The sequence below is a fragment of the Macaca nemestrina genome, chromosome 5, assembly GCF_043159975.1.
Source record: "Macaca nemestrina isolate mMacNem1 chromosome 5, mMacNem.hap1, whole genome shotgun sequence".
Classification (NCBI taxonomy): Eukaryota; Metazoa; Chordata; class Mammalia; order Primates; family Cercopithecidae; genus Macaca; species Macaca nemestrina.
The window spans coordinates 104,335,704-104,479,882 of NC_092129.1; the positions used below are offsets into that span (position 1 = coordinate 104,335,704).

Consider the following 144,179-nt stretch of genomic DNA (forward strand, 5'->3'; position numbering starts at 1 on the left):
TATTTTGATGGCTGTCTTCCATAAAGTTGGATTTAATTTTTTTTGACTCAACTTGAAGTTACTATTTCTAATACAAATGTTTAAACAATTTACATTTTCTGTCATAATTAAAGTGCATTTGTTTTATTTCTGCCACCATTTTAGGTTATCTGTTTTTTATAGGTCTTGCTATTTCTTTTCTTTTGAAAAGGTGGATAAGTTTGCCTAAATGAAAAATGTCTTTATATATTTCAAAAGTCAAAACATTTAAAAAAAATAAAAAGTGATTAACTGGGAAAAATATTTACAATATATGTACTGGCAAAAGATTTATACTCTTAATCTTTTAGGAGTTCTTTCAAATAATTTGAAATTATAGATAAAGGCCAATTGAATTATGGGAAAAGTTTACAAACAGACAATCCTTTAACAAGGAAAAACAAATGTTTAATAAATATTTTAAAATACTCAAACTCACAGGTCAGAAAGGAAGCATAAATCAAAGTAATGAATCGTTAGCATTTTGAACTTATCACAGTGGTAACCTTCTTCTTCATAATATCTGGAGTTTGTGGATTTGAGTTAAATGAATAGTTTCCTAAGCAAAATAAATACATTGAAGGATAGTGTATCAAAACCCATGATATACGCATATTCTGTTTTCTCCAGAAAATTCACAAATTTATCATAAAAAAATTATTTTAGAAATATACACAGACGTGTACAATGATGCTAATCATTGATATTTAAAATGATAAGATATTCATGACAAAAGTAAAATTTGGTTAAATTATAATAAATTCATAAGATGCAACCAAGTTTCAGAGGAACGTTGAATAGTCATAAAATATTTTGTTTGAATGACATGTTTTAAAAGTTTGTGTATAATACAAAACCAATTTGTGGTAGTGCCTATATTTGTATATACATATATACACATACACTTTGAAATTGAAAAAAAATGAGACAGGCTGGAAGGATGTAAACCCATTGTTATCACTGGAAATTGGGGTGATTTTCATTTTTTTCTTATAATTTTTAAGATTTTTCATATTCTCAAGAAAGAATATATATTCTTTGTAGTCATAAAAGAAAGAATATATTTCTAAAAATTGAACAGGGCCATGGGAAAGCACTAGAAACTGACTATTAGACTGATACACAACCACCTTCAGTGTGGTGCTTAGACAGCCATAAGCCACCCTGACTGCACAAATCATGCTCACAGGATAATCAAGAGAGAGTTTGTGGAATTCCTCTCAGAATCAACTTCATTTTGGTTACCAGGAACCAACTGAGGCCATTTTAGCTTAGGACTGGTTGTTGGTATTCATAAATTTCTTTTTAAATAACAATCTCTTTTAATATATGGGGTCCCTAACATAATAATAATAGCCATAATTCATTTGAACCTCTACTGTGTGCTTTATATACATTATCGCATATAATTCTCACAACCATCTCCTGTCTTTTGGTCTTGCGCTCTTTTCACTATATCCATGTAATCAACTACAAGATTGTTTTGAATGTTTATGTTACTCCTCTTAGAAAAAATCAAAATATCTTGTGGGGATATGAAATTCATTTCCTATCAAATGAGCTCTTTACTCAGGTTGTGCTACAGAAACCATCCAGGCCTTTATTTATGTGGCTGATGCAGGTTCAGAAACAGCCTTATGGTTACCATGGGCAACGGCGTCTGTGGCAAGAGAAGTGGCACTTTTGGTGGCATATCAGGTGGTGCTATCAGCCTGTCCTAGCCAAGGCTAGAAAACTGTGTCCCAAATGAGTTATGCTTCTTTTCTATCCCAAGATTTCTTTCTCCAGTCACATTAAGAGGGTTAACAGTCTTAGTTTTCCTGATAAACCCTCCTTATAATTGATTAAGTCTTCAGTCCTCTAGCTGCTGCTTGGACAATAACTTTAAGGGACTGAGGGACTCAGGCATAGTAAAAGAGTTACTGGCAGGCCCAAACTGAAGCCTTTCTCTATCCTTACTCCCTGTCTGATCTTGGCATAATACATAATGTTTCTGGGCCTTTTTTTTTCCTTCAATAAAATTGGAACCTGCTTCAAAGGTTGTTGTGAGGATGAAATGAGATGCCATCTGTCAAGTGTGAGGTATTAGCACGCGCTCTGCCTTCTGCCTGCTGTTGTTTGCTATTGTGAGCCAGACCACTCTAGGCATTGTCATACTGGCCCTGCCCCCAGGCACTTTTATCGCTCCGCATTCAGTCTTACTGAGATACTCCCCTCTCTAATGGCCTGTGTCCAAATTCCCAAGATACAAGTAGCCAGTGGATCTATTGCAAATATTGAGTATTTAGTCTTCAAAACAAATACATACAGTGATACTGATACATAAGACTTGAGAGAGTCAAGCAGTCAATGACATCTTGATATGTTAACAGCATGTATTAGTTGTTCACCACCTTAAGGAACAAAGATCAGAGAAATGGAGAGTTAAAATACAGGATATGAATATTTTGATTAGGGATGAGAGGGAGTTCCAGTCACACATTCATGAATTTATTCTACAGATCTTCACTGAGAAACCACTTTAAGGTAAGCACAATAGGGAAATGCGGCCGGGCGCGGTGGCTCATGCCTGTAATCCCAGCACTTTGGGAGACCAAGGTGGGTGGATCACCTGAGGTTAGGAGTTCAAGACCAGCCTGGCCAACATGGTGAAACCCTGTCTCTACTAAAATATAAAATTAACTGGGCATGGTGGCACATGCCTGTAATCCCAGCTACTTGGGAGGCTGAGGGAGGAGAATTTCTTGAACCCAGGAGGCAGAGATTGCAGTGAGCCAAGATAGTGCTATTGCACTCCAGCCTAGGTGACAAGAGTGGAAGTCAGTCTCTAGAAAATCATGATGAGGAGGCCACATAGGTAATTAAAATTCAAGGCAATCTGAGGTGCTGCAGGAGGAGATGAGCTAGAAGTGCTACTCTATTTCAGGGCTTGGGCCAGATGAAGGTGCCAGGCATCTGCAAGACATCAGGGTGCCTCAGGGGAAAGTAGGGTGGAGGCAGTAAAGATCATGTCTGCGAACTCTGCAATTTTGCCTCTCACCGGCTTTGTTACTCATATGCAAATCTGAGCCTCAGGATCTGGATGTAAACTCACTCAGCTCTTCTGCAGCATACCACTACTGCTAACAGGGCTAACAGTGTCTGCTGGGTGGACTAAAATATACAGTGTGATCTTGAAACACAAAAGTAGAACTACAATGGTGAAGCTGCATAGTAGAGTTCACAGTGCACATACCTGCAGGCCCCACTGATCCCTCGCTTGTAGATCTTGAGCAAATTATTTTATTTCTTTATGATTTGCTTGCCTCTTTGCTTTCATGGGGATAATACATATTTTAAAGTTTGTTGTGGGGATTAAATGAGATACTTTTTCAGTTTGTTCCTAGCTCATATTAAACCTACTATTGTTAATTTCCTTCCTATGTTTTCGCCAACCTCACCTGTGCCTTCTCTTCACTTGAATGAAAGTTCCTTCGTGTTCAACGTGGTCAATGGCAATTCTAGTCTCTTTCATTTCCTGCTGTTTATTATTTTGAAACCGCAGGATTGTGTAGGGTAGACCAGCATGTTTCCATGTACCACATTTGGGCACTTGATAAACTTTGATTAGTAATTGGTGTCATGAATTTTTAGAATTTAAAAAATTCAAAAGAGTTATTTTTAACAAGCAAATAGGGTTTAGGTTGTTTTAATTTTTCTCCCTTTCATTAAAAATAATACCACTTAGATACAATTTAATTTTTTTTCAAAAATTCTCAAGCCAATTTAACTTAATTTATTAAATGATAACAAAGAAGTGTTTTGAATAATGAAAATGTTAAATTTTTAATCTTCAAAAAGAATAACCAAAGACATGAGAGAAAAAGGTGGGAGTTTCCAAGTTGCCAAAACCAGAGAGCTCCACTTTTTAAAAAATAGAAAGTAGCTATTCTGTATTATTTGTCAGAGTGAATGCCAAAAAAGAATCATCAATTTATCCGTTTTCTAAAAATATATTTTTTAGTTATATTGTTTAGGACATATTTCATGTTTATTTATGAAAATTATAATGATTCAGGTGATGTTTTATCTGTGGATTTGAGTATTTCATTATTTTTCAAAGTTTTTTTTCCAAATTATGGTGACTGAAAGGAGGTAAAATATATTTTTCTTAATCATTGTACTAATGATTACTTTTTGCTTTGTAATTTTGGTTTTTGGGATTTAGGGATTGCTAAATATGCTAAGGTATGGGATGAGCATTGCACATCTAGATTTTAGAGGTTTATCTAACGTTGAAGATAAACAGGACATGTTGGAATTGGGCAAAATAATCACAACATCATTTATTGGGCTCTCTTTCTTTGGAAAATATTAACTTCCCTTCCTAAGGACAGGGCATTCTTGGATTCACATGGGAAATAAGAAAAGCACCCTTTGACTACTTGTGTTAACATGCAGTAGTCAGAAAAGTATTGGCACAAAATCAAGTTGTGCTATTAAGCTTAAATATTTTGTCATTCTATTTGTAAATGGAGTGAGACTGTTACATCTGATGAGACTATATTACAGTTCTTTCTACTTCCTAAGTAATTTCCTTCTACTTAGATTTAAATTGTTGAAGCAGTGCATATTTGCAAAGACCCTACTGGATAAAAGTAGTTTGTGCTTCTGTTTTCAAAGAACAGCAAGGTTGTCGACTGAGTTATCCTCACGATAATTTGGAATGTGTCATCCTGGTTGCCTTAAGGATAATTTACTCTAAAATTCTTGTTGGCTTTGGCAAAAATTGTCTCAAATTTAAAATAACAGTCTGAGTTTATGGCAGATGATTTTAATATTTTATTCTGTAAAGTCAAACTATGTCATGGAACAAACAGATTGAATAATGGTTTGGAGGGCTTTGTTAGCCACAATAGTGTTTAGTAAATAGTTGTTAACTGGTCTGTGCTGGTGGCCAGTCAATGGAATTTGGAGTAAGATGTCAGGACATCAGGCAGTGGAAGAGCAAAATTGAAAAACATCTCTTTTTTATAGGCCAGAAGTGCTGAATATCTCCCACTTTCTCCTGTTACAACCCTCTTTCAACAAGTCTGCTGAGCTGTAACTCTCTGATAAAAGACTTACATTCTTGAGAGTTTCCTACAGATTTTGTATTGTAGTCATCCCCTCTGCTTTTTTTATGGCATGAGATTTTTAACTGCTGTGGAAAATGTTAGAAATACAACAGTGACAACATGAATTTCAAAATGCTGTGGAGTCTGGTTCTAAATTAGTTTGGGATATACAAAACTATTTCCTGGTTCTATTTCCATTTCCATTCTCTTGATTTTACTGAAATAGAGCCACTGATTGAGAGACTGACTGGAAGTATTTAGAAGCTTGATAGTCCAGAAGCAAATTTCTGTTCCTTGTGTTAGGATGTTTGAGGAATATAAATGTGATGTGGTACCTTGACAATGTTAATAAATATTTTCATGTGAAAGCTTAGGAGAAATGTGTTTCAGCTACTGAAAGTATGTTAAACCCTGCATGTCTATATTTATTGAATGCTTACTATGTGCAAGGAAGCCATGATTCTGCCCTCATGAAGCTTCCATTTCAGCAGCATCTTCATTGTAGCTGTAAGACAGTTGCATCCTCAGTCCTTCCACAAAGCTTAGCAGTGGGTATGGGAGCTCTAGGTGCCAACAGCAGGACTAAAACATACAGAACGAGAAAAAAAAAAAAAACGGAGAGAATGAGAATAATAGAAGCAGGGAGAAGTAGATAATTTACTCTAAAATTCTTGTTGGCTTTGGCAAAAATTGTCTCAAATTTAAAATAACAGTCTGAGTTTATGGCAGATGATTTTAAAATTTTATTCTGTAAAGTCAAACTACGTCATGAAACAAACAGATTGAATAATGGTTTGGAGGGCTTTGTTAGCCACAATAGTGTTTAGTAAATAGTTGTTTTTAAGCACAAAAAATATGTGCTTAGTGAGTAGAGGTGGGGATGGGAAGAAGACACCAGTGATTGTGTTAGGAGCCACTCAGTGGTCCAGCCAACCTACCCCTGAAGTATGTGTTGCCCGTTGTTAAAACATTTTACACACCATTTCAAAGGTAAGAAACTGCCCCCACCTAACCTGTCAAGGAGCTGATATTACAGTCAGACTCAGTCGCATTGCCACAAGAAAGCAGAATTTCTGATTGCTAGTGCAGACTATATTTTCCCCTTTTATGGTTTATTATAAAAACATTTGTGCTGACCTGTAAGTTGATAAGTGCCAATTGGAACCAACCCACTTGAGAGAAAAATTATTTATGATTGCAATTTGGCTGTAAGGCTTCTTCAGTATTGCTGCTATCCTGTATCAAGAATTAAAATTAGCAACACCAAAAATGGCATTTTCTCACCTGTGTAAAAAGATTATTTAGTAGCTTCAATGGATCACAATAGATACTTGTCCTCAGGACACATCCACATAGCTGTGGCTGAGCTTTTCTCTAATCACAAACTGTCTTTGCTGCATAATCTATCCTCTCATTAAGCACACTTCTTGACAAATTTTCCTTTTTCTTCAAAAGGCCTCTTCTGGCCTGTCTGGGTTATGTATTAACCTATTTATTTTGTGTGTGGGTGGTTTTTGTGACTCCTCCTGGCCCCCAAATTTAATGGCTGAGTCTAAATTTTTAACTCTGAGTGAAATGGAAATCCTTACTAAAATGCATGTGCACCTGTTTCATTTCCAAAGTCTTCCTGAATTTGCATGTCTGTGGTTGTTCAGCTCAGAAGATCAGATGGTGCTAATGAGGCCTGGTTATGGTTTTGATGCTTAGGTGCCAGTTAGTACACATGTCCTGCAGACCAAGCTGAACTCTGAACCCAGAGGTACTCTGCACATGCATAGCCATGGTACTGGAGGGCCAGATGGAGAAATGAAGGTGAATCTGAATAAATCTGTCATCATCAAAACAACTCAGTGGTAAGCTTTCTTGATGAGGTGTCTCTTCTCGGTAGCCACTTCTTTGCATATGAAAGCGAGTGCATAAATATGTGGTGGATGCATCTGCAAATTTTCAAAGTGAGAACTTGACAGGTTTGGGCTAGTCCCAGAAAGCAGACTACGCAAAATTACCATGGTGCCAATTCATGGGGTGGAGTTTCCATAAGAGTTAGGCTGCCACTGCTGCTCAATTTCCTGCCTCTTCAGCCACGGAAAAAAAAAAACAAAAACAAAAAAAACCAGAATCTGAAGTTTTGTTCATAAACCATTGTATAAATGACTCTGTGTGCTCAGGGGTGGTAACACCCCATAAACTTTGCTGAAGGATCTTCTCTGGTCTTGGAGAAACCAATTGTTTAGCCAACATCGTGGACTGAGCACATACCTATGGCCAGTTACCACACGGAAAGAAAATAAACAAATGGGGACATTCTTGCCTTTTAGGAGGTTAGGGAAAAGGGCTTCAAAATGTATGAAAAAGATACAAGTGAACAATGGAAACATAAGAAAATATACTTATCTAAATATAATTGGACACAAGTAGCCAAGTAGCTTCGTCAAGGGACAGCTTCATGTGTGAAGTGATTCATAAACAGAGTTTGGAGGTAGAGCAAGATGTACCCAATACAGGACAGCAGGAAGGATATTCCAAAAGAGAGGATCAAACATGTTTACCTGGTGGATTGCACAACAGCAGCACAAAGGGCAAGCTGTGAAACATGATGAGAAATGTATTCTACTAGTGTCATTGTCTATCTTATCTTAAAAACCAGACAAACAAAAAGTCTCTCCTCCAACCTATATCCCTGTTGTAGCTAATGCTCTAACCTACTCCTGAGGACTATATGCAAATATCCCAGTTCTCTTCCTTCTGGATGCATGATAGCATTCTACTTCTCTGCCTTGTTTGGCCAAGTGACTTGTCTTGACCAGCGAAATAAGAGTGAAATGGCAGGTCTTGCTTCCAGGTGAAAGCACTTAATTGCTAAGGCGAGGTACAGCAGTTCTCTCTTCTTGTTACAGCAATTGCAGATGCATGTGCTGAGGTGGAGCCTTCACTGGCCTGGGCCTCTGTGTGACTACCATCAGCAGAGTTCTCCTGATGACCTGAATTGGACATGTAGCACAATGAAAAATAAGCCTCTGTTGTGGTCAGCCACTACAATCTGAGAGTTGTTCCTTCAGCCTAACTTAGTCTATCCTAGATGATACAAATGCTGTGGTCACATTTTTCTACATATCTTTCATTCACTCCTCAACTCCCTACACTCCAATTTCTATCCCTCACACTCTAATTAAACTATTGTGGAAAGGTCACAGTTGCCGTACACAATGATGGTTTCTGGCTTTATCTTCCATGGTGTCTTTGCTGCATTTCACACTGTTGACCACTTTGTTCTTGAGACTCCTTTTTCCCTTGGCTTTCATGACATCATTCTTTGGTTTCACCTTCCAGATAATTGATCATGTGTTTTAGGTATAAAATCCAAATAACCTCATTTACTATCCCGGTTTTTTAACTAATATGTATGTGACTAACATGCTGATGAGTAAGTGTGTACTTCCTAATCCAGTACAGGCTGTATATATAATATAGAATCATAAAGCAAAAGGTCATTCAAAAGCAACATGTCCACAATTAAGATTATCTCTGTTCTCAGGCCTGATTATTCTTTAAAGTAGTAAAATCATTAACTGGGAATCTTATTTGATTTCTCCTTTCCCTCAGTGATAGCTCCCCAAAGCAGTGTGTGATCAGAAACTACAATGCTGTTTATAAATTTTATCTGCCAATATGTCCATATCTTTCTTTCTTCCTTTTTTTTTCTTTCTTTCTTCTTTTTTTTTTTTTTTTTTTTTTGTTCTTTTTAGGTAGAGTCTCACTCTGTCATGCAGACTGGAGTGCAGTGGCGCAATCTCGACTCACTCAACCTCCGCTTCCCGGGTTCAGGTCGTTCTCCTGCCTCAGCCTCCTGAGTAGCTGGGACTGCAGGCGTGCACCACCATGTCTGGCTAATTTTTTGTATTTTTATTAGAGATGGGGTTTGACCGTGTTAGCCAGGATGGTCTCAATCTCCTGACTTCGTGATCTGCCCACCTTAGCCTTTGAGAAATCACCAGACTGCTTTCCACAATGACTGCACTAATTTACATTCTCATCAGCAGCACATAAGTGTTCCTTTTTCTCCACAACCTCACCAGCATCTGTTATTTTTTAACTTCTTAAAAATAGCCATTCTGACTGGTATGTGATGGTATTTCATTGTGATTTTGATTTGCATTTTCCTAATGATTAATGATGCAGAACTTTTTTTTTTTTCATATGGTTTTTAGCCACATGTATGCCTTCTTTTGAAAAGTGTCCTTTGTTCACTTTTTAATGGGGTTGTTTTTCACTTGATAATTTAAGTTCCTTATAGATTCTAAATTTTAGACCTTTGTCAGATGCATAGTTGCAAACATTTTCTCCCATTTTGTAGGCTGTCTGTTTACTCTGTTGATAGTTTCTTTGGCTGTGCAGAAGCTCTTTAGTTTAATTAGGTTCTATTTGTCAATTTTTGTTTCTGTTGAAATTGGTTTTGGCATCTTCTTCATAAAATCTTTGCCAGGTCCTATGTCTAGAATGGTATTTTCTAGGTTATCCTCTAGAGTTTTTATAGTTTTAGGTTTTAACTTAAGTCTTTAATCCATCTTCAGTTGATTTTTGTATATGGTTTAAGGAAAGGGCCCAGTTTCAATCTTCTGCATGTGGCTAGCCGTTTCTCTCAGCACAACTTATTGAATAGGGAGGCCTTTCCCTATTGCTTGTTTTTGTTGACTTTGTCAAATATCAGATGGTTGTAGGTGTGCAGCATTACTTCTGGGCTCTATTTTCTTCCATTGTTCTATATGTCTTTGTACTTGTTTTTGCACAAATACCATGCTGTTTTGGTTACTGTAGTCATGTAGTATAGTTTGAAGTCAGGTAATGTAATATCTCCAACTTTGTTCTTTGTGCTTAGGATTTCTTTAGCTATTTGGGCTCTTTTTGGGTTCCATGTGCATTTATAATAGTTTTTTTCCAGTTATGTGAAAAATGATCTTGGTAATTTGATAGAAATAGCATTTTATTTGTAAATTGCTTCACCTCCACACCTTTGTACATGCTGTCCCCTGGACATAAACTTCCTTCGCCTGGCTAATGTCCACTTTTTGTTTAAAAATCAACCAAATCATCACCTCTTCCAGAGAGCCTTCCAAACTCTTCAACACTGAGTTTTAAGGGTCTTGTCTCCATGGTCCCATAGCACTTATAACACTGATTGGTAGAAGTCACTTATGGATCAATTTCTCCTCCAAAACTGTGTGTTACTCAACACTAAGCCCATCTTTCATCTCTGTATTTTCCACACCTAGCAAATATCTGACATGCATTAGGTATGCAATAAATGTTTGATGAATGAATTCACAGCTGCTGGGTCTAGAAAGTCATGATCATGATTTTTACTTTTAATTGAAGAATTTGGGGAACCATTATAGACATTTAAGAAGGTGATGATACCCAAATGATAATTGCAGAGGGTGATTAGAACAAAAGAGAGAAGGCATCTTAAATTTCTCAGAGATGGTAAGAATGAGGAGAAAATAAGGAGCTAAAGAATTAGAGCATTTGATTTCCCAGAATTCTATTTTTAACAATTCTCACTGTAACTTACTATGTTTAAAGTTAGTACGAAGTGTTAGAGGCAGAGTTATTAAATAGTTTGTAAATTCAACAAGACAGAAGCCAACATATTTGAAGAGTTAATCATTTAAACCTCACATTTTAGTCTTAACAAAGACTTCCACAATTGTTTTTAAAAATATTAATGTCACCTTAATTTTGACATTTATGAAAAGATCTAATATACTTAGCCTATATCTAAAAAGCCCCCTTTTTTTTTGTCACTCTCTTTATGGAGAAGTCTAATCACTTCTTTCTGTCAACTAACCTGAACTGTTGTCTTTTGCTTCTAACTTTTCTTTTCTTTTCTTTTTTTCCTTTTTTTTTTTTTGCCTTGCTGTAATGTGCAGAGGTTCTGGAAATGAAGAAAAGGTGATTTGTGAGGAGTTGGCTCTACTAGTACTATACAAGAGGGTGAGCAATAAGCCTCCCAATACTTTCCGTGCTCTTGTATCCTGGGTCATCACAATTCTTCCAGGGCTGGCAGCTTGCTTATCTTTAGTGAAAGCTAGGCATAATTTCAAATGTCACATTGCAGAGAAGTCACTCTCCTTGTCATCAGGAAAAGAAAGAGAGACACAGGAGAGGAAAGATGCCTTCTTATATCTGGAATCTGGCACTGTCAGCCATTTGGAACTTGCCTCCTAGGCTCTGTCTGGCCTTGGCTTGCAGAAGGCAGGGTTGCTGTGTAGCACAAGGAGGTGCAAAAACAAACATAGGCGCACAACCAAATATTTGACTGCAAGAAATGTTCTGAAAGTTTTAAAGTGAAATACTACTTCCAGCTGTCACTTTATACAAGGATTAAGTTGAGCTCAAGGGGCTGCAGAAACTAAATAAGAAAGGGAATTATCTATTAAAGTACTGATCTGAGTTGCAGAAGATGCCTGGGTATTCTACAGAGAGATTACTTTTGATCTATTTGTCTACTCTTTGATTTACTCCTTTGCCTTCTCACTTGTCTTTCTGTATATATCTGAAGATGTGCTATTGCTACTGCTAAGGTAGATGGCAGAGCTTCATATTCTTGGTGAAGAATATGAAGCTTTCCTATGATGAAGGACATCCTGCCCACTGGTCTCCCTTTCTTTTTAGGAAATGTTGCCTCTTGTGGCGATTTCTCCTTAGCCTCATGGTCTGCATAGGACATTGTTGAAATGAACATTGTCATCCAATGATCAGAGTACAACACAGCAATAGGTACATAGTAAGTGTGTACTAAGACTTTTTGGTTGATTGGCTGTGTTTAGGCAGATGCATTCCCACAATCGTTTTCTAACCTTTGATATCCATGATGCATAGTTCTTCATTACATTGTTCTGCCCAAGTAATACCCCATGTCCTTTTATTGGCTCAACACCTATAAACTGCTTAGATAACACATCATCATCCATGCTCATGATGACCATTTTTTGGCCACATGGATACAACTTCTTAGCCCCTGGGGTTCTTTCCATTGCTCAGTTTTGCTCCATTTCAAGCCCAATGGCAGCTCAGAAGTATGAAGCAGAAACATAGAAGGTGATGTGGTCACTTTTTGCACACTCTCTTTTTCATCCTATATCTAGCTTTCATTTTCACATGGCAGTTACAGCCTGAAACTCATGTAGCTGTGTTATTGGCTTTCAGGTGAGTGAGGTGGGGAGGGTTTACTTTCAAACATTTTTATAGTATAAGAACCCAAGTCCTTCTCCCTATTGTCTAGCTTGCTAAAATAAGACCACATTTGAAATCTAGTATCTCTCAAACTGACTGCCTTTATTAGATTTTGATTACTCCTGACTGCAGGAACTCTTGAAGCACAGGCTTCACTCATTACTGCTCTCAGAGAAACACTTCCACATGTGGAATTGGGAGCCATGTACTAGGGGGAAAATAGACTAATCTGATCATAAACCATGAAGCCCTCCTAAAACTGTGTCAACACTGGCAGAGGTATTTCTCAACGTTCATGCCAGAAGGAAGGAAAGATTTTTGTGAAGTTTGTGAACCTTTATTCAAATTCAAAGCCCTCATTCAGTCGTAGGAATTCACACTGTGTAGTATGTCTCATCCCATGCCAGGCGACACTGAGAGTTACATTCTGCAAAATTCAATATTTTTGCTAATGGTGCTGTTACTTAGCTATTTGAAAATATTTTCTAATAAAGGAAAATGTCAAGGCACATCAAAAGTAATATTTTATGTCATTTAGTCATTAAAATCTTAAGCTGGATAATAAACTCACAACCTTTTTCACCATAACTTTCATTATTCTGATTTAGTCAACCATATTGTACAAGGGACAAGTACTATCCTTGTCCTTTTTTCTATAGATAACAATGTAGCAGGCGTTAATTTTAGGGATCTTCACATTTCATTTCAAATTTTGCCTTGTCAGTATTAAGTTTATTTTTAAAATCTTTCAGGAAGAAACTATTAAAGAGCATTTTGATGTCAGAATATATAAGAAGGAAAAGTGCAGTTATATTTTTATCACAGAAAACTATCATAAATAACTTCACACTCATGAGTCATAGATGTCCTCAGTAAAGAGTTTGTAATTGTGAAAAAAAAGAGAAATGTGTGAAGGTGCTTTTATCATTTCCATTTTACAGTTGGAAGATCTGAGGCTCAGAGAAATGCAAGTAATCAAGAATTATGGACAAAAATTATGGGTCAAAGGGAGCAGCTCTCTATTTTGAGAACATAGCATTCCTGTATTTTGATATTTTTATTGACTTTATAATAAAGTACTTATAAAAAAATTAATGGCTGTTACCCATTTGGATATTCTTCCTTTTTGTACTTAATTATTTTGGCTTGGAAAATTTGTTGAAAAACTCCAACACAGTAATTCTCTAACTATGCTTCCTGGACCCCTGTGGGTCCCTGAGACATTTTCAGTCTGTCTTTGAGATTAAAACTATTTTCATAACAATACTAAAACATTTTTTGCATTTTCCCCTTTGTTACATTTGCACTAATAGGGCAAAAGCTATGGTGAATAAAACTCCCATTGCCTTAGCACAAATCAAGGCAGTGGCTCCAAATTACACAAGTAGTCAGTTGTAGTCTTTACCACCAAGTACTCACAGGAAAAATACACTTGTGTCCACCATCATAAGCTTGAAAGCTTCCTAATGTTTTAAGACTTTTCTATGAGACTGTCATCTCACAGATCTATGTGATTTTTGGATATTGTATAATTACAAGTGTCAATGCCTTATAAAATGATCTTATAAAAATCATACATAGATAAAAGATTCATTTAAAAATACAAGATCGTGGCTCAAGCCTGTAGTCCCAGCACTTTGGGAGGCTGAGACGGGTGGATCACGAGGTCAGGAGATCAAGACCATCCTGGCTAACACGGTGAAACCCCGTCTCTACTAAAAAATACAAAAAACTAGCCGGGCGAGGTGGCGGGTGCCTGTAGTCCCAGCTACTCGGGAGGCTGAGGCAGGAGAATGGCGTGAACCCGGGAGGCGGAGCTTGCAGTGAGCTGAGATCCGGCCACTGCACTCCAGCCTGGGCGAGGGAGCGAGATTCTGTCTCAAAAAAAAAAAAAAAAAAAAAAAAAAAAAAAAAAAAAATACAAGATAGACCAATGGATTTTAGTGTAATATAGTACAAAAAGTTTGTTGGTAATGTTTCGGATGCCTCATTGCAACTATTCTTTAAGAAATTGCTACTTGTTCAGTTTGGGTAGAATGAATATCTATAATTCTCTGAAAAGACTATCAGAATAGTTTTCCCTTTTCTTCCTACATATCTGTGTGAGGCTAGATGTTCTTTACATACTGTACTTCAACTAGGACAACACATCCTAACAGATGAAATGCAGATGTAGATATGAGAACCCAGTTCTCTTCTGTTAATCCAGACAATAAAGAGATGTGCAAACATGTGATGTACTATCACCCTTTTTACTAAATTTTGTTTTGCTGACATAATTTTTATAAAAAATGTTTAATTTTTGTCACAGTAAACATCAACAGACAAAATACACATAACAAAAGGTCTGTAGAATCTGAATAATTTTTAAGGGTATAAAAAGGTCCAGAACTGAAATGTCTACACATTTCTGCTCTTAGGGAAACAAAGCCCCACCATAAGAGAGAGGAGCTTATCTGCTCCCTGAGCCTGTCAGAGAGAAGACATTTGTGTGGGATGTCAATGAAATGAAGGTAATAACATGGCATAACAGGGCGGATCAGGGCCAGCCAGTAAAATGGATTACATTGTCTATGTTTTATTTTAGTTTAGTAAGGAAACTTTTCCTAAAGTGATTTTTAAAGTAATAGTACTAGCTTGTTCTCTCTCTAAAGACATTTTGTTTTTATAAAATTACAGCCTGGAAAACACACTATGTGTTTAGTCTGAGTAGGTAGCCTGAGTTGTTTGTTAAATACCAGATCTTAGATTTGTGGCTGTTCCTCAAAAATAACTACACGACACCAGCAATTAAATTTATGTATCATTTTGATTATTTATACTTTAGCAAATCAAAGGAGATAAATAGTGGTGTGCAGGTGAGTACTTCCATCAGCATTTCATCGATAAACCCCTTAGATTCCCTCCATTATGAAGCTGGACACAACACATAATCTTCCCATTAACTAGTCTGGAGGGAGCCATCTCCACGCTGGCTTTCATCCCAACATCTTCCCATTTCTGCAGTCGGGTGTTCCTGAACCACAAACATGCCCTTTGAACTGTGTAAGGCAGGGATGTTTAGTCTCAACTGTTTTTACATTTCTCTTTCCTTTTACATAGGACATTGTTGATCTATCAGAATTAGGGTTTCTTTAGCCCTGCCTCTCCAAGTTCTACAATATTGGACACAAACGTAATACTGCACTGACTTAAGCAAGCAGTTGATGGACTCACTAGGGAAGATTCCAGAATAGGTGGATTCTCTTTCCTTCCCAGGTGCCACTGCTCCGGCTGCTTCAACCTTTCTTCATGTGACTACTATGCCTTTAATTTGATCTTGCAAATGAAGGTGCTGGGGAACTTCTGACTTGCCTCAGCCTATGGTCTTCAGTGACAGGGAACTAACTGTATGTTAGGTGGGAGAGTGAGCTAAATCACTTCTAAGATCTCTTCTTACATTTAACATTTGGTGGCTCTTAGATTTACTCCACCCATTAAATGAAAAACAGCCACATGGTTGGGGGGAGCATCTGTAGCAGTGGGGTGTGTGTGTGACTGTAATTGATCTCAGCCTCCTTGTCTGAAAGAAAGACTGAAGTGGGACAAGCTCAGCTTCCACCTCATGGCATGCCACATTGTAATATTAAACCAGACTGCTGCCTGTCATACCTAAAAATGAAAACACATTTTATTTTGAAGCAGACGCTCTGAGAACAATCAGGAACTGTGGAGACCTCCTGTGTAATTGGTTTCAACTAATGGCGATGATCTAGTGAGACTTGGGAGTTGCGAATCAAACCAAGAAATAATTTAGCTTTCTGAAAGGAGTTAGATTACAACTTAAAAAAATAGTGGTTTTTAATTTGTTTACAGAATTTGTCATCAATAGCAGTAAAAATCCCCTTGATTTATTGAAAAATCAATGTTTGTTTATTGTTGTCCAAATATGTTTAAATATTGTTTATATGTTGAATCCCACTGGAAATTCTACTCAATTAGGAATGGCTGAGGTTGCCTGGGGCTCTGTGTTGAGAAGGGTCTGAGGCTCTGTCTGGATCTGAGGGAGAGAATGTCATGGTTGGCTAATGATTGGATTCAGTTCTCACGATAGTTTGTGTGGATTATTATCATTATTCCTTTTATTCATGAGCTAACTGAGTGCAGAGAGGTTAAATAACTTTCCAGAAATACATGGTGCAACTGTGATTCAAATACTAAGTTCCTCCGAGGAACTATTAGTCACTGTAATACCATGGACATTTCTCAGGTACCTTCAATTTTCTCATTTTTGAAAAGCTTTGGACTGCATTGCTTTCTTGACAATCTTTCAGCCTAAATGTACTTTGGTCTCTGAACAGTTCAATTAAACACCTCATATCCCGGCAATCTTGCCCTCCTTTCAACCCCTGGAATACTTATTATCATTTGGCCATTCAGTGCTATTCTGGGAACCACAATGCTTGCTAGCCTTTTTTTGTGTTTAGATCCTGTTTCTGTGAGTACAAGGGACATGCTTTAAAAGGAGGATGCGGCCAGGTGCGGTGGCTCATGCCTGTGGTCCCAGCACTTTGGGAGGCTGAGGCAGGTGGATCACGAGGTTTGGAGTTCAAGACCAGTCTGGCTAAGGTGGTGAAACCCTGTCTCTACTAAAAATACAAAAATTAGCCTCGCATGATGGTGGGCTCCTGTAATTTCAGCTACTTGGGAGACTGAGGCAGATAATTGCTTGAACCCGGGAAGCGGAACCCGGGAAGGCTGGAGTGCAGTGAGGCGGAGATCACGCCACTGCACTCCAGCCTGGGTGAGAGAGTGAGACTCCATCTCGGGAAAAAAAAAAAAAAAAAAAAAGCCCCACCCCCACCCTGCCCCCCCACGACACTCCCGGCAATGATGAGCCTAGTGTTTTGCACATGGTCGATGTTTAAAAATATTAGTTGGTTGGTTGATATGACCCAGGCCACCAAGCTATGAGATATTGTAATAATAGACTGAACCTAATATTTGCCACAGAATGAGGGGCAACCAGATGCTGGTTTCTGAGTCAGTATTGCCTGGGGTATGGTTGATTTGGTGATCAGGAATGGCAAGTGCCCTCTACCCGACAGCTGATGCTCTCTACTTCTAACCTTCTGACCGTTAAGAATGCCTGTTTATCTTCTTGCCTTCATCAACAGCAGCTGTTTATTTAGCAGCCTGACTTAAGACATTTTGTATATATACTCAATGAAGGCTTTCTTTCATTATTATTTTTCTGTGGAGGGTAAAATTCTGTCTTGTTTTTCCAGTTCTCCTCCTAAGTGTGATGATTTAGATGTTCCTGCTGTTAACTGGCAGCTTTTCCATTTCCTTCTAGCATGGAGTGCCCCAGACTTCTCCGCAGAAGCCACTAATGAGCTTCTTGCCTTTCAAGCCCCTGATTCACTAATAACAGAATTTCAGCAATGTCTGAAGTTCAGGACCTTATCTTTTCTTCCATTAGAAAACAAACAAGCAAAGAAAATATGTTACTTGCTGAAGCCACTGATTCGATCCTATCTAAGATCCTAAAACAGAGAATTTATTCAAGATTCTCAGCTTCTTCTTTGCAAATGAGTTGAAAGCTTCCAGATTTGACCCCAACTTTCAAAATAAGTATACCTTGTCAGGTTTTTTTCCATCTCTTTCTGCCCACGTTCAGTCTTTTTCAATGATACTTCATGCTTCTAAGTATGTTTCTCCCTTCTTCCTAATTAATATTGACTGAGTTCCCAAGTGTGTTGGGAACAAGTCTAGGGACTGTGTGGATGGAACACAGAAATGAAAATGTTCCCGCCCTATCCCTTCTGCTTGACTTCTGGCTCTAAATGATGCCATTCATTCTATCCGCCTGTTGGCTCCACATGCGACTTTCTGTCATTCAGACCATGCCAAGAGATCATCAATGCCCTTTTGTCCTGCGTCCCTCAGAGCCTTGCAAAGCACAGAGCACAACAGAACTGTCAGCAGCACAAATGCCACTTCTGCCAAACCTGCTCCTACTGTGTCCTCTGATGAACCATCAGGCTTTGCGGCTGTCTTCCCAGAGTGGGTTTATGAATATAAGGCCTGCGTCTTTCCTCTCCAGTTGTGTCTGCCTCAGTACTAGTTAGAATGACTAAACCAGACGGAGTGCAAAGCCCATGTCTCCCAGTGGGTAACTCAGCCCACTAGTCTCTTCACATTCAGATTCTCACATCCTCCAAGGACAACATGGTGTAGTTTTGCTTTCCTTTTGATGTCTTCTCTTATCTTTCTTTCTTCTTCTTTTTTTTTTTTTTCTTTTTTTGCCCTTCTGTGTCAGGGCTCTCAATTGTGTGTTCCTGTACCTCAAAAATACATAGAGATGATTGCAAAGAGAAATAAATATATTTCTTCTTTCTCCAAACATGCGTAAGTCATCATTCCCATGTTCATAAACACATGCTGAATCTCCCTCAGCATTCTTGCCCAGACATGGATGATGTTTTACTTTCCCTTCTGAAAAAAATTAGAAATTTATTCTCTTGTGAAATTATCTTGGGCTTCTCTTCAGACTCAAGTCCAATGTGTGTGAAGTCATACAGATTAGAGAGATCTGTTCCCAGAATCTGTGAGGTAACCATGAGCTTTTCCCAACTCTCTGGATGCCTCCTCATCTTGTCAACTACAAGAAATGAGAAGTTGTAGCTTTTCATATCATTACATTAATTATACAAGATAGAGACATATGCACACTTTCTCTAAAAAGACAGAAAATAGAGATCATAATTCTTTTATGTTTGTGAGGTACTTATCACTACTCCATTTTACAGTTATAACACTTTTTGTCTTCTAAATATTTTATTCCTGAATGTTGGAAACTTGGAAGTTTAAATTCACCCAGAATCCACTAATGGAGATTCGTTCTTATCTGAGACTTCACACAGCAAACTTGTTTCTTTTTTTTGGTTTGTGCAGGAATTGTTTCCTTGCCTTTGTTTTTCTAAAAAATTATAGAAAGTTCTTTCCATTATGCTGAATACAAAAGTCTTCAAAATTTCACAGCACGAACATGCAGCTTACTTATGTCTTAGGTATCACTTAATACATTACAAAGAGATTAGAGCTTTCCCAAGGCTTTCCTGCTGTATGAATTTGGGTGCATTTACCAACAGGACCCCTGCTGTCTCCAACCCCATCTCTAACCTGCCTTCAGCTGCATTCTCAACTCACTCTTCAATACCTATTGAGAGCTTACTACCTTTCAGACCTATTCTAGGGACAAAGAGAGAACTAAGACATGGCTCCTGCCCCAGTTAAACTTAAGTTCTGGGGGGAGGTAAGGGGTGGAGAATGGGGAGAGATGACATGTGCACACTTAGATATGATATAATGTGATGAATTCTCTAAGAGGAAAGAAATCAATTTTGTGAGACGCTTCCTCCTCCACGAAAAAATTCCTAACTCAGCTAAGGGATATCTGCTGGAAAAAAAAAAAAAAAAAAATTGAACTGGTTTTGAAGACTGGGGTAACAGTGCTCCATACCCTGGAGAGGAGAAGACATTTCAGATAGGGAAGGTAACAGAGCATTCAAACCCTTAGTGGCCATCAATAGGCCAGGCTGGTTTAAAGAAAGTAAGACATTTGATATGGCTGGAGTATAAGATGTGTGACTGGGGACTCTAAAATATTTACCTAGTTTCTTATTTGCCATTTAAATCATTATAGATTATTCTACTTTATGAAGGTAGAGCCACTGTTTGAAGACTGGTAAGAATAGATATATCTACTGTGCCTGTCACTGTTTTTTGCTTAGTAGCAACACTCTCCAAACAGTTAAGAAGCTCAGTTCACTGATGTTCCTTTCTCATGCACTGACTCTGGTTAATCTTCTCCCCAAGTCTTTATCCTGGTGTAGATAACTTGAGGACTTCCTCTTATTCGTCAGTTAAATGACTGAGTAATCAGACTTGCAGTGTCTCTCACATTGCCATATCGATATCAGCTTCTGGCCTCATTATCAGGAATCACTAGCTGCTAGTTTCCAGACACAGTTTGTGGTATGTCTGTTTTTAATATCAGTTTAGAGATTTATATTCATCTGACTTCCAAAAAGAAAAGGTACTTGGAAAACTGAATATTGGTACTGACATGCATTAGGTATCATGAGTCATATATTCTTTTTTTTTTAATTTGAAAATTATACTATTAAAAGTCATTTAATTGTCATTCAGTGAGATGCTGGAGCCTAGAGAGAAGTCTCATGGGGCTTTTAAGAGGTTGAACTTCTGTACCTGGCTCCTCTACCTGCTTAGGTGTAGCGTGTGTCCGGAGTCTTATTTGGGAGTGGGGCACTAACAACTGCTATAAAAATTCATATTCCCTACTCTGGCAATGTGGACACTAAAGATTCAGCATGGTCATGTTGTTGTTTATGCCCTGCCTGAAATTTCAAAAACCATGTGAGAAGTTGCTAGGTTAGAGGAATTACAGTCAGAAAGAAGAATAGGTGACAGAAAACAGAAGTAAGGTTAAGGAAGAGGAAACAGGAGGATTCAAGAGAAGCAGGCAGGGTGGGGTGAAGACCCTGTTGTTCTCACTGAGTAGATCTAGACACAGGTGCCACGTTATTTAATACTAATATCAGCTGGGAGAAGACAGGTCTGAAGGTAGAAAGCCAGGGAGGAATGGCATTGAATTCTTCTCTACTGAAAGTGGTGTGCAGTGGTGGGCTCTTGTGCAAATTTCCCTTGGGATTGTAGCCTTCTCTTTTATGAACTTCTCACTCCTGTTATTTCCAGTTCCGGACCTTCTGATCAGAGACTACTGGAATTTCCAGCTCTCTAGGCACTAATTTCAGGGGCTGAAACAGCAACCCCTCTGCAGTTCCTACCACAACCACTGCTGTCCTGCTGGGCTGTGGGGTTGTGCCAGCCCAGGCACTCTTGCCCAGGAAATAGAAGGTGGCATTTAAGTAGCACTTAGGACTATCCTAACCAATCCTAAAGACTCGGAGTCAGGCCAATTCTAAATTAAGCTTTCTTGGGCAAATGAATAAGGACTCAAGAAACTTCAGAGTGGAAACAAAAAAATATAGGAAAATTCGTTAACTCCAAACATATTTCTACTATCCCTCAGTTTTGACAGATATTAACATGATTCAATGTTTCTATAATTTATTTTTATGTTTTAGATATTTTCAGGGTTCAAGTTTTAAAGTATATCTCAATCAAAACTCAGTACTATCTAAAATACCCAAATGATGATATTATAGAATTGGAAAAGATTTTTTTTTTTTTTTTAATTTATAAGAAAAGTGAAGCTCAGGAGAAAAGCAAGTGGCTTGATCAAAGTCTCACAGCTGGTATAGAGCGACAAAAAGGCAAACTTTCTGGTGTCAGGTAAAGTGTGCTTTCCTTCATAAAATCATATCAAATTCATTTTCTGAAATGTATAACAAAAAGATGGAACAATGGATTTATTTTTGTTTCATAGTGTTTTTTAAAGTCCTTTATAAAGTGATTCTGGAGTGGCCACTTGCATTTTTTTTATGTTGTTCATCTAAAGGCTGAATTGCTTGGTGTCTTGGTGTCTCCCAATGATCTCACCCAGAATCAGTGCCATGGAAGTAAGCTGGTAGAAATCTACGGCTAAGATGCTCTGTCTTGACCTCAGAGCAATTACTTTCCCTGAACAAAATGCACACTGAGGGATGCCAGTGCCTACTGTTCTGGAAGAGGGCAATATTTGTCTTAGGATTCTTACCCAGATTTTCACAATGCATTCTGAAACTCGGCACTAGGTCACTAGGCTGAAGCTCTGTAGTGAAGCCAAGTGGCGTTTAAACCACCAGACTGAAAGCTTATGCACCATGGGCTGTAGCCATGTTCTCAAATGTGACTCAACTGTGGTTTGAGATGTGTGTGTATGGGGTACTGGAAAGAATGCTGGTTTGGGTTGGGCACACTAAATTTTGGTTCCAGCTCTGCCTCTAATCAGGTGGTCACAGTAAATCCTGTCAGCTCCCTGAGATTCAGTTACTCATCTGTGAAGTATCTCTGTCTTGCCTATATAGAGTGAGTTGTTCCAACCAGCAAATGAGTTAACGAAATGAAGAATATTTGTAAAGGTAATGGGTTAAAGAAATGCAGATTACTATTATGTTGATACTAATATTTGGATAGTATTGAAACAGTTAAGCTATTCTTTGACTGTGTGTGGTCAAATGTCTCCTAACAGGCCTCATATGCTCAAATACAAAGCTAAGGATTAAAACCAAAGTCTGTATTACACACATTATGCTGTAGAGGAAGATATTCTGGTTTGTTCTGTGCCTTTCAAATTAAATATACTCAATTCTGTGCACTGACGTAACAGACCAGGGAAGATGTGTCAATAAACTGTGGGCTATGCGATGTGTTATTCACCTTCTGTGTATTACTATTTCAAAAAGTCTTTTCCTTTTGGACCCATTCCCTGTACTAGACCTTCATTTCTAAGCAAGTTCCTTATACTACCTTTGAAAATTAAAGCAAAAGAAATAACTTTTTCTTCTGGATTTTTTTTACAGTAATTTTGCTCCTTCATCTAGATGTATCTGTCAAATATTACAAATAAATTCAATAATTAATTTAACAAATATTTATTTAAACCTGCTGGGCACCACCACTGCTCTAGGGATAGATCTGTGAACAAAACAGACCAGACAGTCTTCCAGCATTATCATATTTCACATTTTTATGATAATTCTAGGTATCTCAATTTATGTTATAGGATCTTCTATGCATTTGAGACTAACAGTGACCAACCTCTGATGGTCAGTATTCTGAAATGTTTGTTTACTTTTGTTTCTTTCCTATATATCTGATCTGTCTAGCTCTACTCTGCCACTCTTCTTCTTCCCTTAAAATCAGCTTTTGACCTTTATTCCAGGTCAAGCTGTTATATAATTCATCTTTGGATGAAGGAAGTTTAAGATGGGCAGCTCCAATGTAATTATTTATTTATGAGGATTCGTAAATGTTCATTCTGTCTAACTAATCTCCAGCCCCAGGACATACTCAAGGCCTTAATCTTCCCAGGTCACTTTGCATTGCTGGATAGTTTTATAGCATTTGTTAACTTAGTCAATTGCACATTCAGGTTCCTAAAATTAGTTGGGTCCTTACTGAGCAGAGCAAAATCCATGTTCCTCTTTGTTGACAACATGCTGGTCTCTCCAACCATCACTACTTGAAACTTTCAGTCCTTAGGATGTGCACTTCTACTATCAATTCAACCCTGATATTTGTCCTCAATTAGTGATCTCTCTTTCAACCACTTCTCACTCCCAGCTTCCCATCTGACTGTTTTGCAAACCATTTGCCACACGGAATCCAGAGGAATGTTTCTGAACCTGAAGTCCTGTTGTGGCAAGCTCTCTCTTATAATAAAGAGTTGAAAATCCTTACCTCAGTGTGATGGTTAATATTAAGTGTCAACTTGATCAGACTGAAGAATGCAAAGCATTGTTTTTGGGTATGTCTTCAAGGGTGTTGCTAGAGGAGATTAACATTTGAGTCAGTGGACTGGAAGAGGCAGACCCACCCTTAATCTGAGTGGGCACCATCCCCTCGGCTGCCAGTGTGGCTAGAAAAAAGAGGCAGAAGGTGGAATTAGCAGACTTGCTGAGTCTTCCAGCTTTCACCTTTTCCCCATGCTGGATGCTTCCTGCCCTTGAACATTAGACTCCAAGTTATTTGGCTTTTGGACTCTTGAATTTACACTAGTGGTTTTGCCAGGGCCTCTCTGGTCTTCAGTCACAGACTGAAGGCTGCACTGTCGGATTCTCTACTTTTAAAGTTCTGGGACTCAACCTCATCCACTACTGACTTCCTTGCCCCTTGACTTGCAGACAGCCTGTCGTGGGACTTTACCTTGTGATCATGTGAGTCAATTCTTCTTAATAAACTCCCTTTCATATATATATATCCTTCCCATTACTTCTGTCCCTCTAGAGAACCCTAATACAGATTTTGGTACTGGGAGTGGTTCTAGAGGAACAGAATTTTAAGGATGAATTTCTTTAGTTGGTTTTGGGATTTTTGGAACTGGTCACTTAATATGATTAGACCCCAAAATGCTAAGGGCTCTATCTCTAATAGTATGTAGAATACAGAGAGTCCTTGGTGCGAACTGTTTAGAAAGTTATGCAAAATAAATGCATTTGATACTCCTGATTTACTGCTCATGATGGGCAAGGAGTTTAGTGTCTCTACATAATACATTTGATCATATGTGGAGAACCAAGGAATATAATGAAGTTGGTTGCTTGTGCCTGAGTTTGCTGGATAAAGTGATGAAAGGAAAAGATGAGCCCAGGGCTCCTAACTCCCTGCTCCAGGCACACATACTAAGCCTCAAGTCTTCAAAGATTGCCCTGAGTGAGAATCTAATCTCCTGTAGACAAAGGGCTGAAATTTCAGAAAATCAGACACAAGCTCTTATCATATGAGTGGCCGACCTGCAATGAAAAGTATGCACTTAGTCTCACCAGGTGTCTACTGTTAAAGTGAGGGCATTGATTGGAAAAGAATGGAACCCTGCAATTTGGAATGGGGATGTGTGGGAGGACCCTGATGAAGCTGGGGATACTGAACGTATTAACTCTGATGACGTTTTTTTGCCAGAGGATACAGCCTCCCCACCCCAGTGGTGCGACATCCCCTACCCTGCCTAGGTTGCCCTTAGCATTTCTACCTTTGTCTGAAGAGATTAACCATGCACTGCCTGAGGCAACAGTGATGGACTTCCCATGAGGCAGTTGCCAGGCAAGACAATGCGGATTCTCCTCAGGACCCACCCCCAATACCCCTGTTTGCTTCTAGACCTATAACTAGACTCAAGTCCCAGTAAGCCCTTAGAGGTAAGGTTCAGAGCATGACCCATAAGGAGATGTGCTACACTTCAAGAGAACTGTTTTAGTTTTCTAATTTATATAATCAGAAATCTGGAGAACAGACATGGAAATTGATATTAAGGGTGTGGGATAATGGTGGAAGGAACAGAAAGTTGGATTAGGCTGAATTTATTGATAGTGAATAAGTCCCATGAGAACTGATGGCTTTATAAAGGGAAACCCCTTTTGCTTGGTTCTCATTTTCTCTTGCCTGCCACCATGTAAAGTATGACTTCTGCTTTCCACCATGACTTTGAGGCCTCCCCAGCTATGTGGTACTGTGAACCTATTAAACTTCTTTTTCTTTATCAATTACCCAGTCTCGGTATGTCTTTATCAGCGGTGTGAAAATAGACTAATACATCCAGTTAAAGTAGGGCCTTATGGAGGTCAGGTAGTTAATGGAGTTTTAGCTCAGATCTGACTTACAGTGAGTCCTGTGTGTCCCTGAGCTCATCCTGTGGTCATTTTCCTAGTATCAGAATGCATAATTGGCATAGAAATTCTTAGCAATTCCCCCACTGGATCCCTGACTGGTAGGGTGAGGGCTACTATGGTGGGAAAGGCCAAATGGAGCCATCAGAGCTGCCTCTACCTAGAAAAATAGTAAATCAAAACCAATATCATATCCCTGGAGGGACTGTGGAGATTAGTGCAACCATTGAGGACGTGAAAGATGCAGGGGTGGTGATTCTCACTGAATCCCTGTTCAAATCTCCTATCTGGCCTATGCAGAAGACAGATGGATCTGGGAGAATGACAGTGGATTATCTTAAGGTTAACCAAATGGTGACTCCAATTGAGACTACTGTACCAGATGTGGTTTCATTGCTGGAACGTATTAACACATCTCCTGGCACCTAGTATGTAGCCATTTGCCACTGATTTGGCAAATACCTTTTTCTCCACTCCTGTTCATAACGCCCCCCAGAAGCAATCTGCCTTCAGCTGGCAAGGCCAGCAATATACCTTCACTGTCCTACCTCAGGGGTGTATCAACTCTCTAGCTTTGTATCATAATCTAGATCCTGATTGTTTTTCCCTTCCACAGTATATCGCATTTGTCCATTACATTGATAACATTATGCTGATTGGATCCAGTAAGCAAGAAGTAGCAAACACACGACTTATTGATAAGACTTTTGAGTGCCACGGCATGGAAAATTAATCTAACTAAAATTCATAGACCTTCTACCTCAGTACAATTTCTAGGGGTCTAGCAGTTGTGGGGCTGGTTGATATTCCTTCTGAGGTGAATGATAAGTTGTTGCATTTGGCGTTTCCTACACACAATGCCTAGTGGGCCTATTTGGATTTTGGAGGCAATACATTCCTCATTTAGGTATGTAACTCCAGCCCATTGATCGAGTAACCTGAAAGGCTGTCAGTTTTGAGTGGGGTCCAGAACAAGAGAAGGCTCTGCCGCAGGTCCTGCCTGCTATGCAAGCTGCTCTGCCACTTGGACCATATTACCCAGCAGATTCAATGTGACTTGAGATGTCAGTGACAGATAGGGATGCTGTTTGGAGCCTTTGGCAGGCCCCCATAGGTCACAGTGAAGGTCTCTTGGATTTTGGAGCAAGGCCCTGCCGTCTTCTACAGATAACTACTCTCCTTTTGAGAGACAGCTCTTGGCCTGTTACTGGGTTACTAGAAACTGAACGTTTGACTATGAGTTGTCAAGTCACCATGTGACCTGAACTGCCTATCGTGAACTGGGTGCTTTCTGACCCATCTAGCCATAAAGTGGGGCATGCACACTTCAGCAGCCTTCCATCATCAAATGAAAGTTATATATGCTTGATTGGGCTTGAGTAGCTCCTGAAGACACAAGTAAGTTACATGAGGAAGTGGCTCAAATGCCCATGGTGTCCACTCCTGCCACCCTGCCCTCTCTCCCCCAGCCTGCACTGATGGCCTCATTGGGAGTTTCCTATAATCAATTGACAGAAGAAGAGAAGACTAGGGCCTGGTTTACAGATGGCCATGCATGATATACAGGCACCACCTGAAAGTGGACAGCTACAACACTACAGCCCCTTTCTAGGACATTCCTGAAGAACAGTGACCAAGGGAAATCTTCCCAGGGGGCAGAATTTTGAGCAGTGGACTTTGCTTGGAAAGAGAAATGGCCAGATGTGTGATTATATACTGATTCATGGGCTGTAGCCAACGGTTTGGCAGGATGGTCAGGGACTTGGAAGAAACATGACTGCAAAATTGGTGACAAAGAAATCTGGGGAAGAGGAATGTGGACCTCTCTGAATGGTCAAAAACTGAAGATATTTGTATCCCATGTGAATGCTAACCAAAGGATGACCTCAGCAGAGAAGGATTTTAATAATCAAGTGAATAGGATGATTCATTCTGTGAGCACTGCTCAGCCTCTTTCCCCAGCCACCCGTGTCATCGCCTAATGGGCCCATGAATAAAGTGGCCATGATGGCGGGGGTAGAGGTTACACAGGTGCTCAGCAACATGGGCTTCCACTCACCAAGGCTGACCTGGCTACGGCCATTGCTGAGTGTTTAATTTGCCAGCAGCAGAGACCAATATTGAGCCCTTGATATGGCACCTTTCTTCGGGGTGATCAGCTAGCTACTTGGTGGCAGGTTGGTTATATTGGACCTCTTCCATCATGGAAAGGGCAGCAGTCTGTCCTCACAGGAATAAACATTTACTCCCCATGTGAGTTTGCCTATCCCGCACTCAATACTTCTGCCAAGACTACCATCTGTGGACTCACAAAATGCCTTATCCACCATTATGGTTTCCACACAGCATTGCCTCTGACAAAGGCATTCACTTTACAGCTAAAAAAGTATGGCAATGGGCTCATGCTCATGGAATTAACTGGTCTTACCATGTTTCCCATCATCCCGAAGCAGCTGGATTGACAGAAGGGTGGAATGGCCTTTTGAAGTCACAATTACAACGCTAAGTAGGTGACAGTGCTTTTCAGGGCTGAGGAAAAGTTCTCCAGAAGGCTATGTATTCTCTAAATTGGGATCCAATATATGGTACTGTTTTTCCCATAGCCAGGATTCATGGGTTCAGGAATGAAGGGGTGGAAGTGGAAGTGGCGTCACTCACCATCAGCCCTGGTGACTCACTAGCAAAATTCTTGCTTTCTGTTACCGCACATTCTGCTGGCCTAGAGATTTTAACTCCAGAGGGAGGAATGCTGCCATCAGGAGACACAACAATGATTCCACTAAACTGCAAGTTAAGATTGTCACCTGGCCATGTTGGGTTCCTCCTACTTGTAAGTTAACAGGCTAAGAAGGGAGTTAGAGTGTTGGCTGGGGTGATTGACCTTAGACTATCAAGATGAAAGTCTACTACTCCACAATGGAGGTAAGGAAGAGTATGTGTGGAATGCAGGAGATCCTTTAGGGCATCTCTTAGTATTACCATGTCCTGTGATTAAGTCAATGGGAAACTACAACAACCCAATCCATGCAGGGACTACAAATGGCCCAGACTCTTCAGGAATGAAGGTTTATGTCACTCCACCAGGTGAAAAACCATGCATGCTGAGGTGCCAGCTGAAGGTAAAGGGAATATAGGATGGGTAGTAGAAGAAGGTAGTCATCAATACCAGCTATGACCACGTGACCAGTTGCCGAAATGAGGACTGTAATTGTCATGAATATTTCCTCCTTATTTTGTTAAGAAAATGTTTGTGTATATATACACTTGCACTAAGAAAATATCTTAATTTTATTTCCTTTCTTTTTCCTTTATCATGCGACATAAGATTTATTGACTCCATATCAGCATGTAAGTGTTGTTAACTTTATGTAATAACATTTAGGTTAAGGATTAGTGCACTTCTGGTTGTATGAAAGATAGCTGTATTACGTTAGGCATAATTATGACCTTATTATTGTCTTTATTTGGAGATCTATATGGGTTCAAGTTGACAAGGGGTGGACTTGTGATGGTTAGTATTAAATTTCAACTTGATTGGATTGAAGGATTGATTGAATTGAAGTATTGTTTTTAGGTGTGTCTGCCAGGGTGTTGCTAGAGGAGGTGACATTTGAGTCAGTGGACTGGGAGAGGAAGACCCACCATTCATCTGGGTGGGCACCATTTCCTCAGCTGCCAGTGCAGCTAGTAAAAAACAGGCAGAAGGTAGAATTAGCAGATGTGCTGAGTCTTCTGGCCTTCAGCTTTCTCCTGTGTTAGATGCTTCCTGGCCTTGAATATCAGACTCCAAGTTCTTTGGCTTTTGGACTATTGAACTTACACTAGTGTTTTTTCCAGGGACTCTCAGTCCTTCAGTCACAGACTGAAGTCTGTGTTAGCTTCCCTACTTTTGAGGTTTTGGGACTCCAGACTGATCTACTACTGGCTTCCTTGCCCCTCAACTTGCAAACTGCCTATCGTGGGACTTTACCTTGTGATCGTGTGAATCAGTTCTCTTTAATAAAGTCCTTTTCATCTATACATCTAACCTATTAGTTCTGTCCCTTTAGAGAACCCTGACTAATACACTCAGTTCACAAGGCCTTCCGCAATCTGACCTCTACTAATATCCTGTCTCTCCACTCTGTCTTCTGATCACCTCCTTTCATGCCTTGGGTCTTTGAACATATTATCCTGTTCCTGGATTACTTTTGTTCTCTCTTCCATCAACACCTCACTCAAATCACTCTAATTTATCCTCCAAGTCGGCCTTGGGCATCAATTTCTTCAGAAAAAAGCAATAGCAGCACACAACATTAACAACTTTCCCATCTTTCTGTGGGCTTTCATAGGGAACCTCCTCCTATCTTAATGCAAACCTAGAATACATTCTATTCTAACTATCTGGTTGTCTGTTTCACAATCTTTAGATTTCTGAAGTTAAAGATCCCATCTATTTTGTTCCCTATTACATTTTTAGGATCCACTTTGGTGGCTGGCACTTAGTAGATACCCAATAGTTATTTATGAACTGAATGGATGCAATTTAGTTTCTGAGTACCCTCTTTTTTTCAAGATTGACAATAGGCTTTAAATCAATGACATATCCAATACTTATTTTCTTCCACCTCTACCCAATAATTTTAACATGGTTGATTTTTCCTTTAAAATCTTTTTCTCCATTGATGTAGATGAAACTGCTCTTTATTGGTTTTCTCTTTATAACCAATCTGTCTTCTACAATGAATTCTTTTCATCTTTTACGTCCTCAATATGGGCACACCCTTTGTTACGATTACACCAACCTTCTATGTGTAGATGACTCCCAAATTTCTTGTTCAACCCATAATAGTAACTTAAGTTCAAGCCCTTTCTCACTGAATATTTCTATTGGGACCTTTTTCTCCTGGAACTTAATAGATCTTAATCTGTGCTTATCTTTTCTTGCCTCCAAACAGCTTTCTGTCAACATGGACCCATATCCTCAATTATCTCCTGTCTGAACTTTACCATCATAGCTCAGACCTCATGCTTCCTTATCTGCCTTCCTTGAATATCTCAAATCTACCTACTGGCACATGTACATGCCCTACGCATTTCTATATTTACATCTTCATTCTGCCTTCCTAGAATACCCTTTGCTTACCGTTCTGCTCATCTGAGTTCTACATTTCTCTCAAGGTTCATCTAATACTATCTTTTACTATAAACATTTCTAAGTTACACCAATCTTAAGAGAGAGTTATAGGAATGTCTCTCAAAATATAGTACATATCATCTTTACTATATTGTTTGTAATTTAGCATACATTGCAATGAATATATATTATGTATTTGTTTCCCTTTCAGTTCTATGATCCAATTCAGAACTCAATACTGGGAAAGTAGATTAGAGTGATATTATAAAAGGCCTCGGCCGGGCATGGTGGTTCATGCCTGTAATCCCAGGACTTTGGGAGGCCGAGGCGGGAGGATCATGAGGTCAGGAGATCGAGACCATCCTGGCTAACATGGTGAAACCCATCTCTAATAAAAATACCAAAAAAAAAAAAAAATTAGCTGGGCATGGTGGCGGGCGCCTGCATTCCCAGCTACTCGGGAAGCTGAGGCAGGAGAATGGCATGAACCCAGGAGGCAGAGGTTGCAGTGAGCCAAGATCGTGCCGCTGCACTCCAGCCTGGGTGACAGAGTGAGACTCCATCTCAAAAAATAAAAAAATAAATAAAAAAATAAAAAACCTCGAATTCTAGGATAACATGTTTGTATCTGGATCAAAACTGTTTTAAAAATCTGAATCTAGTGGCAATGAGTCCATGGAGATGTGTGTGTTTGAGTGAAGGACAGGGAGCCTGGGTAGAAAAGGAAAATGTATACACAGAGGCCAGTTAGAGTAGTTAGTTTATAGTGGCTTTATAGTACTGAACCAAAAAATGAAAGTGGAGACAGTGGACAAAGAAGAAGATATACAAATGAATGATCTTATAGAAGTAGGATTAATAGGTTTTGACAGCTGAGATTTTAAGAGTAACTGACAGAGAATCATCGTGAGTCATTTATTCTACAAATTTTCACTGAGCTGCCAGTGTGAGGCACACTCTAGATGGTACCAACAACAACCCTCATGGAGCTCACATTCTAGTGGGTGACATCAAGATTCCAACCTGTATGACTGAAAGACAGTGAGCCATTGATATAGAGAGTAAATATAGAAATAGAAAGTTTCAGAATGTTGATATATTTAGTTTTATACATAATTATTGTGGCTCACTATCTGCCAGACACTGTTTTAATCACTTTGCATGTATTAACTCATTTAATATTCATTAAAATCCTATGAAGTAGTTCTTATCATTATCCCCACTAAATAGATGAGGTACCGGTACACAGAAAGGCTAAGTAACTGGGCTCAGTTCAGTACAGTGTTAAGTGAAAGAACAGGGATCAAATAAAGGCAGCCTGTTTCATGAGTCTACAGGATTATTCCTAAAGCATAATTAGCTTTTATATATTTTGAGACTAACAGATGAACAATTTTAGAAGGTAACTGGAAGACAAAATAGAGGTTTAGAAAAGAGTTAGAGACTGTGTATACATAAACACTTGGGAATCATCTACATACAAGTAATATGTTACCTAAGTTCACAAGACCCTGCACAATCTGACCTCTGCTAATGCCCTTCTCACCACTCTGTTCTAATCACATCCTTTCATGCCTTGGGATCTTTGAATATATTTTCTTTCCTGGATTACCTTTTCTCTCTTCCATCAACACCTCACTAAAATAACTCCATCTTTTCCTCCAAGTCTGTTTTGGGTATCACTTTCTTTAGAAAACAACAATAGCAGCACACAACATTAACAACTTTCCAGCCTTTGTATGGACTCACATGGGTATGTACCCTACCCCATTGTAAACCCACCTAAAATACATCCTATTCTATTTGTCTGGTTACTTATCCACTTAAATCTGTGGAACTAAAGGATGTTGCTCAGAGACAAATTTATATTTTAGCTTTACCTTGCAATATATCAGTGACGCATTCTAAAACTTTCATTGGATTTGTGTCATTACAGGTTTCTGATTATTCTCATTTCCCTCTGACTCCTCTTTTTCATTTTCTTCTCCTCTACTCTCTCTCAATTGGCTTCTCAGGGCTACCTTTTAATATACCTCTTCTTTGCATTCCACATCTTCTCCCTGAGTGATCTCATATTAACCCATGGTTTCTGTTACAACTTATTTGGTTAAAAAAAATTTTTTTTTTTTTTTTTTGAGACAGAGTCTCTCTCTGTCACTAGACCAGAGTGCAGTAGCTTGATCTTGGCTCACTGCAGCCTCCACCTCCCAGGTTCAAGCAATTATCCTGCCTCACCTCCTGAGTAGCTGGGACTACAGGCGTGTGCCACCACGCCCAGCTAATTTTTGTATTTTTAGTAGAGACAGGGTTCACCATGTTGGTCAGGATGGTCTTGATCTCTTAACCTCGTTATCTGCCTCCCTTGGCCTCCCAAAGTGCTGGGATTACAGGCGTGAGTCACCGCGCCCAGACGGTAACAAATTTTAATGTCCAGTGCAGTCATCTTTCCTGAGCTCCAGACCCAAATGCTCAATAGCTTCCTGGATATATTCAGTTAGATAGTGAATTCACCTCAAATCCAATATGACCAGCTGGAATTTATCTTATTTATCTCCAAACTTGCTCTTCTTATATGTCTTATCTTCATGAGTAGAACCATTATTCACTGCAGCATCCAGGTTAGAAAACTTGGAGTCATCTTGAACCTATCTCTTTCATTTATCCTTCTATCCCTTCCATCCAATAGGTCATCAACTATGTTTTAAAATTTTCTGCCAGATGCATAACAGGAGATCCAGACTGCTTTCATTCAGTTCTCATCACTTTAAGATGGATTTATGCAATTATCACCTAATTATCTTTTCCATACTGTTTCCAGGGTAGTTATTATTAAATTCAAAGTAATTTAAGCCCCTGCTTAAATTTCTTCAATGGCTCTCCCATAGCTTTCAGAATAATTTTTAAATCCTCAGCGGAGCTTCTTTGTCTGCCTTCTAATCTTATCTACTGCCCCTCATTGTCATAAACACTTCACTTTCTAACGATTTTCCAGGCACATCATGTTCCTTCACTCCTTCCTTGGCACTTTCTAGTCCCTCTGCTGAGGAGGCCCCTCCCCTTCTTCACTTGGCTTAAACCCAGAGATTTGATGAAATTTTACCACCGTCAACCCAGAAGCCTCCATGACCTTTCCTTACTCTGAGTCTGATTTGGATGGTCCCTCTCTGTTCCTATCCAGTCCCATATGTTCCTCTATGAGAGCATGCATCCGCCATTCGCTGCTTCTTGATAAATTAGTCTTTGTTCCCACTAGGCTGTAAATTCCCTGAGAACAAGAATCACCTTTACTCACCTTTATAGTCCTAACATATATTACAGCCTGGTACAGAATGTGGTCCCATTAAATTGGTTAAAAGTAAGATGAATTAAGAAATGGAAAATATTCCTTAAAAATATACATTACCCCATTTTGGGACCCTGTAGCATGAGAATTATAATATTTCCAAAGAACAATGGAAAACATTATAGAACTATGGAGAAATAAATAAACAAAAGCATTAGAATTATTTATTAGTATTGGGGGCACAGAGAAATGATCCTATAGATATTAGGATCTATAGATCTATAGATCCTTAACGCCTTATATGTCTTTTGCCAGCTTTTCCCCATCCCCCCAGTTTTTTTTTTTTGTTTTTTTTTGTTTTTTTTTTGCTGTGTTTTGAACTACATTTATGGGATTTTTGCCTTTCAGAGTTATATATCTATCTATCTATCTTTATATATACATATATATAGAGAGAGATATGGTGTGTTGCTCTGTTGCTCAGGCTGCAGTGCAGTGGCACAATTACAGCTCATGTAATGTCGAACCACTTGACTCAAGTGATCCTGCTGCCTCAGCGTCCTGAGTAGCTAGGACCACAGGCACACACCACTATACCTGGTTCATCTTAAAAAAATTTTCTGCAGAGACAGGGTCTCACTATGTGGCCCAGGCTGGTCTCAAACTCCTGACCTCAAGCAATCCTCTTGCCTTAATCTCCTAAAGTGCTGTGTTAAAGATGTGAGTCACTGTGCCTGGCCAGACTTTTTATTTTTATGTAGTCAAACTTTTCATTTTTTTCCTTTATTGTTTCTGGGTTTCAGGCTATGCTTAGAAAAGTTTTCTGCACCTCAGTATTGAAAAAGTATGCCTCTGTATTTTATAGTTGTATCTGTCTATGTTAATATTTTTAATCCATTTTGAATTTATATTTGTATATAATATATCTTGATTTAATGATTATTGTGCATTCTTTGTTGTATATCACTTTATACTGGTTCGATTTTAAAAGACAGGGGATGTGTATTCAAATCATCTTATTCATAAAATCATACCAGCCTAGGTGAGTCATTCAACTGGAGGCCTGCATTCATCATCTATTAGAATCTGGTGAGAAATTTCTTATTGGTCATTTCATAGTCTTGGCTGCCCTGATCCCTTCTCCACTCAGTAATCACGAGGATGTTCTTAAAACACTATAACAAAATTTCTATGCCACCAGATATTTGTGTCTATTTTGTTCACTGCTATGTCCCCAGTGTCTAAACCCATGCCTGGCATACAGCAGGCACTTAATAAATATATTTTGATGGAAACGTAAGTAGACTCATGCTACTTCCCTGCTTAAAACCTTTTAAAGGCGTCTGATATCTAACATAATACAATTTAAACCACAAGGTTGTATTTTACCTGGCATCTGCCTACATTTCACACTTGATGTAATTCTACCCCCTCCCTGATTAATACCTGATCCCCTACTTTGGCCCCATATCACAGCAGCCATCTCTCTACTGTACAAACATACTGAATTGTTCCCCCTCAAGGCCTTTGTAGGCCCCCTGCTCTTCCCCACTTTGAGAACCTTCTCGTACACTAGACAGCAGTGTAAATATGACTGCCTTATAGAAATAGTTCCTGACTCTGCTATGGAGAGTACCTGTGTCTCAAGTTGTGTTTTTAACAATCTCATGATTTTGCAACTTATAATCTTTTATAATTCAGTTACTTTGCTTTTTATTTTCTTTCTTCCAGACCAAAATGTAAGCTCTATGACAGTCTGCATTTTGTCTGTTTTCTCTAATGTGACTTTGGTGCCCAACATAATGCCTGAGGTTTAGTAGGTACCCAAGAAATATTTGTTAAAAATTTTTTTTAAGCTTTTTAATTTTGCTGTACTTATAATTATTTTTTATTATAGGAAAAGGATAAAAATTCAGAACCAGGAAAAAAAAAAAAGAGATGCAGGAAGTTGAATGTGGGTCTTGCAGGTTTCCAAATGCACAGGTGTGTTCTTAGGGATGTGTTATCCTTCTGGTATTCTTATGTAGAAAAATACAGAGTATTGCCAACTCTAGAAGCTTGACCAAGCATCAGTGTGGAGAGTATTGACTGAGGCTTCATTATGTAGGCAGTATTGATTGAGTTATTGCACATGTGGTTGAGCTCAATCTCCACCCTCTCCCTTCTTAGAGCCTCTCCCTCCTTAGAGGCTATTTCATGTGGCTCAAATTCCAAATCTGTAACCACTGGGTTGGTCTTTCTGGCACAGCCAAGACCCCATCTTGAGTCATCTCATTAGCATAAACTTTCAGTTGTATTGACAGGGGAGAGATTTCCATCATTTGACTAATTCTAAGCATTTACAGCATACTTCCCAAAGGTCAATCAGTCCTCTCTTTGGATAAAGTTAATTTTTCACTAAACAGAATTGTGTTCATTTCAAAAATTACACTTTTGTAATAAATATTTCTAATTTCATATATTATATAATTTTTCTAATTATTTTATTTAAGTTCTGGGATACATGTGCAGAATATGCAGGTTTATTGCATAGGTATATACATACCATGGTGGTTTGCTGCACCATCAACCTGTTGAGAGGTGACAACATGCTAGCAGCCCTCACTCTCAGAGCCTCCTCCGCCTCCGTGTCCACTCTGGCAGCACTTGAGGAGCCCTTCAGCCCACCATGGCACTGTGGGAGCCCCTCTCTGGGCTGGCCCAGGCCGCAGCCTACTGCCTCTGCTTTCAGGGAGGTGTCAGGGGAGAGGCGCAGGCGGGAACCGGGGCTGAGTGCAGGGCTCACGGGCTAGCGTGAGTTCCAGGTGGGCATGGGCTCTGCAGCCCTTGCACTCGCAGCTGCCGGCTGGCCCCAGGCAGTGAGCGGCTTAGCATCCAGGCCAGCAGCTGCAGAGGGTACGCCAGGTCCCCCAATAGTGTCAGCCCACCGGCGCTGCGCTGGAATTCTCACCGGGCCTCAGCTGCCTCCCCGCCAGGCAAGGCTTGGGACCTGTAGTTGCCATGCCTAAGCCTCCCCCGCCAGGACTCCCCCCGCTGTGGGCTCCTGCGAGGCTGGAGCCTCCCCGACGGGGGCTGCCCCTGTGCCAGAGCACCCAGTCCCATCGACCGCCCAAGGGCTGAGGAGTGCGGGCTCACTGCATGGGACTGGCGGGCAGCTCCACCTGCAGCCCAGTGCGGGATCCACTGGGTGAAGCCAGCTGGGCTCCTGAGTCTAGTGGGGACTTGGAGAACTTTCATGTCTGGCTAAAGGATTGTAAACGCACCAGTCAGCACTCTGTGCCTAGCTCAGGGTTTGTAAACACAGCAATCAGTACTCTGGGTCTAGCTCAAGGTTTATAAATATACCAATCGGTACTCTGTATCTAGCAAACCTAGTGGGGACTTGGAGAACTTTTCTGTCTAGTACTCTGTGTCCAGCTAAAGGATTGTAAACCCACTAATCAGTGCTCTGTGTCTAGCTCAGGGTTTGTAAATACACCAATCAGTACTGTGTCTAGATCAAGGTTTGTAAATACACCAATCAATACTCTGTATCTAGCTAACCTAGTGGGGACTTGGAAAACATTTCTGTCTAGCACTCTGTGTCTAGCTCAGGGATTGTAAATGCACCAATCAGCACCCTGTCAAAACAGTCCAATCAGCTCTCTGTAAAATGGACCAATCAGCTCTCTGTAAAATGGACCAATCAGCAGGATGTGGGTGGGGTCAGATAAGGGAATAAAAGTGGGCTGCTGGAGCCAGCCAATGGCAACCCGCTGGGGTTCCCTTCCACACTGTGGAAGGTTTGTTCTATGGCTCTTTGCAGTAAATCTTGCTGCTGCTCACTCTTTGGATCAAAGCAGCTTTTAAGAGCCGTGACATTCACTACGAATGTCTGCAGCTTCACTCCTAAAGCCAGTGAGACCGCAAACCCACAGGGAAGAAGGAACGACTCCAGACAGGCCACCTTTAAGAGGTGTAACACCGCAAAGGTCTGCACCTTCACTCCTGGCAGAGAGACCACGAACCTACCAGAAGGAAGACGTTCCAGACACATCTGAACGGCTGGAGGAACAAACTCTGGACACACCATCTTTAAGAACTGTAACACTCACGGTGAGGGTCTGCAGCTTCATTCTTGAAGTCAGTGAGACCAAGAACCCACCAATTCTGGACACATTTGGCAACCATGAAGGGACCTTCACCTATCGCCAAGCAGTGAGACTTTCGCCTATCGCCAAGCAGTGGGACATCAACTATCACTGAGTGGTGAGTGGACACACCGTCATCTACATTAGGTATTTCTGCTAATGCTATCCTTCCCCTAGCTCCCCACCCCCTCCCCCAACAGGTCCTGGTATGTAATGTTCCCCTCCCCATGTCCATGTGTTCTCATTGTTCAACTCCCACTTATGAGTGAGAACATGCAGTGTTGGTTTCCTATTCCTGTGTTAGTTTGCTGAGAACAGTGGTTTCCAGCTTCATCCATGTCACCACAAAGGACATGAACTCATCATTTTTTATGGCTGCATAGTATTCCATGGTGTATATGTGCCACATTTTCTTAATCCAGTCTATCATTGATGGGCATTTGGGTTGGTTCCAAGTCTTTGCTGTTGTGAATAGTGCTGCAATAAACATACATGTGTATGTGTCTTTATAGTAGAATGATTTATAATCCATGGAGTATACACCCAGTAATAGGATTGCTGGATGAAATGCTATTTCTGGTTCTAGATCCTTGAGGAATCACCACACTCTCTTTTACAAGGTTGAACTAATTTACACTCCCACTGACAGTGTAAAAGCATTCCTATTTCTCCACATCCTCTCCAGCATCTGTTGTTTCCTGACTTTTTAATGTTTGCCATTCTAACTGATGTGAGATGGTATCTCATTGTGGTTTTTACTTGCATTTCTCTAATGACCAGTGATGATGAGCTTTTTTTCATATGTTCGTTGGCCACATAAATGTCTTCGTTTGAGAAATGTCTGTTCATATCCTTCGTCCACTTTTTGATGTTTTATTTTTTTTTCTTGTAAATTTATTTAAGTTCCTTTTGGATTCTGGATATTAGCCCTTTTTCAGATGGATAGATTGAAAAAATTTATTCTATTCTGTAGGTTGCCTGTTCATTCTGATGATAGTTTATTTTGCTGTGCAGAAGCTCTTTAGTTTAATTGTATCCCATGTGTCAATTTTGGCTTTTGTTGTCATTGCTTTTGTTGTTTTAGTCATGAAGTCTTTGCCCATGCCTATGTCCTGAATGCTATTGCCTAGGTTTTCTTCTAGGGTTTTTATGGTTTTATGGTTTTTATGGTTCTAAGACTTATGTGTTTAAGTCTTTTTTTAATGGTTTTATGGTTTTTATGGTTCTAAGACTTATGTGTAAGTATTTAATACATCTTGAGTTACTTTTTGTATAAGGTATAAGGAAGGGGTCCAGTTTCAGTTTTCTGCTCGTGGGTAGCCAGTTTTCTCAACACCGTTTATTAAATATGGAATGCTTTACCCATTTCTTGTTTTTGTCAGGTTTGTTATAGATCAGATGGTTGTAGATGTGTGGCATTATTTCTAAGGCCTCTGTTCGTTCCATTGGTCTATGTATCTGTTTTGGCACCATTAATATGCTGTTTTGATTACTGTAGCCTTGTAGTATAGTTTGAAGTCAGGTAGTGTGATCCCTCCAGCTTTGTTCCCTTTGCTTAGGATTGGCTATATAGGGTTTTTTTTTCTGGTTCTATATGAAATTTAAGGTAGTTTTCTTCTGATTCTGTGAAGACAGTCAATGGTAGCTTGATAGGGATCGCATTGAATCTATAAATTGCCTTGGGCAATATGGCCATTTTCACGATATTGATTCTTCCTATCCATGAGCATGGAATGTTTTTCCATTTGTTTGTGTCCTCTCTTACTTCCTTGAGCAGTGATTTGTAGTTCTCCTGGAAGAGGTCCTTCATTTCCCTTGTAAATTGTATTCCTAGGTATTTTATTCTCTTTGTAGCAATTGTGAATGTGAGTTCACTTATGATTTGACTCTCTGTCTATTATTGGTGTATAGGAATGCTTGTGATTTTTGCACATTGATTTTGTATCCTGAGACTTTGCTGAAGTTGCTTATAAGCTTAAGGAGATTTTGGGCTGAGATGATGGGGTTTTCAAAATATATAATCGTGTCATCTGCAAACAGAGACAATTCGACTTCCTCTCTTTTGATTTGAATAATCTTTATGTCTTTCTCTTGCCTGATTGACCTGGCCAGAACTTCCAATACTATGTTGAATAGGAGTGGTGAGAGAGGACATTCTTGTCTTGTGCCGGTTTTCAAACAGAATGCTTCCAGCTCTTGCCCATTCAGTATGATATTGCCTGTGTGTTTGTCATAAATAGCTCTTATTATTTTGAGATACATTCCATCAATACCTAGTTTATTGAGAGTTTTCAGCATGAAGGGGTGTTGAATTTTATCAAAGGCCTTTTCTTCATCTGTTGAGGTAATCATGTGGTTTTTGTCATTGGTTCTGTTTATGTGATGGATTACGTTTATTGATTTGTGTATGTTGAACCAGCCTTGCATCCCAGGGATGAAGCCGACTTGATTGTGATGGATAAGCTTTTTGATGTGCTTCTGGATTTGGTTTGCCAGTATTTTATTGAGGATTTTTGCATTGATGTTCATCAGGGATATTGGCCTGAAATTTTCTTTTTTTGTTGTGTCTCAGCTAGGTTTTGGTATCAGGATGATGCTGGCCTCATAAAATGAGTTAGGAAGTCCCTCCTTTTCTATTGTTTGGAATAGTTTTAGAAGGAATGGTACCAGCTCCTCTTTGTACCTGTGGTAGAATTCAGCTGTGAATCCATCTGGTCCTGGACTTTTTTGGTTGGTAGGCTATTAATTACTGCCTCAATTTCAGAACTTTCAGTGATTCAACTTCCTGGTTTAGCCTTGGAAGGGTGTATGTGTCCAGGAATTTATCCATTTCTTCTAGATTTTCTAGTTTATTTGCATAAAGGTATTTATAGTATTCTCTGATGGTAGTTTGTATTTCTGTGGGATCAGTGGTGATCACCCCTTTATCATTTTTTATTGTGTCCATTTGATTCTTCTCTCTTTTCTTTTTTATTAGTCTGGCTAGTGGTCTATTTTGTTAATCTTTTCAAAAAACCAGCTCTTGGATTCATTGATTGATTGAAAGCCTTTTTTGGCTCTATCTCCTTCAGTTCTGCTCTGATCTTAGTTAATTCTTGTCTTTTGCTAGCTTTTTGTTTGCTCTTCTCTATTTTTTTTGATTGCGATGTTAGGGTGTTGATTTTAGATCTTTCCCACTTTCTCCTGTGGGCATTTAGTGCTATAAATTTCCCTCTAAATACTACTTTAGCTATGTCCCAGAGATTCTAGTACATTGTGTCTTTGCTCTGATTGGTTTCAAATAACTTCTTTATTTCTTCCTTAATTTCATTGTTTACCCAGTAGTCATTCAGGAGCAGGTTGTTCAGTTTCCATGTAGTTGTGCAGTTTTGAGTGAGTTTCTTGAGTTCTAATTTGATTGCACTGTGGTCTGAGAGAATGTTATGATTTCCATTATTTTCCATTTGCTGAGGAGTGTTTTACTTCCATGTGGTCAATTTTAGAATAATTGCGATGTGGTGTTGAGAAGAATGTATATTCTGTTGATTTGGGGTGGAGAGTTCTGTAGATGTCTATTAGGTCTGCTTGGTCCAGAGCTGAGTTCAAGTCCTGAATATCCTTGTTAATTTTCTGTCTCATTGATCAGTCTAATATTGACAGTGAGGTGTTATAGTCTCCCACAATTGTTGTGTGGGAGTTTAATTCTCTTTGTAGGTCTCTAAGGACTTGCTTTATGAATCTGGGTGTTCCTGTATGGGGTGCATATATATTTAGGACAATTAGCTCTTCTTGTTGTGTTGATCCTTTTACCCTTCGTCTTTTTTTTTTATCTTTGTTGGTTTAAAGTCTGTTTTATCAGAGACTAGGATTGCAACCTCTGTTTTGTTTGTTTTTTTGCTTTCCATTTGCTTGGTAAATATTCTTCTATCCCTTTATTTTGAGCCTATGTGTGTCTTTGCACATGAGATGGGTATCCTGAATACAGCACATCCATGGGTCTTGACTCTTTATACAATTTGTCAGTCTGTGTCTTTTAATTGGGGCATTTAGCCCATTTACATTTAAGGTTAATATTGTTATGTGTGAATTTGATCCTGTCATTATGATGCTAACTGATTATTTTGCCCATTAGTTGATGCAGTTTCTTCATAGTGTCGATGGCCTTTACAATTTGGTAAGTTTTTGTGGTGGCTGGTACCTGGTACTAGTTTTTCCTTTCCATGTTTAGTGGTTCCTTCAGGAGCTCTTGTAAGGCAAGCCTGGTGGTAATGGAATCCCTTAGCATTTGCTAGTCTGTAAAGGATTTTAATTCTCTTTCACTTACGAAGCTTAATTTGGGTGGATATGAAATTCTGGGTTGAAAATTGTTTTCTTTAAGAATGTTGAATATTGGCTCCAACTCTCTTCTGGCTTGTAGGGTTTCTGCAGAGAGATCCGCTGTTAGTCTGATGGGCTTCCCTTTGTGGGTAATGCGATCTTTCTGGCTGCCCTTAACATTTGTTTTTTCTTATTATACTTTATGTTCTAGGATACATGTGCACAACATGCAGGTTTGTTACATATGTATAAATGTGCCATGTTGGTGTGCTGCACCCATTAACTCGTCATTTACATTAGGTATATCTCCTAATGCTATCCCTCCCTCCTCCAACGACCACACAACAGACCCCAGTGTGTGATGTTCCCCTTACTGTGTCCAAGTGATCTCATTGTTCAGTTCCCACCTATGAGTGAGAACATGTGGTGTTTGGTTTTCTGTTCTTGTGATAGTTTGCTGAGAATGATGGTTTCCGGCTGCATCCATATCCCTGCAAAGGACATGAACTCATTCTTTTTTATGACTGCATAGTATTCCATGGTGTATATGTGCCACATTTTCTTAATCCAGGCTGTCATTGATGGACATTTGGGTTGGTTCCAAGTTTTTGCTCTTGTGAATAGTGCTGCAGTAAACATGCGTGTGCATGTGTCTTTATAGCAGCATGATTTATAATCCTTTGGGTATATACCCAATAATGGGATGGCTGGGTCAAATGGTATTTCTAGTTCTAGATCCTTGAGGAATCGCCACACTGTCTTCCACAATGGTTGAACTAGTTTGCAGTCCCACCAACAGTGTAAAAGTGTTCCTGTTCCTCCACATCCTCTCCAGCACCTGTTGTTTCCTGACTTTTTAATGATGGCTATTCTAACTGGTGTAAGATGGTATCTCATTGTGGTTTTGATTTGCATTTCTCTGATGGCCAGTGATGATGAGCATTTTTTCATGAGTCTGTTGGCTGTATGCATGTCTTCTTTTGAGAAATGTCTGTTCATATCTTTTGCCCACTTTTTGATGGGGTTGGTTTTTTTTTCCTTGTAAATTTGTTTGAGTTCTTTGTAGGTTCTGGATATTAGCCCTTTGTCAGATGAGTAGATTGCAAAAATGTTCTCCCATTCTGTAGGTTGCCTGTTCACTCTGATGGTAGTTTCTTTTGCTGTGCAGAAGTTATTTAGTTTAATTAGATCCCATTTGTCAATTGTGGCTTTTGTTGCCATTGCTTTTGGTGTTTTAGACATGAAGTCCTTGCCCATGCCTATGTCCTGAATGGTATTGCCTAGGTTTTCTTGTAGGGTTTTTATGGTTTTAGATCTAACATTTAAGTCTCTAATCCATCTTGAATTAATTTTCGTATAAGGAGTAAGGAAAGGATCCAGTTTCAGCTTTCTACTTATGGCTAGCCAATTTTCCCAGCACCATTTATTAAATAGGGAATCCTTTCCCCATTTCTTGTTTTTGGCAGGTTTGTCAAAGATCAAATGGTTGTAGATGTAAGGTATTATTTCTGAGGGCTCTGTTCTGTTCCATTGGTCTATGTCTCTGTTTTGGTACCAGTACCATGCTGGTTTGGTTACTGTTGCCTTGTATTATAGTTTGAAGTCAAGTAGCATGATGCTTCCAGCTTTATTCTTTTGACTTAGGACTGTCTTGGTAATGCGGGCTCTTTTTTGGTTCCATATGAACTTTAAAGCAGTTTTTTTTTTTCCCCAATTCTGTGAAGAAAGTCATTGGTAGCTTAATGGGGATGGCATTGAATCTGTAAATTACCTTGGATAGTATGGCCATTTTTATGATGTTGGTTTTTCCTGTCCATGAGCATGGACTGTTTTTCATTTGTTTGTGTTCTCTTTTATTTCATTGAGCAGTGGTTTGTAATTCTCCTTGAAGAGGTCCTTCGCATCCCTTGTAAGTTGGATTTCTAGGTATTTTATTCTCTTTGTAGCAATTGTGAATGGGAGTTCATTCATGATTTGGCTGTCTGTCTGTTATTGGTGTATAAGAATGTCCTTAACATTTTTTCGTTTATTTCAACCTTGGTCAATCTGATGATTATGTGTCTTGGGATTGCTCTTCTTGAAGAGTTTCTTTGTGGTGTTCTGTGTATTTCCTGAATTTGAATGTTGGCATATCTTGCTAGGTTGGGGAAGTTCTCCTGGATAATATCCTGAAGAGTGTTTTCCAACTTGGTTCCCTTCTCCTCATCACTTTCAGGTACACCAATCAAACATAGGTTTGTCTTGTCACATAGTCCCATATTTCTTGGAGGCTTTGTTCATTCCTTTTCATTCTTTTTTTCTTTAATCTTGTCTTCATGCTTTATTTCACTAAGTTGATCTTCAATCTCTGATATCCTTTCTTCCACTTGATCGATTTGGTTATTGATACTTGTGTATGCTTCATGAAATTCTTGTGCTGTGTTTTTCAGATCCATCAGGTCATTTATGTTCTTCTCTAAACTGGTTATTCTAGTTAGCAATTTGTCTAACCTTTTTTCAAGTTTCTTAGGTTCCTTGCATTGGGTTAGAACATGTTCCTTTAGCTTGGAGGAATTTGTTATTACCCACTTCGGAAGCCTACTTCTGTCAATTTGTGAAACTCATTCTCCGTCCAGTTTTGTTTCCTTGCTGGCGAGGAGTTGGGATCCTTTGGAGGAAAAGAGGCATTCTGGTTTTTGGAATTTTCAGCCTTTTTGCGCTGGTTTATCTTCATCTTTGTGGATTTATCTACCTTTGGTCTTTGATGGCAGTGACCTTTGAATGGGGTTTTTGTGGGATATCCTTTTTGTTGATGTTGATGCTATTCCTTTCTGTTTGTTAGTTTTCCTTCTAACAGGCCCCTCTACAACAGGTCTGCTGGAGTTAGCTTGAGTTCCACTCCAGACCCTGTTTTCCTGGGTATCACTAGTGTAGGCTGCAGAACAGCAAAGATTGCTGCCTGTTCCTTCCTCTGGAAGCTTTGTTTCAGAGGGTACCTGCCGGATGCTAGCCTGAACTCTCCTATATGAGGTGTCTGTTGACCCCTGCTGAGAGGTGTTTTCTGGTCAGGCGGCATGGGGGTCAAGGACCCACTTGAGGAGGCAGTCTGTCCCTTAGCAGAGCTCCCGTTCTGTGCTGGGAGATCCACTGCTCTCTTCAGAGCCAGCAGGCAGGAATGTTTAAGTCTGCTGAAGCTGCACCCACAGCCACCCCTTCCCCCAGGTGCTCTGTCCCTGGGAGATGGGAGTTTTATCTATAAGCCCCTGACTGGGGCTGCTGCCTTTCTTTCAGAGATACCCTGCCCAGGGTGGAGGAATCTAGAGAGGCAGTCTGGCTACAGTGGCTTAGTGGTGCTGCAGTGGGCCCTAGCCAGTATGAACTTCCTGGTGGTTTTGTTTACACTATGAGAGGGAAACCACCTACTCAAGCCTCAGTAATGGCCGTTGTTCCTTCCTCCGCCAAGCTCGAGCATCCCGGGTCTACTTCAGACTGCTATGCTGGCAGTGAGAGTTTCAAGCCAGTGGATCTTAGCTTGTGGGGCTCCCTAGGGGTGGGATCTGCTGAGCTAGACCACTTAGTTCCCTGGCTTCAGCCACCTTTCCAGGGAAGGGAATGGTTCTGTCTCGCTGGCATTCCAGGTGCCACTGGGGTATGAAAAAAATCTCCTGCAGCTAGCTTGGTGTCTACCCAAATGGCTACCCAGTTTTGTGCTTGAAACCCAGGGCCCTGGTGGTGTAGGTATATCGAGGGAATCTCCTGGTCTGTGGGTTGCAAAGACCATGGGAAAAGCATAGTATCTGGGCCAGAATGCACAGTTCCTCAAGACACAGTTCCTCATGGCTTCCCTTGGCTAGGGGAGGGAGTTCCCTGACCCCTTGCTCTTCCCAGGTGAGGGATGCCCCACCCTGCTTTGGCTCACCCTCTGTGGGCTGTACCCATTGTTTGACAAGTCCCAATGAGATGAGGTGGGTACCTCAGTTGGAAATGCAGAAATCATCTGCCTTCTGCATTGATCTTGCTGGGAGCTGCAGACCAGAGCTGTTCCTATTCGGCTATCTTGCCAGCCACCCAAACTTATTTTTATAGCAATGATTTTGTCAATGCTGAATTACCTGGTAATTAGCTTGACCATTTTTAAGAAAGTAATCCGTTGGATAAAAAGAAACTCATCATAATATAACTAATATCTTTAGTTTTAATTACTCTTGAATATGAAAGCAATAATAACAAAACAGCTTATGCTTAACAGGTTTGATTATCTGCTCATTTTATTCAAAATGCTTAGTTATCAATAGATGAATTTATATAAAGATACATAATTGAAAAAGAAATGAAGAACATATTTTTCATCAGCACACAATTATGTAGAAGTTATACAGAAACAGAGGTGTAAAAATATATCACAAACTGGGTGTTAAATGCATTACATAATTAAGAATGGGAAGTTAGAGAAAATGTGTGGTCTCTGGAAGAACAGAATAAAGGACAAAAAACCCATTATAATGGAAAACTGAAAAAAAAAAAAAGAAACATAAATTAGCACTGAGATTGTAAAAAGACTTGATGCTACCATCCTACAAGTCCACTTAAGCATCACTTGAGTATGTAGTCATGCTAAGAACAGTGTCAGGGATATTAGAGGTAAAAGGAGGTCCAGTTAAAGCTGTAAAGTAAAAACATCTGGACAATCGAGAAGAAAGAAACAGTTAACAACAAAAACCCCCAACAAAATAGCATATAAATACTAAATTGGACAATATTTTGAAAGATAAATAACATACCAGAAGACAGATGAAGAGGCTTTCAAAAACAAAATAAGAGGATAGAAGAATATTAAAAAGAATAGAAAGTTTAAAAAAATACGTAAAGGCAGAGAAAGAAATCTGGTACAAACTCATGCAAAATTATGACTCTCCTAGAAACTGAAAATAATAATGTGTTACAAAGAAGACAACCAAATCATATAAAATCATAATGACTGGCTGGTAGCAATGTTTTCTTTTCTGCTACTCTGTGGTATATGTCAGCCTTCAATAACTTTAAAATGCTTTTTTTCTTTATCCGAGCTGAAAATCATCAGGTAAATCTAGAAAAATTAAATTAAATAACTATCTTCTTTTTCCAGAAAAGTCTTTGCCTTTCTTTAGGATATTTTACCTCTGCTATCAGAAGGTGAAAATACTAGTCCAAATGGAAAGTATTAATGGGAAGCTGAAAATTGTTTCAACCAACCAACACATACTTACTAATTGAGCACTTAGTATGAGATATGTGTTTGGGATTATAGAGATAACAAGTAGAAGACTCTTCTATTTATACTTGAGGGTTTAAGAAATAATCACATTACTCAATTCATAAAAAGTCATATTATATCTGCATTAATTTGCTGATCTCTATCTAGTTATGCAGTTTATTATATAAGATGCAAAGATAAGTAAGGCAGCCTTACCACTATCAGCAAAACAAAGATGGTTCCAATACTTGAACAGCTGATGCAGTTTATTGTTTGAATGAGAGAGCTACTTCTCCGTAGCTATAAATTTATAGATACGCTTCAGTTTCTTTTATCTATAAATGGAGATAATGCCTACTCTATAGAATATAGAAAATACACTCAGTAAATATCCATGTACTTCCTCACATTCCACACCTCCTTTGCAGTTACATTTAGACATACAAGTAATTCTGGCCAGTGGGCTGTTAATAAAAGTAATGTGTGCCACTGCTAGTCTGAAGAATTTGAAAGCTGAGGTGCAATGTTTAGCTGTTTTGTACTGCAGTGATGTGAAATCCAAGGATGACTACCCTGGAAATTTACCTGACCCACACTGGGTTAGAATAAACTTTTGTGTGTCAGAAATAAACTTCTATGTTGTCAATCATGTTGAATTTCTATTTGTCATAGATTTGTGGAGCCAGTGTTGACCAATGTACAGGGTTATTTTGAAGATCATATGAGATGATGCTTGTAAACTTCTTAGTATAGTGTCTTGCACAGAGTAAACAATAAATGAAAGCCATCATTATTTACAGACTTTCCTAAATAGAATTAGTTATTAAAAGCTTTTTCTGTCCAGGCAAGGTGGCACATGCCTATAAGCCAAGCCCTTTGGGAGGCTGAGGTGGGAGGATCTCTTGAGGCTGGGAGTTGGAGCAGCCTAGGCAACATAATGAGATCCTCGTTTCTACAAATAAGAAAAAGTATTAGCTCAGAGTGGTGGCATATACTTGTAATCCTTTCTATTTGGGAGACTGAGGTGGAAGGATCACTTTATCCCAGAAATCTGAGATGACCGTGATCACATCACTGCACTTCAGCCTTGGCAACAGAGCAAGACCCTGTCTCAAAACGAAACAAAGCAAAAACAGAAACAAAAGTTCTTCTTCTTTTTTTTTGTTATAAAATAAGTCAGTATTGGAAAGGAAAGCCTAGAATATGTTGGTAGAAAATTTCCAAAGCTACTTCAATGCTTTTAGTTTCTCTATCTTTTTTTTTTTCAAATTGAGTACACAATCTTTTTGATAGGAGTGGCTACTCATTGAACTTGTACTTTTTGTAAACAAAGTATATGTTTTTGGTCAAAGATCTCTAAGGTTTTTATTTATGGATAATTCATTGCTCCAAACCAATGGTGAAAACTAGTGATCTTTCAAACATGGAAACACCCTATAATTTTCTTCTGGCATTGCAACAATTTGATGTTCATCTTTCTCTTTTCTGGCTGAACCTATATACACTTAAGTACAGGATCACATTAAGAAAATGCTCAGACCACATGTAAACAACCTGTGGCTAGACAATTCCTGAACCCTATGCAATGTCCAATTTTCAAAGGATGTAAGCTTCTGTGTTGTTTTCTCTACCATATATTTTTCCACAAAAGTCCTACTTACTACTTTATCATGAACCGATGTATTTGGGCATAAGTCTAGACATGCTGTGATTTTAAAGAAGTAGATCATTTCCTGCCTACCCTATACTTTTGCCCTCTGGAGAGGGGATTTGGACATCTCCTGAGCCCTGAGACCCAGCTCTCTGGGTGTGTCTAGATAGAACTCCCGAATTAAAAATATTTGGGGAAAAGAGTTGGAAGGATATGAAGGAATTACAAAAAGTTTGAATCATCTGCAGATGAAAATAAGATGACCATAACAAGTCAGGAAGAAAAGGGCAGGAAGGGTTGAATTAGGTTTATTCAATTGATGATCAGTTTTCATTTTTTATTAAGTAAAGCTACCACTTTAAAGGAAAGAAAAAAATGTGAATGTGTTTGATAAATCAGATGACTCCAAAACATTCAAGTGTGAGTTGGTGGAAAAACAAACCAAGAGCGTCTGTTCATTTAGTCAGTGGATTTATAAACTAAATCAGGAAGCTGTTTCTCTCAGCTTTTCTACCATTCCCTTTCCCTCAGTAGTGAAGATATGACTCATCAGGATTGATTATACAGCTGAATAAAACAACCAGGAGAAGGCACGATGAGTGGTGAGAGGTGGGGGTAAACAACTGTCATTTAAATACAGCAGAAACATCTCTGTTTATGGTTCCTATGCAGGAGATTTCTCCCAAGCATGTTTCAGAGCTTAGAGATGGGCATAAGAGGCCACGTGGGATATTCTGTCAGGATGGGCAAGGCCTCAGTTGAGCACCACAGCATCTCAACTGGATGGGCTCTGGCCACTGCACATGAGGCCAGAAATCTGAATGAAGAAAATGACAGTTGCTCTTATGGAAGGATGCGAGCACAAAGCTGGGAGGGGGATTAATGCAGTGGGTGATGGGATCACTTCATAGGCTGGCAGAATGGCTGAAACAAACAAGAGAAGGTTTAACAAAGATAAATACAAAAGATGCAGACAGTGTGTGAGAGAGAAAATAATAAAATAAAAATTCAGATTGTAGGTTAGATTATTAAAAAATATTCATATTCTCAAAGTGTACGTGAACTTTTAAAAATGGGTTGAAGTAGTTCAACATAGAACACAAAACCTTAGAAAGTCTAAAAAATGTATCTAAATGACTCATATTCAAAAAAACTAAGAATAATATGCTACTTTTCACTAGTCAGATGGACAAAGATAAACAAAGTTTGATAGTAGGGTGTTGGCTCTGGGGTGGGCAAAGAAACATTCGTAAATCCTATTTCTGTTGTTGTAAGGCTTTGATAGAGCAATTTGGAAATTGGTACCAAAATTTAAAATAAATATGCTCTTTAACCACAGCAATTTCTAGCTATAATTTCATATGTTCAAAGACACACAAACAGAGATACAACAATTTACAACTTTTTGAAGCCTTTTTTGTTATTGCACAAACTGGACACTACTAATAGTAGTGCCAATAAGGGACTGGTTGAATAGATTGTTTTATGTAATCTAATGGAAAACTTTGTAGTACATTAAAAATACATCTATATATGCTAATATAATATGATAGACTATGAAATAATCACATGTTGTTAAATGACAAAGCAGTTTGCCATTTAACGTATATAGAGTCTACGTATAGTTTTCTCTAATACTGAAGGAAAGATAAAGGAAATTGAGTCTTCAGGAGGTAAACAGAAATGCATTGTTGGGAAAAGGAAGAGGTGTTCTAAGCATCCAGAACAGAGTGTGCAATTAACATAAGTGTAAACTAGTATGAATTTCCAGGAAATAGTGACTAGTCTGCTTAGGATACATACCAAAGCACCTAGTTGCTAATTTTATATTGTTTTCTCCCTTGATTTCTGGTGCATGTGCCAGTGTAAATGTGTACAATATCTAAAAAATAAAACAATTCCTGGTTACCTAGAGTAACTACTAACATTGTTAGAAATGATTCAAACAAACATTGACAAGGCCTGATCACATAGGGAGCTCCCTAGCTTTCAGTAGTGGAATTCATCCACTCCTCCCAAGATTAGAGCTATGAAAGCTTTTGGTTAGAGCATGAAGTCAACTTTAACTGTCTCCTATAGTAACAAGGGAATCAACACCAACCTTATAAGTAAACAGGTACCTATGCTGTTTAAATATTTGCACCAATTGTCAATGGAGGCAAATATTTACCTACATTCTGGTAAATATGGCAATTTAAGTTTCCTTCTATAAAATTTTGAGCTAATTCTGGGGACATTTTTTGTTTGTGTGTGTGTAACTTGTAGTTTTACACTATAATATTGTATTTATCCTAATTTGTAGATTCAAATTTATAATATATTTGCTTGGATGAGGTCTGTTTTAGAATCATAGTCTCAACTTCGTAAGTGTTGTGGTTAAGCTAGAAATGGTACCAGAGTTAATACCGGGTATCATACTGTGAACCTAAAGTGTAAAGTCGGCAAATACATTTTGTGTCCCTTTCATAAAGGATCCTATCTTAATGGCTCTTTCCTCCGGAGTCATCTTTGCATAGATTTCTTGCGGAATCCAACTTCCTGGAAGTCACCAGGGAGACCAGACATGCTTTGGTCAAAATTGTTCCTAAATAGAATAAAATATGTCCTAGTAGAAAAGTTTTTATACGTTTTCAGTGACTGTTTCTCTAATTCATTCTTAATATTCTTGTAGCTGTAAATAAAAATAGTATGACGATGAATCTCATTTCCTTTTTTTTAAGAAAAAAAAGCTGTTTCCCTCTACTTAGCATCTTGAAGCCCTTTCCCACCTATAGTTGGCTGCTTACTGGTGAATACGTCACCTAATTTTTGTTCTGGCTTAGATCACAACTCAGAGGGTTTCTGGTGGCATTATTTGTCATTATTTTAATAAACTTTTCTTTTGCTGCAATTGACTTTGAGATCTTGGATACTCTCTTCTTTTCAGTGTAATCAGTTGTGAAATACAAATGTCAGGCTAGGTTTTCTCTAACTGACATTGGACTTCAAAACTCTATAATCCTGTAATGCTTGTTTCCCTATGTCAGCTGCTGATATTTTTGGTTACTTGGAAGTTGGTCTTCACAATCAGACTCCCCTGCCTGTTTGGCATCAGCTGCCTGTTCATCGTGTACTACATGGGCCTCCTTCTCACATAGGAATCTCTTTGATCTCAAAGACAGCTCTGTAAGGTGCAGAGAAAAACAAATACCAGGCTATTTCCCTCTATGTTGCTCATGACAATATGAGTTGTCCAAGAGAATAAGAAAACTTAAAAACAACTCATAGTACTATCCTTGAAGCACCTTTCACAAGTGCCAAATTAATTTCTGTCAATACAAACATGTTACTTAAAAAAAGAAATTTCCCAAACATGAAAGGAATAGAATAAATGACATTTCAAAATGGCTTTGATTATCCATTTTCATAAATATACCAGCAACCTAGGAGGAAAAATTTCTGTTTCTACCACTAACCTAAATTCTCCAGAGCTTTGAGGGAATGATTTTTATAGCAGTCCTTTCTTTATTAAGCAGTCATATTAAATTATTGCAGCATGCACGTAATTTACCAATGTCTGACCTGCTTTGAAATATGCTTTTTCTTAGAAATAAGAAATGAATCATGCATGGTTACACATAAATTAAATTAATTTGATAGTGAACATTAGGAAGCAAGAAATCAGTAATAAAATATGACCCTAGTGCCTTCCAAGTAAAAAGTAAAGACATCTGATATTGGAGCTTAGCAAGGCATTGAATATGCATTAAATTTAAAACCTGGGATAAATGAGAATCATAAGACTTGAGTTAAGATATGTTGCTTTTTACATGAGGTACTTCTGTAATAAGAATAGTTGATTACAAAATATTGAAGAATACTAAGGCAGAGGATGTATACATAGTCTATATTTAGAAGAGATGACTCTGAAATTGCATAGAACTCCATTTACATACAGCAACCCTCCCATATCTGCAGACGCTATGTTCCAAGAACTGCAGTGGATGCCTGAAACCATGGATGATACTAAACCATACACATACAATACTATTTTTTACATCTGATAATTGAGATGGTGATGAAGTAACAGGCAGATAGCATGTACAGTGTGGATATGCTGGACCAAGGGATGATTAGCATCCCATGCAAGATAAAGGAGGATGGCACAAGATTTCATCATGCTACTCAGAACAGCACACAATTAAAAACTTACAAATTGTTTCTTTCTGAAATTTTTTATTTAATATTTTTGGACCATGGTTGACTGTAAGTAACTGAAACTTCAGAAAGAAGAGTTGCAGATGGAGGGGGCTACTGTATGTGTCAGATCCTTCACTCAAATGTGATATATGAGAATGATGGATTGCATCTATTTAATAAAACTAAAACAAATCTTAGCCCCCAAAGGACAATAGTGTTTTGCTTTCAAACAATGGAGAAAGTGTTTGAGTATTTCTACCTCTTATTTCTGTAGAGATTAAGAATACAGTCTTTGGGATTAGAAATATTTTGCCTACTTTCTGAATAACTTCAGGAAAACTAATTGAGAAAACTCTCCAAACATCACTTCTTCATTTCTAAACCAGGGACAATAATATATCATTGAATTGTTGGAATAAGAAGATAAAAAATAAAATTAAATAAAAATATATATGTGCATGCTAAGGTCTGACACCATTATTGTTATTATTTATTTTTCTGGATGTCATGGGTTTTCTGTAGTTGATGGACATATATGAGCATCTGTTCCTGACTGTTCTATAGGTGTCTGTGGGGTTGAAAGGAGGTCTAGTACCAGGAAGTGGATGGAAGAATTCTGCATCTTCCTGCTCCTGTGTGAGGACTGGCCATATGATTTGAAGCTGCTGAAATTTGAGGTTGATTTAGCATTTTGTTTGGGAAAGGGACAAGTGGTGAGAAAAAGGAAAAAAGTTTTTGCATGGATGGTAGAAATGTTAAATACTCAGCACGCTAAAAACATGGTCTCACCCCAAGCCTGACATGGCCTCAAAATCTTTCCCAACAGAGCACACCAATAATTGGAATTGGCCCAAGTGAGGAAATTTATTTACTGTCTGTTAAGATGTGCAGTGACACTCAAAGTGTGTTGTTGGACCAGCAGCATCAACATGATCTGGGAATTTGTTCGAGGTATAAGTTCTCAGGCCTACCCACAGACCTACTGAATCAGAATTTTAGGGTGTGGGGCCCAGGGGTGTGCATTTATCAAGCCTTCTAGGTGATTCTGATGCATGCCTACTTAGACGTTTGGCACATTAACAAAATAGGGATTGCTCACATGGAAAACCAGTGAAATAAACAGAATTTAATGCTTATGGAAGAGTTATTACATTCGAGGCAATGTCTGCTTTTCATATGCCTAATCCTCCCAATAATCCTTTGATTATTGGATAATCAAATAATCATATAAATAAATGAGAAACAGCGAGATAAAGAGAAGGAAAGAAGGGAGGGAAAGAGGGAGAGAGGAAGGAAGGAGAGAAAGAAAGGAATAAAAACTACATTTCAGAATTGTTATATAACATTCATGCAGCTAGTAGGAGGTAGAGTTAGAAGTCAATTCTTAATTCCCAGTTTAACTTCAAATTTCAAGCCAAACATGTTTTCTCTTCCATTCTGCCACACTAAGCAATATAGGTAATAAACAAATGTTTCTATGGTGCCAAGACAATTTAATGAATTGTCTGGGCCAGAAAAAAGTCACTGGAAAAATTAGACCTGAGTTCACTTCTCTCTTCACAGGGTAATATAATTTCTCACAAAATCATTATGAACCAAGAAGTCATCCAATTTCTAAAATCTTGGAATAACTTTATCCACCATGAAATCCAGAGAGGCTGTGGGAAGAAAAGCATATGTCAATGCAGATTTGGCTCTTAGAGCTAGAAGAGAAAGTTTTGGTCAGAACATTGGGATTGATAATAAAAATTCCCAGTCACTTTTAAAATTTTTAGCAGATTATGTGTTATGTTTTCTGAAATGGCTTGCCAGATAAAGTTTCAGGAAGAGGTCTGAATAAAATGTTCTAGCAACTGTTTCTTTTTCTTCTATGTTTTCTTTTTGAATACTTCTCCTTTTTGGCTAGAAGGCATTTTTCTCGTGCCTGACAAAATAAGCAAAATGCAAACTAGACAAAGAATAATGTACCTTAAAAAATACTGTATGAATGTATTTATTTTGGCTGATGAAGATATTTCCCTAAGATCCAAAGACTCCATAGAAGCTACTTTTATTAGAACCTCAGTGTTTGATCGGGTAGGTAAAAGATGAATGCCTTTGCACAAGAAAGCAGAAACATGAAGATCACATGGACTTGTCTGGATTAGGCAATTCCTGGCCACTTGTTGCTGATGGCATCATCATTGGTAGTCACAGGTCTCAAATGCTGGCGTGGCCTGGGAGGCTGGTGTCTTGACAAATGGCTCATATTCCCTGTGCAGGATGAAGGCTTGTTTTGGTTTTCGCTTCTTACAGTCATTTGATATACATGCAAGTATTTCAGCATACAAAGGGAAAACTAAATGTCAGATGTCAGGTCAAGGATAAATAGATTGGTTCCCAATTGACTGTCATGCTATATATGTGACCTTAGTCCTAGGGTTTCTTTATCTGAACCAAGTTACTGGGAAAAAGAATCATGAATTTTCTTCGCTTAATGCTGGTTTGTCAGAATCTATTGATGGATTTCTGTGTAGCATATTGAACTTCATCCAAAATCATGTGTAGAAGTTTTCTTTTCTTCTTCTTTTCTTCCCCCTTCTAGTTGTGGCTATTCCGCAGGCTATCACATTTCTATAGATTGTTTTAAAACTTCCATACTTTTCATTCTTTGCTGAAAGCTGGTCAAAGTATGAGATACAGAAAAAACAAAACAAAACAAAACAGAAACGTAACATACTTTTATAGCCAGGGTCCCAAATTCTCAAACTTTGATGCTAATTGTTTCTATGAGATTTTCTACAGTGAGTGATAGAATTCCTCAGTTTATTGTATTATCTCTTGTCAGTGGTTGCCCTTTTGTAGAACTTAAAAATATTTTCAGGCAGTCTGTGTGTGTTACTGCACCTGCACAGTGCTGAAGCTGCTACAGATATGTGTGTAGTGTTTGTGAACAATCACCAACATTATAGGTGGCAATTCGAACAGTTCAGATAGACAGGCAGTTCCTAAGACCAGTGGCATGACATGCCAATGGCAGTTGTCTCCCAGCTGGGAGAGGCTAGGAGTTTGTGCCATCTCCAAATGTAACCCTAACTCTATCTTCAACCCAGATTTTCACCACATGGATTTGAGCTGTCCAAAACACTTGATTAAAAATTCAGTTGAACCCAATAAATATTTACTGAGCACTGTATTTGGCATTCTGGATAAATAAAATGTGATGGCATGTCTGCCCTTAGTTTTGTGAATTGTAGTGGAGGCAAAGCAAAGTTAAAACCTATTTATGGTCCCAGAATGACAGCCTTTCATCAGGATTCACAATGATAAACATGATAACAGTAACTAGGAATGAAAATCACGTATTGTGAAATTGCTATGTGCTAGATATGATGCTTGACTCCTTATGCATATTATTTCATTTAATCCCCCCAAGCCCTCTACATATTACTATTTATATATTAAAATTAAATAAACTGAAGCTCATAGAGAAGTTAATCATGCAAATATATCCTGACCATGTGGTGTAGCTGAAACCTGATCACGTGTCTGCACTCTTTCCTTTTCTATTCTGGATATTTCTAGTCTCCAAACTGGCAATTCTGGTACTGGCATTTTGATAAAGAGAGCTATGTGGAGCAAGGCTTATCTAGCTTGATTTTTACTGAAGGACAGAAAGTTAGGCACAATCAAAGCCTATGGGAAAGAGATAGTCATCAGGCAAATGACATCATTATATCATAATAATAACCACCACAGTAACAGGTACATTTTATAAAGCAAATATCTAGATATTTACCTTTTTAAGCATTCTTATGTGAACTGACTTTTAAAAATCCCACAACAGCCCTATTAGGTGGATAGTGTTATTATCTACATATTACAGTTGAGGAAACTGAGACTCTGAGATGCTAAATTGCCCAAAGTCACCCAACTAATGTGGTGACAGATCTAGAGGATACCATTCTTTTGAATTAATTCCAGATGTTGGTTTCAAGACAAATGGTTAAATAAAATACAGCAATTAGCTTTTAAAAAATTAAACTGCCTCTGGAATGTTGATTTGCCATGACAGGAGGAAGGAAGACAAAAAATTATACATCACTCCTAAATTCTTCTGCTTGGATGCAATTCACATCACTTTTCCTCACTCATCATTGGCCAAAGCAAGTCATATGGTCATGCCCATCTTCAACGGGGTGGGGAGTGCTATCCTACCATGTACCCAGAAGAGTATCTGGAAATAGTGAAAACACTATTAATAAGTCCCACGGGGTGATATTTGAAGAGTGTTCCAGACACAGTCAACAGCTGAGGCTTGATAAAGTTCCATGTGCCTGGGAAACTATAAATATTTTGGTACTACTAAATAGTGAGTCAGGGAGTATCAGGCATCTTTAGCAATGGTACACTAAAGTCAGGTTATAAAGGCCCTTGTACCCACTCTTACAAACTTGGACTTTATTCTGTAAGCTATAGGGAAGCTTTGAGGACTGTAAGAAGGGGAATGATCATCAGATTTGGTTTTACCCCAGGTGGCTTTGGTGCAGTGAATGAGTTTGGAGAAGTCGAGACTACAAACAAGAAACTCAATTAGAACATAATTAAACTTATGAGACTAAAACTACATGGGAGATATAGTAGAAGTAGAGCAGAGAATATTAATTTAATAAATATTTAGGAGATATAATGGACAGAATATGTTATTTAATTGAATATGGAGAGTGAGAGCACAGAGAAAACTAGTAAAGCTCTCAGAATTAATGTTTGTAGACATTTATTTATTAAAATGATGTAGGGAATATGGGAAGGGTAGGATTGAGGGTAAAATAAATTTTATATGTAGCCTATGGATCTCATATTATTGGAAGTGCCTAACAGATATTTGTATATGTGAGTTGAAATCTGGAAGGAAGGTCATGGATGAAGATTTAGTTTCAAAAATCAATAGGACATGGAAAGTAGTTAAAATCCTGAAAGTGGATGACAGTCCAAAGAGAATCTTCACCATGAAAAAGGCAATGGAAAAAGAATGGAACTAGGAAACTCAACGTTTAAGAGAGAGACAAACCAGGAGTAGCTCATGAAAGAGATAGAGAAGGGCTGGACGGAGGTAAATATAAAGAGTTGAGAAAGAGACCTCAACAAAGCTAAATACATCAATCAGATCAAGAACAATAAATAAAATCTCAAAGTGCCCTTTGGACTTGAGAATAATTGACTCAGTGAATGCACTTTAATAGAACATGTCAATTAATTGGTTGGAACAGAAACTAAATTTCTGTGAGCTAAGGAGTGATTGAGTAGTGCCAGAATGAAGATAGTGAATATAGGTTATTTTGTCAAAAAGTTTAAAAAGAGGAAGCAGCAAACTAGTTTATTAATGGGGACGTAAGGTCAAGAGATTTCATAAAATTAGAGATTCTTGGGCATGTTTATAAGCTATGGAGAAATGGTAATGCTGGGCATATGAGAAGTGGAAGATATAAAATAAATAAATGGCATCCTTATTTCCTAAATAGTCAACAATTATAGTTTTGACTACTATGCGTTTACTATAGGAGACTAATTTTTCAAGAAAAATAAATATATTACAAAACAACAAAATCCTTATAAAAAGGGCTGAATTTATTCAGGGAACTGAGCAGGAGTTTCTGAGACTGAGGGTTTTAATCATGGCTAGGGGATTATTTTCCTATACAATGTAGGGCCAATTATTTTGATTTTCACTGGCTAGGAGGCATGCAGAGTTCACTAAGCTGAACTTATGTCTCTCATGTTTCATATATGTAATGTAAGGGTAATCTAGTCCCTGAATAACTAGGATGGATAATTAGCTAAGATGTTTGTAACAAAAGTATTTTGCAAATAAAAAATTCTGCACAACCGTTTTTCAAAAATATGTCATTTTCAATAAAATTTCAAACTGCTTCATGGTGTACTCTATTTAGTACCCAAAAGCCTAGTATTAAAAAATTAATAATGGTAGAATGTCAAAGAGTGAGGAAGCATAGGTATTACTTGTAAACGACTCAGATAGAGAACGCACAATGAAGAATTCTTTTGAATTTATTCCAAACACCCCAGGTTAGCAAATACCACTAGCCCTGTGAAAACTTTGGAATAACACCTTTGTAGCCATCTGGTTCAGACTTGTTTTCTGATATCTCAGTCAGCAACTTATCTTTGTGAAGTGGGGCAGCTTTTTTATTTTTGCTCAGTTTGCAACCAGGTAAGCACTTGCCATATTGAGGTCATGATACAAGCTGCGATGTAGAAGAAAATTATTTTTGCTGTTCATCTCTATTTTAGTTCACTTTCTAATTTAACAGCTATTGAGCATTATTTATCTCTGCGTGGTTGCTAGCCTGGCAAGCTTCCTCTCAAAGCTGTGGTGATATAGCCCCTCCTTTTCTTGCAACTCTAGCCTAATCTCAAACAAGAAGAATTTCAAAATTGTAGTTCTTATTTCATAGGAAATGCATTTTTTTTATTATACTTTAAGTTCTAGGGTACATGTGCACAACGTGCAGGTTTGTTACATATGTATACATGTGCCATGTTGGTGTGCTGCACCCATTAACTCATCATTTACATTAGGTATATCTCCTAATGCTATCCCCCCCACCCCCTCCCCACAATAGGACCCGCTGTGTGATGCTCCCCTTCCTGTCAATTGACTATTGGTGGTGACTTTGAGTACTGGGTGGAAGAAAATGATGGGGCAAAGGTGCAAGCCGAGGAAAAAGAATACAGTGTCTGTTGTCAGTGTAGAAAAAGGAAGGACAGAATGACCACCAGGTGTTTACCATCCCCACTGTTTAACCACACTTTGGGATGTGGCACCTATCATTGGAAGCACTGATCCTGTAGCCTAGTGATCACCAATTTTCTGTCATAGTTCAAGTTCTAGGAACTTTATTTTTCATGTTGTGCCCTGTTTCTGAGTCAATCTTAGTAACTGTTAGTTGGCTGAGTCTTGAGAAGTGACAATCATCTATCATATAAAAGGCCATGTGCTAATTATTACAAGAGAAGAAGAGATGAAAAAAACTAAGGTATCCGTTCATATGCATGAATTATTTTACTTTAATTTTTTCTTTGGTTTATTTGTTGTTGTAACTTTTCAATTTGCTTTCTGTGGTAGGTTTTTATGGAGTTGACTAGCTGTCAAACAATTATTTTCAGTTGATTGGCAGAGAGAGAAAAGGGGAATTTATAAAAACCACAGGCTTCATCTTTATCAAATGTAAAATAATCTCTACATTTGAAACGATACTCTTATTATGACATAAAAAACTCTAATAAACTTAAAAAATATTACATGAAATGCTTAGAAGACCTATTTGTTGTATTAATAATGCTTGGCCATTAAAACTTTGATACTTATTGCATATGAATAATATCATCTGATTGAAATAGGGTTTAAGAAAGTTCCGCACTACAGTGAACAATATAACAAGTCAACATTTACACTATCTCAGTTGTCCCAAATTGATTTGTTTGTTTAGTAATGTATCTTTTAGCTGATTTTAAAAATCCAGACTCTAATCAAGGATCCCACACCTTGCATTAGTTGTACTGTCTTTCTTAAGTTCCAAGCAGTTTCCCACCTATGTTTTGCCTTTGATTAACCTGTCATTTTTGAAGAGTTAAGGCTTGTCTTAGAGAATTTCTCTGAATCTGTCTGATTGTGTCCCATGATTAGATTTAGGTTAAATATCTTTGGCAGAAAAACTGCACAGATGCTGTTGTGTACATTCGATTACATCACATCAGGGGCCTCTGTGTGTTTTGTGTGATGTTTGGTTACCTGGTTAAGATGGTGTCTGTCAAGTTTTTTTTTTTTTTTTTCATTTGGAAGTTATGCTTTTTCCTTTATAATTAATAAGTAATTGATGGGATGAAATTTTGGTACTATGTGAATATCATGTTCTCCAATACACTTTCACCCAGTAGTTTTAGTATGCACTGATGACCTTTGTCTTAACCACATTAGAGATTGCAAAATAGTCATTTCCTAATTTTATTATCCCTTTTACATTTATTTTCTGGCATTTTTGTGTAAATAAAAGACTCCTTACTCCGGTATCACTATAGGCTCATGGGTTTTAAAAAATTCAGTGTGTTACGGTCCATTATGTTCATTTTTTAAATTCCCAAATTATCTCATATTTGGCCTTTCATGCTTGCCGCTTTGTTCTTTTGATTGTGTTTATCATTCTCTGGGCACTTCCTTAGCTTTCTGACACAGAGTGTTCAGGGTTCACCTTGTACACTATCTGTCTGTAATCTGGAATTAGCCATTTCTCCAGGAAACATTGTTTGCTTTCAGTAGTGAGTAGTGAGTAAGTATTTCAAAACCAAGATCTTGATACTAATGTTCAATGCCTCAAGGTGACGTTGTTTCTGGGTCCTTTCAGGGGCAGAGAATATATACATTTTTGAAATCTTGAGTTCATGCTGATGATTCCATTTCAGAACCAATACCTCTGGGTATCTCCTTACTTTCCCTATTCCATGTTTACACACTTCTTCTCCCACAGTGTGAACCCTGAATCCTGACAACACCAGTGTATTTACTCATTTGCTTTATATTATAATACACAAAATAGTTTTAATAATCAACAAACTTACTAAGTCATGTTCCTCTTTCTGGCCTGAGAAAATATCTCACTAAAGGTGTACATTAAGAAAAATGTGTTCATGAGTTATTTGAATCATACTTTTCTTTCCTATGAGGTTGTGTTACTTTAATATACAGTTGGGTCATTTGTTTCTGTTTGAGTTACATTTTAGCATTTGTTTTCCATCCTTGCTGATATAATTTTATTTTTGAATACGTAAAATAGTTATACATCTCCCAAACCCTCAAAACTATTAAAAATTTGTACTTTGAGAAGCTTTATATGCCTCCCAGCTTGTGTTGCCACCGATTTCCTCTCCTCTGACCCCAAAGAGTGAACCATTTATGTTTATTTCTGGTATATCCTTTCTATATTTTTGACAAAATAAACAATTATATATTTATGTAAGATAGATATATACAAGTGGCAACATGCTCTTTTGTATCTTGCTTTTTTTTCTCTCCATATTCACTCTCAGAAGTCTTTGTTTTTTGTATAGCTCTAATGTAAAATGGTACCCCGTTGTGTGGCTATAGTAGAACTTGTTCAATTAATCTTATGTAGATAGACATGGATAATTTCCATTTTTTTTAAAATGACAAACAGTGCCACAGTGAGTAACCTTTTTACCTAGAATTGTTTTCTTTTTGTATTTATAGCACTGTAACGCTTGGGAGCAAATTCCTAAAAGTGGGATTTCTGGGTGGAAAGGCATTTTGATAGATATTATCAAATTGTTCATGAGTATTGTCAGATATTTTTTTGTATTGCTACCAGCAATGTATGAGAAAATCTTTTTCCATAATTTTTTCAACAGAGCGTGTTACCAAGCTTCTGAATTTTAGGAATACATTCTCAAAAAATGTTTTCAAACTAATTCTGATGTACAGTCAGGTCGAGAACCACTAGCCTAGACATTCAGGGATTCTAAGAGGATACAAAACGAAAGCCATGATTATGGTAACAAGCAACACAGAAGCAACTTAAAAGGAAGAAGGAAGAAACACTTCAGTCAATTTTTTTTTCCCCAGGCTTGATATTCCCCAGAAGTAAAGATTAACACCACGTGATACAACCCATGTTTACCTTAAAATGGATTATACCTGTTTGGTATCATTTTATATACCTTACTTATCTGACAGTGTCCAGTATGGGTTGATGTCTGTTTAGACACCAAGTGGAAAGTACTTTCAAGGTACCTGGCATCTTAGATGACGCACAAGTTAACACTCACCCAAACATTACTATTTAACTGAGCTGATAGAATCGAGGTACCATATTTTATAGATTCTAAGATACTGTTTTTCTTAACATCTTTAAATTAGTTTGCATCTTACAACTGACGATGTGCCATAATTGAATTGGTGGTTTTTAGTTTAGTTTAGTTTTGTTTTGTTTTTTGAAACAGAGTCTCGCTCTGTTGCCCAGGCGGGAGTGCAGTGGCATGATCTCAGCTCACTGCAACCTCTGCCTCCTGGGTTCAAGTGATTCTTCTGCCGTAGCCCCCCAAGTAGCTGGGACTACAGGCGCGCACTACCACGCCTGGCCAATTTTTGTATTTTTGGTAGAGACAGGGTTTCACCATATTGGTCAGGCTGGTCTCGAACTCCTGACCTCATGATCTGCCCACCTCAGCCTCCCAGTGCTGGGATTACAGGCGTGAGCCACCACTCCCAGCAAATTGGCAGCTTTTTAAAAGCTCTGTAAGGTGCATAAAATAACAGGGCATCTTGCAATCAGTGGTGTATCAGATTTGATGAGATATGGTATGACTTTTTTTCTGTATTAGTTTCCTAGGCATGCGTAACAAAATACCACAAAGTGGGTGGCTTAAAACAATGGAAATTTATTATCTCACAGTTCTGGAGTCTAAAAGTTCAAAATCAAGGTGTCAGCAGGTCGATACTCTCCTCTCTAATCTGTAGGATAGAATCCTCCTTTGTGTCTTTCTTGCTTTTGGTGGTTCGCAGCAATCCTTGGCACTCCTTGACTTGAAGCTGCAGCACTTCAATCTCTGTCTCCATCACCACATGGCCTTCTCCCTCAGGTGTCTGTCTTCTCCTCTCCTTACAAGGACACCAGTTATATTGGATTAAAGACCCATCCTACTACAGTATGACAGCTGATTATATCTGCATGACTATTTCCAAATAAGACCCTTCTGAGCGAGATATTGGGAATTAGGACTTTGACATATCTTTTTGGGAAACCACAACCCAATTCATATATCTTCTTATACCTTTTTATTTTTTGCAGTTACTTCTCATTTGTCTGCTCTGACTGGATTTACATCTTTATTAACAGCATGTATTTTATATAGTTTTTTTTTCTTTCTTTTTTTTTTTTTTTTTTTTTTTTTTACATTTGTCCACTCTTGTATTGCTGTAAAGAAATGCCAGGGATTGGGTAATTTATAAAGAAAAGAGGTTTAATTGGCCCATGATTCCACAGGCTGTACAGGATGCATGGCAGCATCTGCTTCTGGAGAGGCCTCAGGGAGCTCTTACTTATGGCAGAAGGCAAAGCTGGAGCAGTTGTCTTTTATGGTGGGAGCAGGAGGAAGAAAGAGATGGGGGGAGGTGCTACATACTTTTAAACAACGAGATCTCATAACTCACTCCCTATTACAAGAACAGCACCAAGAAGACAGTGCTAAACCATTCATGAAGATTCCATTCCCATGATCCAATCACTCTCACCAGGCCCCAAATACAATATTGAGGATTACAATTTGACATGAGATTTGGGTGGGGACACAGATCCAAACCATACCAATTCTCCTTCCATTTCTAATTTCTCTCTCTCACTCTCTCACTCTTCGTCTCTTCTTGTTCTTCCAGAAGGTGCACATTCCTTCCTGGTTTTTTTTTTTTTTTTTTAACAGAGTCTGGCTCTGTCACGAGGCTGGAGTGCAGTGGTGCAATCGGCTCACTGCAACCTCAACCTCCTGGGATCAAGTGATTCTCCTGCCTCAGCCTCCCGAGTAGCTGGAACCAAAGGCGTGCATCATCACGCCCAGCTAATTTTTGTATTTTTAGTAAATATGGGGTTTCACCGTGTGGGCCAGGATGGTCTCCATCTCCTGACCTCATGATCCACCCTCCTCAGCCTCCCAAAGTGCTGGGATTACAGCTGTGAGCTACTGCGCCTGGCCCCTTCCTGTTCATTTTTAAGCAGCTTCCAGGGCTGCTGTTGATCATGCCTGAAGCTGCTTTGAAGGCAGAAAACTAGCAGTGATATCAAGACTTGTAAGAATTCAAGTACATAGAGAAAGCCATTTCAGATGATCTGGGAAGTTGATGTGGGAGAACAAGATGGGGAGCACTTGTCCTACCAGAGAAAAGACTTATTCTAGAGCTGCAGCCATACAATAATGGTGGTGACAGATAGATAAATACAACAAAATGAAATATAATAGAGGACCTAGAATTGTATCCACACATATAGGGAAATCTGAGATATGGCAGAGATAGCACTGAAGTTTCTAATACTCTTATAATATGAGATTTTTGAAATAAAAGGATAATTAACTGAAAGGATCAAAGTGGCATTCTAGGCAAAATATATGCATGCTTTCCTTAGTGATCCTGAGTACCCATATGGTAAGAATGTGGGCAGAGAATAATGTGATGGTGTTTACTTTTCAATATCTCTGCCCTAAATCCTGTGACTGGTGGTGAGTACAGGCGGTCCTAGTTCCTAGTCCCTGTATTCTTTTGCATCCCTAGTCCAACCTTCAGTGTTCTCCTCTTGACTCTCAAGCTGGTCTCTGCCAACTGGTTATGGGGCTTGTTGGGCTGCCTTTCTTTGCCCTAGTGTCCAGTTATTTACAAAAATAAAGTTGACTCACGCCTGTAATCCCAGCACTTTGGGAGACTGAGGTGGGCGAATCACGAGATCAGGAGATCGAGACTATCCTGGCTAACACGGTGAAACCTCGTCTGTACTAAAAATACAAAAAATTAGCCAGGCGTGGTGGCGGACGCTTGCAGTCCCAGCTACTTGGGAAGCTGAGGCAGGAGAATGGCATGAACCTGGGAGGCAGAGTTTGCAATGAGCTGAGATTTGCACTACTGCACTCCAGCTTGGGTGACAGAGCGAGACTCCCTCTTTAAGAAAAAAAAAAAAAGAGTTGACTTTCTTTACTCCTAAAATGTTTCCTGTCACAGCTATGAATACTATTACACTACTTCCTCTCAGTCAGGTACTGAGCTCTTAACGTACTCATAGAGTTACCTGCCCTCTGTGGTCAGATAAAGGTCCCTTTCATGGTCCTGGAAGGGAGCCCACCCCTGCTTACAAGGTCCGGTAGCCTGCCTGGCCATATCTCTCTGGACTAGCTGATCAACTTTCGCTGTCAGCTGCACTGCCTCCTCCCCTCACCATGGTCACAGGCTTTCCTGGCTGCTCAGTGGACACTTGTTCCATGCCAGGCTGCTCCCCTATCTGTGGTGATAGGAGGTCTCAGACCCTCCTTGCTGGTTCACAACCCTTGGATGAGTAAGGTAGATTTTGAAATCATTTAATGATTTCAAATAGGAAGACAGAGTTTCCTAGAAGACCTCAACTAGAAGGGTCCTAAGAAGAACCAGACTACCTTTTAATTCTACTTTAGAACTTCCCTTGAAATATCTGGCTATTAGAAATGAGGGCCAAGGAGGTGGAAGAAAGCGCATCAGAAATTTAGAATTAATATTTTTTTTACCAGGAATTTTTGTTTGACAGATTTTCCCCCAGTGTTTCTGTGGTAACTACATATATCATAAAATTTACCATGTTAATCACTTTGAAGTGTACAGTTCAGTGGGATTATATACATTCATGATGTTGTACAGGCATCACTGTCATCCATCTCCAGAACTGTTTTTATATTGTAAAACTCTATGCTTATTACACAATGTGGATGACAGATTTTTGAAAGAACGCTTTGCAATCGTTGTTTTTGTTTTTGTTGCTGCTTTTTGAAGGTACCATCACATCAGTCACTGAAAGTATTTGGAATCGGATTAGCAAGCTGTTGGAAAAATATGGTGATATCTAGAAAAACGAAATATCACTTACAGTATTGTTAACTTAAAATTTTGTTTGAATTTAAATTTATCTTCTCTACTCATAGCTCAAAAGGAATTTCAATTCAATGTCTAACTTGAATGCAAACTAATTGTTTTCTCAGTTGACTCAACTATGTTTTGTGATATGAAATGTAATGTTTTGGGGCATTCATACCTGGATAAGGAGATAAAAATATTCTTTTGTACATGGAATTCTTTAAGTATAGGACTCCCTCTCCATGGTCAGTGGGCATAACAAGAGAAGTAAGACATTGTTCTTGCTTGTGGAGCTCAGTCTAGTGGGTGAGTCCACACATTGAGATATGCTGAGAGTAGAACTGCAAGGACAGAACTAACATGAGAGCGTGAAGGAAGCGAAGCTGCCAGAGTGTGAAAAGAGGAGCGTTCTTGGAGAGGGTGCCAACTGAGCCAAACATGAGTAGGAGTTGGCCAGGTAAGCCTGAGAAGGTTGTGGAGGGGAGCCTGAGAAGACATTCCAGGTGGAGAGATGGAGCAAAGACACAGCCAGAAAACAGAATTGTGTAGTGGAGATGCTCGTTAAGTTAAAGTTCAGGGCATGGAAGAGAAAGGGAGGAAACCAGATGGGAAACCAAGCAAGACACTGAGGACTTTATCTTTCTTGTTGAGGGGCCTGAACAAAATTCTTTGAAGCAAGAAACCATACAGAAGTCTATTGAGGCCTTATTATGTGGCATTCCCTTCCCAATCGGGAGAGTGACCATCAACTTCTTGTGGGCAGTGCAAAGGTAGATTTTCAAGAGGTCAAGATTACCTATCGGGAAGCTGGTTTAAAGGCTGTTTTATGTTGCATACCTTAAATATGTAAAAAAATCTCAATTTGTCAGCTAGAAATAAACCAAATATACACAAAAGAGTTCAGACAGGCTCTGATCACTACAGAGATTAGGGCAACCACACTTTAGTCTACTTTTGGAGTCTAGCTCCTGATAGTTAAACCTAACCAAATTCCTGAGTTGCTAAACTTTAGTTTGCATTTTTTGATTTCTTCTTACAGAAATGTCTCTAATGGTAAATTATACCTTCATATTTGTGAGCAAGGAAGTTAAATGCAAAATATTCAAATTACCAAAAGAAAATTCAACTGTGGGTATGAAAAGGATATCTTAGGCAGATGTCCACTCAGAGTGAGCATTTTTTGACAAATGCAAATACAATTGTTTGAGGAGATGATAAAAGATACTTTCATTGCAATTGTGCTAAAGAAGATGTCAGAAAGAAAACATGACCTGAAATGTGTTAAATAATTTTGCAGGTACTTTCATTTCTAAGTTAACATCAGTAAGGATAGACTTACAGGAATGATTGAAATCAATCTGGTTTGAGTTGAAAATGTAGTTTGGGTTGAATCAATTTTTAAAAAGTCTTCATTGTCCTGTATGGCTCAAATAATGAGGAAGCTAAAAAGCTTTAAGTTGTCCACATTGGAAAGGTCAGTAAGAACTATGAATCCCTGTTTGCAAGCAAAAGAAAATTCAACTCTGGCTAACTTACAAACTAAAGGAAATATATTGACTAATGTGATTGAAAAATATAGAGACAGGGTAGACTTTGGGCATAATTTAACTTGGATACTCATGACGTAAGAGCTGTGGGAGGTACAAAGAGGAGCTGGTACCATTCGTTCTGAAACTATTCCAAACAATAGAAAAAGAGGGACTTCTCCCCAACTCATTTTATGAGGCCAGCATCATCCTGATACCAAAACCTGGCAAAGACACAACAAAAAAAGAAAATTTCAGGCCAATATCCCTGATGAACATCGATGCAAAAATCCTCAATGAAATACTGGCAAACCGAATCCAGCAGCACATCAAAAAGCTTATTCGGCCGGGCGCGGTGGCTCAAGCCTGTAATCCCAGCACTTTGGGAGGCCGAGACGGGCGGATCATGAGGTCAGGAGATCGAGACCATCCTGGCGAACACGGTGAAACCCCGTCTCTACTAAAAAAAATACAAAAAACTAGCCGGGCGAGGCGGCGGGCGCCTGTAGTCCCAGCTACTCGGGAGGCTGAGGCAGGAGAATGGCGTAAACCCGGGAGGCGGAGCTTGCAGTGAGCTGAGATCCGGCCACTGCGCTCCAGCCCCGGCGACAGAGCGAGACTCTGTCTCAAAAAAAAAAAAAAAAAAAAAAAAAAAAAAAAAAAAAAAAAAAGCTTATTCACCACAATCAAGTTGGCTTCATTCCTGGGATGCAAGACTGGATCAACATAAACAAATCAATAAACGTAATCCAGCATATAAACAGAACCAATGACAAAAATCACATGATTATCTCAGTAGATGAAGGAAAGGTCTTCAATAAAATTCAACACCCTTTCATGCTAAAAACTCTCAATCAACTAGGTATTGATGGAATGTATCTCAAAATAATAGCTATTTATGACAAGCCCACAGCCCATATCATACTGAATGGGCAAAAACTGGAAGCATTTCCTTTGAAAACCGGCACAAGACAAGAATGTCCTCTCTCACCACTCCTATTCAATATAGTATTGGAAGATCTGGCCAGGGCAATCAGGCAAGAGAAAGGAATAAATGGAATTCAAATAGGAAGAGAGGAAGTCAAATTGTCTCTGTTTACAGATGACATGATTGGATATTTAGAAAACCCCATCGTCTTAGCCCAAAATCTCCTTAAGTTGATAAGCAACTTCAGCAAAGTCTCAGGATATAAAAAGTATAATAATAAAAAAAAAGAGCTGTGGATAATTTCTTCATTTTGTTGCCCTTTAGACACCAGGCCTATTCTTAGTCTGGTTTCTCCTATGGTAAATGCTAGAATCTCTCAGGACCACAAGCTCCCTCATTCATTTGGGGAAGGAAGAAAGAATTTCTTGAACAGGCATAGATCAAATGTTCTGAACTTCACTCCCATCAGGCTATTGCCAGACACATGCCTGCCCTTGAAACCTGACTTTTACCAGGGGGTAGTCAGGATGCTGACTGGTTTGGACTAGGTTCTGCACCCATCACCAAACCAATAACTCTGGCAAGGGGAATAGGATTACTTCAGTTGGCTCAGATTGATCGAAGTCCAGTAGAACAAAACCCTGTGCACTAATAGGTCTGTGTCACTCAAAAAGGGCATTTTATTTTTCTAGTTTACAAAGAGGTACCTATGAATTAGCAGCAGCCATGACCTTGGAGTTCGGAAATCAATCTCTTTGGTTTTTGTATGTCTTCTGTTTTCACTTTCAGATCCCTGCTGTTTCTCCAAAAGTCTGACCTGCATCAACAGCCTCCCTTATTCTGGGATTCAAGTTGTGGAGCTCAAGGACAAGTCCATTCTGGGCTGGCTCTGTCCAATTTCTTTAGTCCAGCTATATCTCCACTGGAAGCCAGGCTCTTGCCAACAGCTGTCACCACATACCTTTTTCTATGTTTGTTATCTGTCTCTAGGTTCTGGTAACTACTTCCTCCCCTTTCCCCTTCTGACCTAGGCCACCACCAATCCTTCCTCCCAATCCAACTGTCAGTAGCCTCAGAGTACTTGTAGCTTCCTCAACTTACCTTCACCTTAATAAATAGTCCCCCTACTATCTCTCTTCAAAGCACCCAATTTGAGTGTGCCATCTATTTCTTGTCAGGATCCTGGTTGGTACATCAACCAAGCTGCACAGATGGAGGAACACTGTGCTGAACTTTAGGAATGAAGCCACAGGGCCCTCACTGCCCCCATAGTCACCTTGGCCATATTCTGCTTCCCTGAAAGACTAAATTCAGTTGGTTCAGGTACATACACATCCAGACATGTCAGGGAAAACTCCATTTTGTAAGGATCTCTACTTAAAATGCCAAAGGTTTGAAAGTTGGCAAACACTTGAGAAAAGCACAGTTCTCCATCTTACTCTTACTCTAAACTTGGAGATATATGCATTTTTAAAATTTTGCATATTAGAATGCTGAGGTGTACAAGATCACTTCTGGTGAGACACCACAAACATTTTATGAGGCCAAAATAAGAAAGAAGGAAATGAAAGAGCTCAGGAATCTCAGGAAGAGCTCATCAAACACTTTGCCTTTATCTCAGACCGTGTTATCCACAGCCCTGTTAATCAGGATTGGATATACCTCCATGAGGGAGTCTTAAACGGAGGGAAACAGATGCCACAAATAAGAAAAAGAATGCAATAGAAGTTTGTCTTAATGCCTGTTCTGTGATGCACAGCTTTCATAAGCCAAAATTTTAACTTTATGAACAATCAGTTCTGTGCTGCCCTTAGCAGAGAACCATAAATTAAAGATAAGCAATGGTTCAGACTTTCCAGGGCCTTGACTCAGGAGTAACTCTGAAATCCCAACCAAATATGTATTTGGATAAGCAATTTGGCACATTTTTCTATTTTGAGGCATTAAACTATAATTACAAGTCACTTTTATTTCATTCCAAATAAATGTCCCTAAAGTAGACAGAACAACAAATAACACCAAAAAGAACAAAAGCAAAACAAAACTTAGTCAAGTTAACAAATTGCATGTATGATGTGTTTTATAATTTGATCAATATAAAAAATTGAGTGTGCTAGTGTCTCAGGAGGACTCAGAGGACTCAAATACTCAATAGGTTATCTGGAGGAATTTCTCATTGGAGAAAACAATTAAAGTTCTTTTGAACAACCCACAAAATCAAGATAGTAATAATTTAACCTCAAGTTTTTCCTTGATTAAAAAATCCCTTTGCTATTCTGCTCTAGTGTTTGTAATAGATGGTTCAACAAGACTGGTGTTTTCTTAGTTGGAAAAGTAAGCTGATATGAGGGGTGGGGAGAGGAAGGGCAGAAATTTATCAACAATCAGCAAGTAAAGAAAAACAACCTGCAAGTTGTAATGAAAGGAGGAAAGGAAAGGTAGGGCTGGTGGAGAGTGACTGCTGTGCCTGCTTACTACACAGGCTAAGAGCAAACCCACGATAAATACTCCAGGTCCTCAAGAAAAAGGTTTCTGTGCTGAATTATGGAAGTCTACCTGAAATTGGGATGATGAATTAGAAAACCTCTCTCATCCCTTCAAGTCTTGTGATGTATTCATTCAGTGCCATTTATTGTATAACTATCTAATTTCTAAAGGGGGATAAGTACAAGAATAAAATGTGATTTCTTCTTTCAGAGATTCCAAAATATAAAAAGCTATTCATATACCGCTTAGATAAACAAAGAAGATTATCTTCTTTTTTCTGCATTCTATACAATGTTCCTTAAACTCAAGCTCTCTTCTCCCCATCTCTACCTTACCCCTCTGGGTAGCAAGGAAGAATAAAAATAATGTCATTCAATGGTTTCTTTGCCTTCTCTGATTTAAACAGTCTATTTTGATTTCAGATTTCTCTTTAAGGTAAATATTCCAGGAATTCCAAATTCAAGTCCTTATTATAGTGGCTTCTTCCTTTCAATTCTTACTTCTTCCCAAGGTGGTGTCTGTCCTTGTGATCCTCTTGATGACGGGAGGAGGAGGAGTCACCTAGTCTCCTGTGGTCTTTCACTGGTTTCCACCGTGGGTGGCTGGTCCAATCCTTGGGTGCAACTTGGTCAGCTCCAGTGTGCTTTGTGGGGTGGTGTTTCTGAGCCGAAGTCAGCAGCAAGGGAACTCATGGTCTACTTCTTTGACACACATTCTTTTCAGTCTATATTTGTGGTTCATGGAACTCCTAGAGGCAAACATGGTGCCTGACCACAATGGCATTTGATTCATTATTTACTCTGGTCTTATCAATCATAATTTTCTTGAAGCATTTGAAAGGAGAAATCATATATTTCTAAAATCCCTACATATCACATAATATGTTTTCAGTAAATGTTGGTTTTTCACTGTGCCACCTATTTTTTTAAAATCATAATTACCTATTGAATGATGAACTATTTGACATTTATTTTTTAGATGGAAAAAATCCATAAGATGTTTTTTCACTTCAAACTTGCTAAGTTATGACACATAGGTTTCCTATTACACATGTGAAATGAACACTGCTTTAGTAACAGTATCAATACCAGCAGAAAAGTAAAACAAATCCTCTACTAATTCATGAAATTGAACAGTTATATAAGCTATTGGTTTGTTACAACATGAGTTACTTGATTGATCTTAGCATTATGCTTCATATATGTGTTTGTTTTAATTCTGTATTTATTTAGTATCAATGTAGAACAGTACAAAGAAATTATACTGACAAAAACAGTACAAAGAAATTATTATCACAAACCCAACTATTTTTCTGAGCTCGCTTATTGCCTTTTATCATATAATTGCATTAAATATTTATGAATGTATTTCCATAAAGATGCAGTAATAAGCTATATACACTTTCAAGTCCTTTTTTTCTTAGTATTAAACATTGTTTTCCATGTTGCTAATTTTTATATGTATGATTTTAATAATATAATGTTTCATCAACTAGACATTTCCCTATGAGCTAGGTCATTTCTTAGTTTTTCAAGATTATACATAATATTGAAATAGCCATTTTTATAAACATGGTAGAGTTTATTCCCTTCTCGACTGATTTTTTAGCACTTATATTCCTAAGAAGAGCTGAGTAGTAGAGAATGGAAGTTGCATAGTTTTGACCTGTGTCCCTGGGCTGTCCTCTAAAAAGACTGTATGTTCAACAATGCTTGCAGGCTCCTGCTTTTGCATGGTGACCTCTGCTAGCAATAGATCAAGTTTCATGGGCAATTTTTTCTTCTGGTGTGACTGAGTCTTCTCTTCTTGAGGTCCTCCATTTCAATTCTGAGTCAGATATAAAATATGATTTTTCCATAACTAGTAGACTAATAGAATTTTATTTCTTTACTTTTCTTTCTTTCATTTCACCTTAAGCAACTCTTGTTTTCTAACAGCAGAGAAGATTAATTTTTTCCCAAAAACCCCCCGCAAATTTTTTAAAAATTGATATAATAAGTAAAACTTACTGAGCATTAACTATGTTCTGGGCATTTTACATGTATTAACTTACTGAATCTTAACAACTGTATATTATTCCCACTCTACACATGAGAACATAGAGATAAAATAGTCAAATAATTTGCCCTCTGTCACACAGCCAGTGCATGACAGAGCAGAGATCCCAACCCAAAAGTCTGATGTTAGAGTCCCACACTAAATCATTGTGCTTTTCTGGAAATGACAGCAGAAATTGGTGTCTGCTAAGTAGCAGTTCCATGAAAGACTTGTCTTTTTTTTTTTAGGAATTTAGATTTAGATTAGAAATTGGCCAGAAAATAATTAGTCCTCCTTTAATAAATCTCTCCTGTCATCATCTCCCTATCATCCCCCAGTGCACACATATGAGGACAGGATAGGAAGGAATATAATATAAAAGACAAACATCTTCATAAACTTTTCATTCATTGAAAGTCACTAGACAAAATTTGAATACAATGTTTCTGTCAACAGTTTGTGGGCCAAACTCTAATCATATTCTTCGGTGGAGCCTAAAATCAACATGAGATTTGTAAAATAATAATTTCTTATACAGCATCCTTTCCCTGAAGTCCACAAAGACATTTTCAAATAGGAAAACCCAATAAAATTACAAATTATTTACTTAAACATTTTTTCTTTTAGTTTATTGTAGTAAAATGTTTAACATGAGATCTACTCTCAAGGAATTTTTAAATGTAATTTACTTTTTGAAAATTTGTTCATTAATGACATGTTCTGTTTCAGGTTGTTACTTAGAATCTTGTTGATCTAGTAGAGTTAAGCACTTTGACAGATTAATATCTAATTATAGTTTTACTATTAGATTTGAACAATTGTCCTTTATATTTGTAAGTATTAAGTACTCTCAGCCGGGCACAGTGGCTAACACCTGTAATCCCAGCACTTTGGTAGGCCGAGGCAGGAGGACTACCTGAACTCAGGAGTTTAAGATGAATCTGGTCAACACGGTGAAACCCCATCTCTACTAAAAATACAAAAAGTAGCCGAGTGTGGTGGTGGGCCCCTGTAATCCCAGCTACCTGGTAGGCTGAGGCACAAGAATCGCTTGAACCCAGGAGGCAGAGGTTGCAGTGAGCCAAGACCGTGCCATTGCACTCCAGCCTGGGCGACAAGAGCAAACTTTGCCTCACAAAAAAAAAAAAAAAAAAAAGTATTCTCATGCTGCAAAGGTAGAAACAAAATACAAAGAAAATAAGACTTTAAAAAAATCAGTAGCTTAAAGAGAAAAATCATCCACTATAAAAATTACACTTGCATTTTTAGCTTTTAAAATGCATTTCTTATTTATGTTACTTTCAGCTCAATACCAGGAGGTGCCTTTAAACAGATATTTGTCTGTCTCATTTTGTAGATAAATGCACCAAGGCAAAATAAATCAAAGTTATGAGTGTTAAATGAATCCATCTTTTCTGTGCACTTTCACAAACTTAATTCAGTTAGAAAGATAAACCAATGTCTCATCTAACTTCTTAGTCTATACCTCAGCCCAACTGATGATAAGATATATAAAAACATGTCTTAGGAAAATTTTAGGCCCAGCACAGATATTCTGTTAAATAGTTACTGTCTTGGGCTGTCTGAAAGTGCAATTTGGCAGCTGTAGCTAATTTGCTGAAGAATCATATCTGTGCCACCTCTCCTTTTCTCATTCAGGTGGTAAAATGATAGCCTACTCCTATGAATCTACTCATTTAGTTTGCTAGTATCTAATTAGCGAAGATGTGAACTGTTCTTTCTCTCACTTCAGAGATGAACTGACTGGTTCATGGCTCCTGCATTCAGGTGAGCTCTCAATCACGCTTGGCTGGCCAGACTGAGTCAGCACACATCTAGTGGAACTGACTATCACTGGGGCCTCTTAAAAAGAATGATCTGAGAAGATGGTATGGGATCAGCAGAGGAAACTGCTTCTGGGGTTCTATTGGCTGGAGGAGCTATTGGCAAGCTATGACTAATCACACACACATTTTTTTGGTTTCTTTGTTTTAAATTTTTGTTTCCTTTCCAATCTAGTTAGGCTAAATTTTTGTAGACTCTGCCCCAATATCTTTCACGAAGATTCTACTGCAATATTCTGGCAAAATTAGACATTTTTTATGCTTAAGTTGAGCCAGTAAACTATTTAACAAACTACAATTTTTACCACAACTCTGTTGATTATGTTTGTTTGAACTTGGCTCCTTGATCAACAAAATAACGTGAGACTTTGGTCTTGAAGGCTGCAGTGGAGGTGACGGTGGGGTAGGCATACTAGCTGAAGGGTTTTGAAAGAAAGACAACTGTCCAAAATGGTACACACTAGATATAGATATTGACTAGAATAAATATCTAATTAAGATTATTCCAGTTCTTTTGGTCTTTGTTTTATTTAATATAGCTGCATACACATATCTAAGTTTTGTGACACCAATTTCTTTGTTATTGTTTAATGGATTTAAAGAGCAAGATTTTTTCTGTCTTATGCAGGTTCACATGAGACACATTATTAAACTATCTCATTGTTCAATGCATGTCCTCATTCATTTTTAATCAGTGAGAGATACTGCCTCCTTCCACTTACGGTTTCTGTTCTGTAGCATTAACTCCTGTACATTCTTAGCATTTAACAAATGGTAATTTAAAATAAAATATTGTGAATAAATGTTAGTAATAGTAGTAATTGTTGTGGTTGTTAATGTTACCTTGGAGTTGTGTGAACTTTAGAGGTAATTCAAGTGGCTGTCCAATCTCAGATGTATTTTATTCCCCTTCATAAACTTTCTGTTCAGCAATGCAGTGAATTACTTCAGTGCCTTATGGAGATTTTGGTGGAGGAAATATGCAATTGCTGTGAAAGTCCGCTCAAGGACTGTCTTCTCTCTGAGGCCTCCCTGCTGTCCTCCAGGAGGCATTAAAACTTCTGTGTTCTCGCAGAACTCTGCTTATGCACATATCAAAACACTTGCTCAACAGTTTTGTAAGGATTTAATTTGGAGGTCTAACTCCTAGAGTATTGCACTTTGTCTAATTTTCTGTGGGTTTAATTCCTCTTTCCTCCTGCCCTCAGCAATATCCCTGCCATTTATTACCTGTGTAAAATATACATAGTGATTTCCTGCCTGCCTCAATGGACGAATGACTCTTCTCATTTATTGAGTTTCTTTTCTTTTTCTTCCTTCCTCTTCTTTTCTTTTCTCTTTCTTCTCTCTTCTGCCTCCTTCCTTCCTTCCTTCCTTCCTTCCTTCCTTCCTTCCTTCCTTCCTTCCTTCCTTCCCTCCCTCCCTCCCTCCCTCTCTTTCTTTCTTTTTCTTTCTTTCTTTCTCTCTTTCTCTCTCTCTCTCTCTTTTTCTTTCTCTCTTTTACTTTGTCTTTCTCTTTCTTTTTCTTTCTTTTGTTCTTTCTTCTTTCTCACTCTCTCTTCTTTTCTTTTTTCTTGTCTTTTCATTTTTTCTTTCTCTTCTTCAGCTCTCTAGGCCTAAATGGAGAAAAAAGTTCATAACTATTTCTTATGTCCCATGTATGTTACTCATGGTTTGTGCTTTATGACAGTCAGTGGATGATTCTTCTTGCATTTCTAGGAAAGCCATGTTGCCATTATTCTATTTTTAAATATCCGTGAGTGGCAAACTTGAACTACTGAAAACCATGTTACCTACCCAATTTTCTCCCAATAAAAGACATTTAGGAGGTAGAATATATGTATCAACAGGTAAAAATGTTAATATCATGATTAGCACATTTTATATTGGCAAGATAAGCTTTATGAATACTTACATGCAGTCAGATAGTTAAAAAAAGGAATTAAAATAAGTCAGACAAAGCTTCCTGACACTGTCCTTCCTGATGATTTGGTCTGTTTCTCTCATTGCATGTGTTTTTTTAAACACTTAGCTCCCACCGATAATGAATAGCCACCTCTTTTTGGCTACACTTTGAATATATTGCAGAACTAGACACATCAGGGTAGCTCCAACCCTCACTAAATGGAATTGAAAATACCAGAAACCCAAGATAAGCAAGAGGATTACTAGATAGTAACCTAGCAACACCAGTCAAGCAACTGTACTCTAGTTACTTCTTATGTTTGTTAAACCTCCTGTGATGTCATACACTCTATGAATCATGTTGTACATACTGAAGGCGTGCACCTGTATCGACAACATCACAAAGATTCTGAGAAGGAAATCAGAGGTATGTGGTTGCATCGTCATTGAAAAATCATGGGTATAATAATGGAATTGGAAACAATACATATAATTGCTTCTGCTGCACATTAGATGTGAATGGCCCATGAAGCTTTCCTGTTTAAAAGGGATATTTCTTTCCTGTATTTCCTCTATAAACCCACTGAAAGTTTAGTTGTATTTTATTATGATAAACTTTTTAAAAACAATATTGAGTTAAGTGCTGAGGACTCAGATGGACATAAAATCATTTTCAGGTTTGCCAGATTATATAACATGACCTTGTTGGAAAGATATCCAACCATTTTCTACTTACAGGAGCATTACTTGAAGAGAAGCAAATGTGAATTTGTGAAGTGCTTTCACCTCTTCATTCATTCCTTCAACAAATACTTTTAAAGCACCTACTATGTGCCAGGAACTATGGAGTATTATAGAGACACAGAAGAAAGCAAGAAAAATTGCTGACTCAGCTCTCATGAGGATGAGAATCTAGGGGAAGAAATAGACAGAAACTAAACCAATAATAAAATGGCAAATATGGTGAGTAGAAAAGCCTAGACAACTCTCAGAAAAGAGGAGGTGGTGTTAGGAGAGTCTTCTCAGAAGTAATGGTTGAGCTAAAGGACGAGTTAATACATGGTAGATTAAGGGAAGGATGTGTCTAATGGAAGAAACGATTTGTGCAAAGGCATCGAGGAGATAGCAGCACTTTTAAATTATTTAGACGGCATGGGAATGCTGGCAGGGAAAAGAGATGTCAGGAAATTAGATGGAGAGGTTGGCAGAGCCCACACTATTCAAGGATTTCCTCATAATCCAGAAAGGTGGAATGTAGGAAATTCTTGCCTAGAAACAGAAAATTTATATAAATCCACCCAGTGTAAATATCTATATGCAGAGTTATACATATTGATGCACATAAAAAAAAACACAATAATATCCATCACACCTGTATCCCTCTTGTTATCTATCTGGGAATTCTGGAGACCTAAGGAAGTCCCGATGCAAAGCAAGAATTTGGGTTGGCAAAAAGGGTGATATTACTCTACACATTTGCAAACATGGTCTGCTTACCAGCATCTTTACACAAGTTCACCCAGTCAATAACTATTTATTGTATTTTGTCTGTGTATCAGATATAGAATGAAAGAGCCCTGGGCAGAAGAGAGGGCAGAAGGAATGAAACTGAGGGGCAGAGAGATGGAAACTAACCCTGATACTGATCATCTATAATCTGCCAATCATTTCATGTACATTAGTTTATTTCATATTTCCAGAAATTTCTTGTGGTGAGTATTATTAGGTAAATTTTAAAGATGAGAAAGTGGACATTCATCAAGGTTAAAGGATTTGTCCATGTAAATTGTGCAGCCAGGAATCTGATCCAGTTCTGAGTGACTCCAAACCCATTTCCCTTTCCATTTGTTGAAATTTAAATTTAAGTGTTTTAAACCAACAGATAAAAATTGTGTGTGTATATATATAATATATATATATTTTATTATACTTTAAGTTCTAGGGTACATGTGCACAACATGCACGTTTGTCACATATGTATACATGTGCCATGTTGGTGTGCTGCACCCATTAACTCGTCATTTACATTAGGTATATCTCCTAATGCTATCCCTCCCCACTTCCCCCACCCCACAATAGGCCCCAGTGTGTGATGTTCCCCTTCCTGTGTCCAAGTGATCTCATTCTTCAGTTCCCACCTATGAGTGAGAACATGCGGCATTTGGTTTTCTGTTCTTGCGATAATTTTCTGAGAATGATGGTTTCCAGCTGCATCCATGTCCCTACACAATCTCAGCTGCATCCGTGTCCCTACAAAGGACACGAACTCATCCTTTTTTATGGCTGCATAGTATTCCATGGTGTATATGTGCCACATTTTCTTAATCCAGTCTGTCACTGATGGACATTTGAGTTGATTCCAAGTCTTTGCTATTGTGAATAGTGCCGCAATAAACATACATGTGCATGTGTCTTTATAGCAGCATGACTTATAATCCTTTGGGTATATACCCAATAATGGGATGGCTAGGTCAAATGGTATTTCTAGTTCTAGATCCTTGAGGAATCGCCACACTGTCTTCCACAATGGTTGGACTAGTTTACAGTCCCACCAACAGTGTAAAAGTGTTCCTATTTCTCCACATCCTCTCCAGCACCTGTTGTTTCCTGACTTTTTATTGATGGCCATTCTAACTGGCATGAGATGGTATCTCATTGTGGTTTTGATTTGCGTTTCTCTGATGGCCAGTGATGATGAGCATTTTTTCATGTGTCTGTTGGCTGCATAAATGTCTTCTTTTGAGAAGTGTCAGTTCATATACTTTGCCCACTTTTTGATGGGGTGGTTTGTTTTTTTCTTATAAATTTGTTTGAGTTCTTTGTAGGTTCTGGATATTAGCCCTTTGTCAGATAAATAGATTGCAAAAATTTTCTCCCATTCTGTAGGTTGCCTGTTCACTCTGATGGTAGTTTCTTTTGCTGTGCAGAAGCTCTTCAGTTTAATTAGATCCCATTTGTCAATTTTGGCTTTTGTTGCCATTGCTTTTGGTGTTTTAGACATGAAGACGTTGCCCATGCCTATGTCCTGAATGATATTACCTAGGTTTTCTTCTAGGGTTTTTGTGGTTTTAGGTCTACTATTTAAGTCTCTAATCCATCTTGAATTAATTTTCGTATAAAGTAAGGAAAGGATCCAGTTTCAGTTTTCTACTTATGGCTAACCAATTTTCCCAGCAGCATTTATTAAATAGGGAATCCTTTCCCCATTTCTTGTTTTTGTCAGGTTTATCGAAGATCAGATGGCTGTAGATGTGTGGTATTATTTCTGAGGGCTCTGTTCTGTTCCATTGGTCTATATCTCTGTTTTGGTACCAGTACCATGCTGTTTTAGTTACTGTAGCCTTGTAGTATAGTTTGAAGTCAGGTAGCGTGATGCCTCCAGCTTTGTTCTTTTGGCTTCGGATTGTCTTGGCAATGCAGGCTCTTTTTTGGTTCCATATGAACTTTAAAGCAGTTTTTTCCAATTCTGTGAAGAAACTCATTGGTAGCTTAATGGGGGTGGCACTGAATGTCTAAATTACCTTGGGCAGTATGGCCATTTCACGATATTGATTCTTCCTATCCAAATGGTATGTTCTTCCATTTGTTTGTATCCTCTTTTATTTCAGTGAGCAGTGGTTTGTAGTTCTCCTTGAAGAGGTCCTTCACATCCCTTGTAAGTTGGATTCCTAGGTATATTATTCTCTTTCAAGCAATTGTGAATGGGAGTTCATTCATGATTTGGCTGTTTGTCTGTTATTGGTGTATAAGAATGCTTGTGATTTTTGCACATTGATTTTGTATCCTGAGAGTTTGCTGAAGTTGCTTTTCAGCTTAAGGATATTCTGGGCTGAGACAATGGGGTTTTCTAAATATACAATCATGTCATCTGCAAACAGGGACAATTTGACTTCCTCTCTTCCTATTTGAATACCCTTTATTTCTTTCTCTTGCCTAATTGCCCTAGGCAGAACTTCCAACAATATGTTGAATAGGAGTGGTGGAGAGAGGGCATCCCTGTCTTGTGCCAGTTTTCAAAGAGAATGCTTCCAGTTTTTGCCCATTCAGTATGATATTGGCTGTGGGTTTGTCATAAATAGCTCTTATTATTTTCAGATACGTTCCATCAATACTGAATTTATTGAGAGTTTTTAGCATGAAGGGCTGTTGAATTTTGTCGAAGGCCTTTTCTGCATCTATTGAGATAATCATGTGGTTTTTATCTTTGGCTCTGTTTATATGCTGGATTACGTTTATTGATTTGCATATGTTGAACCAGCCTTGCATCATGAAGCCCACTTGATCATGGTGGATAAGCTTTTTGATGTGCTGCTGGATTCTGTTTGCCAGTATTTTATTGAGGATTTTTGCATTGATGTTCATGAGGGATATTGGTCTAAAATTCTCTTTTTTTGTTGTGTCTCTGCCAGGCTTTGGTATCAGGATGATGTTGGCCTCATGAAATGAGTTAGGGAGGATTCCCTCTTTTTCTATTGATTGGAATAGTTTCAGAAGGAATGGTACCAGCTCCTCCTTGTACCTCTGGTAGAATTCGGTTGTGAATCCATCTGGTTCTGGATTTTTTTTTGGTTGGTAGGCTATTAATTATTGCCTCAATTTCAGAGCCTGCTATTGTTCTGTTCAGGGATTCAACTTCTTCCTGGTTTAGTCTTGGGAGAGTGCATGTGTCCAGGAATTTATCATTTCTTTTAGGTTTTCTAGTTTATTTGCATAGAGGTGTTTATAGTATTCTCTGATGGTAGTTTGTAGTAGGGTATGCAGCATGATATTTTGACATATATATATAAACATTGTGAAATGACTAAGTCAAGCTAATTAACATATTTATTATTGCACATACTTATCATTTTTTGTGATGGGAACATATACAATCTATTCTCTTAGTGATTTTCAAGTGTACAATACATTATTATTAACTATAACTCTCATGATATACAATAAATCTTCTGAATTTATTCCTTCTACTTAACTAAAATCTTATATCCTCGAACATCATCTCCCCAAACCAACCCCACCTCTGCACCCTACTTCAACTTGCTGCTGGTAACCACCGTTCCACTCTTTGCTTCTGTGAGTTTGACTTTCTTATATTGCACATATAAATGAAATTGTACAGTTGTATGCCTTTCTGCACTTCTTATTTCACTCAGCATCATGTCCTTCAGGTTCATCCATGTTGTGGCACATGACAGGACTTCCCTCTTTTTGACAGCTGCATAGTATTTCATTATGTGTACACACCACATACCCATTCATCTGTTGATGGACACTTAGGTTGGTTTCATATTTTGGGTGTTGTGAATAGTGCTGCATTGAACATGTGAGTGCAGATATCCTTTAAGCAAACTGATCTGATTTCCTCCCTTCCCATGATGACACTGTGGTCCTGCAGTTGAATTTTCTCTAACCTTCTTAATTAGGCACTAGGACAACAATCATGGGTGCCTCTTGAGAACATGTTATCAGGCCAACAATTTAAACTTGTCAGAGTCTGGAGCAATTGGAGAAGTGGGGAGAAATCACAGGGGTCTTCTTTGGGAGCACAAACAAACAAATGTATCAGTGTAGGAAGTGAGCGGGGTGGAACAGGAAGAGAAAGAGAGGGAAGGTTGTACTTTTACAAACTTTATGAGCCAGACAATGCCTCATAAATTAAATATAATAGTCAGATAAGTATAACTGAACAGATAAATGGGCCCTGGCTGATTCCACATTATGTGTTACATATCCCAAGTCCCTCAAGGAAAGATCCTGATAAATAAGATCACAAAGAAGAGATTAGAAAGAAGGTAAGGATCCACTGAAACACAGTGAGTGCAAGATGAAGGTAAAACTGAGACATCAACACATCATTCAACAAATATTGGTAAGCAAAGGTGAGAAGACCATGGATTAAAGAGAGGGCAATAGACTGGATAAAGAAAATGTGGCACATATACACCATGGAATACTATGCAGCCATTAAAAAGGATGAGTTCATGTCCTTTGCAGGGACATGGATGAAGTTGGAAACCATCATTCTCAGCGAACTATCACAAGAACAGAAAACCAAACACCACATGTTCTCACTCGTAAGTGGGAGTTCAACAATAAGAATACGTGGACACAGGGCAGAGACCATCACACACAGGGGCCTATTGGGGGCTGAGGGGCTGGGGAGGGATAACAGGAGAAATACCTAATGTAGGTGACGAGTTAATGGGTGCAGCAAACCACCATGGCACATGTATACCTATGTAACAAAACCACATGTTCTGTACATGTACCCCAGAACTTAAAGTATAATAAAGAAAAAAGAAAAAAAATGAATGACACAAATTTTGAAAACAAAAAAAAAGGGGGCAGAATTCCTCCTCCCTCATTCTTTCTCCTTTATATGTTTTCAGCACAAAACTGAAGTGTAGAACAGGAATAAAGACATTTGAAATCTTGGAGGACTGGAATTCCTGGAAGTGTCTCTGAGCTGGGGTTAAAATGCAGAAGATGGTTAGTCTCTTTGGCATGGAAAACTGCAAACCTAAAGGGCTGATAGAAAGGGTGTCACAGTTACATGAATGCCTCTAGGAACAGATGGTAAACATCTATATGTTTAGAAATATTTTTCTGTCTGACTTGGATAAAAATAATCAGTCATTGGCAGAAAACATTTCAATTTCTTTCTGATTTTGTGCAATAATAGCTTGGAAAGGCCCACACACGTGCGTGATATCTGCAGTTTGTAGAAGCCTTTATTCCACTTCTCTGATAAAGTGAAATAGCCATGGTGACGCATATTGTTTATCTAGTTTCCATAAAAAGACTACTACATGATAGGTGGTGAGGCCTACAGAACTCAGTAAACAGACACAACCGGGCCTTGCGCTGCTCCCTGCCTTCACTTCCTGATGGTGCTGTGAATGGCTCCAGGCCACCAAGCGCAAGAGTCACAGCTCTCAGTTCCACCCAGGATGTTTCTACTGTCTCTTTAGCCAATGAACTTGGAGGGATTTTTGTTTTCAGTGTGACATTTGCATGCCTGTTGTCATTTCCATTCCTTGATTCTGAATCATCTGTATGAATTTTCTTCTCTCCTTGAAGAAAAATGTGTGGGACTGCTTTCCTCTGTGATGTGTGATGTCAGAGAGGACTAAACTTAACCAGGCACAATTATCCATTTTGGGCACAGCTGTTGGCCAAACCCTAAGGAATCAGATGGCCAAAATTGTCTCAGGATGCCAATATTGCCTCTGAGGATAGCAAGCCTGCCTTATAGCATTTTAAAATGTCCTTGAAGCAGAAAAGAACAATTTGTTCTCCCAGGTAGGAAAGTCCATCTGCAAAGTTACAAGTCTTAAATTAGTGAGCTTTCAAATGTAGTTTACAGAACTCTAGATATTTCTAGAAGGAAGCTGTACAAGAACATCTTGAAAAACTACCCCTCAGATACTACCTTAATGCCCCAGTAGGATTTAAGTTTTATGGGAATAAAATATAAGATAAAAAAGATTTTCAAAGCTGCCTGAAGATCTCCAGAGCTTGAGAACATCACTTCTTCTGTTTATTTCTTACATAATTCTTCAGTTATCTCTTGTTCAAGGTTCAAATTCATAGATTAAATGGACTCATGGTGTTGTTAAAGGGAGAGTAATTATTATCCAAGAAATCTATGGAATGTCAGAGGCACGCAGGTAAAAACACAGTATTGAACCTGGTTCTTTGATTCATAGTCCAAATTCAATTATTATAATTGCAAAAATAAGGCTGTAATATACCTGGAGAAAAATAGAAAAATAGAAAGGCTGTTGGTGATACTCATCTTCTAAAAGGAAATGTGATTTAATACATTATAAATTAATGTATTCCACACAACAAGCTGAAATACACGAAAACCTTTTATCCACAAAAATGTTTAATGGGTTGTTATGATACAAAACAATTGAAAACTCTAAATGTTCGTCAATAATGGAGTATTTCAATAAGTTGTAGCACTTTTATATGTTGGAATATTATTCAGCAGTTTATGATGATGTTCTCACAGTATTTGTTATCACATGGGGAAAATGCTACTATGATGTTTTGTGAATAGAAGTAGGATATATAGATGTGTGTAGTATACAGTATATACAACACATATCTATATATGCTAAAAGGATATATATATGTACACACATACACACACATATATATCCTACTTTTATCCTATATATAAAAATAGAATTTCACCCCAGGTACCTAAATCTGTACATTACAAAAAGTATTGAGTATAAAATCCAACAAATCTTAGTGTATCTTTTATTATCCAATTCTTTGGGATTTCCCATAAGGCAGATATACTATAAAAGTGACTTTATATTAAAAAACAGAATATATTTTAAAGTTATTAAACAGCACTTTGTCAAGTCCTTTGCTCTTTCCCCTGTTTCACTTAGTCATTCATGAAGTTCTAAAGTAAAACTGCTTTATTAATAAACAGAAATTCTATTAAATGTACGAGTTTTCAATCAGGCAGCATCTCCTTTTCTGATGACTTTAATGTCTATGCATACATACTCTTAGCATTTTTATTTGTAGAGTCCTGTATTCCTTAACATCTCTGAAATATTCCTCTTCAAGCAATTGGCAAATCTAAAGGTTTTCTTAGGTTTTCAATTAGGAGATAAAGATTAAACCTTTAGCTAGAGTAACTAGCTGTCTCTAGCAAGTGCATTACTGGGCTCAAATGACTTGCTTAGGCTGCAGATTTCTCCCTGGGCTGAGTGAATTTTGATGTTCCCTGGACTGTTCCCTGGGTGGCTGGCTCCTACCCACTCTGGGTCAAAAAGAGCAGGCCCTAATCAAATCAACATCAACTCTCCCTGGGAAGTGATTTTATGGCTTCCAAAGGTCGCATAAATTAGGAGGTTGGCTGAGGCTTTTATGTGGAAAACGGTGATATAATTTGAAAGGTCATATTTTCTCTAACCAGTCACCTCACATAAAATGTGCTTTTATAAGCTCTATTATAAAGACCTTGTGATCCAGCAGCATTAGAACCAGGCCTGGGAATTAAAGAACCAGGACTTTCAATCTGCCATTGTGTTGCTGGGTGGGTCTGAGCAAATCTAACCATGAGCATCTCAATTGCCTTTTCTAAAAAATATTGACTTATTATATTGTAACTGATAACCAATGAAATTTTTCCAAGGGCCTACAAAACATAGTCTTATATGAATGCTTTTTAATGAGTATCATCTATGCTGTATATTTGACTTAAACCATCTTCTGAAATACTTTTATAATGCTATAGATAGGACCTATTTCATAAAGAGCCATTGCTTTGCCTCAAAAATCTTTTCTATCATTTGAGTGCCCAGGAAGGGTCACAGTACTTTGGGATTAAAATTTGGTGTCTTAATCAAATGGTGGCTCACTCCTCTGGTCCCGGCTACTCAAGAGGCTAAGATAGGAGGACTGCTTGAGCCTGGGAGGTTGAGACTGAAGGGAGCTATGATGGTGCCACTGCCCTTCAGCCTGGGTGACAAAGTGAGACACTGTCTTAAAAAAAATCCTAATTTTCATAGTTAAGATGCTGGAGCCATTTGTGCATTTAGGAAAGATGGTGTGCTGTTTCAGCCTTTGAATGAAATGCAAACAAAAATAAACCACACTTGAAATGTACTAGACTTTCCCAGTCAAATGGGGGACATTTAGAATACATGTTGTACCAGAGTTAATGTGCGGTATCCAAGTTTTTTATCATTCAATGTGCAATATTCCCGTACAACATTAGCTTGGCAAATAATCAGAGCAGCCGGTTAATCATTAGCCAGTATGCAGGCTTTGACTATAGACCTGTGTTGAAAAACAAATATATTTATGAAAGAAAGGAAAGGAATGTTGAAAGAGAAAGAAAAACGTTTTGCAAAATATCCTGTCGAACCATTTTTCTACAGCATCTTGGTACCTCTACAATGTCACTATTCAAAATCATTTTCAATGTGAAGGCTTGCTCCTAGAAAGCAACTTCTTGCATTTGTCTAATCAGTGGATGAGCTGGAACTGCTCTATTGACGCAAGATTAATAAACTCTTCCATAAAAAGAGGTCTTTAGAATATTTCTTAAAATTTTTGTTCTTACAACAAAAAATATAATGCCAATAGAGGAAAATATATGTCTACATATGTAGGATATGAGCTTGACTTAAAATATGTATATATCCATAAGAAAAAGATTGGAATGGAATATTCAAAATGTTAGTGGTACTTGTCTCCAAAACATAGTTATTGATGGCGTTAATTTTCGTTTTAAACCTCTCCATGGGTTTTTAAAAATTGAGCTATAATTCGCATATCATAAAATTCACATTTTTTAAAGTGTAAAATTCAGTGGTTTTTAGTGTACCCACAAGGGTATCCAACCATCACCTCTGTCTAATGCCAAAACACTTTCATCACACCAAAAAGAAACTCAGTACTATTTAGCAGTCATTCCCTATTCCTCCTTGCCCCCAAGCCCCTAGAAACTACTAAGTTACATTCTGTCTCCGTGGGGTTTCCTGGTCTAGATATTTTCTATAAATGGACACAACATGTAGTCTTTTGGGTCTGTTTTCTCTCACTTAGCATAATGTTTCCAAGGTTTTTCTATGTTGTATCATGTATCAGTACTTCATTACTGTTTATGGCTGAATAATGTTCCATTTGGATATAACATATTTTGTTTATCCCCTCATGAGTTGATGAATATTTGGGTTGTTTTCACTTACTGACTATTATGAGTAATGCTGCTATGAACATGCATGCGTAAGTTTTTGTGTGGACATAAGCTTTCAATTCTCTTGGGTATGTGTTTAGGAGTAGAATTGCTGAATCTTAATATTAAACTCTATCTTTAGTTTTGAGGACCTGCCAAATCGTTTTCCACAGTGGCTGTGCCATTTTTACATACCCACCAGCAATTTACGATGGTTCCAATTTTTTCACATCTTCCACAGCACTTACATTTGTTCATTTTTCTTGATTCTAGACATCCTAGTGGGTGTGAAGTTGTATGACATTGTGGTTTGCTTTGCATTTCCCCTAGAGATAATGATATTAGGCATCTTTTCATGTGCTTATTGGCCATCTGTATATCTTATATGGAGAAATGTCTGTTCAGATCCTTTGCCCATTTTAAAATTGGATTATTTATCATCTTGTTATGGAGTTATAAGGGTTCTGTATATATTCTAAATATATGTGCCTATTAGCTCTATGATTTGCAAGTGTTTTCACTTTCTCAAAGGTGTCCTTTGAAACTCAAAAGTTTTTGTTTTGAAAAATGCAATTTACCTATTTTATTATTATTATTATTATTATTATTATTATCCCTTGTGCTTTTGGAGTAATAACTAGAAATCATTGTCTAATCTCAGGTCATAAAGACTTAATGCCTATGGTTCATTTGAAGACATTTACAGTTTTGTCACTTACATATAGAGTTTTGAATAGATTTTTATGTGGTGTGAAGTAGGAATCCAAATTCATTATTTTTACACATGGATATCTAATTATCTCAGCACAATTTGTTGAAAAAAATATTTTCTAAATCAATTGTCTTGGCACCCTTGTTAAAAAATTAGCTGTAAATGGACTGGGCATGATGGCTCATGCCTGTAATCCCAGCACTTTGAGAGGCCAAGGCGGGCAGATCACCTGAGGTCAGGAGTTTGAGACTGGCCTGACCAACGTTGTGAAACCCTGTCTCTACTAAAAATACAAAATTAGCTGGGCGTGGTGGCACATGCCTGTAATGCCAACTACTCAGGAGGCTGAGTCAGAAGAATCACCTGAACCCAGGAGGTGGAGGTTGCAGTGTGCTGAGATCGCACCATTGTACTTCAGCCTGGGCAGCAAGAGCGAAACTCCGTCTTAAAAAAAGAAAAAAAGCTGTAAATGTAGCAAGATTCTTTCTTCTTTTTCTTTGTTTCTCTTTTTTTATTCTCAATTATATTCCATTGACCTATATGTCTATCCTGGACGAGTACCACACAGTCTCAATTGGAAATAGAAACAGAGAATTATCCAAATTTTTTCTTCTTTTTCAAGGTTGTTTTGGCTTTTTGGGCCCCTTACATTTCTGAGTTTTAGTATCAGTTTGTTAATTTCTCTAAAAAAGGAAGCTGGAATTGTGAGACTGATTGAAATTAAATCTGTAGATCAATTTGGAGAATATTGCCATTTTTACCATGTTAAATCTTCCAAATTATGAACATGGCATGCCTTTCCATCTATTTATGTCTTTTTAAATTTCCTTCAAGTTTTTTTAAAAATTTTTCAATGTAGAATACCAAACTTTTTTGTTAAATTTATTACTATTTTATTATTTTTGATATTATTACAGATGCAATAATAGCTTGCTTTCTTATTTTTTTTCAGATTATTCATTGGTAGTGTGTGGAAAAACAGTTGATTTTTGTATACTGATCTTATATCCTGCAATCTTGCTGAACTAATTTATTAGTTCTAATAGTATTTTTGTGGATTTTTTAAACAGAATTTTTTATATGCAAGATTATGTCATCGGGAAATAGAGATAGTTTTATTTGTTTCTTTCCAGTCTGTATTCCTTTCATTACTTCTTCTTGCTTAATTGCTCTGGCTAGAATGTTAAATCCAATGTTGAATAGACATTATGAGAGGGGATATACCTGTCCCATATCTGATCTTAAGGGGAAAGCTTTCAGTCTTTTACTATTAAGAATAATGTTAATAGTGGGTTTTTATAGATGCCCTTTATCAAGTTAAGGAAGTACTCTTAGGAACCTGGGAAACAGAGCTTGCAGTGAGCCGAGATCCCGCCACTGCACTTCAGCCTGAGCGACAGAGCAAGAGACTCTGTCTCAAAAAAAAAAAAAAAAAAAAAAAAGGATTCTTAGGTTATTGTGTGTTTTATCATAAAAAGAAAATGCTGTGGCCGGGCGTAGTGGCTCAAGCCTGTAATCCCAGCACTTTGGGAGGCCGAGGCGGGCGGATCACGAGGTCAGGAGATCGAGACCATCCTGGCTAACCCGGTGAAACCCCGTCTCTACTAAAAAATACAAAAAACTAGCCGGGCGAGGTGGCGGGCGCCTGTAGTCCCAGCTACTCGGGAGGCTGAGGCAGGAGAATGGCGTGAACCCGGGAGGCGGAGCTTGCAGTGAGCTGAGATCCGGCCACTGCACTCCAGCCTGGGCTACAGAGCGAGGCTCCGTCTCAAAAAAATAAAATAAAATAAAATAAAATAAAATAAAATAAAATAAAATAAAATAAAATGCTGTTAGGTGTTTGTCAAATGTCTTTTCTGTGCCCATTGCCCATTGAGATGATCATGTGGATTTTGTCCTTTATTATATTACAGTGGTTATGTAATACATTACTGTGTCAAGCAGCACAGCAACATGGCACATGTATACATATGTAACAAACCTGCACATTGTGCACATGTACCCTAGAACTTAAAGTATAATAATAAAAAAGAAGAACTGAACTTAAGAGAGCTGAGCTGCCAGGGTCTAGGTAGCCAATTAAAATAACAAGCCAAAGTGAAAGTAACAGTCAAACTTTTAATCACTTATGGCGATAATATAAGCAAGAGGCTAAATAGGAAAAAGGGCTGGCTCTCTCAATGTTCCATTTTTCCCCCATGGAATGGTGTTGAGAGGAGTCAGATGTATCATTGCAGACATGGGGATTAGCTCATTGCTGAGGGATTCCTCCCAAAAAGGCTCCTGCTGTTTCCTGACCCAGGGGATGGAAGGGGAAGAGACAAAAAGGAGTGGGAAAGTACTTAATACTAAGTCAGAGTGAAGAAAAGTGTCTTCAAGGTTCCCCAGGCTTAGTAGATGCACCTGAAAAGACCTTGGTCAAGGGCCTCCTGCTAATGACGCCTTTGAAGGGAGGATCCTGAGCTAGGAATGCAAACATGCATAAATGCATGACTAGCCAGGGGAAACTGAGTCTTTGACTGCAACTTTCGTTGGAGCCTGCAGTGCACTAGCTGTACTCCATGTCTTGTGTAGAGAAGGTGGCTTTCCCCCAAGAGGCCTGCCAGGTAAAGCTTTTGAAATTGGTCCTGTGGTCAGACCTGAAAAATTGCACATAATATTTTGGGAGTCAGACTACTCATGTATTACATTGATTTTTGTATGTTGAACCAGTATTTCATTACTGAAATAAATCTCATTTAATGGTCATAATGTATAATTCTTGATATATGTTGCCAGATTTAGTTTGCTAGTTTTGTTTTGTTTTTGAGGATTTTTGTGTCCATATTCACAAGGGATATTCGTTTGCACTTTTTTGTTAGATATACTATTGTCTAGTTTTGGTATCAGAATTATCCTAACCTCATAAAATGAGGTCTGAAGTGTTTTCTATTTTTTATATAAGTTATTATCTGATGTTAATTCTTTAAACATTTGGTTGATTCACCAATGAAGCCAGTTGGTCCTGGAATTTTCTTTATGGGAATTTTTAAATTGCTAATTCAATCTCTTTTCTTGCTATATGTCTATTCAGATATTTTATTTCTTCTTGAGTCACTTTTGGTAGTTTATGTCTTTCTAAGAATGTGTTCATTTTGTTTTGATTATTTAATCTGTTACCATATATTTGTTCATGGTAGTATTCTTTTGGGGCCCAACTAGCAACAAATTCTCTGGTTCTATATATGGAAAATGTCTTAATTTCTCTTTCCTCTTTAAGAAGTGGTTTTGCTTAGTTGACAGTTTTTTGGTTTTTTTTTTTTCTTTTGTCACTCTGACTATGTGATTGGCACCATGGTTTCTAACAAAAATTGACTGTTAATTTAGAGGATCCCTTTTATATATGTGATGAGCTGCTTTTCTCTTGTGGCTTTCAAGATTTTCTCTTTGTCTTTTTCAACAGTTTTATTATGAGTTTTGGTGTGAATCTTCTTGTTTGTCTACTTGGATTCATTCATCTTGAATGTGTAGATCAATGTTTTTTAAACACATTTTGGAAAATTTTGGTCATCATTTATTCAAATATTCCTTTTTTTCCCTTCTGCTTTCTTTTTCTTTTGAAACTCTTATTACACTTATGTTGGACTTGGTATCTTGCAATTTTCTAAGGCTCTGATTTCTTTTTTTTTTTTTTTTCATTCTTTTTTCTTTCTACTCTTCAGAGTGGATACATTTGATTGATCTGTTTTCAAGTTCACAGATTCTCTTTTGCCAGTTCAAATCTGCTGTTGAATGTCTCTACTAAATTTTTCATTTCAGTTATTATACTTTTCAACATCAGACTTTCTGTTTGACTCTTTTTTATAATTTATATCTCTTTATTGATAGTCTGGTGAGATGTTCTTTTTACACTTTAGTTCTTCAGATACTATTTACTTGAGTTCTTTGAACATATTTAAAATAACTGATTTAAAGTATCTGCCTAGTAAATTCAACATTTAGGACTTCCTCAAAGACAGTTTTCATTTATTACTTTCATCCTTGCATGTGGGCTGTATATTCTTGTTTCTTTGTCTCACAATTTTTTGTTGAAAGCTGGACACTTTGAAAAATATATTTCAACTCTAGAAATAAGAACATTCCCTTTCTCTGAAAGAGAAAATCATGGTAATTTAAATCTCTGTGTATGTGCTTACTTGGATATTGCCATGATTCTTTTGGAAAGCTGCAAAAGAAAGTAGAGAAGTGAAGTCTTCTGTTGAGTATATTTGGCCTTCAAGAAACCCTTTTTAGTTTATATTGCATTCTTGAAAACTTGTTGGCATGTTTGACAACTTTACAGGCAGACAGAAAAGCAAGAATAAACCAAATGCAAATTTAGTAGAAGGAAATAAATAATGAATATTAGAGCAGAAATGAATAAAATTGAGACTAAAAATAATACAGAAGATCAACAAAATGAAAAGTTGACTTTTTGAAAAGATAAACAAAATTGACAATCTTTCAGTTAGACTAAGAAAATTGGAAAAAAACTGATATATAAAATCAGAAACAAAAAAGGAGACATAACAATGAAGACCACAGAAATACAAAGAATCATTAGAGACTATGATGAACAACTATATGTGAACAAATTGGAAAACCTAGAAGAAGTGGATAAATTCCTGGACACATATAACCTTCCAAGACTGAACCATGAAAATAGAAAACCTCAACAAAGCAATAATGAGTAATGAGATTGAAGCTCCACCAAACATTTAAAGAAAAACTAGCACAAGTTCTACTCAAAGTCTTCCAAAAAATTAAAGAGGAGGGAATACTTCCAAACTTATTCTATGAGAGCAGCATTCCCGTTACCAAAATCACACAAGCACACAACAGCAAAAAGACTACAAGACAGTGTCACTGATCAATATGTATATATTAAAAAACCTCAACAAAATACTAGCAATTTCAATTCTACAATAAATTAAAGGGATCATTTATCAGGATCAAGTGAGATTTATCCCAGGGATGCAAGAGTGGTTTAACATATGCAAATCAGTGAAAATAATGTATCACATTAACAGAACCAAGAACAAAAATTGTATGATCATTCCAATAGATGCTGAAAAACACAATAAAATTCAACATTCCTTTATGATACAAACCTTCAACAAATAGGGTATAGAAGCAACATACTTCAAAATAATAAAGACTGTATTTGACAAACCCATAGCTAACATCATACTGAATGGGAGAAACATTGAAAGTTTTTCTTCTAAGATCTGGAACAAGACAAGAATGCCCACTTACACCACTTTTATTCAATATAATATGGAATTCCTGGTCAGAGTAATGAGGCAAGAGAAAGAAATAAAGGTCAAATCGGAAAGGAAAAAGTCAAATTAGGCTTGTTTCCAAATGACACGGTCTCACACTTAGAAAAACCTAGAAAATCCACCAAAAAACTGTTAAAACTGGTAAACAAATTCAGTAAAGTTGCAGGTACAAAATTGACGTACAAAAATCAGTAGCATTTATATATGTCAACTATCTGAACAACCCGAAAAAGAAATCAAGAAAGCAATCTCATTTATAGTAGTTACAAATAATATAAAATGCTTAGAAATCCATCTAACCAAAGTGAAAATTCTATCAAAGGAAGGCAGTAGGAAGGCAGTAAAACACTGATGAAAGAAATTGAAGAGGACACCAAAAAAAAAAAAAAAAAAAAAGGAAATATATTTCATGCTCATGGATAGAATTAATATTGTTAAAATGACAATTGTTCCCAAAACAATGTACAGATTCAGTGCAATCCCTATCAATATACGAATGGCATTCTTCACAAAACTGAAAAGAAGTTTTAAAATTTATATGGAACTACACAAACCCTAAATAGCCAAAGCTGGAGGCATCACACTACCTAACTTCAAAATATACTACAAAGCTATAATAATCAAATCAGAATGGTACTGGAATAAAAGCAGACACATACAATAGAGAACCCAGATATAAATCCACACATTTAAAGCCAAACTCATTTTTGACAAAGGTACCAAGAGCATACAATAGAAAAAAGACAGTCTCTGAGAAATGGTGCTGGGAAAACAAGATAACAATATGCAGAAGTATGAAATTAGAATTCTATCTGTCACCATATACAAAAGTCAACTCAAAATGGATTAAAGACTTAAATCTAAGACCTGAAATTATAAAACTACTAGAAGAGAACAATGGGGAAATGGTCCAGACCTTGAAATGGGCACATATTTTTCTTGTGTAAGACTTGGGTAAAAGGACAGACCATCAAAGCAAAAATGAACAAATGGGACCATATTAAACTAAAAAGCTTCTGCACAGCAAATGAACCTATCAACAAAGTGAAGAGACAACCTAAAGAATGGCAGAAAATATTCACAAACTCTCTATCTGACAAGAAATTAATAACTGAAATGTATAAGGAACTCAAGCAACTCCATAACCAAAAAAAAAAAAATTCAATTAAAAACTGGGCAAAAGATCTGAACACATATTTCTCAAAATAAGACATACAAATGGCCAATGTGTATATGAAAAATAGTTTGACATCACTAATCATCAGAGAAATGGAAATCAAAACCATAGTGAGATACCTCACTCCAGTTAAAATGGCAGTTATCAAAAAAACATAGAATCAATGGATGCTGGTGAGGATATGGAGAAAGGGGAATTCTCATACACTGTTGGTGGGCATGTAAATTAGGAGAACTACTATGGAAAGCTATATGGAGGTTTCTCAAAATACTAAAAATAGAAGTACCATGTGGTCCAGCAGTTCCACCAGTGGGTTATATACCCAAAAGATATCAATATGCTGAAAAGATATCTGCACTCTCACATTTAGCAAGACTATTTACAGTAGACAAAATATGGAATCAGACAAAGTGCCTATTAATGAATGAATGGATAAAGAAAATGTAGCATATATACACAATAGAATATTATTCATCCATTAAAAAGAATAAAATCCTGTCATCGTAGCAACATGGAAGGAACTGGAGGACATTGCATTAAATGAAGTAAGACAGAAAGACATAACACACATATTCTCACTCATATGTGGGAGCAAAACAGAATGGATCTCATGAAGATAGGGAGTAGATTTGTGGTTACCAGAGGCCAGGAAAGGTGGAGGGGAGTGGGGAAAATAAAAAATGCATAAATATAAACAGTAAAAATAATAAAGTTCAGACAAATAAATAATAATTATTATGTAATAATATATAATGAATATATATACTAATAAAGATAAAGTTCAAAGTTGTGCTATTTAAATCCTATACTGAATCCTGTTGCAAAGTGATAAATCATACCTATAATGATTTTATGTAAAATCAAACATTTCATACAGTAGTTCTATTGAAATAGAATGACATCTTCACCTCTTTCTGAAAGCAAGTTTAAAAGGTCAAGTGTGTTTTTGGGTAAAGCATTACGTAGGTTTTATTCACAGGACTGCTGTAAACCATTGTTTACTTTTCAAAGTAAACTTAAACCAGATTTGAAATGGTTCCAGAGAAGTAGGCTGCCTGTTGTCTATCACCTTCATTTCCATGGGAGTTGCAAAGTACTCACCTAAGTTCATTTTCCAGTGTTTACAGGGATCAGAAGCCATTTTAATTGTAGTGACCCAGATGCTTCATAACCTCCACGCACAGACCTCAGATCCAGACACTTGCTTGTCCTCGAGTTGAGTTCTCCCTCTCTCATAGGCATTGCTGCTTAATCTCCCTCTGTCACAGGCATTTCTCAGTGGGTAGAGAATATATGAGATGGACAGCACATGAAACTGTCCATGACTGCATTTTTTGGGATGGCCGAGCATTTACTGCATACTTCTTCAATGCCAACTACTTTTCATGTATTATTCCTTTTAATTCCACAAGCCTATAAGATAGAAACTGCTATTATCCTCATCTGTCAAATGAGGAAAATTAGGCTTGGGGTAGTTAAATAACATGTCCAAGGTCACTTGGGAATTGGTGCAAACAGAAGTCAAACCACTATTCCTCCTACTATGATATTCTGCTGTTAAAAATTTAGCATCTTCCAGGGTAGAGAAAGACACAAGCCAAGAAGAGGCTTGGCTATGACCTGGATTTTGGAGATGAGGGCATTGTGACAGAAATGACTAAAGCTGTATAGTGCTTCCGTGTTACAGTAATGGCTCCACATTCCTTTTTGGACATTAGGTACCATGTGGTACTTCCTGGCTGGCGTATGTAATTGTTGGTAGAAGACCTCCTCCAGTACACTGTCTTCTCTGGTGAAGTGATCAGCCATCTTGAAAATACATGTTGAAATGGAAGTAAAACAAGATCAAAAAGCCTATCCTGGACATTCACCTGGACTAGCAGTATACACTATGAGAGGCAGAAATTAGATTTTACGAAGTTAAAACTGGGATTTTTGGGGGTTATTTAATATTACAGCACTGTCATTCTTATCCAGACTAATATAAGGAAGGTAACTGCTCCTTTTGTATAGTATTCATTATTTTGCAACATAAAGTCTACAGAGCAAGCTTGTGATAACCTACAGAAGAATGTGAGAATTAGGGCCCATATCCATTGAGTTTTAATGTAAACACGGTTTTCATCTCCATTTTGATACTTAGGTGTGTGCAAATGTGCCTAGAATAGAACTGGGATTTCCTCTTTTCTAGATCAATAAAACCCTAATTAGTTGATTTTTCTGGTCTACTTCAAAACCTTGTTTTTGTGTCACATCATTTGTTTATTCTTGATTTTCATTTGCTTTTCCTTTACCCAAATGCTGTGACAGAGGAAGCTTGCTATACGTTTTATGAATTAGCCAATAAACTCATTTAACAGAATTATTATTTGTTCATTATAGACAATCCTCATGAACCCATTAGGGCAAGACCAAGGAAAAAGTAAGCACAAATCTCAATTACTCTGCCTTGGCCCAAATGCCTTCTGTGTTCAGATACCTTAGTGTCAACAAGTTATGGGGGGTGTGTGTGTGTGTGTGTGTGTGTGTGTGTGTGTGTTTTCTTTTTAATCAGTTTCTTTCTTTGAAATGGTTGACTTTGCTTTCACACATGATCAAGTTGTGAAGTTTTATTTTCCATGAAAAGAAACTGAACTGAAACTGAAACTTCTCTACCAGTTATTCAAATGGATTATTTTATGCCTCATTAGCATCAATTATCTCTAGAAGGAAGTATGATAGGACTTTAAAAGGGTTACTGCACTACAGCTAACAGCTGGAAACAAACTATGCTTCAAGCAAACAAATAAAAATAGCAAAGAGACTTTAACCTGGGAGCTTACAGAAAGAGTGATGAAGGGAGGTTGCAGACGAAAAGTCTTATGGAGCAATGGAAGCAGTTCCAGTTCTCCACGGGGTCTAAGATGTACACCTGATAGAAGTGCTTGGCACCTGGTAATCAATTTTGTCCATTGATACTGATAAGAAATGCTAATACATTTTATAGAAGGCTTAGCAAAGAATGCCTCATAAAAGGGAAAAGTGTCATTCTATTAACAGCCTCTTTTCGTTTTAGACTATTTCTGCTGCTATAACAGAATACCACAGACTGGGCAGTTTATAAAGAAAATATATTATTTGACTAATTTTTCTGGAGGCTGGAAAGTCCATAATAACGGTGCCCGACATCTGGCAAGGGCTATCCCATGGTGCAAAGTGAAAGGAAGAACAGCCGGCAAGCGAGACTCACGGAGAATAGGGGCTGAACCCTCATAATAACAAACCCATTCCTGTGATTAATCCATTCATGAGGGCAGAGTCTTTATGACTGTATGACCTTTTAAAGATCCTACCTCTTAATCCTGTCACAATGGCAAATAAATTTCAGCATGAGTTTTGGAGGACACATTCAAGGCAGTGTTTTTTGTTCCCCCCCGCCCCCCCCACCCCGAGATGGAGTCTGGCTCCTTAGCCCAGGCTGGAGTGCAGTGGCGCAATCTCGGCTCACTGCAAGCTCCGCCTCCGGGTTCACGCCATTCTCCTGCCTCAGCCTCCCGAGTAGCTGGGACTACAGGCCCCCGCCACCTCGCCCGGCTGATTTTTTGTATTTTTAGTAGAAACGGGGTTTCACCGTGGTCTCGATCTTCTGACCTTGTGATCCGCCCGCCTAGGCCTCCCAAAGTGCTGGGATTATAGGTGTAAGCCACCATGCCCGGCCGGCAGTATATTTTTTAAAAACTTGAACAGTGATTTTTTTTTTTTTTTTTTGAGACTGTGTTTTGCATGGTAACCGAGGCTGGAGTGTAAAGGTGTGATCTCAACTCATTACAACCTCTGCTTCCTAGGCTCTAGATATCCTCCCACCTCAGCTTCTTGAGTAGCTGAGACTACAGACGTGCACCACCATGCCCACTAATTTTCGTTGTTTTTTTTTTTTTCTTTTTTTGTGTAGACGAGATTTCACCATGTTGCCCAGGCTGGTCTCAAGCCCCTGGACTCAAGCGATCTACCTTTCCAAAATGCTGAGATTAGAGGTGTGAGCCTGTGAGCCACCATGCCCAACCCAGTGTGTTTTTTTTTTTTTTTTTCCTCAAGTGCTTGACACTGCCAGTTGCTAGGGATGTAGGGACAAATAAGCACATAGGTGAAAGATGTGTGTTGTAACTTCACAAACTAATGTACACTCTTATCAACTGGGTGTTAGTCAGGAAGCAGTTAGCATGCTCACATAGAGTTCAATAAAGAAACTATTTATAGGGGAGTCACCACAGTGAAGCAAAACCAAGATAATATAATATCCCAGAGCTAGTCAGATCTGGACGTCACTGCCAAGAAGGAGTGGTTACTCGTCCCCAGACAGTATATACAGTGCGTAGAGCATCCTGTGGAGACAGTCATTTGACAGGAGCCATGGAGCTTCCCAGGGAAGGAGCACATCTCCTGCTAGTGCCTCCATTTGCCCAAACAGAAGCCCAAGGATGAAGGAGCTTTGATGGAGGCCCTCCAACTGAGCTTCACAGGACCCAAGTTCCGGGAAGAAGGCTGGGGCGGCATGGATAGAGAGGGGCAAACAGAGCTGTCCAGGACATGGACATGGGTATTTACAGTGGCCCCATAATAATAATTGTAATAACTGACCTGAATTGAGGGCAGTGTATCAGGGTTTTACATCTCATCAAACCTGTACAGCAACCCTGTGAAGTGGGTCTCATTATTCATACTTTCATCAAGGAAGACTTCAAGGCTTGGAGACATTAATTTGCCCTTTCTCCCAGCTAAAAGTAGCAGAGCTGTGATATGACCCAAGGAATCTATTGCTAGAGCCAGGATGCCTGGCTGCCTGCCCATTTTTCACTTAGAGAAACAGAAGCTTGTACGGTTTAAGGGACTGATTCAAGTTAACATGGCTGTGAAATGATGGTCCTGTGATAAATTCGGTTTTTCCTCTAAGGCTTGCACTTGTCCCATGACATCTTGCAGCTATGAGGGAGGTGGGTGAGATGGGATCATGGGAACACAAAGACAATTTGAGCTGAACAGAGGGTAGACTTGAATTTGCACTGTTGTCTCTGTCTGAATTTGTCTGTTTTCTTCAGGCTAAGGGAGTGGCGTGAGTGAAATCAGGAAGGTGAAAGGTGTGGTTCTATCAGGCTAGAGTCAGAAGAGAAGAGGGTGGTAGAAAGGCTGCTAGGCACAGCCTTTAAGAGATCAAGGGAGTAAAAGATGCCACAGAAGCCAGCTGCCTAAAAGGGGAAGAATTCAATGAAAGGAGAACCAGGAGAGGCTTAGAGGGATTAAATTATATACCCAAGAAAATAACGACAGGAGCAGCAACAACGTTTATCTCACTTCAAAGTATTGTTCTTTTCGGGAAAGCACACAGCCTGCCTTTATATATGCCCCTACTCCACGTCAGAAGTGCTGGAATTTTCTAAAATTCCACACCCTTCACTGACTCTCAGCAAGAAACCTGAAGAGGCTAGATTCTGAGTTGTCCAATTGGAATGTTGCATTTTCCTATGACTCCTCTAACTCCCTTCTCCCTACCTCCTCTCCCATCCTACCACACCTCCCTAATTGTATTTGAAATAACTTCATTTCCTATGGGTGGGTATCCATTGCTCCAACTGATAGCTGAGACCCACCATGCTAGGCATTGTTTCTAGGTGCTGGGGATACAGCAGTGAACAAAATAGAAATCTCTACCCTCAGGAAGCTTAACTTCTTCCAGGAAGGAAAAAAAGTAAAATGTACAGTCTTTCAGCTAGTGATAAGTGCAATGGAGAAGAAAGCCAAAGGGGATTTTGCTGGAGGTTACAATTCTGAAGACAGGTGAAGAGATGACATTCAGAATAGGCTTAGTAGATGGGAAAGGGGACCATGAGAATATCTGGGGAAAGAACATTTCTTAGGGAACAGCAGAAGCAAAGGCATAAGGACTCTGGCTTTTACTCTAAGTGAAATAGGGAGACTTTGAGTTCTTTCCCTAGAGAAAATACATGACTAGAATTAAGTTGTAAAAGGCTCAGTTGTAGCTGTTGTGAGAATGGGCAGTAGGTGGGCAAGGCCAGAAACAGAGACTGATTAAGATGCTATTGCAATAATGAAGGGGAGAGATTATGAAAGTTGTGTTGGATGTGATAAAAAGATCAGCTTCTGGATGTATTTTGAAGGCAGAGATGACAAAATTTGCCACCAGATAAAATGTGGGACAGAGAAAGAGGTGTCAAAGATGAAGCCATGACTCTTGGCCAGGAAACTAGAAGGATGGAGTAGCTGTTTACTGAGTTGGTGAACACAGTGACAGGGGCAGTTCGCTTTTGAACATGTCAGGTTTGAACTGCCTGTTAAATGTTCAAGGAGAGATGCTGAGTAGGCAGTGGCTGGATACAGGAGTCTCCAGTTCAGGGGACGAATGCATCAGCATGTAGATGTCACTTAAAGCCATGAGGCTTCTTGAATGGGTGTACTTGGCTAAGTGCTTACTTGGAGCACTCCTGCCTTCAGAGGCAATGTAAATGAATGCAACACGCCATGGATTGAGAGGTTTGGATAGCTGTAAAATAGAGTTCACAAATCTTACCCAAAGGTGGCAGCTACCTCTCAGATCTAGCTGATTTCTGCAGTGCTAAATGCACAAGCTGGCCCAGTGGGATCAGAACTCCTCAACAAAAGATATTTTTCAGCCCACTAATTGGTGACCTCTGCCCTACAGGCTGGAATCTGAAAATGTGGTTTTGTGTTTATTCCTCAAGTCCATAGTGCCAATTGATCAGCCTCTTCTCTGCTCACAGGCTCAAGGTTTTCACAGTATGTAATGCTTGATGTTGTGGGCCTGAGTTCTCCTTTCATTCATAAATCTGGGCTTCACCTTCCAGAGGACCAGCGGTGAGCTGAAACTGGCTACTATTGGCTCATGTAAGGCAATCTTGGATTTTCTGGAATTTTGTAAAGATGGATGATAAACACAAACATTTAAAAAACTAAATTATATAAACTTACGGTTATGTAAATTTAATTAAAAACAAGCTCAAAAATACTCAAAGCTTATCACTTACTACTTATTTTACTACATTTTATTATTATATATACTCCTGGGTTTTTTTTTTCCTTCAACTGTATTTGTGTTCTGGAAATACTACATAATGATGTATCTCTTCCCAACTTTGCTTCCAAGAACTTCATGTTGATAGCTTGAAATGAGCCATGTGGAAGTATTTACACCAAGAAAACTGTCAAACAATACGAATCAGTCATATTTTCCCCAGAGAGCCAGTTTTAAATCTTTACCAGCATACCACTTTACAAATATCATCTTTGGGACTGCATCACAGCTGGCTGATAAAAACTAGAAATGACAGTGGTAGACAGACACAGAGAGATAAGTTCAGATGTACAATTCCTAATTCCTGACAGATTATTTACCTGATGATTAAAAAAATAGGTCTAAGAAATTGTTACTTGCATCTTCAGAGACTGGCTTTGAAACAGCCACATCTACAATCTGCACCTCCTGCTTTTCCAGTAGCAATGACAAAGATTGATGGTATAAACAACAGAAGGCCAAAAGAGCCATGCCCCAGGGAATTCCCTGGAGAAGAGCTTGACATTTTGAGTCAGTGTTTACTGACTTCCACCCAATGATACACCAGCTAATATAAAAATGCAATTGAAGAGTACGTCGTTTTTCCTCAGCATTCAAGGAGCAGGTATAGAGAGATAATGTATAAGCAGGACAGTGGAGAAATGATTCTTTAGGGAACAAAACTTATATATTGCAAGTAAAAAATTCTGTGCCTCTGTAATAAATTTGTCTCCAACCATCAAGGAAGGCTTCAGGTTGGGCGTAAGATAGCTCTCATGTAGGTAAAAACAAATGAGGCTTGCTTTCTCCTTCCAGGTTTCCTGAAGCTAACCTTTTTCCTTCCTTTTGGCATGCCCTCTCCACAAATAGAGTTGGTAAAAAGTATCTGTTACAATGACCCGGGCTTTACCATCCATGGCAAATCTCTCTAAATTATAGGCCTTTCCTCATGGAGACCATTTACTGTGGGCATAATACAAGGCTGTGTTCAACCATGCCACTCTTTGAACTAGCTGCACCATGTTATTACCACACTAAACTGGAGTGGCCAGTTTTTCTATAAATAAATATTCTCCTTGCTGGGCAGATGAAAATCCTTAGTAGAAGTTCCTACATTATTGATTTGCTGGTTCCTAGCTTCTCTGCTGGGAATGTCTTTTGAGTTGTTTTGAAAAGAGAAGTCTTGTAAACACTTGACTGTTGCTGGACTCAAGAAAAATCCGATTAGCAGGGAATCAACAACATTATTACTCAGCTGGGTTCCCTGTAATTCCTCTATCTCTGGGCCAGGTGGGTGGATGGGAGTGAAGAGGTTTCAAAGAGATTGAGTGTTCTTCCTGGATTCCATTTGTTTCTTTGCAACAGTCCTTTAATTTTTGTGGTGTTGGAAATGAAGCTAATAATGACAATTTGAACACAACTGGCTTCCTCTCTCTGAAGTATAACAAAGCAGAGATTGTTGGCTTTGACAAGACAAAAGTGGTTAGATGTTTAATCAGTCACTCTTTGAGACTCCTCATCTCCCACAGAATATAAAGTCCAGGAACTCACTAGGAATTGGATAGCTCTTCACACAGCCTCCTAACACCATAAATACATTTTATCTTCAGGGCAGTGGTTTTGTTACTGCTGTTTGTCTTGTTTTCCTTTTTTATAAAACACTATAAAGAGATATGTGTATTTGAGATATTAAAAGGCAGGATCTCTTGTAAAAGCCTCAGATGCTATCTGAATTCCTTCACTGACATCTCTTGGGTTTCTGCAGCTATATCCTCTGGCCCTGGCAACAACTTCCTGGCCAGGAGACCCTGGTCACAAACCTGTGCCACCAGAGTCAAATGAGCTCTGTGGATTACAGCTGAGTTCTCATCTTTCACACTCGTTCTGATGTTGGTGTCTTATAAACTGGCTATCTCACACACCTCTATGCTATTACCTGAATTCTCAGTCTGTTCACTCTTGCTTTAGAGCTTTTGACTGCATATGCTTCCCTAAGCCAGACTTCTTATGGTTGAGTTCCTGCTACCTCATAGCACCCTCTATTCCTGGTAGGGTCTACCTGCCTTACCAGGCAGCATGTGGCCACTGATGGCTACATCTTCTGCCATGTGCCCAACTGTTTGGCCTTTTACCCATTATAGCCTGATTCTCAGCCCTGCTACACATATGACTCACAAGAGAGCTTTTAAGAAATACTTATGCCAGGGCCCCACCCCTAAGAATTCAGAATCAGTTGGTCTCATGTGATACTGATATTTTTAAATGAAACGTTCTTGCTATGATCTGAGCTATTTAGGGTGTTATCTCATAACACCCCTAAAATTCATATATTGAAGCCCTAACCCCCAGTGCCTCAGAATGTGACTGTATTTGGAGATAGCATATTTAAAGAGGTAATTAAGTTAGAATGATATTATTAGGGTAGACCCTAATCTGACTGATGTCCTTCTAAGAAGAGGAAATTAGGACACAGAGATAGACACATAGAAGAAATGTCATGTGAAGACAGTGAGAAGACTGCTCTCTATAAACCAAGCAGAGAGGCTTCAGAAGAAACCCACCCTGTGAACACTTTAATCTCAGACTCCTATTCTTAAGAACTGTGAGAAAATAATTTTCATTTAAGCTTCCCAGTCTATGGTATTTGTCATGGCCACCCTAGAAAACTAATATAGTCCTTAAATAGATTCAGTAAGTAGCCAGGAGTGGAGACCACTAATCTAGTGGTTCTCAACCATCAAGTCACTTGGAGGGTTTGTTAAAGCACACATTATTGGATCCTACCCTCAAGGGGTCTGGCTCAATGTGTATCCTGGCCTGACAATTTGCATTTCTATCACGTTCCCAGTGATGATGACATAGCTGGTTCTAGGACCATATTTGCAAATCACTGCACTAACTTATGTGTTGTAGTTGGTTTTTGAGTCTCCAGCTTCCCCTCTCAACTCCCAGTCACTTTATGGAACACCCTCAGTGCCCAGGGGTCTCTATATGATTGGTCCTGGTTCTCCCTGGGCTGGCTTGGTAAACTACTCTTGATTCATACAAATACTTCCTTAGAAACATGGAAAATTTTTAGTGAAAAAAACATATCTGGGAAGAGTTACGATCACAATAATCCTGTATATGTGTTTGTGAATTTATGTATCTTTCCATAAAGAGTTTCTGGCAACTACTAAAACTTGGATGAACTGGGTCACTGCACATCTGAAGATCTGAATAAGTGTTTAAATCTTAATATATTAATATTAAATGCATTTTATAGTTTCTGTGGGATTAATACTAGGTATTAATTTTTTTCTCGATTTATTAACATTTGCTTTGAAGAGTCAATAATAATAATAATGCTGTTTCATATTGCAGAGACTTTGCAGTATGCCAATAAGAGGATGTATATGAGACCCTTACTCATGTACTTTTCTCTTGTGAAGCTAATCACACTGGACTTTTAAGCCCGTTCTTCCTGACTTCCAGTCTTTGACTCTGAATTAGTTGAGGCATGAGAACTTCACCGCAGGAAGGTCCTGCCCCTTGTTTGCTCCTAAAGGTTCCTTTGAAGTTCAACTTGACCAACCCACCATTGCAGGCACTCCAGAGGAGAAGACAGCCTTGCTGTGTCCAATCCACTTCAGTTTGCAAATTTCTTGTTGGTCACTTTTATGCCCCCACTGAATAGGACAGTGTGAAGCATGGATTAAGTACGCAATAAATGGTTGTTGAATAAATCAGAAAATTAAATGCATTCTGCACAGAATATGCTGTTTCTCACCTTTGTGCCTTTGTGTGTGTTCTCCTTCTCCTGGGCTGCTTGACCCTATTCTTTACCTAACTTGGACTTCAAGGTTTAGGTGAAAAAGTTGTTATGAACAGAGCTTAGGCCCTAGCAGAGTCCATAACTGTGCTCTTTCTCCCATTTGCTTTGAAATTCAGTGGCCATTGATTTAGTAATCCTATCAATAAGATAGGATCCTATCAATAAGATCAACCTTTAGAGAGCCCTGTGTAAAGTGAAGTCATTTGGGTAATCTCATTTCATCTTCACAAGCGTTACCTGGTGGTGGCGGCGGGGTTGGGGGGGAAGCTTTTAAACACTACACTTCTGAGCCCCACCTAAAACTGTTAAATCAGAACATCCAGAGTTGAGTGCTGTAAATTATCATCTTATAAATGTCTTTGTGATTTCAATGTGCAGCCAAGATTGAGAATCACTGAGTCAGAGGGTCCACATCTATGGCACCAAACATTAAACCTAAGTCTTCTTTTGATGAAATAAGCTTTGCAACCTGAAAGAGATTTAAACATAGTTTGGAAAGTTCTCTTCCAATCTTGGTCTCTCGGCTCCGTTTTCATTTTTGTTTCATTTCCACTCCTCCAGGTTTCGGCTCTTCTCCACAGCTTGGAACCCAGTTCCTCCACCTGCTTCCTAGACTAAAACAATTTCAGTTCCCTCTTACTTCCTCCTATTCACTTCCCCAATTACCATGAGCTCTGCAAAACAGAAATAAAAACTATTCTCCAATCAGCTCTTGGGATATCTCATTCCATCCCAACACTAGCATTTTAACTACCTTTTCAAAGAAAGTAAGTCACTTGAGAGAAAGGCTTGGCATGTCTTTTTAATCTTTGGTTACAATCATTCAACAAATGCAAGCCCATTACTTTCTCAGCGATAAGTCTGGAGGCATAGATGATGTAGGGATTTGTAAATTGGGTTAAATACTTTGTAGTTTCCTTATTGGGGGCCCTTGAAACGTTCTATACTGGGGAGATACAGGTTCAGAGAAGCATTTGCAAAAGATCACAAGGGCTGCAAATAAATTCAAGGAGACTAAGAATTAGGAGACTATTGGAGACAAAGATTGGAGTTGTTAAGAAACAAATGGGAAAATATTTTAGAGATAGCATCTATAAGGCAGCTTAAGATGATACAATACCCCATTCTCTGTGTTGTTGTATTCCATGAGGGAATTCGATGTCACTGTACAGGGGACTTCCAGATTTTAAAATGTGTTATGAAATAAGAATATTTTAATATCTTCTTAGCGAGTACAATTTATCACTTCTCAGCCTTGCTTTCCTTTTAAAATTAAACATAAACTTGGCTCTTAAGCAAAGAATGGGAGTAGGGAGCCAACGATAATTAAATATAAACTGGGTTTCTCCCTTTGATCAACACTAGTTTCTGATGTAAGTGTTCTTTTTTTTTTTTTTTTTTTTTTTGCAAACACAGAAAATGTTTTATATCCAATAAACAGTTAGAGGTTTTAAGTCAGCTGGAAGTAAAAATAAAAAAAAATTAATATTAATATGTCTCATCTTTTTCTTTACTCTGTTGCTTTGTGCATATCTGTGCATATGTTCATTATAATTTGAGATCTTAAAAGTTGTTAAATCAATTGACACCTGAAAGTTACAATGTAGTGAAACTTCTAGAGGCTGTACACCACATTTCATGCATAGATTACTGCTCAGGGTCCACTAAACTTCCCGGCATTCAGTGACTTTTCCAGTGAAATCTTAGAGGAGTTCGTGGAGAGCCCTGTGTAGCCATTTTTAGGTTGACCATGTTACAATATGCCTAGCACAGTCCTAATTTATGCCTGTAACCCTGGCCTAGTTTTAACCTTGCTCCTGTCATTTTCAAAAGTGTCCTGATGTAGACTATGACTCATTTGATTATCCTAGCTGTGAAGGATAGAACAAATGCTTGTATTGTGAATGGGCCAGGATTCTCTAAAAAAAGACAGTTCACTTTTCCTTTCCTTCATCACTCTCTGAGTAACTGAGCTGTGTGAGGCAGGATCATGGGCTACAGAGAGTTGGATTTGGGAATGGCCAAAGGAAAGGAAATTGGGGTAGCAGGAGAAGATTAGAGTTCTAAGACTAGATTTCTCAAATCTCATAATACATGACAGGAGTTATAAGAGAGCAAGTGAAGTTTACCATTAATAATATACCAGTGGATCTGGGCAAAAATATTGAAACAGGACATTCATTTGTGCTGAGAACCAATCTTAATATCTCACTGGCAAACTGAGTTAGTAACTGCCTCAAATTCCAGCATATCAATGATAAAAATCAGGTCAGACATGGTGGCTCATGTCTGTAATTCCGTAACTTTGGAAAGCTGAGGCAGGAGGATCACTTGAGGCCAGGAGTTGGAGAGCAGCCTGGGCAACATAGCGAGACCCTGCCTCTAAAAGAAAATTAGCAGAGCATGGCGGTGTGCACTATGTCTCAGCTATTCAAGAAGTTGAGGTGGGAGGATCACTTGAGCCCAGAAATTTTAAGGGGTCAATGACATTTCTGAAGGTGAGAAGTCCAGGGGACAGGAAAGCCAAGTTGGGTGGAAACCTAAGCAGGCAGGCAGCATAGGGAGAGGAAGGAACCGGCCTCAGCATCAGTGAGCTGGCTTTTATTCTCATGCCTTATCCTCTGTAGCTAATGACTCCAGCAATCTTGAACAAGTGGTCTAACCTCTCCGTGCCTTGATTTTCTGATCTGGGAAATGAGAATAATCAAGCTTTATTTCACTATACCACTAACAGAGATACTGTTTTACTTCATAACTGGAAATCTTATTTCAATATTTTTTTTTCTAGCCAGAAGCTTCTGAAAGAGAAGGAGCAAATCTGTATCCCTCAATTATTTATGGAGCATTTTCTTAGACTAGGTCACCCCTGGCTAGACTGAAACCTACTACTGCTTGTCAAAAAGAAACTTCGAAATTGTGTTGTATATATTTTTGCCTTAAAATCCATTTTGATTCAGATGACATATGTATACACTTATACAAATAATGACATTATTTTATTTTTAGAGATGGGGGTCTCACTCTAAAAATTTTTATTTTATTTTTAGAGATAGGGTTTGGAGTGCAGTGTTGCGATCATAGCTTACTGCAGCTTCAAACTCCTGGGCTCAACTGATATTCCCACCTCAGCTTCCTGAGTAGCTTTGACTCCAGGTACACAGCACCATGTCCAGCTATATTTTGTTTGTTTGTTTGTTTGTTTTTTGAGACAGGGTCTCACTATATTGCCCAGGCTGCTTTCCAACTCCTGGCCTCGAGTGATCCTCCCACCTCAGCCTCCCAAAGTGCTGGGATTATAGGCATGAGCCACCATGCCTTAGTTGGTTTTGACTTTTGTGGCTTCACAGATTCATCTATAAGAGAAGAAAAGAATCCTATTGAACCCTTGAAAACAGAAATCTAGATTCATTTTTTGTTACATAAACACAGACTTAACATTTGAGGAACTAACTAGTCTCAAATGCTAGAAGTCAGCGATACAAGAAAAATGTTGTTTATGTTAAAAAGGAAAGCATAACGAGTTTCTGAAATCAGTCTGATAAAAGATGTCAATACTGATATCCCAAAATTGGAGAATTTTTAGAAATGCAAAGTAAGTAAATATTCTTTTTAACTCCATTTTCTAAGGCAGTAGATCATTTTACTCCTCTCCCCACTCATACTCCACAATATAGTGTCTTACGAACAAGAGCCTTGCTTCTCAAATGGGGTTCTAAAATTGTCCAGCAGCATGGATATTAACCGCGAGCTTGTTAGAAACACAGACTCTCAGACCTTTCTCCAGAGCTACTGGATCAGAACCCACATTTTCACAACTCTCCTAGTGGTTTTCATGCACAGTCAAGTTTGAGGAGTACTGCACTGGAGAACATTTGGCTAGAAATAGAAGAGATCATGAAAACAACCTTGTCAAATAGAGAAGTAAGTGAAATTAAACTGCCTTGTGCTTGCCACTAAAAGGAGAAATTGTATTAATCCTCCGAGGGTCTGTTTCTTTTTCTCCTGTGTATGCACTGATACCCATTTCCATCTTTCTTTGCCACTTGCTTATAGTATCTTTCTCTTTTATATTATATATGATGCTTACATGTAATTATGCTTAAACTGTATAATTGCTATCACTTTGCAAAATTTCAAACTTCCTCTAATATTACTTCACTCTGAAGCCTAGGATATGCTGTGTTTACACAGCCTCTATCTGTTTCCTTTTCTCTGAGACTCCTTCCCCCATTAAAGCAGACATAATACAAAATAGAAGAATGGTTTGGCTTGGGAATGTACTGATTCTGGGAGTGCAGCCATGGAGCAGCGCCAGCCAGAATTGGATGAATGATACGAGGGGTACAGTGAGACCTGGGATCTTCATTATCAAAATGAGGGGCATATTTTAGTTATAGGTAACACAAAATTTTGCTGTGGTATAAACCATAGCTGATGAGAATGTTTGTTTTAATCTGCTTTGAGGGCTGAAATATGGCATTCTTTTGGTTGTTAGCGCTTTCCGGAAGAACCATAAATGGAAGGAGAGGCTTAGAAATTTCTTTCTTTTCTACTGCATTTCCAATGATACATTGTAAAGCTTCTTCCCCATTAAAATTCAAATAAAGGATATAAACCCATCCTGATTAACACAAAAGAGATGAAATAATACAGTTATAGAGTGGAAAGAACAAAAGCTTTAGAATCAGACTTACTGGAGTTGGCGTCTCATATCTGTCACTTTACAAACTGTAAACTGGATCAAATTCTTGACCTCTCTGAGCCTCATATTTCTCATCTGTGAAATGGAGATTGTGATCCTTACTTTGAAGAATTGTTTTAGAGAATAAAAATAAATGTATTGGAGACCTTGGAATAGAAATTGATATTTAATCACTCAACTAATATTCATTATCTTCCTTTCTTCCTATTCTGAATCAGTGGGCAGGATTATTTGAATATGACTAGCTAAATAACCACTGAGAGAGAGTCATTGCTGTGATTGAAAGCCAAATTGGTAAATGTGATCTGCACACAGAAATGTTATATACGGATGCATGAGTATTGTTTGTGTGGGTTACACTGCCGTGCTGAGGGAATAGGGCTGATTAATTTGAATAAACGTTAAGATTGGTATGGTTCTACAATTATTCTGCAGTCTCCAAAAGGAAAGAAAGAACCATAGAAATCCTCAAATGTTTTCCAATGTTTAGGCGGGACCCTTCCTTTATACTGTTTCACTTTTGAAGACTATGCAGAAAGTATTTTTAAAAGGAAAACATTACTGAAATGCATACATGAATATAACTTTTCTATAAAAGTCATTGTTGTCTCATATATTGAGGCGTAAGTTTAACATTTAACTACTTATTGTGCCAGAGTACTGAGTTAGGTGTTAAGGATACGTGAGTCAACAAAAAAGACAGTTAATAAATAAATATAATTGCAAATGTTGGTAAAGTACCAAAGAAGGAAAAGGATATTATCACAATGTAGTTCCTGCCTATAACCTTAGTCTTCCTATCTGGAAAAAAGCAGTCCTTTTTTGCCCCTTTTTCTCTTTACACAAGTTTAGCTTGGTTTCATATATCTCTCATACTTTGTAAAAATACAGCTTTTAAGGCATATTTTTCTTGGTGTTTGGGATTAAATTTCATTCAGCTTAAGATTCCTTAATTCTACTAAATCTCTTTTTAATTTTTCTTCTATAACCTGATTCTAAGTGCAAATTTGCATTATATGGGATTTTTTTTATAGGAAAAGAGAAACTGAGACTAAATTCTAGCTACTTTATCCTTGTCTACAATAGGTCTACTAAATTGTTCATGTTCAGAAAATGAGAGAGCAGAACCATAATCCAGGGACAAAGAAGATTTTGTTTGTCAGTTTACAGCTGGGCTGGCCCCATTAGCAGGCAGTTTGTTTAACCAAGGTAAATAGGATTTCAGCTGGATCCTGAAGTGAGCATATGTAGATGGGAGAAAACACTGTGGTAGATGATGACTCAAATTGTCAATGCCTCTCTATATCCATACCCTTTGACTTCCCAGACTCCCATTAAGAGGTGGAAGTTATTTTACTACCTCTGAATCTGAGCTGTATTTGTGACTTGTTTCAGTCAACAATTAGGAGGAAGTGAGTTTTACACCACTTCTAAGCCCAGGCTTCAAGAGACCTTGTGTTAATCTTGCCCATAGCTATGAAAATGAGCTAAGGTATCCTGTTGGTAGATGGATACATGTGGCTCAGCTACCTCTATCACCCCAGACAACAACCTGACTGTTGCTAGACATACGAGCAAAGCCATCCTAAACCAGCTAGTTGATTGTGAATGTGTGAGTAAACCCAGTCAAACCTGGGTCAGATGAGCAGGACTACATAGCTGAGCTGAACCATAAATTCAGAGCAATAAAAAAAATTCTCAGTTTTAAACTTCTGATTTTGAGGTGATTTGTTTTGCAGCAATAACTGATCATAAATATTTGCTACTTGAACAATTCCATGGTTTCCTAAGGTGATGTCTGTTTTTCCTTTTCATCATCTTATTTTTGTATGAATTCCACCCTTAGCAAAATTATTTTATCTTTTGGTTGGTAAGAAAATCCGAAGGCAGAAGTGTGCAGTGAATGTTTCATAATAAAACTTTTAGGAAAAAAGCATGCGTATGTGTACATATCTGTATATCTATGTATGCGTATATATACACATATTTGTTACACATTTTACATATAAAGTTTATAAATGTAATATAGTAAAGTATAATAAAACAAATTTATAAATAGTAAAATATGTAATACCCTTTTGTAAATTCCACATATCAATTGATTCTAACAATATACTTTTGTCATTTTTTTTAGAACTCCTGTATGCATAACCAACTTATGGTTGCAATGCTACCATGATTTCACAAATGATTAGATCCCAATCTGCTACCTCTTTTCCCAATAAATTTGTTGCCATTAAATCCTATACATGATTTATTGTTGAACTATTGCTAACCCTTGTGCAAAGTTATGTTCATTAAATTGAAATCTCTTTCGGCTTTAATATTAGGCACAACACACTGTTAAGTTTAATTGGCATTATTAACATTTTCTCCATCATTTTCTTTAGTCTAAACGATCAACAGAACACTAAACCAAGTCCTGATTTGTAGTGTTGGCTCCTTTCTTTTGTGAAGCATTGCCATCATGACCATTTTCAAGCTACTAGGTTGATGTCACTGAACACAGAGTGGGGAAGAGAAGCACAGTAGTACACCATCATATAGTATTTCTGCCATGCTGATACAATAGAGTTAAATACCCTCAAAAGCATAAGTGTTATAAAATATAGTAAAATAATTAAAAAGTGAAGAGTTTTGGGTGCTTGTAACCCTTATTTTTAATATAATTTATTGAATTATAAGTTCATATAATTTTTAATGATGGCCATGTTCAACAACTGACTTGTTAAATTTCTAAAAGTGTTAAAATGACAATCTGGGATGGGTGATTAAAAAAAAAAAAAAAACAGTCAAATGAGCTGGCCTTAGCCTACCCCTGCTGAAGGACATTGGAAACACCCAGTGGTTCTAATTATAATGATAACTCCCATGCGTCGAATGCTCACTAAATCCCAGATACTGTTCTAAGTACTTTAGTGAGGTGATCTGGAGGAGTTGATAGGGAAGATGGAAATCGAGATGACATGAGCTTACATACAAAAGCGATATTCAGTGTTGATGGTGGAACAGTGGTGTGGAAACACCTTGGTGATACCAAGATTTCAATGTTTAGAAACTGAGTGTGGAAAAGAATCTGTAACCTCCTCCAGAGAGTTCCCAAAGGAAATATCAATGGCAACAAATTTGACCTTTAATTGGAAGCAGTTTCAGAATTCTAGATAGATGGATTTAATGGCAACAATATGGCTGGAAGATAAATTACGGACTCATCTGGAAGCTGAGTTTGCATCACAAGTAATGTTTTTACTTCATACATGTTTTGGGTCAATAAAAATAGTGAGTTTGTAATGTAGTTTATGTTCCTGCTGCTTGAGTTTGAGAAAGGATCAACCTTCTAGAGATTATTATACTATTACATTGGTGTAGCTATAGGATCACTGATAGAAATGCCAGGGGCCAACCACCCATCTCCATCAACCACTTGCTGTTACTGGAATGAAAGTATGATTGCCTTCATCATTGTAGGTGTGTGATAAGACTAAGAAAACAGTGTCAGTGACATAAACTGATGACCACTTGAGGTGTCTCCTTTCCCTTTTCATAGTCTTGATTTCCTGTGACTGAATCTTCCCAAAGTCTTTTTGTGAAGCCAAAAGTTACCCAAGGCAGTACAACGGGCATACATTAGCATCCATAAAATTGGCCTCTTGAATCGTTTTCAGGTTCATTGCCCCTCTCATCTTCTTTTAGTCTCATTTTCTTTCTCAATAATACTTTCATCTGGTGATGGAAAAACAAAATGATGACAAAGATGCTCAGGAAACTCCAGAACACCTGACACTATGATTCATTCCCAAGTTTTAAATTGGTTTTTTTTTTTTTTTTGAGTGGCCTCAGGGGGCATGATTAGCCACAAGTGAGAGGTACCAATGAGTGTTGCCTAGTGTGGGAAAATGTGTTAGCATATTACATTTAAAAACTCTTCAGATTAATTTATGTATCACTGTTATGTGTGACTAAAATAGGACTCAATGGTGGGTTGTAGGAAATTTGAAAGATTAATCAACATACAATTTTTGAGCTCCTACCACAGGAAGGACATTTAGGTAAGTGTTGTGATGAATAAAAAGCTATGTAACACCATTTTACCTACTTTTAGAAATGTTGCAGATTAGGGAGAAAAGATGTGATTATGTGAAAAATCAGAAATAATAAAAATGAAAAAATAATAAGTAGCACAGAATAATTATTGTTGAGGAATTGAAGAGATGACTATGGATTGGGGCTTGGGAATGATATCATTGAGAAGGCGAGAGCTGAGAAGTGCTTTGAAGAATGAATGGGAATTTCATAAGATTAGATAAATGAGCAGGGTATGGGTTATGTGTACATAAAGTACACAAAGAGAATTTGGCACCAGGGTGAATGTAAGAAAATTTGAACTTTATCCTGTAGGCAATGGGCAGCCATTGAAAAGTTAATGTCTAGAAATATGGACGTCATAGCTAATGCAGATAAGGCCAGCAGTAGAGTGACTGACAGTGTTTCCATGAAGATACTCTTGCAGAATATTCTGAATTTGATGTTTGGCTCTCCCATTTATTAGTTGAATAACCTTTATCAAGTTACTCACATTTCTATACCTCAGTTTCTCACTCCAACAAAAAGTACATAATGGTAACATTTTTCTCATCATAGCTTTGTGACAAGTAAGTGAAATATATAGGCAAAACGCTGAGCACAGTGCCTGGACCAGAGAGTTATGATAAAAATAATGATCATCATGGTTGGCAGTAAATGTTTGGATCACGTGATGGGAATGGTAATAAAACTGAATGGGAGGAAAAATGAAGAATGGACAAGATGAGTCCAGATGTAGGAAGCCAAAGAGAAGGTGGTATAACAATGGACTCTGTTTAGAGCCTGAGAAAGCATATGATACCACTAAGGTTCATGGAAACTATGTCAAGCAAGAGAGAGGCAAGTGATTTTTCTAGTGTGTTCATTGTCTCTTGGAAAGGCCTTGTGTTGTCCCCTAAATCAGGTCAGACACAGGCAAGGTCACATATAAATCTTGAAGACTACATTGGGGTGAGGCAAGTGGTGTGGGGAGTACTCGGCAGTGGCAAAATGTCAGAGAGCTGGGGTGACGGAGATCCCCTCATAGGCATCCTGGTCAGTCCTGGAAAGTGAGGGATGTGGTGCCAGTACAAAGGCAACAGAATGATTTAGGCTGCAAACAAAGTGTTATGGATGCCAAGCAGTAGCCGAGCCTTCACGGACAAGTAGAAGTAAAGTTTTAATGAAAGATGCTTTTCCAGGGGAACTAGAAAATTGGAACTCAAGGGAATAAGGTAAAGGAAGATTGTGCATTGAAAGATGTGATGGAATGATGAGTAAGGAGTGAGAAAGAGAAATAAGATAGAAAAACAGATACTAGAATTAAGCATTAAAATAGGAACCGACTCACTGGGAGAAAGCATGAATCTAGAGTTGGAACTGGAATAGAACACAGAGCAAGACCAGCCATTGTAAAGTAAAGGCTTCTCTTTTCCCTTTTAAAAATTGTGTTAGTTTTATTAAATGTTCCATATATCTGAAAATATTTACAAAATATGCAGAAGGTATAAGAACAGCAACCAGGTATAAGAAAATCATCCAGATTTTATGAAGTGTACAGTTTACTTAATTGACAAGACTTTATTTAAAGAAAAGAAGACAAAATCGTGAATACAAAATGGGTTATAAGACTGTATGTTTCTCTAGAGTTAGAAAATAAATTACAAACCTTAAAAAAAAGAGTTACTAGAAACTTTATAAAATCTCAAAAAATATAATTTTAATTTAGTTATTTATTTTTGCTTTATTTTTAGTTGCATAATGGGGGAAAGGTGCAGAGTCTCATATCCCTTTGATGGTTAGAAGTTATAACTATAAGAATTTGCTGTAGCCCTGAATATGATTTTCTGAGACCCAGTTGTGAAGAGAAAAATGACTGAGGAGAAAATGGCAGAAAGTATAGCCCCCCACGAGACTACTTCACATAATACCTTATATCTGTGTCAATTAAGCAGAATAATGTGGGGTTCTGAGATTTAACCTGAACAGTGCATTGTTTGTGCCTGGAAATCCACGCTGCACTGTATAGGGTTACTCATGTCATGCATATGTACTTGCCAGTTGTGCTGGAGTGTGATGATATACACTGTAGGTAGGAAGCATAGGCAGGGGAGTACAGGAAGGAGGGAAAAATTGAGGCATAATTTTTGGGGAGTCTTTGATGATACAATCCTCCTTCATGTATGTTCTAGATAGATGGTAGTGAAAATTGAAGCATATTTTGCAACAAGAATGTATTTATGCATATTTATGCAATTTAAAATGATACATAACTTTGGTGGAGGGAGAAAATGATGTGAATTTGTATGTTCTCATACAAAAATGTGTCTGCCTTTTAAATTTTTATCTTTTCTATTTTTAATTTTTTAAAAATCAAAATCAAAACCAAAATGAGATACCATCTCACACCAGTTAGAATGGCAATCATTAAAAAATCAGGAAACAACAAGTGCTGGAGAGGATGTGGAGAAATAGGAACACTTTTACACTGTTGGTGGGACTGTAAACTAGTTCAACCATTGTGGAAAATAGTGTGGCGATTCATCAAGGATCTAGAACTAGAAATACCATTTGACCCAGCCATCCCATTACTGAGGATATACCCAAAGGATTATAAGTCATGCTGCTATAAAGACACATGCATGCGTATGTTTATTGTAGCACTATTCACAATAGCAAAGACTTGGAATTAACCCAAATGTCCATCAATGACAGACTGGATTAAGAAAATGTGGCACATATACACCATGGAATACTATGCAGCTGTAAAAAAGGATGAGTTTGTGTCCTTTGTAGGGACATGGATGCAGCTGGAAACCATCATTCTCAGCAAACTATGGCAAGAACAGAAAACCAAACACCGCATGTTCTCACTCATAGGTGGGAATTGAACAATGAGATCACTTGGACACAGGAAGGGGAACATCACACACCAGGTCCTATTGTGGGGAGGGGGTGTGGGGAGGGATAGCATTAGGAGATATACCTAATGTAAATGATGAGTTCATGGGTGCAGCACACCAACATGGCACATGTATGCATATGTAACAAACCTGCACATTGTGCACATGTACCCTAGAACTTAAAGTATTATAAAAAATAAAAAAAAAACTAGATTACAGAACAAGGTGAATAGAAAAGACTTTAATTTGCATTAAAAGAAATACCCACACAACCACCTACCCACCCAGACACCAAACACACACACACACACACACACACACACACACACACACACAGACACATACAGATGCCTCATAAAAACATGTGAAATAACACACATTAAACCATTTTTTAATAGCTGTTAAACCACAGGACCAGAGAAATGAGATTGGTATTGGGGAATGAGAAAGCTTTTACTTAATCTAACTCTTTTATTTTTTACTTTGTACAAGGAGTATCTATTTTAGTGAAATGAAATTTAAAGACATGAGCCAGAGATAGAGCAGTGACTGAGACTGATTGAGCTACAAAAACTCAAGTTTTTCTGAGCCATAGTCAGTTATCCGTATTCTGTGTCTTAGTCTGTTCAGGCTGCTATAACAAACAACATAGACTGAGTGGTTTACAAACAACAGAAATTTATTTCTCACAGTTCTAGTGGCTGGGAAGCCTAAGATTAAGGTACCAACAGATCAGTGTCTAATGAAGGTTGTTTGCTAGATGGCTAATCTTTTTGCTGTAGGCTCATATAGCCAAAGGAACAAGGCAACTCTGATAATGACACTAATCCCATTCAGGAGGCCCTGCCCTCATGGCCTAATCACCCCAAAAGCCTAAGCTCCTAACACCATTACACTGGGGATTAGACTTCAACATATGGCATTTGTGGGGACACAAACATTCAGGTCAAAGTAGTCTATAGTTTTGCTAGTCACTTTTAGTCAGCCCTGAAAACTGACATGTGCAAGTGGGTTCTACAGTTTCAAATTACAAGAATGCGAAGTGTTGCATGGTACTCAAAATTTTATTGTGGAGGTACACAAAAGCCAGCCCCCCTGGGTTATTAGAAAAAGAAAATAGACTATTGCATATACAAAAGATTTTAAAATGAAAAGGGCTATGAAAAATAGATGGCTTTGTTACTATTGCTTTAATAATTACTGTCCTCTATAAGTAAGTGTTATGTTCTATTTAAAGTCTTGAAACATTTTAATTTTATAGAAGCATATACAACCTTTTTCTTCTGCAAAATTTTTGCTAAATATCTTTTTCACTTAGTTTTCTCTAATAGCTTTGTGCTTAGAAACCATATGGCATTATAAGACAATAGAATCCATGTCCTTAGCTAAAGCATACTTTAAACAAAATGGTATGGCCTATCCTTTACCAACAATTCCAGTGTTAGATGAAGAAACCATATATACATATTTCTATGGTTTGGAAACGGTTTGTTTGGTCCTTTCAAGTTTCATGTTGAAATCTGATCCCCAGTGGTGGAGACAGGGCCTGGTGGGAGGTGTTTGGATCATGTTGGGGGGTGGTGGAGTGGATTTCTCACAAATGGCTTGGTATCATTCTCCGGAGAGAGAGTGAGTTCTTATTCTTAGTTCTTAGTTCTTAGAACTGATTGTTGGAAAAAACCTGACACTTTCTCCTCTTGTTCTTCCTCTCTTCACCATGTGATCTGCAACCACCAGCTCCCCTTTGCTTCCATCAAGGGTGGAAGCAGCCTGAGTCCCTTGCTAGAAGCAGATGCCAGCACTCTGATTCTTGTACAGCTTGCAAAATCATGAGCCAAAAAAATACTGATTTTTTATAAATTACCCACCCTCGAGTAATCCTATATAGCAACACAATGGACTGAGACACACTCATATAGATAGATGTCAATATTTAAGAAAGAGCTTATTTATAAATTTGACTATAAACAATATAAGCATATAATAGGTAAGTTGGAAAATATTAGCATAAATAAGAAAACATTTCTCAAATTTATCAATTATATAAGCTCTTAACTAATAGTTCAGTGTATCTCTTTTTAGTCTTTAAATGTTTTTGCTTACACATGCACACACACATCACACACACTTTTTCTTTTCAAAAGTGAAGACATACTCTTGCCATCATTATATATCCTTTTTTCCTTATTCTGAGCATTTTCTTATAAAGTTAAGTATTTGTAAAATATGTTTAATGATTATATAATATCTCATCATATGGCTGTATTAAAATATAATTTATTCCCATATTGTATTAGTCAGGGTCCTATTAGAAAATAGGTGACCCACCCAAATGGTACAACCAACAGGACTTTATAAAAGGATAATTCATAGATGTATGGGCATGGTCAGGGATACCAAAAGGCAATGATAAAGCACTGGGAGTCATTATCATCCAAGCTTGAGAGGGAGTGGGGTAGAATGGTTATCAGAATCCTCAGAGAGGTATAGCTGTCAGAGTAGATCTCTGGTACAAGCTTGGCAGGGAGGGAACAAGGGAAATAAACACCCCAATTTCTCTCTGCTTCTGCCTTCCAATCTCCTGATGCTGCTTCTCCTTGGTCAAATTCAGTATGTCAAATTCAGTCAGAGTGCAAAGAAATCTTTGACATAGAGCCCACAGAGGTCAGCCATCCTTGGAAGAGAGTTAAATGAAGAGGGTGTGGAGTATATCTGGACTAGGAAATAACCATCACACTTTTTAAAAGGTATTTCCCCTCTACATTTTCACTATTGTATAAATAAGATTGTGAGAAATGCTATTGCACAAAAAACTTACTATCTAATTCTCATTAGATAGTAAGTTTAATTACAATATTAGGTAAGTATCTTGAATGAATGAACAATCAGCCTGCTCTGTTGATCATGAGATACAATGGAAAAATAAACCTGCTTCAAGCATCCCATGAATGATTAAAATCATGTCATCTAATGAAGAATCAATAGTCCTTGTTTTGCTCCATAGCTGACATTAATAAGGCCCACAGGGTAGGAATTTTGATTTCCTATCTAGGAAGCCATTCCATACAGCCACACCCAAATGGCATTTTATATCAGTTAGCAAAATGAAGCAAAGTCACAGACTACTGACCTCAAGCTATTTCTGCTGCCCAAAGAAAATCAGAGTTAAAAATACAAGTCAAGACTTCTAGGAGGACAAAAGAAAGAACCCAGGATTTTATGTTCATACTTTATTCTGTTATTTTTCTTAAAAAGAACTCAGTATGAAAGGAAACTCAATCGTAAAACCGTTTAATCTTTATAGCATAGGTCTTTAAAGCATGGTTGGATTTGGCCCTGACAATAGCTTACAAACAGTAACTCAATACACTCTTAGAAACGAGCAAGATAAAATTATGCCTCTGTCATTCACTTGTCATAGAAGGTTGACTATTCAACAAATCCTATGCTGTTATCTGAGGTGCTACTTACATGAATTTATATGACCTCTGCTGAAAAGTCTTTTGACAAAGATATATTAAATTACCTATTTTCTTTATGAGAGCAAAAGTTATTTTTAAGTGTAAATAAGAGAATGTTGTTTCTCCTTTTAATCCATCAAAATAGCACGGTATGATGGAGAATTTCCTAACTAAGGATGTGAGAACATGGCAGCATGAAAGTTTTACATCCATCCCAATACAGGGCTAGGGTTTGAGAAACATTGGGAAACTTTTATCTTTTACTTCTTTGACTTACTCAAAGAAACTCTTAAGTAGGCTGGGGTGGGTCTCTGGTTGTTGTTGTTGTTTTCTCTGTGTGTGAGTGTGTGTCTGCTATTGAGCTATAGGAGTTCCTTACTATTGGATGTTAGACATTTTTTAGATATATGGATTGCAAATATTTTATCTCTGTAGGTAGCCTTTTCATTTTGTTGATCGTTTCCTTTGTTGTGCAGAAGCATTTTAGTCTGATAGAATTCCACTTATCTATTTTTGCTTTTGTTTCATGTATTCTTGGTGTTATATCAAAAAATAATTATTGCTAAAGCCTACCTCAAGAAGCTTTTCCCCTCTTTTCTTCTATGAGTTTTATGGGTTGAGGTCTTCTGTTTGAGTCTTTAATCCATGTTGTGTTGATTTTGTATAGAGAATAAGATAAGAGTTCAATCCCATTCTTTTGCCTGTGGCTATCTAGTTTTCAGAACACCATTTGTTGAAGAGACTGTCTTTTTCTTATTGCATATTCTTAGCATACTTATCAAAGACCAGTTGCGTGGCAGCATTAAGTACAGCATAAAACCCTTTTTGGAAAAATAAATCTCAGTTGACTAAATATGTGTAAATTTATTTCTTGATTTTTATTCTGTGTCATTGGTTTATATGTCTGTTTTTATGCCAGTACCATATTACTGCAGCTTTGTAATATAATTGGAAATCAGGATGTGTGATGCATCCAGCTTTGTTCTTCTTGCTCAAAATTGCTTTGGCTATTCAGCATCTTTCCTGGTTCTATGTGCATTTTTAGGGTTGTTTTTTCTATTTTTGTAAAAAGTTTCCTTGGGATTTGATAGGGATTACATTGAATCTGTAGGTCACTTTAAGTAGTATGGACATGTTAACAGTATTAATTCTACAGCTCAGTAGCAAGAAACCCACAAATAATCCTGAATAGACATTTCTCCAAAGAACACATACAATGGCCAAAAAGTATATAAAAAAGTGCTTAGCATCACTAATCACTAGGGAAATGCAAGTTAAAACCACAATGAGGTGTCATTTCCCATGTATTAGGATGGCTATTATCCAAAAAACAAAAGATTACAAGTGTTGGTGGAGATGTGGAGAAAAGGGAAGCCTTATACACAGTTAGTAGGAATGTTAATTGTGCAGCAACTGTGAAAAACAGTAAGGAGTTCCTCAAAAAATTAAAAATAGAACCACCATATGACTAAACAATCCAACTTTTCGGTATATATCCAAAGGATATGAAATCACTATGTCAAAGAGATATCTGCACTTCCATGTTCACTGCATTATTATTCACAATAGCCCAGTTATGGAATCAACCTGAGTCCATACATGGATGAATTGATAAAGAAAATATAACATGTATATACAATGCAATAGTATTCATCCTTTATTAAAAGGAAATTCTGCCATAAGTGACATAGATGAAACTGGAGGAAATGATGCTGAGTGAAACAAGAGAGGAACAGAAAGACAGATACCACACAATCTCACCTACATGTGCAATCTATCAAACTTATAGAAGCAGAAAGTAGAATGGTAGCTGCCTAGGCTGGGGACAGGGGGAAATGTGAAAGTGTTGGTCAAAGGCAACGAAGTTTAAGTTATGCAAGATGAGTAAGTCTTAGATATGTACTATACAGCATGGTGCCTGTAACCATAACTGTATTGTATAATTAAAATTATGCTAGAAATGCTGACCTTATTTTAAGTGTTCTTCTTGCACATAAGACTAATAAATAGAGCAAGAAGAAACTTTTAGAGGTGATGGATATGTTTATAGCATTGATTGTAGTGATGGTTTTCAAACTCATTAAGTTATAACACTTAATACATTAAATATGCACAGCTATTTGTATTCAATCATACTTCAGTAAAGTGTGTTTTTATTTTAAATAGGGTATATAGAAAGGAATGTTTCCAACAGGATCATTTTGTATCTTGTGCCTCAAAAAAATCCATACAATCATAGCACAGCATAGAAACCTGGTAATTTGATTCTCTTCTTTTGATATTAGGCGCTGCCATGACAAAGAAAACCCACAACAATATTCACCACCAATATTCAATTTACATAACAAATCTTTCATAATATCCACAGTTAAAGAATCAGAGAGATTGACTTTATATGGAAAAATCTCACTTCTTTTTTCGTTCTATACTAAAAGTGAATCTTAGCTTTAGTTTAATTCAGTAAATATTATTATTGAGAACTTTACAATGTGTTAAATGTTTTATGTATTTTTAATATTTTTACCTTCATTTTATATGCTCAGGGAAGTTAAGGACTGCATTCACCAAAGTGGAAGTGGTGGAGGAAGTGTTTTATACCCTTTCACTCTTTTGCAGCTAGGGAGGATTTATGAATTTGAGTTCAATGAAATTAACTGAACAAACATCATTGACTATAAACTATGCTGGAATAGTGTTTTTTACATTCAATGTAAATGGCAAATATTCAGATATACTAAGATATAAATTACATAGTCCTTGTCTTCAATAACCTTAAAATCTAGTAGAGTGATAAGATAAAAGCTGAATTTTATAAGTCTCTTGCAAGAGGAATGAGGTACTTTAAAAGAGAGAGAGAGAGAAACAATAAGAGAGAGAGAGATATCAAATGAAAATTGGAATGGGAAAATGGGCCAAATCATAGGAAAAGCTTCAAGTAAATGAGACCATTTCATAAAAATTTGGAAGGTAACAGTCATATTTTAAAAAAATGTTATTTTAAAATAGTTCTATACTCATGAGAAGTTGCAAATGAGTACAGAGTTCTCATATACCCTTCACCCAGCTTCCCCAGTGGTAACATCTTACATAATCACAGTGCATTTTAATCAGCCCAGGAAATTAACATTGGTACAGTACTGTTAACTGAGCTGCAGACCTCATTAGGATTTTACCAGTTTTTATGTGCATTCATTTATGTGTGTGTGTGTAGTTGTACAAAATTTTGTCACATGCATAGATTCATGTAAGCATCACCACAATCAGCACATATAACAGTTCTGTCACCACAAAGAAATTCCTTTGTGTTACCCCTTAACAGTAACACTCTTCTACCCAATTCTAACCCCTGATCTCTTCTCCACCTTTATACTTTTGTCATTTCAAGAATGTCATATAAATAGAATCAAATAATATGCAAGCTTCTGTGATTGGCTTTTTCATTTAGGATAACACCATGATGACCCATCTAAGTAGTTGTACCTACTAACAGTTCATTGTTTTAAAATGCTGAATGGTATTCCATTGTATGGGTAAATCATAGTTTGTTCATCTATTCACCTGTTGAAAGGAATCTGGCATGTTTTCAGTACTTGGCGATTACAGAAAAAGCTGCTATGAATGTATACAGGTTTTTGTATATAAATGTGTTTTTATTTCTCTAGGACAAACACACCCAAGAGTGTAATTCCTGGGACATAGGGGAAGTGCATGTATAGAGGTGACATTTTAATAAATTTGCAGTTCTTAACCAATGTAAACATCCTTATATATCCATTATTTGTGAGTTTTCACAATTTTTTTTAAATAATAAGAATTAGAGTTGCTATGACAAGGCTATAGGCATATTTTAAATGTCCTAATACCTATTTTGTTCTCAAGAAGTCATGCTAATGTCCACTCTTTCCCACCATAATTATACGAGCAAGTCCATTCTCTAATTGCTCAATAGTGATGAATACATTTTTAATTGTTGCCAATCTGAAAATCCAAAATTGGTGTCTTGTTTTAACTTGCATTTTGATTTCTTATAAGTAGAGCATTTCTATGGAGTATTTGCATTTCTTCATAAATTTTCTATGTATGCCTTTTGCCCACGTTTGTATGCAGATTTAAAAATTTTTCTTACTGATTTGTTTATGTGTGTTTGTGTGTGTGCATGTGTGTGTGAGTGTGTGTAAAGGAAAATAATATAGTACCATGTATGCTGCAAATATTTTTAAAATTTATGCTTTGCCTTTTAACCTTTGTAAAAAGTGCTTTTTGCCATAAATATATTTCAATTATCCTACAGGCAAATCTAACATCTTTTTTTCCCCCTTAATATATGTAAGTACTAATGACATATAATTTCTGCTAATTATATGTAAATCAGCTATGAAGCATCCCTTCTTTCTCTATTCTCTGAAATAATTTAAGTAACATTAGAGTTACTTATTCAGGAAATATTTGGGGGGAAAATTCTACTCATACATCCAACTGGGTAGGGTACCTAGGACAAAGAGAGAGTACTTCTTTGGTATCTCTCTTCATTTCTTATAGTATGATTGTTTCTTAGAACTTCCAATCTCTTCTTTAGCCCATTTTGCTGTTTTGGCTCTACACATTTCCTTAGAAAATAATCCATTTTCCTTAAGATTGTCAAAGTTATTGCCATAGAACTGCACAAAGCACTACTTATGATTTAGTGATTTACATTATTCATGAGAACAATTAGAACCACGAATTAATGTTTTTCTTATTTGAGTGTTATGCAAATAAAAATCAAAAGAAAATGCTCTTTCCTTAAATTTAGTGAAAATTTTCTTTTTTCTCCCTTTTCCACATTTTCCTCCAAAGAGGGAACATTTAACTCACATCCATTTCCACACTTTTTTTTTTCTTAATAATAATTTCTTTCACATCCTCTTTTCTCTACTTCCCTTTAATCTGAATTAAGTTTAGCCTTTTTTCCTTCTCTCCTTCTTCAAAAAACAACTATGACTTGGAAAGGATTAAATTTAACATATTCCCCAATGCTTCAGTTAATGTACTCCTCCCAGCCTGAGTAGAATCATAATTCCCATGAAGATGGTATGCGATTTCCAAGAACTCTACAGTCTGGCTCAATAAGAACTTTTCAGACTGCCACATGTGTCAGGAGTAGCCTTGCTTACCAAACAGAAGCCAAGTGGGGTAAGATTACTCATAAGAAATATATTTCTGTGGATGAAATTCTGTCTTATAACTTCAATTACACTTAGCTAAAGAAATATGGACAGAAACAAGTAACTTGAATTAAAAGATGAAAATATGGTTCCATGCTAATGTACAAAAGTTGTACTCATGAAGAGAACCTCACACTCCAGGAAAGTACTTGGTTATTTCTTATGATAAATTATCATAAATCTTGACACTCGACTACTTTTCAAATTGGGGACTTTAGGGTACCAGGAAAATAAATTTAGCTCAAGTCATGTTAAGAAAAAATGTTTATCGAAGGAGGTAGCTGGTAGCAGAACTAGAAAACCACCAGGGCTGAAGTAGGAGCATAACTTTTTGCATACATTGTTTTCACGTGCTCCCTATAAAGGTCACGCCTTAGTAAGCCACCCAATTCCCTCCAACATTGCCTCTGCTGCTTCTCCACCCAAGCAATGCATGATGTGATTGATCCCTAACAACAAAAGCTCGCAGTCAAACTACATAACCTCTAAAATAGGGATGGCCTCATCGTTGCTGTCTGCAACCCCACAGTAATGGGGTCACTCATTTCAACATTGTTTAGGGGAAGGATGCTTTGTATCTGGTGATTAGCTTAGGTAGGGACAAGCAAAGCAAAATTAGAAATTGTAATAAAAAACACAGAATGAATAGTTTTATTTAATCTATGTTGCACTTTATTCTTTTTAAATCTTAGTAGCTGACAAATAGTTCTTTTTCATCCCTCCCTCAGCTTTCAGTGCCAATTAAAGAAAACATCCCAGGATTTGTATTATTGTGCTCTAATTATAGTTGAGGGTACAGTGGCATGTGATTGTGGTATAATAACTAAAGCCCTGGAGTGCCTTTTATTCCATTAAAAATGACCTTAGCCTTGGATCACAGAGCTTTGCATTGATTTGTCTTTTTGTGGTTTCCTCTCCACAGGTCTGCTTCCTCAACCAGGGTGATGCATTGAATTGTGACACATGGGGGTCAGTGAAATTAACTATCTTTCCCATGAGAAATAATTTATCATTCAGCACTGGCTATTAATGTGCCTCTGCTGCAAGTAAATGAAGACATACAAAGTGTATGGAAACTGAGGAGCAGATTAACACTGCATAAATATCCTTTAATGTTTATGATGGGGACAATAATTTTCTCATCTTTAAATGGGAGGGATTTGGGCTGCAGAAAAAGATGCTGATAGATTTGATTGCTGTAAAAAAACGGCTGTAATTTTTTTCTATAGAAGCTATACCTGTTTGGGTCTAATTTGAATTTTGTTTTCTGCCTGTTTCAATGAGGCGTTTTAAAACTTATGATTACTATTGGATCTGATTGTGTCTGTGGAAAGACTTCCCAGCCTTCTTTAGAACTTAGGAGGTGCCTCTGTTCTCAGCACAGGCAATATTAATCTCAGCTCACATTGCGTCTGGATGGGATTTCTGTTTGAGAAACAAGAACTGGAATGGACAAGGTGAGCTTTAATTATTCAAATTCATCTAAAAAGTATCTCCTGAAAGCTTATTGAAAGCCAGATATTGTGCTGGACAGTGTGCGAGGGATACAAAATTCATGAGAAAGCCAGTGATTCTCACTTATCCATCTTAGAAAGTGTATTTGAACCCAAGGGGGCATGTACCAAAGTGTTCACTGATATATTGTTAAAAATAGTGAAAATTCAGAAATGACCTACATGCCCATCATTAAGAGACTGGCAAAACCAATTCTGAGATATTCATACAACGGAAAACCATCCGTCATTTGTAAAGAGAGAGGTAGATCCACAAGTGGAAAGGTCTCCAAGACATGACATTAGAGAAAAAATAACGATATAAAGTGATGCATCCAGTATGATACTCTATGTAAATGCACAACACACACAAACACACAGTCACACAAATACACACACACACAGACTCTCTCTCTCTCTTTCTCTATTATTTATTTTCTCCATAATCACTGTGATGCATAGCAATGACCCTGGAACAATACCCTCTGACCTAGGTCCTCCCACTGCACAGTGGCAGGAAGTGTTATTCACACGGTTGATGGGTTGTTTAGTGACAGTCTGGCAGCCACAGCTGATGGCCCCACACCAATATGATGACTCTTGTTAACTTGGGGCTGTGAAGGGGACAACGATTAAAAATAGTTGTCAAAGGGAGTTTTAACTATTAGCTTCAATGATATAATTTGCAAAGGAGATTATATTAATGAATTAAATGTGTATCAACTATTAATTTTAAAATGAGTAATATGTAATTCCTGCATTCTTGGTGCTAACAGTGCAGAGGAGAAACAGGTACATACTCAAATAATTCTGATGTAAAACACATAGTGTGGCTGGTACTAGCCTTGATAACCATGTATGATGGCAACATGAAGGAGAGGAGTCTGTATTTCTGCTTCTTGGATGAGGAGAGATTTATTGTAAATCTCCGTAGTGAAAGGAAGACTTTCTATTGTGCGAGATTCTGGTCTACACATTAAGCAAGGCTAGGCAGCTGTGATGTTATCACTAGCTGCCTTCTAGCAATTCAATCATCTTAGAAGATTTAATAAGAGGAGGAGAGCAAGGCCCTAGAGGGAGAGCCAGAGGGAAGGTTCTAGCTTGTATTCCCTAGGAATCATTTGTTTGTAACTAAATAAACTCACTCTGGCTATCTAAAGCTAGGGGAAATGAATTGGTGGGAGTTGAAGGGTTCACAGTATCAAAAAGATGCTGGAGGATTACATTTGGATAATATAGGTTGGGTGCCAAAGCACCTTGAGGCAGTGGGAATGGTGTTGGTGGAGGACAGACCCAAATATCTTGTATAGCAGAGACAACCTGTCTGTGAATAAAGCATAGTAACTCCATCATCTTTGCATCATAGTTACCCTGATTGGCCCAGACTAGGTCACAGTGCACTCATTTTTCATAGTGGAAGGCAGAGCATCAGTAAACACAGCACTGTGGGAGTCCCCCAAAATGGGAGTAGAGTGGTCAGGGTAGATGATGGAGAGCTGAAAGAAGTATTGGTTTTATCAACAGGGTACTTACTTACCAATGACTGAACTAAGCACTTTATAGGGACATTATTTCATTTAACATTCACAATAACTCTATGAATGAGGTACTATTACCCGTATTATTATTCCCATTTTACAGATGGAGTTAAGTAACTTTCTCAGGATTGCACATACCAATTTAGTAGTTTGGTTCTGAGCCTGTAATTTCAATGACCGGCTATTGCAGACATCCACTCTACATTCCCTGTTACCTTTCTTCTCTCCATTTTCCATAGGAATATGGAACATTTTAAAACACGGAATAGAAAATGTGTAAGATACATTATCCTTAAAGCAACTCAAAGGGCTTTTACAGCATAATCTCAGTTGTTGTCATACCTCCAAATATAAGGTGAGAGAATAGTTTGATTTTTATTTTTCTGATAATAAAAGGAGGCAATTATGAATTATATGACTTGCCAAATGATCTCTCAGTTGAAAGCTAAATTGAGACAAAGGATCAGGGCTGTTGAATTGATAAAGTAGGTAATTCATCCCTCTCTTCAGAAAATTGTGACTGGACCACTAGTGAGGTTTCTGGCATCAGTCCTTATTTTTAAAAAGACACTATAAACCACAAATCAGAATAAGCCACCCAACCCCCATTATTTAAAACACAATGGCTCCCATCACATTCAGAGTAAAACCTGATCTCCTCCCCATAGCTGTGAGGCTTACAGGAGTCCACCTCCCCTCTTGAGACTCTTCCACTCTCGCCCACATTCATTGTCTTCCTTTTGTACCCAGATGCTCCAAACCAGTTTCTACCTTGGGCTTGAACCACTGGTCCCTCTGCTTGGAATTCTCCCTTAGTCTTCACATAGCTGGCTTCTTCTTGCCCTGCAGTTCTCAACTTAAATAACATCTCGAAGAGAACTTTCCTGACCACCCAAACTAAAGTAACCCATTCATTCATATCCCTTCATCATGTGTTAGTTCCCTCATAGCACTTTTCACTACCTGGAATATTTTTCTGTATTTGTTAGTCTATATCAGTTGATGGATTCTCTTCTCTAGACAACAAACTCCAGGAGGGCAGAATTCTTGTCTGTCTTGTTCCAATCTTTATCCCCAACTAGGACCCACAACTGTATGTGGCACACAAATATTCACTGAATGAATTATTTTCAGTTTACTGAACCATTTAGGTTTTTCTTTTATCCCTTAAACGCCAAGTAATTGTAGGGTAGTAAGTCTGGATAAGCCTTTGGAAGATTTGCTTAGTTTTATAGTTCAGAAAACTGGGGAAAAAAGATGCATAACTGCCCAAGATCATAGCAAGTTAATAGCAAACATGGATTAAAATCTGTGTCTTTTTCACTTACTGAATAGAGCTCTTTCAGTACATTGTCCTGATCATACTTTTAACATGGTGCTGAGGTGACCTTTGATTTATGACTTCTGTGGTCATCATACATTAGAGATAATAGAGTCACATACAGGTGTTTTTCTGAAGATGAATATATTTATCACTGGGCTTGTTGGGCACCTAAGCTGATTATAGTGACAAATACATGTTGAGCACTTTCCATACGCTACACACTATTTTAAGAGCTTAACATGCATTATTCCATATAATCCTCATAACATCTCTACTAAGTAGGTATTATTATCATCTCCATCTATAGATGTGGAATTTGAGGCAAAAATATTAGGAAACTTGCACAAGGTCACATAACCAGTAAGTTGTAGAGCCAAGCTCCAAACCCAGGCAGTCTATCTAAACACTACCCGCTTTTCACCATTAATGCTGTTCTGCCTGCCCTGACCATGAGACACAGTTTATCCTTTAAAACGCTATCAGACAATTTCCATTAACAGGAAATAGGGAAAAATCCTGGGTGACTCATGAGGCAAATGAGAATCAATAGTGCAGTTTCCACCAATGTAACATGGGCAGAACTATCTTTTTTAAGCTTTAATTTTCCTTGTACAATGGTCCTCCATAAACAGCAATGAGAAAAAAACAAAGGAAAAAAAAAAAAAAAAAAGAACAAACACCATTGAGTCACCAGCTCCCAAGGTCCTGAGTGGTGCTTTATTGATGGTAGGTGTATGGAGCTTCCTGGAACATGTTGTTCACAAATAAAGATGTCTTTCTGGCCTTAACAGAGTGTGTGGATACCACTGGTCTGGGAGCATGACATATTGAATAACTGATTAAAAAGGAATGGCTTTGCTGCTCTTCCATGCAGGCCAGAGTGTTTTACTAAAGCTGCTCTCTAAGTTGGAGATGGCAGTTGGGTTAGGGGATAGGCGCTGGGCTGGGGAGAGACTCAAGCAACAGAGAACAGCACTTCTCCCTCCTGAGTGGGAGCAAGCATCTTTCTTTAGATTAAGTGCTCTCTATTTCCTGAGTGAATAGGGACAAGTTTCCTAAGCTAGAACCTTTCTCAATTCTGATAAGTTTGAGTTATTCGCTTTCCATTCTGATTACTATTAAAATTTCTTTTAAAATAAATCAGAGGTAGAGTCCAGTAGAATATAGAATCTCAGGTATAAAAAGAAATAAACTGTCTTGAGGAAGATTAGAGTGCAAAGTGAGTATTTAGATATTTTATTTGATAACATGGGCTAATGATGTATCTTCCTCATCCCCAATTTTTCAACCCTATATGTTTATAAGTTTTGGAAGTTTCTGTGGAAATATTTACTTCACAGTTTTAATAAGTATCACAATTAATTAATTGAACTCCTGCTGTGTAGAAGGAAAAGAATATTAAATAAAGTCACATTGTCATGAAATATTTTCAAACTAGTTAGTAATTATATAAAACTCAAACCTATTTCCTCCTACTCCACACTCCATACTCCCACATAAAAGCTACCAACGACGACAATATTCATTGCAAGAAGCACATTTGAGAGACCATATTAAATTGTCCTTCTTATCGGTCTAAAAATATCCTAATAGCATAGAAATTTTAAAATGGCTCAACCGAAATAGTACAAATAATATGGACTAGGTATTAGGAAACCTGGATCTTCCTCTAATTAGCTGTTTGCCCTTTTGTGAGTCATTTAGACCTTCTGACTGACCTCCACTCCTCTTTGCTCTAAACCGGGATTAACAATGTATGCTCTCTGCAAACCTCTTAAGGTTGCTGCCAGTTTCAAAGCAATATTTGTAAACCAAAATATACCCTACAAATTCAGGGTATTATGAACTTTAAATAGCTAAGCTCTGTGTCAAAGTTTTGTCCTTAGGGCATCACATTTCTCTGAGTAGAAGTGTGTGAGCTATAACTCTATGCTGCTACTATCAAACAGCCGATTTTGTCTTTCAGTGGTTTTAAGTATCAGCCTGAGATTTAAGAAAATAAAAAGTGACAGACCTGTTGGGTTTTTATTTTCAGATTCAACCTGAGAATCAGTTTCTGGGACTGAGTAAACACTACTTATGCTTGTCTAGGAGTAGATTCAATTCAAACGGCACTATGTCAACTTTGTTAACGTCATCAGCCACAGACCTTTTCTTATGCTGCCAATAATACAATTTATTGCCGTTTTTTACAAAGTTATAGGATGACCATTTTATTTTCTGCTAAAGTTCTCCTTGTCATTCAGATTCTTTGAGGTAAAATGAAGAACTTGGGAGAACTTATTTTGGGGAGACATACAAAGAAGCAATGTTTCTCATCGTTAGATGAATGACAGGACTTGCCTCATACAGTAAAATATGAACAAATATTTGAAGTTCTTTTAAAAATCTCATTGAAATTGACATGAATGAATTTTGAACAAGGCAAAATAGTAATAGCCACCGGGCAAGAAAAAAATATTAGAAAGCACACATACAAAAAATCACACAAGGATGTGTGTCTGAGTAAAGAAAGCAAAAAGCATCTTGAATAAAGTAAATACAGTAAAAACAAAAAGGAAATTGCACTGACACAATTGCTCTGGTATGTAATTTGAAAATATTATCAATTTCCTAAAAATGAAACTGAAACTACAGCAGAGAAATATAAAGCAGCAGTGAATGTTTTAATAATGCCTGCCTCAGAAAATGTAAAATCGTAAAATTTTAGGCATCAGAGCAATAGTTGAAGATTAAATGCAAAATGAGACGAATTATTTTAGAAAAGCCAATTAAAAAGTAAATCCATTTTGCTGTCTACATAACTCATCTTCCCCAGAAAGCATAAAGGTCAAAATTTTAATAAATCCTATTAAAACAGTTCTTCAAGTTGCCATTTTGCTACACAGAGGGTCATAGACTATATACATAAACTCTATCATAGGACCCATTGTCCTGTTGTATATTGCAGACTTGCCCATGCGAGCCATCAGACAGACAGATTATAAAGTGTCCTGCAGAGAAGGTGGCTCTGGTCTAACATTCAGCTCTTTATGGTAGCCAGAACACCTTAACAGAAGTCCCTTTTTTCAGAAGGCTACCCAAGGTGGTGGGCCCAAGGAGATGTCCTCATTATTCCCTGAAATGGTTCAGTGGAAAGATAACTTGATTCAGATTCAGAACCTGGGTCTGAGCTCCAGCACTGACACCACAAGCGGAATGACCTCAGGCAACTCACCGAATTTCTCAAGGCTGGGCTTTGTTCATCTGTGAGTTGTGAATAATAATAGCCTAACTCATAGGATTGATGTGAAAGTCAGATGAAACAAAATGTATCTGTGAATGTGCTTGGTAAACCATGAAATGCTAATAAATGCATGGCATATATAGTTCCTGACAGAGTAGTTCAAGTACAGTACTTGCTTTGATTTCACAGAATTACTTAGATGAAAAACTCAGTGAAGTGTGAGCACTTCTGCTCTCTCTTTTTGTACAATGGATTTCATGTTAATTAGTTCTAACCAACTCCATGTTGGGGAAATGCATTTAACTTTGGAAACTGCCCCATATGATATTACAAATATTAAGTGCCTCCACATTGTTTTCACTGCTGGGATTACTGCCCTGTGCAATAAGCAGTAGAAGTGGCAGAATGCCATTATCTAGATGGTGACAAGACAGTGGCCACCCTTTCACAACACTTTCTACCAGATTTCCATGTATCTGCCCCTGGCCCAGCCAAGACTACTTGCTTTCCACCTTTCTCATACCATTTGATTGTTTCCACTTCTATGTTTTTAGAAGCTGTTTATCCTCATTTTTCTACATCGATGTATTACTCTTACTATCTTAAAGATCTTAAAGATCTACCTTTCTGGAAACCTTGCATGGTTGATCCCATTCTGCTTTGTTAATTCTAATTTCAATGCCACTTAATAGAGAGTTGTGCAAGACCCCATATTTCAGTAGATGTTAATGGAATTTTAGGATAGTGTATGCAACTAAGACTGGGTGTGCCTAATGAGGATGGATCAATTCAGTCATTTCATTGCAGCTTTAAAAAAACAGAAATACAAAACTGGTCCATCCAGTTTCCATTTATGAAGAGAAACTGCCATTAATCAGATTATAAGTGACGTTGGTCTCAGTTTCTTTCATACTCCAACTTAATGTGTGTATGCTTGAGTGTATATGTGTATGTTTGTGTATTTGTGACCTCAGCAGCTTAATTCCTCTATTGCTTAATCAGTACAACATAGAGAAAATTCATTAGATAGGAAATTGTAGTCTGTGCTGCCATTAATTTGCCATGGGTCTTAACCTTCCAAAGCTCAATCTCTCCTGTAAATTGAGTATGTCACACTAGCTGATCCAGAAGGTCCCTCCAAGCATATATGACTTGTAGAGAGGGAGAAATCTGTAATATATCTATGCCAGGTCATATCAGAAAAATACCTTGCCATTCTCCACCATGCCATTCACAGTGAGTTTAAAGTTGCTATACTTTATATGAATGTTATTATATGAGACAGAAAAGAAAATGAAGTAAAGGGAAGGAGCATGGAAAATATGCTTCTCTCTTCTAGGCTTTTTCAGTGGGAGTATATTGTGGACTGACATAGTAAGTCCAAATGTTACAGCTTGTTCCTGAGTCTAGTGCCACTGGAAGCCTTGCAGAGGAGTGCCATCTCCTCCATGATTAAGTTCCAGATACCTAACGGCGAACTGCCCTTTACCAGTCTGAGTCCCAGAGTCTCCAGATCCAATATCTACACTAATTAAAAGGCTCTTTTATTCTGTGGTGATTGTTTGGCTCACTCATACTGTGCTAGAGCTTTGGAATGGAGTAGGAAGCTGTACAGGTAGCTCCTTGTAGCAGCCCTAAAGTGGAGTTAGGTCTACTGACTACTGCTGCTGCTACCCTGGGCAACCTGACCCAGGGTTCCGGATCATCAGGTACAAAGGACAGCATCCTGAGTCTGAAATCAATTTACTCCCTTTGATTAAAATACTCCAATGGATCTGTAGGCAGTTGATGGATGACCTGAGAACTTTGAAACTTTGGTCGACTTTCTAAGGCATTGAGGAGAACCAATATGCTATGTGTCATACTGAATAAATGCTTAGTATTTATTGAATTACTAAACCAGACTAAATAACATTTTAAAGAAAATTTTCCACAAGCTGTGATGATAAGTCAAAATCAGGAAGTTAAAATTATATGGAAATAAGCATCAAGTTCTATTCTTAGGTTGACGGTAATTAAAAAAAGATTTTATGTTTGTATAATTATAGATTGCAAATCATTTATACATACTTAGTTCATTTAATGACTCCCCAAAATGCCACATTTCTATATTAGGATATTCTTATGATATTCCTATAAAGATTTTTTTAACCAAGTGTGACACAGACAGTATAAACAAATTTCCTGAAGTCACATATCTAGTAAATTGCTGATTGAAATCAATGTCAGTCTTCCGATTTTAAGTCCCAGGCTCTAAGGTGCTGCATGCAGCTAAGGAACTATTTGTTTAGTCTCTACTATCTCTTAGTCCACTATCAGTACCAATCATTTGTGTTTAGATAGAGGGAACCCTGGCTTAATTAAAATACCTTTGGAGAGCAGCAGTCTTTCTCACCTTCATGAAAATACATCGTCTAGAGCAAGACTAACCATCCTACTCAACTGTGTTTTGGCCAGGCCATATCTGGAGCATATATTCTATTTTGAGTATTACATTGAAAGATTTGAGATTTATGAAGAGTCAGAAAGTGGAAAGCTGAGGGAATTTATTCTAGTGGTTAAAGTTTTAAAACTATGTCTTACAAGGAACAATTGAAGAAATGTGGGTGTTCAGCCTAGAAAAAGGAATATGGAGGTTGAGGTGGGGTAATATGGGCAGAGATAATATATTTATTGTCTTGTCTGAAGGCTATTACATCAGAGGGATGAGACCTGTAGCTCTAGAGGTCAAAAATAGCACTGGTGAACAAAAGTTATAAAAAGGCCATTTAAAAATTCAATATAAAGGAAAATTTCAAAAAATAAAAATCACTTAAAAATTCAATACATTTTCTTGTGAGGTATAACTTGTAAATGATCAAGCAAAGATGAGTAGACCATTTTCTGAGGATGATATAGTCATGGGTTTAGCACTAGGTAGGAGGTTGAAATAAACACTCTTTAAGACCTTTTCTAAGGGCATCTAAGTTTCTATGATTTAATCTTTCTCAAAAATAATTAAGCTTAAACAGAGGACAAAAAACACATCTGTTCTCATAATCCACATTTCTAGTAGTACCTAGGTTCTACTATCAGAGCCAATGATTATCCCAAAATTTAGCAGCTTAAAACCTATATCTTGTGTGTCAAGATTATGGGGAGACCTATACATTGTTTAGTGCTTAACTGGGAAGATTCCACAGCTGCTGTGGGGGTGGAGGAGAATTTGGTGGCTGAAGGCTGGAATTTTCCAGAGCTGTGCTGTCCAGTAGAGAAGGCAATAATCACACATTGCTATTGAGTGCTTGAAATGTGTCTAGTCTGAATTGAGTTGTGCTCTAAGTTCAAAACACACACACACACACACACACACACACACACATACATATACACACATATACACACATCCACTATTTCAAAGACTTTGTATGAAAAATAAAATAATTTTAGCTATCTTGTTAATAATTCATATATTGATTACATGTTGAAATAATACTTTTAGATATAATGGGTAAAGTAAAATATATTAGCAACATCAATTTCACTCATTTAATTTTTAAAATGTGGCTAATAGAAAATTTAAAACTTCATATGTGATTAATATATTCTTATTGAACATGGTTGATCTCATGGAATTCTTCATTGATGTATACTGTGGTTGATGCTGACTATGGACTGGCTCTTCAGCTGGTGATATGGTTTGGCTGTGTCCACACCCAAATCTCATCTTGAATTGTAGTTTCCATAATCCCCATGTGTCATGGGAGGGACCAGATGAAGGTAATTGAATCATGGGGGCAGTTTCCCTCATCCTGTTCTCATGATAGTGAGTTAGTTCTTTTGAGATCTGATGGTTTTATAAAGGGCTTCCCCCTTGACTGGGAAGTGATTCTTCTCCGTCCTGCTGCCACGTGAAGTAGGACGTGTTTGCTTCCCCTTCCACCATGATTGTAAGTTTCCTGAGGCCTCTCCAGCATGTACTGAACTGTGAGTCAATTAAACATCTTTCCTTTATAAATTACCCAGTCTCAGATGTGTCTTTTTTAGCAGCATGAAAACACACTAATACAGCTGGGCAATTTATGGGAACACCAACATGTGGTCTTTTCATGTGGCTTAAGCTTCCTCCTAGTATGGTGGCTTCAACATAGTTGAAATTTTTATGTGACAGCAGAAGGCTCCAAAAACAACCTTTCCAGTGAGCAAGGTGAAAACTGCCCTGACTTTTTTGACTTAGGCTTGCAAGTCATGAAGTCATGTTGCATCAATTTGCTGTGTTCCATCTGTTATCAACAAATCATAACACGGCACAGATTCAAGAGTGAGAAAACACATTGTAGTAGAGCATGTGGAACACGAGCTGTTTTTGCAGACATCTTGGAAAATATAACATTCCACAACTTATTACCAACATAGGCCAACAGAGTTATGGAATCTCCTTCTTAAGATTAAAAGGGCCATTCCTGAAGTCTAAGTAAGTCCTGGATTATGAGATTGCAGTTCTTCTAAAGACACCCTCAAGTCTTACAATTAAGCAAGGATAAACTTTAGGAATGTCATTGATAGTCATTTTTAAGTGGGGATGCAATTGAAAGTGCAAACTGTCCTCTAAGTGTTTTAAAAACTGCCTACATACTAATAAAACAATCATGAATCCAGTTTCCTGGTCACAGATGAATCACACAACACAGAATACTCCCAGTTTTTTTTCTTTTTTCTTTTGGTTTATTTATAGTTAAGCAATAGAAAGTGTATTCCTAATTTCTGAGAGGTACACGTTCAAAACTGACTGGCAGAAATCTTTCCTTTTTCCAAATGTTTTAATTTCTTTTCTTCATTTAACATCAATTAACAATTTATATACAATATGATGTGAAGATGTATGATGTATGTCCATTTGGGAATAAGTGATTTTTGTCACAAGCATAACATTTTTTATGAGGTTATTTATTTAGCATAATCACCCTGTATTTGCTTTTTTAGAATGGGTAATGGGTGGGAGGGATGTGTGAAGCTGCCCCAGAGCACAAAATATCTTGAAGGTTAAATCATCATTTGATTTTAATCAAACAAATGTAATTGGCCCAGAGGGCCTAGTAAAGATGGAATTACGGAAATGAGTGACTGTTGGTTTTTGTGTGTTTTCTTCCTTAAATATTAATAGGGAATTGTCCATGTAGAGTTACTTCAGAAAATCAGTTTGCATTCTTGTCTTTAAGCTTCCTCTTTAGAGTTTTGATTTCTCAGATGATTTGCACTTTGATATTAATTTGGTAATAATTATTAACTCATTTATAATGAATTTAATTAGTTATTTATCAATCATTGAATAACCACAATTTAATTCTAATTTACATTTAATATTAAATAATCCTCAGAGTGTCAGTGCTTGAGTCTATTCCATTCCCCTAGGTTATAAGTGGAAAGCACTGTCCTGCAGCACCTTTTGATATGCCTCATCGAAAGATGATTTGATGAGCAGTTAATTAAACTGAGCAATAGAAGAGGAGAGATTACAAAACAACTAAAACAACATACAAAACCAAAAGTAGAAACAAACAAGCCAGCATTATTTGCAAATGTTAACAGAATTCTGCACTGCCTTCTAATTCCAACTGGCATTTTATTCCTCTTCATACAGCAACTATTGAACGGTTTCCCTATTCCTTTGGAATGGTGGCTAGATTCACATGCTTGACAAGCACACATAGGGGGACTGGATTTTATGGCACACACAGAGGAAGTTCAGCTTTTCTTCCTAAATAACGAAGGCTCTTGAACGAAATCATAAAACAGAAAATAAGTTTTAATGCTTTTACCAAAGATTTTTTGTTTTTGTTTTTTTTGAGATAGAGTCACCTAGAGTCACTGTCACCTAGGCTGGAGCTCAGTGGCACGATCTCGGCTCACTGTAAGCTCCGCCTCCTGGGTTCAAGCCATTCTCCTGCCTCAGCCTCCCTATTAGCTGGGACTACAGGTACCTGCCACCACGCCTGGCTAATTTTTTTGTATTTTTAGTAGAGATGGGGTTTCATCATGTTAGCCAGTATGGTCTCGATCTCCTGACTTCATGATCCACCCACCTTGGCCTCCCAAAGTGCTGTTATTACAGGCATGAGCCACCATGCCTGGCCTACCAAAGGATTTTTACTTCAAAGAGAGGCTCTTTAGCCTGTGGGACTTTTTACTTTTATTCCTTGTTTTTATGTAAATAAGACCAATAGATAGCATAGAATACTAATGTTCTCAATGTAGTCTTATGGAGATGGGTACTACTCAGAGAACTGACAAGAGTGCTAAATGAAATAACCCAAAAATAAAGCCCTTGGGTTGTCTATTATTTAAATTAACTAATAAATCTGGTACATGCAATGTTATTAATGTGAAATTTAATAACATGGACTGACTTATACATACATAGGCCATATAAGTTTGCTCATCTGTAAAATGAGTATAAAAAACATCAAACAGGATTTTTGGAAAGATTATATATGATAACTTTATGGCTTAACGGAGCACACAGTGAGTCCTCAATGTTGTGATTACTATAAGACAGTAAAATAGAGCAAAGAGCTCTAAACTGGAAAATAAGAACCCCAACTTTTAATAATGATTTTCTTACTAATTAACTGGATGACTTTAGTACTTTAGTCATGTCTCCTAATTTCTGTCAGTAAAATTTGGGGATTTACTACTTGGTTCCTATATTGTGTACCTTAAAAATAATATGATTATGAATAAACAAGACAATTGCCAACTGTTGTGTGTGTGTGTGTGCTATGCAATATATACCTAAACTAAGGGCTGCTGGTTACCAAAAGAAGACTTTTAAATTGAATAAAATAATCCTGGGATAATGATTTCATTTTGTTGTTTAGTCAATATCTAGAAACTAAGGACTAGGCAAGTGGTGAAGAGGCTGAATGTGTGCTTTGGATCCAGAATGCCTGAACTTGAATCTAGACCTATTATTTATAGTTTTGTGATCTTGGGGAAGTTAGTTTCCTTGCCTGTATGATTAAGACAATGAGTATCTTACATCAGAGTGTTGTTAGATGGAATGGATTCACGTGAAAAAAACCCTTAAAACAGTGCCTGACAAGGATAAGAACTCAATAAACATTGGCAATAATTCATCTGCCTCAAAGTTTTATTCTCTCTCCTATTTTCCTTTTGATAATTTACCATTTAGAAATGAGATAACTTACCATTTATTTATCATTTATTAATGAGATAACAAGTCTTTAAAAGTAATAATACATTTTAAAATACTACATTAATATGTTATCATTACAATCTCTTAAAAATATATATGGCAAAAATAAAAAAAGAAACCCTGGCTTGCTTATTTCTTGAGGTAGAATTAACCTAACTGACTTCTCTGAATTCTCTTCCCACTGCCTCATCTGTTACCTGAAGAACCGTGGTGAAATTTAAGGGATGAAGTATGGCATCTAGTTTCACTACCTAAAGCATTTTTTGTTAGAAATCTCCAAAACCAGTTGGCCTTAGCTCCAAGTTTCATAAAAATCTGGCATAGACTCTATTGATATATTAAATTGAATTTTACTCACTTTTTAATCTCTAATTGAAATGCTTTTTCTTTGTAATTAAAGGAGTTTCTAGCATCATCTGAACAAGTGGAGTAGAAGTGGCTCTAGTTGTTGAGTATTTACTACGTGTCAGGCTATTATTCTCCATTTCGCAAATGTTCCCTCACATAATCCTCACAACCTGTTAAGTGAATATCATTCCCATTTTATAAGCAAGAAAGACTCTAGCAAGTAGAAAATGGTGAAGCCAGGATTTTTAACCCAAATTTCAAATCATTTACTCTTTCCACAACAAATAATGTGAGTAGAGGGGAAGGAGAAAGGATGAAAGAAAGAATGGAAATAAGTAACTTCCAGGGCGCTCTGAGTCATGGTCCCTTTACTATCTTTACATTCCTATAAGTCCCCCAAACCCTTAGCATTCATTTTCCTCTATAGTCTTCATCTCTGCTCTTAGTCCAGTCTTTAGAGGATCAGGCTCCAACCTAAAGGGGAGTGTAGAAGATGTGGCTTTGGGCAGCCTAGTGGACTTTTTATCCTGTGCATTGGGGCATAAAGCACATTTTCACATAACATCTAGGAATTCTCAAAGTTCTTGCCACATATGATGTCCTGGAAAATATATTTTAAATAGTCTCCTAAATTGTTTTATCTGGGGGCAATGAAGACTGATGTTTGCAAATAGAAAACAAAACAAACAAAACTCTCTGAGAAACACTTTAGGATCCTGATGTCTGGCTTAATTCAGTTATATACTAAATATCAGTTAAAAGGAAGGTGAGTAGTAACGAATTATATGTGAGATGAAAAGGAAAAATCTGAAAAGCCAGTCCTGCAGTTAAAACTCTCCAAGTAGGGAAGGGTGACTGGCATCTGGTGACGGTAATGGAGCTCACATTGTCTTTGTCCTTACCACATTGCTGTGACATATAAATTTTTGCCGTTCCAGGTACCCAAAGCTATTCTCTCTGATTTACAGGCAGGCCAAATCATCTCTGTTCTAGCAGAATCTAACCCAACCAGCCCCAGAGCCCACTGGAAGGAGTGGGAAGGGGATGCCAGAAAGTCTGGGCATGCAGGGGAAGTTATGCCTGCTTAAGTCTGCCTGCTGGGTCTGTATAGTGTCAGTGCCCTCACAAATGCCAACTTCTTTTGACACATTCTATGCAGCATCTGGAGGACTGGTTGATATGCTGTGTATATTTATTCTCTTTAAATCTCACAGTGAAATGTGATCAGTGTTGGAGGGGCCTGGTGGCATGTGTTTCAGTCATGCTGGTGGATCCCTCATGAATGGCTTGGTGTCCTCCCCACTGTACGGAGTGAGTTCTCACTCTGTTAGTTCATGGGAGGTTTGGTTGTTACAAAGAGTCTGGGACTTCCCTCTCCCACACTTTCTTGCTCCTGTTCTTGCCATGTGACACACCTGCACCACTTCACCTTCCTCTGTGATTAAAAGCTTCCTGAGGCCCTCACCAGAGACAGATGCTAGCACCATGCTTCTTGTACAGTCTGCAGAACCATGGGCCAAATAAATCTCCTTTCTTTGTAAATTACCCAGACTCATATTGATGTGGTTTTACTCTGTGTTCCCACCCAAATCTCATCTTGTAGCTCCCATAATTCCCATGTGTTATGGCAGGGACCCAGTGGGAGATGATTGAATTATCGGGGTGAGTCTTTCCCATACTGTTCTGGCAGTAGTGAACAAGTCTCCAGAGATCTGATGGTTTGATAAGGGGAAACTCGCTTCACTTGGTACTCATTCTCTCTTTGCTTGCTGCTATCAATGCAAGACATGACTTGTTCCTCCTTGCCTTCCACCGTGATTGTGAGGCTTCCCCAGCCACATGGAACTGTAAGTCCAACTAAACCTCTTTGTTTTGTAAATTGCCCAGTCTCAGGTATGTCTTTATCAACAGTGTGGAAACAGACTAATACACAGATATTCCTTTATAGCAACACAAAATGAAGTAGTGACACACGGGCACACACACATACACAAGTCAAAACCAAAATCTCACTCTGGCA

At 37.8% G+C, this 144,179-nt stretch overlaps 1 long non-coding RNA gene across 1 annotated transcript; it reads right to left on the reverse strand.

Moving 5' to 3' along the window:
- Window positions 1–77,483: 77,483 nt before the first annotated feature.
- Window positions 77,484–78,166, reverse strand: LOC139363163 (uncharacterized). The gene is made up of 2 exons (XR_011623098.1): window positions 77,937–78,166; window positions 77,484–77,637 (listed from the first exon to the last, which is right to left on the reverse strand). It is a non-coding gene; the product is annotated as an uncharacterized lncRNA (long non-coding RNA).
- Between the last annotated feature and the right edge of the window lie 66,013 nt (window positions 78,167–144,179).